Source organism: Mesocricetus auratus, unplaced genomic scaffold, assembly GCF_017639785.1.
Source record: "Mesocricetus auratus isolate SY011 unplaced genomic scaffold, BCM_Maur_2.0 Super-Scaffold_100029, whole genome shotgun sequence".
NCBI classification, from domain to species: Eukaryota; Metazoa; Chordata; class Mammalia; order Rodentia; family Cricetidae; genus Mesocricetus; species Mesocricetus auratus.
In genome coordinates, this window is record NW_024429210.1 from 19,185,278 (window position 1) to 19,321,518 (window position 136,241).

At 43.7% G+C, this 136,241-nt stretch overlaps 3 protein-coding genes and 1 pseudogene across 16 annotated transcripts; 3 read left to right on the forward strand and 1 right to left on the reverse strand.

Annotated features, from left to right (window-relative positions):
- Positions 1-7,439: 7,439 nt before the first annotated feature.
- On the forward strand, positions 7,440-29,293 carry Mtif2 (mitochondrial translational initiation factor 2). Of its 9 annotated transcripts, none has more exons than XM_040733149.1 (15): positions 7,440-7,683; positions 11,807-12,032; positions 12,467-12,578; positions 14,830-14,910; positions 15,691-15,862; positions 16,498-16,658; positions 17,560-17,736; positions 18,889-19,028; positions 22,344-22,468; positions 24,216-24,420; positions 24,948-25,200; positions 25,641-25,781; positions 26,444-26,608; positions 28,326-28,466; positions 29,096-29,293. In XM_040733149.1, the coding sequence occupies exons 2-15, from the start codon at positions 11,814-11,816 to the stop codon at positions 29,266-29,268; spliced, it is 2,265 nt and encodes a 754-aa protein (XP_040589083.1). In that variant the 5' UTR covers positions 7,440-7,683; positions 11,807-11,813; the 3' UTR covers positions 29,269-29,293. The 9 variants fall into 9 exon arrangements, with proteins under 9 accessions (XP_040589083.1, XP_040589085.1, XP_040589081.1 ...); XM_040733145.1 differs by lacking the exon at positions 7,440-7,683 and adding an exon at positions 8,190-8,214; XM_040733144.1 differs by lacking the exon at positions 7,440-7,683 and adding an exon at positions 10,116-10,177.
- Positions 29,294-30,095: 802 nt separating this feature from the next.
- Positions 30,096-32,327, reverse strand: Rps27a (ribosomal protein S27a). Its single transcript, XM_005070347.4, has 6 exons — positions 32,253-32,327; positions 32,094-32,158; positions 31,630-31,684; positions 31,254-31,339; positions 30,964-31,095; positions 30,096-30,279 (listed from the first exon to the last, which is right to left on the reverse strand). The coding sequence occupies exons 2-6, from the start codon at positions 32,139-32,141 to the stop codon at positions 30,130-30,132; spliced, it is 471 nt and encodes a 156-aa protein (XP_005070404.1). The 5' UTR covers positions 32,142-32,158; positions 32,253-32,327; the 3' UTR covers positions 30,096-30,129.
- A 462-nt stretch (positions 32,328-32,789) lies between these two features.
- On the forward strand, positions 32,790-68,703 carry Clhc1 (clathrin heavy chain linker domain containing 1). 6 transcript variants are annotated; one of them, XM_005070346.4, is made up of 12 exons: positions 32,797-33,216; positions 36,628-36,888; positions 40,058-40,245; positions 41,558-41,691; positions 43,503-43,704; positions 43,790-43,902; positions 44,770-44,854; positions 47,538-47,644; positions 51,853-52,027; positions 53,658-53,860; positions 65,592-65,771; positions 68,377-68,703. In XM_005070346.4, the coding sequence occupies exons 2-12, from the start codon at positions 36,712-36,714 to the stop codon at positions 68,568-68,570; spliced, it is 1,758 nt and encodes a 585-aa protein (XP_005070403.1). In that variant the 5' UTR covers positions 32,797-33,216; positions 36,628-36,711; the 3' UTR covers positions 68,571-68,703. The 6 variants fall into 6 exon arrangements, with proteins under 6 accessions (XP_021082941.1, XP_040589089.1, XP_005070403.1 ...); XM_040733153.1 differs by having other exon boundaries at positions 32,797-33,108; XM_021227282.2 differs by lacking the exons at positions 65,592-65,771; positions 68,377-68,703 and adding an exon at positions 57,137-58,327 and having other exon boundaries at positions 32,790-33,216.
- Positions 57,327-58,327, forward strand: LOC106021164 (annotated as a pseudogene).
- Positions 68,704-136,241: the final 67,538 nt, after the last annotated feature.

Genomic DNA, 136,241 nt, shown 5'->3' on the forward strand with positions numbered 1-136,241 from the left:
TCTATGTGTATTTTGCCTGTCTGCACCTCCTTTGGAGGCCAGAAGATGGCGGAAAATCCCCTGGAACTAGAGTTAATTATAGTCACGTGAGTGCAGCCTTGGGTCTCCTGGAAGAGCAGCCAGTGCTCTTAACCATAGAGTCATCTCTCCAGCCCTTTAACCTGTCTATTAAGACGGCATTTCGATGTTGTTTCTACTTTCCTTTTGTTTTTTTAATCGTTTGAGTCATGGTCTCTTGGTGCAGACTGTTATCAAACTCATCTTGAACACCATCACGGTAGTGACCAAGGGAGCCATCTGTTATAATCTAAGCAAACCTGCCTCTGCCCCTTGGGAACCTGTCAAAGTGTGCCACCCTGGCTCTGTAAGCAGGTTCGAAGGCCCCTTTAAGAGGTAAACTCCGCCCACTTCTCCCTGCTGTTTCTCTAAGGAGGCAGGTCTCTGTCTCTTTCTCCCTCTCCACCCCCTCCTTTCTTCCCCCAATAAACTTTTGTCTATAGGTCTCTGTCTCTCACCCGCTATGGGATCTGCAAAAGGTCCCACCTCACACCATATCCATAACACCATCCCCAGTTCCCGCCTTTATCCTTTCATTGTTTTGTGTATCTTCATGTTCATTAGACAGTTGAAGTCCTCATACAAATAGTTTTGTATCCTGCTTTTTTAAAAACTGATAAGCATTTTTCTGTTGCTAGCCTAATAACTATTTTAATAAGTATTTCATGTAGCAGGATCGTAATTATTTGCTTATTGGGTACAGGGAATGGAACCTGTGGCCTCATGCATGTTAGGTAAGCACTCTACCACTGAGATACTCAATCCTGAATCACAATTCTTAGCCACTTCGTATTGATGAAGATGTTTATTGTTAGTCAATTCTGGTATTCTCAATTGTTTATGAAAATAACAATTCTAAATTTATTAGTGTAAGCGTTTCGGGCGGATAAGATAGGACAAGTATTCTGGCACTCGGGAGTCACAGAATACTGAGTGTTACACAGCTCAGATGGAAAGGTATCTTGGAGCTCGGGAGCCCAGGATTACCATAGGCCACAGAAAGCATGGCAGCTTACAGCCCTGCCTAAGGGAGAGGCTTCCCCAGTGTTTTGGCTCTGCTCTGGCAGGAGAGGGTCTTCCAGCTGGGGATGTTTGCCCAATGTAGCAGTTTTGCTCTGACAGGAGGTTTCCTGGGGAAGTTGCTACAGTTTAGCTTTGCTCCCTGGAGAGTGAAGAGCCAACGTAAGGTTTCCCTGGCAGAAGAGTTACAGCCCTGCACAAAAGAATATGTTCACCCAAAGCTCATCAGGTTTATTAGAAAGAAGCAGCTGGACCAAGGTGAACATACACATGATTTATATAAGGATTCTTGGGGTCGTGGGAAGTTTTTCCAGGGTAGGGATTGGTCAGATTTTAATGCTGAGCTCAGATTAACTAGAGCTCTGCTCCGGGATTGGTTAGTTTTCTGCACAGGGTTAGGGTCAGATTCGGCTCTGGTTTCAGGGCCAAAGTGCATTTCTTTCTCTGGTCCTTTTTAAAAAGCCTTTTGGCTCTAGTTTTAGGGCCAGGGTGTATTTCTTTCACTGACTCTGATCCCAGGGACCAAGTGTGTGTCTTTGGCACTGGTTTCAGGGTCAGGGTACATTTCTTTGGTTCTGGTTCAGGGCCAAAGTGTGTTTCTTTGGCTCTGCTCAGGGTGTGTTTCTTTGTCTGGTCCTTTTCCCCTACAGTTAGCAATGTGCAAATTAACCTACTGGGAACTTTGGGGAGGGGGATAGCCTGTGGCAATCAGTTCTGTCCTTTAACTGTGCAAGTTCCAGAATCAAACTCAGGTCATAAGGTTTGGCAGTAAATGTGCCTTTTCTGAGCCATCTTGCTGGCCTATAATGGCACTTTTGACAGCATTTTTAGGAGATAACTTTTGATCAAAGATACATTTTGTTGTTCAATTTGTATTGTTTTGTTTGTGTGTGTGTGTGTAAAAATAACAAAGGGGACAGCTTAATGTTTTGTTTTGGTTTAAGGAGCCTATTTTGTTTCTTTTGAGACTGTGTTGAGCACTATAGCCAAGACTGGCAAGGAACTCACAGAAATCTGCCTAGTCCTGTCCCCAAGGGCTGAGACTAAAGAAGAGTGTTAACCATGCCTGGCATCTTAATTTTTTTTGGTTGTTTTTCTAATTACCAGATACCCACATATTTTTCTTATGGTTATTATCTTCCCCTAGTTTTGAACTAATTTTGTTGATATTCTTGGCTCATGTAGAACAGTGGTTCTCACTTTTCCTAGTGCTACAACCATTTAATTCAGTTCTTATGTCATGGTGACCCCAACCATAAAATCATTTCATTGCTACCTCATAACTGTGACTTGCTAGTCGTGAGTCATAATGTAAATGTTTTTGGAAATAGAGGTTTGCCAAAGGGGTTACACCCCACAGGTTGAGAACCACTGATTTAGATGAAATCTATCTAATCTAAAAATAAGAGAGAAAAAAGATTGAGAAAGATATGGCTGGCTTTACTTACTTTGCTCCCTCCTTTCCTCTTATTTTTTTTTTCTCTACAGAAGTGTCATTCTTTTTTGTTTTTCTGGTCTAAGTTTAGAAAGTTAACCTCCAGTAATAAAATATCCATTTTATTTTCTGAGCATAATGACACACACCTATGATCTTAACATTTAGGAGACAGAGGCAGACATACCTCTGTGAGTTCAAGACCAGCCTGGGCAGAATGAGACCCTATCTCAAAAGTTAAGACTTTTTTTTTAGAATGTTAATTCAGAACTGGAGTAACGGATTAGTGGTTAAGAGTACATACTGCTCTTATAAGAGGATCTAGGGTTCCCTTCCCTGACCAGCAGGACACAACAGGTTCGAGGCCATGGAAACTTGGAATAAATGAGACAAGAAACACAAGAGAGATGGACAGCAAGACAGATCTTCCGATCGAGCTGCCATTTAATGAGAACTCTGTCCAGGCTTAAATAGGGGATGTGGCATTGGCCATGGGCAGAGGTTGTTAGACAGGAGATGCTGAGAAGTGAGGCAGTGGGGAACGTTTGATATGCATGGGCAGGAGATCTCACCAGGGAGTGCAGGCGTTAGGAAGCATTGTTAAGTGATGGGTCATCTCTGTGGTGCCAGGCCATCTGTGGGAAGGTGCCTGAGTTTTGGGAAGTGCCTTGGAGTAAGATTAAGTGACCTTGTCCTCAACATTCCCAACTCTCATATGGCAGCAAGTTGATATTCTCAGTATTGATGGTCACAAAATCAAAATATTGATCAACTCTGAAAAACAATGAAGATGCTCCAATTCCTGCAGTATCAAATATTCAGATAAATTTAATTCCATACGTAACAATAAAGTACATTTATCCTATTGGTACATAATTTTTTTGTTAATAAATAACAAAATATGTACATACCAAAAACTGGTTTAAAATTTATGATTATTAGTAACTGTTGATTTGCATATCTATTTTATGTGCTTGGGGTCATGTAGTAATCTCTTGGGTAAAAGGGTGTCACAAGTGGAAAATGCTTACACCCTGGTCTTTCTGGCCATCTGTCAGCTGTATAAGCCCAGAGTTCCTCCTTGACAATAGCTATGCATCAGTTTAGCTTCTGAACTCTTTCTATTATAACCTTCTTCACCCTGCCAAAATTACTACCTTTATCCTCTCATCCATGATAATGACATCTTAATTTTAGTCTACTCATAATTGAATGACAAGTATCCTGTAACAAGAGTTTTTCCACCAAAGGTAAAACAGAATTTAATCTGTGTCTGGTGAAATAACTTTAACACCCCCATCCATATTAATCACATATCTGTACGCATTGTGCTATGTACAAAGAAATGCTGTATTTGTCATGATCCTCTCAAGTGAAATACAATTAAATAGTTACACTGAAAAGGACCTAGCATGAACTTGGGAAATAGTCATCTAGTCACAGGAGTGGCTGCATCTGAAAAGTGAAAGCCGACAAGTTGTTTTTAAAGGTAAGTAAGGGTAAGTCTATGGCAATTTCACAGGATGACATCAAGGGAGGGCTGCTCTTGATAACTGTAGGTATTTGGTATGAAAGACGATGTTCAGAGAGGAACACTGATGAGGTCCAAGAATCAAAGGACCCTGTTGGTTTTTGGTGAAAGAAAACTACCGCGGTAGCCTACCTGCCAAAGGAAATCAAAAGACCCCCAAAAGTGGGGTGTTTATAAACACCCAGAGGATAGGGAGGGCTTCATTATTAGATGAAAGATCTTAGATTATCCTCTGGTGGTGGATGAGTACGCCTTTAATCTCAGCACTTGAGAGGCAGAGGCAGGCAGATCTCTGAGTTTGAGGCCAGTCTAGTCTACAAGAGCTAGTTCCAGGACAGCTAGGGCTGTTACACCGAGAAACCCTGTCTCAAAAAACAAACAAAAAAGATGTTAGATCATCAGCTGAATAAAGTAAAGGGCAGCTCTAAGATAGGGAAACTGAAAGCAATCCTAAAATGCTGTTGTAACCCAAACAGCAAGTCAGACAATATTTATTTTTAATGATTACTGCTCTCTTTCTTTCAACAAATCTTTCAGTATATATGTTGCATGCACATGAAATGTATGGTTTCTGCTCTCAAAGACCTTAAAATCTGGCACGAGTGCTCTCTCTCTCTCTCTCTCTCTCTCTCTCTCTCTCACACACACACACACACACACACACACACACACACACACACACACACACACACATCTGTCTCTGTCTCTCTCTGACTGAACTATCTAATGACTATGGACTAAAGATGTGTCTGGCTATACCCTGAGGCTCCTTTGGGAACCTGCCTGGGAAGATGTGTTTGAGAAGGCATTAGGTAAAGGTGATGTCATGAGTTTGCAGAGGTCTACCTGACAAAACTCCAGAGACTGGAGGAAGCAGGTATTGGAAAAGGCAAGTGTCTTGTGGCATTATGATCAGATGTCACAGTAGAAAGCTACTGAGTGGAGACAGCTAAAGGTAGACACAAAATATCCTATATTTCACATAGGAATGTCTAATAGCAAAAGGTCCAGTTAAATAGACATTTTCCTAGTTTCTATGCTGTCAATCATATTAACATTTAAGGATATGGTGAATGATTAGAAGAGTATGAACAGTGTGGTTTGCTTCAAACAAAAATTTCTATAGCAGACTAAGCTAGGAAAAACAAACTAGGTGGTTAGAGAGGTGGGTCAGTAGTTAAGAACACCGGCTACTCCCCCCTCCCACCCCCAGAAAGGATTTCTCTGTGGCTTTGGAGGTTGTCCTGGAACTAGCTCCTGTAGACCAGGCTGGTCTCGAACTCACAGAGATCTGCTTGCCTCTGCCTCCCAAGTGCTGGGATTAAATGCATGCCTGACCCACTGGCTACTCTTTCAGAGGAGTGGAGTTGGGTTCCTAGCACCCATGTCTAAGTGCTCACAACTACCTGTAATTCCAGCTCCAGAGGAATCAACACCTCTTATGAGCTCACCAGACACCTACATGCATGTGTGCATACACATAAACACACAAATGAAAATGCTTTTAAAGACAGTTGTTTCGCATTCTTGTAAGCATAAGCAGGTAGCTTACCCTGTGTCTCCAATTAAAAACAACCCAATAAATAAATAAAAACAAATATCCAAAACCACTAAGTAGTAGCATCATCTTTCCTATCCCCATTCCAGGAAAACTCTTATAAAGATTATGAAAGAAGATTCATCTCAGAAGATGAATTAGTGCCTATAAGTAAAGTTGGAGAAGTCAGATGGATCTGGGCACACTGAATCCTCCTGAGTATACTGTCAGAAACAGACAAACATGTACATCTTTCCACAATGTCAGAATTTATTGAATAACATTACATTTGCAAGACACAGTGGTTTTGTTGGCAGCAATTTATGAAGCCATCCTGCTTTCCTTGATAAACATGGGCTCTTTTAAAGTGTGTGTACTTGTTGTGAGAAGTGGGTGTGTCACATAGCATATGTGATGATTAGACTCCCATGCAGGAGTCTGTTCTGTCCTTCCAGTGATGGGTTCCAATTATCAAACTCGGATTATCAGGCTTGGCAAGAGGTGCCAGCCCATGGTCTTTTTCTTCCAATCTTTCTTTTTTTTTTTAATGAAATTCATTTAAATGAGCCAGCAACACAATCTTTATTTTTTTAAATTTTTCCCTATATGTGTATGTGTCTGAATGTATATATACCACATGCACGCAGAGATCATAAGAGGGCATGAGATCCCCGTGGAACTGGAGTTACAGAAGGTTGTCAACTGTTATGTGGACACTGGAAATAGAATCCAGGTCCCCTGGAAGAGCAGCCAGTGCTCTTAACCAGTAAACCATCTTCCCTCCTCCATTTTATTACAGTCTTAAGTACTAACATTAATTCTCATATCACATGTTACACAGTGCCCAGTAAATACACCTGTATGTGCCTATGTGTAGGTTATAGAATGGCCGAAAAGGTTTAAAGCAGAGTTAAGGAGTTTCAAAGAGGCCCGAGAAGCAAACCCTGAAAACAAAGTACATAGAGTGTCCTTGAAAGACAACCCAGGTTGGAGGTTTGCTGGAATGACTATGGTCATTCAGCTTAAAGAACTGCGAACAGGAGGTGTGGTTGAGGCTAAAGAGGTGAAGGGTGTGTCCAGGTGCAAGCTACATCAGCATCGTCTCTGCTGCTTTTTCAATGGCTTGCCTAGCAAGTGAAAGCAAAGGATTGTTTGCAGAAAATGAGCTTCTCTGAATGAGATGTTTCTGAATAGTAGGTAAAATGGCAAGAATTGGAATGAGCTTAAGTAATTTACAAGTGTGGGATTAGTGAAGGTTCAGAAAAAAAGATTTCCAGGAGTCTCTACAGTCAGGGATATTGATTGTGAACCTTTGTGATAAGAAAAGGAAGGGGTGGCGAGATTACTAACTGGGTAAAGAAGCTAACTGCCAAACCTGAGTTCTTCAGTTCGATCCCTGCGACACTGTGGAAGGAGAGCTGACTCCCAAAAACTGTCCTCCATCTCTTATACATACAAAAATAACTACATTTTTTAAAGGAAAAGGAGTGAGTTAAGAGACCCGAGTTAGGGTTTACAATGGGAGACAAATGCAGAGCGTACTTTGGGGGAGGAACGTTTCTATACCATTCCATTAATCTGTGGCAGTGCTAGATGTAAACCCGCAAGAGGTGGTGACGGCTGTGGTCAGGAGGACGGACCAGAAAGACTCCAACGTGGAGGAAAACGACGAAAATGGAAACCAAACGTTCCCAGGAACAAGGTGCTCTAAAGCAGCCCCGAAACCTCGCGATGCCGTGAGGCAGACACAGCGCTGACGAGGTGCAGGCACCGAGAGTTGACAGACACTCGTGTACACGCCGAGAACGGGCTGCGAGCCGAGCCCTCGCTGCACTCCCCACGGCACCGCGAGGGCGCGCATCCACCCTCGTTAGTGCTCTCTACAGCCACCTTCGCGGGCTCCTCCCCGGCGGACACTCGCGTGTGTGAAGGACGCGTCCTGCCAGGGAGGGAAGGGACAAGCCAAGCGCCTCAGCCAACCACAGAGCCGTGGGAAGGCCACTTCCGGCGGCACCGGAAGCTCGGCGGGGACCTTGCGGAATGGACGGACCGACTGACCCACCGTGCTCCTGGGTCCGGAAAGTGGTCTCGCCTGAGAACTGCGTGAGTGGGGCCCCGGAGCTCGGGTGGTCGCGAGTGCCGGTGTCCCGAGTCGCGGCTTCATGAAAGCCCGCGAGCGCTCCCCAGCGACTCGCGTGGTGGCGGCGGCGGGGTTTGGTTTTCACTGCTTCTTTTTTCCCTTCTGAAACTTGTGGTTGGTCGGTTGCGACCTTTCCGTTAAGGCAGCCACGCGTGTGCAGCGTGCCCACTCCTTGCTATGGGATCGTCGGGCCTGAGTTCCAGTCCGCGTTGCCACTAACCTTGTGGCAGTAGGGAATGATTCCTCTGGCTTCCAGTGCCCTCTGTAAAGTGAGAGGCTTTGGAATATTTAACAACCAAGATTCAAGCCGGGCGGTGGTGGCGTGTGCCTTTAATCCCAGCACTCGGGAGGCAGAGGCAGGAGGATCTCTGTGAGTTCGAGACCAGCCTGATCTACAGAGTGAGTTCCAGGACAGCTTCCAAAACAATACAGAGAAACCCTGCCTCGAAAAAGCAAACAAACAAAATAACAAAAGCAACCAAGATTCCTTCCAGGTTTGAGATTTGGGTTTTTCTCAATGTGTCTGATTCCTCGATTGCATTTCTCTTTGTTGGTTTGTTTCGTAGAGTCTTTACCATTCCATAAATCCGTGTATGCCCTTTGTCAAATCTGGTTTCACAACTCATTCAAAAATGATTTAAGGGGGCTGGAGAGATGGCTCAGAGGTTAGGAGCACTGGCTGCTCTTCCAGAGGTCATGAGTTCAATTCCCAGCAACCACGTGATGGCTCACAGACATCTGTAATGAGATCTGGTGCTGCCTTCTGACTTGCAGGGACACGTGTAGGCAGAACACTGTATATATAATAAATAAATAAATAAATCTTTTTAAAAAACGATGTAAGGTAGCCAGGCGTAGGGGCACACACCTGTAGTCCTTTAAGTGACAACACTCAGAAGGCAGAGGCAGGCGGGTTTCTGTTAGTTCCAGACCAGTCTTTTCTAAATAGTGAGTTCCAGGACAGCCAGAGCTACACAGTGAGACCCTGTCTCGAAAAAATAAATAAATAACCCCCCCCCCCATGTTTTAAGAAATCCAGTGCTCTGAGCACTTTCTTTTTCTTTGTAGATCATGATTTTTCATGTGTTCGACAGTCATGTAAGTGCTTGCTTATTGAATATGAAGATGTAAATACTTCAAAGAATAAAAAAAAAACTAGTGTGTGTGTTATGCCTGCCCACCCATAGGGAAAAAAAAAGGAATGAGATCCCCTGGAGCTAGAATAATGGAGTTGTGAGTATCCCAAAGGGGTGTTTGGAACTGAACTCAGTTGTCTCAAGAGCAGCAGTGGTCTATATCAAAGCCATGGCTTTCACCTCTTTTTCCCCCCAGAGCTTCAGACTGAACCTGAGGTCCCATGCACCTCTCTGCCCCGACACTCCATCTCCCTCTTTTCTTCGTCTTCGTGATGGTTTGCGTAATATCCCTGGGCTGGCCTTGAGCTCCCCTTGTAGCCAAGCCTGGAGGCTGGCTTTGAACCTGTCATCCTCATGCTTCAGCCTTTGGCTGTTGTTGCTGTTGCCTGTGCTAGCAGGCCTGGTTTGGATTTCAAAGTCTTAATTCCTTTTTTTTTTTTTTTTTAATGAAGTCAGTTTTGATCCTTAATTGAATGAGCCTTTACTTTAAAGTAAAAACGATAACTACATTAAACACACACAAAGCCTCAGAATTACCTTCAAATGAGTAAGATAGTGACTTGTGGATGTTTTTAACTGGTAGTGGTGATCTTCCAAAGCATTATTCTAGTTATCAGTGAAAAGCACAAATGCATCATCTTATTTTCCTTTTGTGACCTTGTTATAGAAAGGGCAGAGAGATAAGCCCTTCTTCTTTTTATGGAGATGGGGACATGAGGCCATAGGACAGGAGGGACTTGCATGCCAGAGCAGGTGTCACCTCACCGGGTATTTTCTTTACTGCGGTGTCATTGTCAGCTCTCGTTTCTTTTTACTTGTATTTTCTTCTGTATGTGTGTGATATGTGTCATGTGTATTACACGAATGTCATGTGCATGTCATGGGCCACATGTAGAGGTCAGAGGACAGTTTTGGGGAGTGGAACCTTCCCTCCGTGTTAGCATGGATTCTGAGGATCAAACCCAGGTTGTCAAGCTTGTGGAGTGTTTTTACATGCTGAGCCATCTCACCCACAGTGGGGTTTATTTTTTGTTTATTATTTTTTGAAACAAGATCTCCTGAAGCTCAGGTTGACCCCAGGTTCACTATATAGCAAAAGCTGGCCTTGTACTTCTGGCTTACTGCCTCTGTTTCCCAGCTGGTGGGATTACAGTCACCTACACCACACTTGGCTATCATTTCTTTCCTTTAGGAAACAAAGAAACTGCCTGGAGATGGTGGCACACGCCTTTGATTCCAGCACTCGGGAGGGAGAGGCAGGTGGATCTCTGTGAGTTCAAGTCCAGGCTGGTCTACAGAGTGAGTTACAGAAAGAAGCAAGGTGATTCTTTTTTTTTTTTTTTTTTTTTTTTTTTTGGTTTTTCGAGACAGGGTTTCTCTGTAGCTTTGGAGGCTGTCCTGGAACTAGCTCTTGTAGACCAGGCTGGCCTCGAACTCACAGAGATCCGCCTGCCTCTGCCTCCCGAGTGCTGGGATTAAAGGCGTGCGCCACCAACGCCCGGCTGCAAGGTGATTCTTGTGCACACCTTTAATCCCAGTACTCAGGAGACAGAGGCATGTGAATCTCTGAGTTCAAGGCCTTCCTGGTCTATGCAGCAAGTCCTAGGACTGCCAGAGCTACACAGTGCAACCCTGTCTCAAAACAGAAAGAAAAGGAAGGAAGGGGAGGGGAGAAGACGGGAGGAAAGGGAAGGGAAGGAAAAGAGAAAGAAAGTAAAAACATTCATGGGAAGGCATGGAGGCACATGTCTAATCATAGCACATGGAGATGGAAGCCAGGGGATCGTAATTCCAGACAGCCTAACAATACAGTGAACATTTCTCAAACTTAATTCATGCATTTACTCTGTCAGTGCCACAAAATACATGTGAGGAAGAGGAATTGACATGTTCCATTGACATTTTAGTTTAATGTCTTAGTTCTGTTTCTTTGATCACGTCTTATACTGTTACTATTTCAGAACACTAGCAAATAATTGATACATAAATTCTCTATAATATAAACTATAAGTTTGTTATAAAAGTTGAGAATTTTGTTCAAGATAGCTCTATAGCAGTGGTTCTCAACTTTCCTAATGCTGTGATCTTTTAATACAGTTCCTCATGGTGTAGTGTTCCCAAACATAAAATTACTTTATTACTTCATAACTAATTTTGCTAGATATGAATCTATATAAATATGCAGGGTATCTGATTTGTGATCCCCAAAGGGTCACAACCCACTGGTTGAGAACTGCTGCTCTATATGATTAAGATAAATTCAGTTCAATACTCTATAGTTAATTTTTTTTGTAACATTAAAGAATAATGCTTGGAGCTGGAGCGGTGCCTCAGAGGTTAAGAGTACTGGCTGCTGTTCCTGAGGTCCTGAGTTCAATTTGAGATCTGATGCCCTCTTCTGGCATGCAGACAGACATGCAAGTAGAACACTATATACATATTTTTTTTCCCCTGAGACAGGGTTTCTCTGTAGCTTTGGAGGCTGTCCTGGGACTTGCTCTGTAGACCAGGCTGGCCTCGAACTCACAGAGATCTGCCTGCCTTTGTCTCCCATGTGCTGGGATTTTAGACAATGTCATATGTAACAAAGTAGGCCACAAACTGTAGCTAAGGATGACCTTGAACTCCCACTGCCACTTGAGGGCTGGGAATATGTTATGCCATACTCAGTTGAGCAGTGTTATGGCAAGCACTTTGCAGATGGGTTGCCCCCATAAAGTGTTTGTTGTAGCCTATCGATCTTACCATAATAATAACAAGAGCAATAATAACAGCTGTTGTCTGGAGAGGACTTAGTATAAATGTTCTCTCTGACTAGACCATGAGTTCTTTCAAGGCAGAAACCTAGATCCATTTGTGACACATGATCTTCATATAGTAAATATTCAATTCGTATCTGCTAAGTTGATTTAAATATTAACCAAAATTTTATTTAAAATTTTTTTTCTAGGAGAAGCATGAATCAGAAGCTACTGAAATTGGAAAACCTGCTTCGATTTCACACTATTTGCAGGCAGTTGCACAGCTTAAGTCAGAGAAGACTGTTAGCATGGTGGAAGCGTGGGCTTTCACCAGCTCACCCACTACGGGCAGAGCAGCTATGCGTCCGGCCCTGGCCGACCGATGCGCTTGTTGGTGCTGCATTATGTCAGCAGAGGCTTCTTGTAACAAACAAGGTTGTTACCAATTCATATTATCTACATTATTTGATCTGAAATCAAAGTGTGCAGAACTGTGTATAGAAATATTTTTGACTATTTTGTCATTTATAGAATATTGCATAAAGCTATATTCTACACATATCTTTGTGGTAACAGGAAGTTCTGTTTTTAGTTAAGTAATTTAGTATTTACAAAAGTGTTTGCTGGTAGGAATATCTGTAATTGTGGTACATTTAACAAAATAAATCTAAATTGTCCCTTAGATTTTTCTTCCTTCAGCCAGGCATGGTGGCGCATGCCTTTAATTCCAACATTTGGGAGGCAGAGGCAGGTGGATCTCTGAATTCAAGACCAGGAGAACAAGGGCTACACAGAGAAACCCTGTCTCTGGGGCGAAGACAGATTTATTTTTTCTTCCTTCACACTTATATGTTCTATCTTTTTAATAGGAAAAAAGACCATTGAGATCTCAGTCGTCTCCAATAAACCCTAAAAGGGATGTGGAAGTATGGGTTGGAATGACTGTCGAAGAACTAGCCAGAGCAATGGCAAAAGACATAGGTGAGCCTCATACGTTCACAAGAAAAAATCCTGGGGCCCTTTTTCCAAGACAAGGTCTCTCTATTTAACAGCCCTGGCTTCCCTGGAACTCACTCTGTAAATCAGTCTAGTCTCACCTGCCTCTGCCTCTTGAGTGCTGGGATTAAAGGTGTGTGCCACCACCACTGGGCTAAGCTTTGGGTTTCACTTGCAGTGAAGTTAAGGCATCCTAGGTGAGCTGGACTAGTGTTTCAAAGGTTAAGTTATGCTGATTCTTTTCATTTTAGATTGCAAGCCCTAATCTTTCTTGATTCACTCTCAAATGTAGCTCTCTAAGCTTTTTTAGTGAATATGAAAAAGATTTTCTATGTGGCTGGAGAGATATCAGGAGAGGTTAAGAGAATTGGCTACACACCATACCTAATGGCACACACCTTTAATCCAAGCACTTGCAAGGCTGTGAATTCAAACCAACCTGGTCTACATAAAGAGCTCCAGGCCAGCTAGGTCTCACACAGTAAGCCCCACCATCCAAAAAATAAAAAGGAGCAGTGGCTGCTCTTGTAGAAGACCCAAGTTTGGCATGGTAGCGCACGCCTTTAATTCCAGCACTAGGGAGGCAGAAGCAGATGGATCTCTGTGAGTTTGAGTCCAGCCTGGTCTACAAAGGAAGTTCCAGGACAGCCAAGACTATACAGAGAAACCCTGTCTTGAAAAAGTCAAAAAATGAAAAAGACCCAGGTTTGGTTCTCAGCACTCACATGGCAGCTTACAACTGTTGTAACTCCAGTTCCAAGGAATATGATGCCCCCTTGTGGTCTCCATGGGCATCAGGCATGCAGGGAGTGCACAGACATGCATGGAGGCAAAACACCAACACACATGAAATTCAATTAAAATAAATAAGAATTAAAATTCACAGCTGCGTGTGGTGGTGCACGCCTTTAATCCCAGCACTTAGGAGGCAGAGGCAGGTGGATCTCTGTGAGTTTGAGTCCAGCCTGGTCTGTATGGTGAATTCCAGGACAGCCAAAGCTATTTAGAGAGGCCCTAAAATTTCTGGACTGTTAGTGTAAACCCAGACCCTCCCCTCTTTTATTTGCACCAGGGTGCTAAGTTGTTTTTCTTAAGACTTACTATTTTATGTATGTTTTGCCTGCCTACATGTCTTTGTGCTCAAGGAAGTCTGAAGAGGACACATTGTCCCCTAGAAGTGGAGTTATACATGGTTATTATAAGATGCCATGTGGATGCCGGTGTAATCAAACCCAGGTCCCTGGAAAAGTAACCAGTGCTCTTAGCTGCTGAGCCATTTTTCCTGTTCCTAATTTCTCATTCTTCAACTGTAACTTTCTGATTTCTTTTTCTCACTAGTTTGACAAATTGTTTAAGACCAGTAGGGGTTTGTGGGAATAAATATAGCTTTTCTTTTTTAAAAAAATTATACATTTTTGGGGTGGGGACAAAAAAATTATACATTTTTACATGACACTTTTATACTTCTCTCTCTCTTCTTCCCTCCCTCCCTCCCTCCTTCCTTTCTTCCTTCCTTCCTTTTTCCTAGTGTTAAAGGTTGAGGTTGAATTCAGGGTTCTACACATGCTAGGACACCTGTTTTTTTGGTTTTGGTTTTGGTGTTTTTTTGGTTTTACGAGACAGGGTTTCTCTGTAGTGGAGGCTGTCAGTCCAGCCTGGCCTCGAACTCACAGAGATCCGCCTGCCTCTGCCTCCTGAGTGCTGAGATTAAAGGCGTGCGCCACCACTGCCCGGCAGGACACCTGATTTTAAAAAGTTAAATCACAGGTCAGGTATGCTGGCATGTGCATGCTATCCCAGCAGTCAGGAAGTTGAGCCAGGAGGATCAGGGATTCAACACCTACCTCAACTCCATAAGATATGGTCTCTCAATGAATAAATCATAAACAAAGATAGTAAACATTCATGAAAACTTTTTTTTTGTTTTGTTCTGTTTTTGTTTTTCAAGACAGGGTTTCTCTATTGTTTTGGAGGCTGTCCTGGAACTCCCTTGGAGACCAGGCTGGCCTCGAACTCACAGAGGTTCGGCTGCCTCTGCCTCCCAAGTGCCGGGATTAAAGGCATGCGCCACCAACGCTTCATGAAAACTTTTAAAACTATTTTATTGTACTTATTTATTTGTTGTATATACATGTCCATGCATGTATGCAGCCTGGGTTCAGTACCCAGTAATTTCCTTTAACTGTTTATTTTTTTTACTACCTTTGAGTTATTAATACCTGTCATATCTGTCTAGTGGAAATACAGCCCAGTGGTGTCAATCACACATCTCGTCCCATCTGCATCCATTGCACATGCTGGTGGCTTGAAATCAACTGTGAGTGAAGGATTTCTGTGATGGGGACTAGAAAGTGCTGTAAATTTCTTATATTGACTTTTCTTGAGACAGAGTTACTCTGTGTAGTCCTAGTTATCCTGGAACTCACTCTGTAGACCAGGCTGGCCTCGAACTCGCAGATCCACCAGCTTCTACATCCCAAGTGCTGGGATGAAAGGCGTGTGCCACCAACGCCCAGCCTTTTATTGAATTTTTGTTGACAGCTTCCCTGTTTACTAACACACCACTAAAATGCGTGTTCATTGTACTCTCTCTCCCTTATTGGCTGGTCTCTAACTCCTGCCTCAGTCTCCTAAGTAGCAGAATTATAGACACATGCACCACCTTTGTTCTGCTTTTTGGGGATACCTTTCTCTAATGTTTATTCTTTACGTTATGCTTGTACATTATGCTGGGTGTCTGGAAACACAAAATTACTTATCACTACGGATAGCTTTATTTTTATACATAGAGAAACATCGTAGACTGAAACAGTGTATTTTTAAATGATTTTTTTATTATTTTACTTTTTTTTTTTTTTTTAATGTGCATGGGTGTTTTGCCTACACATATGTGTGTCTGGTAACTGCAGAGGCCAGAGGAGGGCATTGAATTCCCTGGGACTGAAGTTACAGATGGTTGTGAGCCACCATGTGGTTGCTGGGAATTAACTCAGGTCCTCCTCGATAAGAGCAGTCAGTGCTCTTAACTGCTGAGCCATCTCTCCAGTCCCAAGAACTCACTTTTCAAACCTTTTAATTCATGTTTTATCCTAACCAGATTATATATATGAAGCTTTATTGAACACTGCCTTTGACATGGATTCACTGGAAGCAAACTCACATTTAGATGAAGTCTGGATCAAAGAAGTAATAAAGAAGGCAGGGATGAAGCTGAGATGGAGCAAATTAAAGCAGGAGAAAGTAAGAGAGAACAAAAACGCTGTAAGAAGGTAACACTTGCCGGTGTATTAACTAACCCTGAGCCGGGTGGTTTTACTCAACCTCTTATGGGGAAATTTGAAATTTCTTTTGAAGTTAAAATGGTATGTGACTATAGAGTAAACATTTATTCAAAGCATCAGAAAGTATATTCAGCTTTTTACGAAACCGTAAGTGTGATTTATTTTTCATAGCTTGCTGAGTAGGTTTTTTTGGGGGGGGGGTTTGTTTGTTTGTTTTGTTTTTTTCCTGATTTTTTTGAGACAGGGCTTCTCTGTGTAACAGTCCTGGCTGTCCTGGAACTAGTTCTGCAGACCAGGCTGGCCTCAAACTCACTGAGATGCGCCTGCCTCTACCTCCTAAGTGCTGGGATTAAAGGTGTGTGTCATCCCTGCCTGGCTCTAATCCGAATTTTAAATTTTGGTTCAGCTCCACCCATTAATATGAAGATGCCAACTTTATAACAAACAGGGAATTGTTGGCTATTCTGACATAACTTGTTCTGTGTAAAGGGGGAGATAGTTATTTCTAATCAAACCCGATTGTTGTATTTTGTTGTTAATGGGATCTTTTGGTGATAGCTGTGAACCAATTCACAATTACTTCTGACATTTAAGAAAGGAAACTTCTTTGCTGTTAATTGTAGGCCCCAGGCAGATCCAGCTTTGTTAACACCAAGGTTCCCGGTTGTTACTATAATGGGTCATGTTGATCATGGGAAAACAACGTTACTTGACAAGCTCCGAAAAACTCAAGTGGCAGCAATGGAAGTTGGAGGCATCACTCAGCACATTGGTGCCTTTCTCGGTATGAACACCAATAACATTAGAGTGTGCTTAGGAACCCCACTTGTTTTCTTTAATCACATGTCATGTTGGGAAGTTTACAGATTCAAAGTAAGGAGGCTAATTAAAACCACTGGGTGATCAGTTATAAAGCAGGCAGTTAGCAGCATCTCAGACTTTCTGTAAAAACAAAGCCATTTTTGCTGTTTTAGGTTTAATGAGCATAACCTCTTTAATTATGTGTATATAATATCAGCTGTAGGCTGGATAGTGATCTTAATAACAACTAAATAGTAGCTACCATTTACTGAGCACTTACTGTGCTAAGCATTTTATAGTCTCTGTTTTTTTTTATCTTTACAACATCATGCAGTAGGTATTAATATTTCTCTTATGATCTGTAAGCCCCTAAGGGACTAAGTAACATGTCCAAAGTACATAGCTGATAACTAGCAAAGCTAGGATTTAAACCTGTTATTATTGGACTCAAACTTGAAGCTATCCACTGTATACTAAATTGCCTTTTTGTGGCTCAAGATAATTGTATAGCTGCAGTTTGCTGGTGTGGAAGTGATCACCCTACAACTATTGCTGAGTTCTCTCTCCAGAATGGTACTCAATGCATTTATCAGAGCAACTATATTCTAGAAATACAAAGAATTTTAGCTTGAAATTAGAACATGAAAAGAAAGACCACATGGTCTCATTGTATTTTATGTTTTCTTTATCAAATTTCACTCTGTTTTCTTCTGGTTAAAAGTAATGGAAACAATCAAAGAATTAGTGAGTACTAGTATATATATTTATATTTCAGTACCGATACACACACACACAGAGGCACATTATGTCCGATTTTATCATATATTCCTTCATGTTGAAAAGTAATTTGAGTAATTGGTGTCCTTGCATTTCTGTTTCCATAGTCTCTCTGCCTTCTGGAGAAAAGATAACCTTTCTTGATACTCCTGGACATGCTGCCTTTTCAGCAATGAGAGCCAGAGGAGCTCAGGTCACTGACATTGTTGTGCTGGTTGTAGCTGCAGATGACGGGGTGATGAAGCAAACTGTAGAGTCTATTCAGCATGCCCAAGAGGCGCAAGGTATGGGAGGTGCTGTGCCTAATCAAGAAGTTGGAAGGAAGTGGCCCTTTCTTCTTCTTTTTACAAGCCTACAAAGATTATAGCTGGGCATGGCAACATACACCTTTAATCCTAGTACTTGGGAGGCAGAGGCAGGAGGATCTCTTGAGTTCAATGACAGCCTGATACACAGAGGGATTTCTAAGACAGCCAGGGCTACACAAGAATCCATGTTTTAAAACGAAACGAACAAAGATGTAACTCTGGGTACTAGGGAGGTGTTTCATCGATTAAGAGCACTGCATGCTCTTCCAGAGGACCTGGTTTTGGTTCTCAGCACCCACATGGCAGCTCACAGCCATCTATAACTCCAGTGCCAGGAGGTTCAGTGCCCTCTTCTGGCCTCTTAGGATACAAGGCCCACATGTGGTACACATATGTAGCATGCAGGCAAGCACAAACATAAAATAAAATAAATTACCCTTTTATAAAATCTTTTTATTTTTTCTTTGGGAGTTTTGTATGTTTTTTAATCATATTCATCTTTCCTCCCCTAACATTCCAGATTTATCACTCTTCATTCACCCAACTTTTGTGTCCTTTAAAAAAACAAAGTAGCTGGACATTGGTGGCCGGGAGGCAGATGCAGGAGGATCTCTGTGAGTTCGAGGCCAGCCTGGTCTACAGACTTTCAGGACAGGCTCCAAAACAATACAGAGAAACCCTGTCTCAAAAAACCAAAAAAAAAAAAAAAAAAAAAGACTAGCCTGGTTTACATAGCAAGTTCGCGCTAGCCAAGGATACATAGTATGACTCTGTCTTTTTTTTTTTTTTTTTCCTTTTTCTCCAAGACAGGGTTTTTCTGTATAGCCCTGGCTGTCCTGGAATTCACTTTCTAGACCAGGTTGGCTTTGAACTCAAAGAGATCCACCTGCCTCTGCCTCCTGAGTGTTGAGATTAAAGGAGAGTGCCACTATACCTTAGCAGAGCCAGTGTTCTAAACCACTGAACCTTGTCTCTGGCCTTCTTTTTCTTCTGTATAGACAACAGAGGGACAGTGAGTCTAAAGTGGCTCTTTTAGTGAAGAGAACGTCAGAGTGGGTTGGCGTTTCTAATGAGTGTCTAGAACTAAAGGGTTTTCATTTGCACCTTTCCTGACTTCCTCTCTTCCAGTTCCTATTGTTCTTGCAATAAATAAATGCGACAAAGCAGATGCTGATCCTGAGAAAGTGAAGAAAGAGCTTCTGGCTTACGATGTGGTGTGTGAGGATTACGGCGGCGATGTGCAGGCAGTGCATGTCTCTGCACTTACGGTGAGTGCGGGTGTCACGAGCAGAGGGCTTGCTGTGACGCTGGAGAGCCTGCACAGCGGCGCTTAGCCAAGAACACTTTGTTTGATTTGACCTAGGGTCTCTCTGACTGACGTGGAAATCACTAAGTAGACCTGGCTGGCCTGAAACACGTAACAGTCCTGCTGTCTCTGCCTCCCAAGTGCTGGGATTAAAGGTGTGTGCCACCTCAACTGGCCAATTCTTAATTTCTTGAGACAGTCTCAAACTACCTATGTAGCCCAAGTGATGGAATTACAGTAGTGTCCCACTATACTGGGTTTTTGCAGTGTTGGGCATCAAACCTTAATGCATGAGGGGTAAGTGTTCTACTAACTCAGCTACATCCCTAGCCCCTTAAAATACATTTTGAGATACTTAATTTGTATTTTATTACTTTGTGTGTGGGTGTTTTGTGTGCATGCATGGCAGTGCACACATGAATGCAGCGCTCTGGAGGCCAGAAGATGTTGGATTCCCTGGAACTGGACTTATAGATGGTTGTGAACCACCGTGTGGTTCCCTCCCTCCCTCCCTCCCTCCCTCCCTCCCTCCCTCCCTCTCTCCCTCCCCCTCTCTCTCTCACTCACTCTGAGTACTAGGCAAGGTGACATTGTCTTGATTTGGCAGATTAGGAACTGGACTCAGAGAGTTGGGAGCATACACTTTTAATCCCAGTACCTGGGAGACAGAGACAGGTAGAACTCTGGCGTTTGAGGTCAGCTTGGTCCACATAGCAGGGCTGGCTACACAGTTAGATCCCTTCTCAAGAAGCTTTATTGTTTGAGAATTTGTATATGTTTTGAATTTTTTGTTGTTGTTGTTTTCCAAGATAGGGTTTCTTTATGTAACCCTGGCTATCCTAGAACTCACTCTGTAGACCAGGCTGGCATCGGATTCAAAGAGATCTACCTGCCCTTGCCTCCTAAGTGCTGGAATTAAAGCCACCAATGCCCGGTGTATATAATGTATTTTGATCACATACCTCCTCCTATAACCCCACACACACGTTTCCCTCCCAACTTGAAGACCTTTTTTTTAAATTCAGTGAGTCCACTGCTGTAGGCCACCCACTGGAGCATGCGCAGCTCTCCAGTGTCACCTCCCTGAGGAGAACCGACACTCCCTCACGAAGCCACCAACTGCCAGTAGCTTGTGATGGATCATCTAGATTCAGTTAACTGTTGTGAGGATGAAGCAGCGTGCCAACCACACCCCTCATCAGTTACAACATGTTCCTGCCGTCAGGACTTTCCCATGTTCACACGGGCCACAATAAGCCTAACTTGACTTGCTTATTACGTATTTTCCCATAACAAGAAGCAAAGTGCTATACAGGCTGGTTTGTTGTTGCTCATTGGTTGCATCGGTGCACTAATGTGTTTTTTCCAAATGTATTTATGTTGAACTCCATTTTATTGTAAGTTACCACTTACTTGCTCTCTTGATGGAAATCATAGCCATATTTACTCTCTAGTTATGACCTAGAGCTCATAACTCACCCTAGGTCAGCATCTTCCAGTTCTCTTCAGGCTGCTACTGAGTCATGATTTCCTTGGCTCACTCATTTCATAGTTCACAATTTCCTCATAATGACACCCACACACACATTCATTCACTGAAGGGATAGTTCTGGATGCTGTTATTTTTCTAATAAGATTTTATTTCATCTTTATTGTCCCTAAATTTGGCCTCTCTAAGATGCTTAGGAATTATGTTTCTCTTAATATTAAAACTGTGTCTCCTCTTAGGTTTTAAAATGTCATCTATTTTATTGTGCTCTAAAAGTAAGATGCCAAGGCTAAAATATTTAAAGAGTTGGCCAGTCATGTTATCATAGCTAACCAGGAGGCTGAGGCAGGAGGATAGCAAGTTTGAGGCCAGCCTGAGCAAATTTGTTTGTTTGTTTGTTTATTTGTTTGTTTTAACGAGACAGCGTTTCTCTGTATTGTTTTCGAGGCTGTCGGTCTAGCCCAGCCTCGAACTCACAGAGATCCGCCTGCCTCTGCCTCCCAAGTGCTGGGATTAAAGGCGTGCACCACCACCAACACACAGCTTCCACTGGATAATTTTGAAACATAAAGTTGCATCATTAAGAAGGTTTATGAGAAGAAGAAAGCACAGTTGTGTCCATATACAGTGGCTCATGTCTGTGATCCCAGCAGTTGGGAGACTGAATCACAAGGAGGAGTGATGTGAATTCGAGACCAGCCTGGGTTCCGTAGTGAGCAGTGACTTCCTGGCAAACATGGGCTATGGTGTGACACTGTTTTTAAGACATACAGAACACGGATGCTGGAGAGACAACTCAGTAGTTAAGAGCCCCTAACTGCTCTTTCAGGAGATCTGGGTTTTACTCCCAGTACTCACATGGTGACTCACACCTGGCAGTAACTCACTTTCCTTCTGTGGCTTCTTCTAGCCCCAGGCATGTACTTGCTGCACATAAACTGCAATTGTAGAAACAGGTAGAGGAGACAGAGAATGAACTGAATAAACCTGGTTTATCAAAGGTATTAGTGAGTACCATTAGTGGCTGTCTATTAAAATATACTTGTTAGCCGGGCGTTGGTGGCACACGCCTTTAATCCCAGCACTTGGGAGGCAGAGGCAGGCGGATTTCTGTGAGTTCGAGGCCAGCCTGGTCTACAGAGTGAGTTCCAGGACAGCCTCCAAAACAATACAGAGAAACCCTGTCTCGAAAAACCAAAAAAAAAAAAATAATAATAATAATAAAATATACTTGTTACAGCCAGGTGGTGGCGCACGCCTTTATTCCCGGCACTTGAGCGGCAGAGGCAGGCCGATCTCTGAGTTCGAGGCCAGCCTGGTCTGCAGAGCAAGTTCCAGAACAGCCAGGGCTACAAAGGGAAACCTTGTCTGGAAAAGCCAAATATATATATTTGTCTAAGTCTATATTCTTGTTCCTTTAAATATTCATCCTGGAGTCAGGTGTTCTTCTTGATAGTTCTCTGCCTCCTTTTCCTATTTCTATAAAATTGGTTATTTCATGATTTTAATTCTTAAAAAGAAAACTGTAGCCGGGTGTTGGTGACACACACCTTTAATCCCAGCACTTGGGAGGCAGAGGCAGGTGAATCTCTGTGAGTTCAAGGCCAGCCTGGTCTACAGTAGCGAGTTCTAGGACAGGCTCCAAAGCCACAGAGAAACCCTGTCTCCAAAAACCCAAAAAAATAAAAGAAAGAGAAAGAAAACTAGCTGTCAAAAGATTATTCATCCTGGTTACCCTTCCATTTACTAATATTATCTGCTGATGTGTATTAATCTTTCTTGTTAAAGGGAGATAATCTGACTGCTTTGGCAGAAGCAACAGTTGCTCTCTCGGAAATGCTGGAGCTGAAAGCAGATCCTACAGGTCCAGTGGAAGGAACAGTAATAGAGTCTTTCACTGACAAAGGAAGAGGGTAAGACTCTAATAAATTTATTTGGTGGTTCTTGTGACTTGGTTATATGACAAAATATATACTGCATAGTTTTAGTTTTTGAACTATATTTTCAAAGAATGTTTTCAATGTATTTTATTGCACTAGTACACAGACCACAAAACTGAAGTCAGTAAATCATACCAACTGTATATATACATATACCTAGTCACACTTAGATGACTAAAATAGTTAAATTGGTTTGACTTTTTCCCCTCACTGGGCCAGATATTTACATTTATAGTTAGACTGACAATGAATTGGAGTGAAATCATTTAACTTGACCCAAGAATCTAATATGTAGGAAGGTCTTTGTAATGGCATTTTCTTCTTGAATGTTCTGCTTATAAGCACAAGAGATTTTCTCGTTGCTTTGTACACTATTAGCAGTTATGAACAGTCTCATAACCCATGTGTAAAATGAGATAGAAAATGGGATAGGATTGAATCAGAACAATCTGCCATGGTTCCTTCCCCTGCTTAAATACTCTGTTAGTGCAGTCACGCAGGACTTGACATTCAAGATTGCCTTGTCTCTGCAGGAGACAGGGCCCTTCATGTGTTTACTGCATCTTCTTTGAACATTCATCTGTTGAAAAATTTGGGACTGGCTGGGCGATGGTGGTGCACACCTTTATAACTCCAGCCCTCGGGAGGCAGAGGCAGGTGGATCTCTGTGTAGCCAGGGCTACACAGAGAAACCCTGTCTAGAAAAACCAAAAAAAAGGAAGGAAGGAAGGAAGGAAGGAAGGAAGGAAGGAAGGAAGGAAGGAAGGAAGGAAGGAAGGAAGGAAGGAAAAGAACCACACTGAGGACCTAGAGAAATGACTCCTCAGTTAAGAGCACCTGCTGCCTTTGCAGAGGACCCAGATTCAGTTCTCTGCACCTTTATGGTGCCTCATAGCAATGATTCCAGTTCCAGGAATCTGATGCCTTCTGAGAGCGCCAGAGGAGCATGTGGTGCACGTACATACATACATACATACATACATACATACATACATACATACATACATACGCACACACACACACACATACACACACACACACACACACACACACACATACACACACACACACATACATGCAAGTGAAACACTTAGACACATAAATCCCACACAACCACACCGAAAAACAAAAGCCTGGGGTTTTGCACGTTAGGCAAGTATACCCTGATAAATCCTTGAGCTAATAAATGTCTTTGTAGTATCCAAAGCTGCTTGAGAAATTGAGAAGGAAATTAATCCTCTCTACTAATAGGGGTTTGTGTCTGTATGTGCTTCATAAAGCTATTTTTGCTCTACTTAAGAAAGCACAGGGCGAGCCGGGCGTTGGTGGCGCACGCCTTTAATCCCAGCACTCGGGAGGCAGATCTCTGTGAGTTCGAGACCATCCTGGTCTACAAGAGCTAGTTCCAGGATAGCCTCCAAAGCTACAGAGAAACCCTGTCTCGCAAAAACAAAAACAAAAGCACAATTACAGGCTGGAGATATGGCTCAGTGGTAGAGACACTGGTTGCTCTCTAGAGGACCTTCGTTCAATTCCCAACACCCACCCACACGGCAGCTCAGAACTGTCTGTAACTCCAGTTCCAGGGGACCCAACCAACACATGTGGCAAAACACCAATGCACATATAATAAAACTTTTTAAATTTAAAAAAAAAAAAGAAAGTACAATTATATCCTGATTATAGCATTAAGAATATTTACTTTTTATGTTCTTTTTAGTCCTGTTACAACAGCTATAATCCAAAGAGGAACCCTAAGAAAAGGCTCAATTCTAGTTGCTGGAAGGAGTTGGGCAAAAGTTCGACTAATGTTTGATGAAAATGGAAGAACACTTAATGAGGCCTATCCCAGCATGCCTGTGGGAATCGTAGGCTGGAGAGACCTCCCTTCTGCAGGAGATGAAATTCTTGAAGTAGAATCTGAGGTATGCAAGCCTAATTCTTGAATGTTAGATATTAATGATGGCTTTACGTACAGGTCTATAATGTTTAATATTTAATAAAAGTGCTAAAGTTGACCGGGCAGTGGAGGCGCACACCTTTAATCCAGCACTCTGGAGGCAGAGGCAGGTGGATCTCTGTGAGGTCAAGGCCAGCCTGGTCTACAGAGTGAGTTCCAGGACAGGCTCCAAAGCCACAGAGAAACCCTGCCTCAAAAAACAAAACAAAACAAAAATAGAGTGCTAATGTTAACATAATTATAGTTTGTAAGGGGCTGTCAAGAGACCAGAGAACCATTTTAGTATTTAACTATAGTATTGTGTGTTTTCAGATCGGTTTTTAAAATTGTTTTAATTGTATGCAATATTCCTAATCTTTTACTTTTTGAAATTTGTAAAATTAGTGTTTTCACATATGAATTAAATTGAGTTCATAATAGAGAAAGCATGAGCTTTTAACCTAGCAGACACTGGTGTCTGTTTCAGTAAGTCATGACCGTTTCCCTGTAAAGCCCAGGGCCCGAGAAGTTGTTGACTGGAGGAAGATTGAGCAGAAAGAGGAAAAAGACAGAGATGACCTGAAAGTGATGGAAGAACAGAGAAAGGAGCACCAAGAAGCCCATCGAAAAGCCCGTGAGAAGTATGGCAGTCTGCACTGGAAGAAGAGGTCATACATAAAGTATCTTGAGAGAAAAGAACAAAGACCCTTAAAGCCCAAAGAAAAGGCAGAAAAGGACTCAAATGTGCTTCCTATAATTATTAAAGGTAACTTTTTGAAGGTTTTACTTTACAATTCACCATTTTAATCTATTTTTTATCCTCATAATTTGGACCCCCTCTCCTTTATTTATTTATTGGAGGGGGCTGAGGGAATGGCCAAAATAACTTGGGCTTGCCCTAGAAGCCAGGCTGACCTTTCCTCCTGCCCAGCTTTAGAAATGCCCAGGTTACAGATGTCCACTGCCCCAGCAAACCCTTAAAGTAGATACTATCTCAGTGGTTTGATGTTCAAAATTTTTTTCTGAGCAAGTGTAGCTTGTATTGATTTCATTGTAAATGTATGCTTCTTTGTATTTTATCAGTAAGGTCTTATAATGCTTAACTTAAAGTGCTTTTAGTGATAAAACCATCCTGTCTTGGCTTTAAAACAGATTCTGTAACCTGCCTGTTACAGCTAACACATTTTAAACTTGCTGTGTCTGTAGGTGACGTTGATGGGTCTGTGGAAGCCATCTTGAACCTTCTGGACACCTATGATGCTTCCCATGAATGTGAACTAGAATTAGTACATTTTGGATTGGGTGACATTAGTGAAAATGATGTCAACTTTGCTGAGACATTTGATGGTAAAGATTCTGTCGACTGTATATTAATCTGTGTGAACCTATCTTAGCTGAACCTTTTTACTTGTGTCTTGTGACTGGCTGATCATCGGCCAGCATTCTCCTTCTCAGTGCATGGATAACCACAGACAGTCTATCTGTCATGACCACTGCAACCTTGGGAACTATTGCAAGACCAAAAGACGAGTGCTGTTCCTTTTTGTTTGTTTGTTTGTTTTTATTGCCCTGGTCCCCAGGTCCACACTCACTGCAGGTGTCTTTCACTACCGTTTGAATTGCTCGCTGTTAGCAGTCTGTTCAGTATTTTACTTCATCTGTGGCCTTGCAGTGCCAGTGCCAGGAAAGCTGACGTCTCCTAACCACCTCAGGCACCAGGCATGCTTACACACTATACATGCAAGCAGAACACTCACAGTAAATCTAAAAAATTGTTTTCAATCATAAAGAAAACTCCTTTGTAAACAAGATACAATTTATAAAATCAGTAATAAAAATAGTTGAAATTTTCCTAGTTTCCATGAGAACAGTCACAGAGCTTCTCAATAGCACTGTAATTTACAAAGAAGGAAGTAAAACAACTCAGTTTGACTTTCTGCCTCAGAGACAAGAAAATGATTGTACTGTAATGCTGGTGCTAGTGTATCCCTCTTGTTTCTCCTTGCTAGGCATCATTTATGGTTTTAATGTGGGTGCAGGCAAGGCTATCCAGCAATCAGCTGCACAAAAGGGAGTTAAGATTAAACTTCACAAAATCATCTACCATCTTATTGAAGATTTGCAGGAGGAACTAAGCAGCAGATTGCCCCACAGGCTGGAGGAATACCCAATAGGTGAGTGCTGACTGCAACTTTCCAACACCACCTCAGACGCTGTAAACAGTACCTAAAAGCAAAGCTTAGGGAAACAGATTTGCTGTTTCAATACAAGGCTTATGTTCTAGAAAAAAATGAGATGAGAATTCATGGTGACTTGTATGATCTGTACAACAGTTAATTTAAGCCTAGAGGATACAAAACCAAACAAAGGGACCAAGAACTTGCCTCAAGTCTACATGTGAACAGTGATGGTAATACAGGCTAAACCTTTGGTTTTGTCCTGAGACTAGCAAATAAATACACATTGAAAGCATATTAAATACTAAATATTTTAAAGTATTCTAACATATTTTTGTCTGGATTAAAGGCTAAATTTATTTAAAATTGTGAAGTACTAAATATTAATCCTAATAGTCCAATCTATGATCAGATTTTGTCTAGTTTTTAGACAGGGTATCATGTCCAGCTGTGTACCCAAGGATAGCCTTGAATTTCTGATCTTCATCTTCAGCACCCAAGTCCTGGGATCAGGTCTGTGCCTTGGCCCCCACAATATGTTTTAAGTAGATTGTTCACCTAGATAAGGCTCAAAAATTACATGTAGTTGTCATCTGTCTTATAATCCTATTTGGTTTAGAATAATTCTTTCATCCATCCCTTTGATCTTAACATTTTTAAAATGTAAAGATCAGCAACTTCATTTACCATGTTTGTTCCCTTGTAAGACCTGGTTTTGTAGTTTGGATCTATATAGATTTAGTTTAGAATAAATACGACCACAGTATACAAAAATACTGCGTTTTTGTACCAAGAACAATTTGGAAGTCAACTGAGAGTTTCCAGAAGTAAGTGGATACACCAAATATTACTGTTACCCACTAGTCAGGAAACATTCAAAATTGGTCACTTTGTTGTTAGAACTTAAGTTACAAATTAGTGTTTATATATATATCAACAACAATACCCTAAAGTGATTTAAAGATGACAACAATCTGCTTTAGAAAATAAAATACATCGAGCTGAACAGTGGCTTGGGAGGCAGAGGCAGATCCCTGAGGCCAGCCAGGTCTACAGAGTGAGTTCCAGGACAGCCAGGACTGCACAGTGAAACCCTGTCTCAAATAAACCAGAAAAAAGAAAAGATGTATTAAAGGAAAGCCAAACAGCAGGTTTTGTTGTTTTTCTATTTGAGACAGGGTTTCTCTATGTAGTCCTGGCCATCCTGGAACTTCTCTGTTAACCAGACTTGGCCTCAATCTCAAGAGATTCATTTGCCTGTGCCTGCCTCTGCCTCCCAAGTATTGGGATTAAAGGTGTGCACCACCACCACCACCACCACCACTCAGCTACAGTGGATTTTCATGGAACAGAGATTTTTATGTTTATGGGTGTTTTACCTGCATGTCAGTCTATGCACATGTCTGGTCAGTGCCTTCAGAGACCAGAATTGAATGCTGGATCCCCTGGGACTAGAGTTACAGATGCTCATGAACCAGCAGGCCACGGTCAGTTTTTAACTACTAAGGCATCTCTCCAGCCCTTGGGATTTTTCACCTGTTGTTGGTTCTGAAAATAAAATTGGTGATATCGAAGAAATACTATTTCCCAAACTAATTTTGTTTTTTGTTTTAAAGACAGTATCAATATGTAGTGCTGGCTAGCCTGGAATTTACATTGTGTAGATCATCTGCTTCCAGCCACTACACTTTCTTTCATTGCTTTCTTCCTAAAGGTGAGGCTTGCATACTAGCTACCTTCTCTGTAACAGAAGGGAAGAGAAAAGTTCCTGTGGCTGGCTGCAGAGTTCAAAAGGGACAGTTAGAAAAACAGAAGAAGTTTAAATTAATCCGAAATGGACAAGTTATTTGGAAAGGTAAGCAGTATTAAAATCTATTTCTAAATCCTAATCACAAAATTCTGATGGTGGTAGCATCCAAACCTATGTATTTTTCAGTTGCCTAGCTTTAGTTTATGCCATTTCTGATAGTCTCCTTCCCAATTAGTTCTGATGACATCCCAGGACTAGTCTTGGTTTTGTTAAAAAACAAAACAAAACAAAAAAACATACCTTTTCTGTCTCTACAACCCATTTTTTTTGTTTTTTTTGTTTTTTTTTTGAGACAGGGTTTGTTTGTAGCCTGTCCTGGAACTCAGGCTGGCCTTAAACTCTGATTTGGATGTGCCTCCCAGGTGCTTGTATTCTGTGTTTTGTCCCAAGGCCCCTTCCTTAAGAGTGTATTTTAGACTACCTTTAAAATGTGAGATTTCAGCTCAATCAGTTCAACATTCAAATGACTTCCCTGGTATTTACTCTTACCTAATGTGTATGTTGTGTGGGAAGGCACGGGCAAATAGCTCAGCAGGTAAAGGCACTTGCCACATAAGCCTGACACCTTGAGTTTTATACAAAACCCACATCAAGTTAGAGAACCATGTTACACCAAATTATCATTTAGTAGATATTTGTTGCGTTTACTAACAGTGCCTTGTTTTTCTTTTAAGGCTCATTAACCTCACTGAAACACCATAAAGATGATGTTTCAGTCATCAAAACTGGAATGGATTGTGGTCTTATTTTAGATGAAGAAAAAGTAGAATTTAAGGTGGGAGATGAAGTTGTTTGTTATGAGGAAAATGAAATTCCAGCTAAGACTTCTTGGGATCCAGGATTTTAAAAGTACAATAAAAATGATAAATGTATTGTTTCCTTTATTTAAAGACAGGGTCTTGATACTTAACACAAGCTGATAGTAACCTCATGCCCAGCCTCGCCAAGTATTTAAAATTTAACCATGTACTACCATGTGCCCAGCTTCTTTTTCTTATATAGCAAGTATCTTTGCCTTATTGGAGATAAAAATTACCAGTGAGCCAGGCACCTTTAATCCCAGCACTCAAGAGGATCTCCCAAGTTCAAAGACCAGCCAGCTACAAAGACTGTCCCAAATCAACAGCCCAAATTACAACATTAACTCCCTAAGTTCATGCACATACCAATAGGGAGTATACTTCCTTATACTATAGCCAGCACCTATCTGTGACTCAGGACAGGATGCTTTAGAACATTGAATGAGTGATGTACTTGCATGGATCCCTGTATCACACAAGAGGACTTTGGACCTCACTACAGATGGTTGTGAATCATGTGGTTGCTGGGAATTGGAACCCAGGACTCCCAAGAGCAGCTAGTGCTCTTAACCTCAGCCACCTCTCCAGCCCGAGTATTGAATTCATCTTTTTTGTGATATACTGTCATGCCTTAAAGTAAGAATGAAAGGGTGGTGGCTTCTCTCATTCCATGAACAGAGACTAATTCTCTAAGGCACAGGACATTCCCCAACCCCTAAGGAACCCAAGTGCCTACAGTGCAAGTCAGGAAAACTGGCTTAGATTCTGAATGCAGCAAAGTCTTTGCCATGCAGTTGGTACCTCTCAGGCAGGAATCCCAAAAGGACTAGTCACACAGCCCAAGAAGCATGCAGAATAAAACTCAACACTAAGCACCAGTTCCTGTGTCTTTATTTATTCATACACAACTACTTGTCCTCTGGTTTGTTGAAGCAGTAAGTCAGACAACACTTGCCACAGTAATGTCTGTCAAAGTGACTAGCCATGAAAACTCCAGCACCACATTCATCAGATGGACACTCTCGACGAAGGCGACTGATTTTGCCATTTTCATCCACCTGAAAAATGAAAATTTACTCTAAGACAACAATTTCACAAAACACATCCTGAAGTTTTTTTTCCCGAGCCAGGGTTTCTCTGTGGCTTTGGAGGCTGTCCTGGAACTAACTCTTGTAGACCAGGCTGGCCTCATACTCAGAGATCCGTCTGCCTCCCAAGTGCTGGGATTAAAGGTGTGCGCCACCCTGAAGTTTTAAATGGCTCAAGCTGTTAATCTCACAGCAGTAATCTCTAGTGCATTTAATCTCTAGTGCATTTTGGAGGCCATGAAGCAGATGGCTCAGTGGTTAAGAGCGAATGCGGTTTTCAAGGTTTCTTTAATCTTTATGTGCATTTTGCCTGTATGAATGTCTGTGCAAGGGTGCCAGATCAGACTATTGTGAGCATACTGTTCTTGCTGAGGACCTTGAGTTCAGTTTCCAGCACCCACAACTGCCTTTAACTTCAGCTCTAAGAGATCTGACATCCCTTCTTCCTTACTCATGCAAAAACATACTTGTACACATAAACATATAAAAAAGAAATTTCAGCTCTAGGGAATCTGACATTCCCAATCTCCTTTACTCAAATCCAAACATGTACATATAAAATACCTTAAGAATTTCTAGTTCTTTATGTCAACCTCTAAGCACCTGTTTCAAACACACCACTGGCTTTGCTGGCACGACCCTTAAGCAGCTCACCTTATAGTACTTCAGCACAGCCAACTTAACCTTCTTTCTCTTATGCTTATTCTTCTTGGGAGTAGTGTAAGACTTCTTCTTCCTCTTCTTAGCACCACCACGAAGTCTCAACACAAGGTGAAGGGTGGACTCCTGTTAGTCAAGGGTGACAGAGGCCTCAGCGATTCTGACTGCAGCCTGCCGGCAGCAACCACCGCACCCACCCTTCTATGCTTGGGAAGTAGATGTTAGTGGATTCACATGGCAACTTAATGCTTTCTCCCCTGTCTGGGAAGTTTTCTCACACAAACCTTTTGGATGTTGTAGTCAGACAACGTGCGGCCATCTTCCAGCTGCTTACCAGCAAAGATCAGCCTCTGCTGGTCAGGAGGAATTCCTAATTGCAAGAAAAACATAATGGGTTAGGTCAAACTAGGTGCATGCCCCAAGTTACAGATAATTCTGTATAAAATTGCTAACAGCAGTCATTGACTTACTAGACACTAAGCGTTTTCCTTAATGTTGGACATGTTTGAACATTTAATACAAATTAATAGTCTCTACGAATCAGTTAACAGGGAAAGGAAATTAATAAGTTCACACGTGGAGAAACTGCTTCCATAGTTCCCAAGCACTTGCTTAAATAATAGAAGCCCGATATTTCCCTAGCGACAAAACATTACTTGCCTTCCTTATCCTGGATCTTGGCTTTTACATTTTCTATAGTGTCCGAGGGTTCAACCTACAAGTTTTGACATACAGTTAACATGCAGTCACAGTAAGAAGCCACGCCACCAATCTCATCGCATGGCCCTCACACAAACCGAGCCGGGAGCCGGCGGGTTGGCACCTATTCAGTGAAGGCGACCTCCTCCCCGCGCTACAAGCTAACTCGGCTCCCGAGGAGGGCGAGCGCCGGCCGCCAGGCCACGCGCCCGAGCCTGCCCAGCGAGCAGCATTTCCCGTTGCACACCCTTCACTTGGCCGCTCGGCATGCGGCAGGCGCAAGCTTCCGGCGCCCGAAACCGACCCCTGGCGCTGGTAAAGCCACCCATCCTGAGCTCAGAGCTTCAAGTTGGCCGGCGCTCCCAAGCCCGGAGCGGGCACCCGGGGCCTCGGCGGGCCCCGCTTCTCACGCCGCCGGGCTCTACCTCGAGCGTGATGGTTTTCCCCGTGAGGGTCTTCACGAAAATCTGCATGTTGGCGGCGGATCCACCTGCATTCGAAAAGAGACGGATTAGACCGTAGGCACCGGTGGGAGCGATGCAGGAGGGCTCCGGCCGGAGCCGCAGCGCGCAGCACACACTCACCACGGATGGCGGCTCGGAAAGGAAGGGCCGCGCGGGCCAACGGGGTTTCCCGGCCGGAGGGCCCGCCCCCTAGGCGTCCACGCAAGTGCCTGCGCGCCGCGCCGCCCGCGGCTGTCTAACGCACTGCCAGACGAGCTCGGCGCTCCATTCCTCTACGCTCTTTTCCTCATTTCGGACCTCGAAACGGTGTGCTCCACATTAAAATGTTTCAAACGGCTTTCTTACACACACAGTCGATGCGACTAAGAGGGGCTTTCCTCTAAAGGGGCCTGTTAGCATGAGAAAAGAGGTAACACAAGTCTGTCTGGGAGTTGTAGTTTTTCGCCGCTTTTTTCTTGCTAAAACTACTGGTCCCAAGATGCAATTCCACACATCCGGGGTATCTGGCTACAGTCTCTGAGCTCTGGAGGCGGGGTTAGAGAGTCAGGTGAGGACGGGGATGGCCCCGACGGGCGGCGCGAGGGTGGGTCCTCGCCGGAAATGCCTGGAAGGCCGGGGAGCTCGCCGGAAGTTGTTTGGCGCCGAGGGTTTGCCGAGTACCGGGCGCGTCCGGTGTCCCCTCCGCCAACTGCGGCCCGGAGCGAGTCTCCCGGGAGCGGCTGCGGTCTCCGTGAAGCCCTCCTGGCCCTCAGCTGCCCCTCCCCGGCCTCAGGAAGCTTCCGAGCCGCACGTGTCTCCCTAGTGCGAAACGGTTGGATATAGCGGAATGTTCGTCTTTGCACGTTTAAAAGCCATCCCATAGGGAAGCCTGCAGAATGACTGTCTAGTCCTCGGCCACAAGATTGGACCTGGAGATTGTCCATCCTGGGAAAAATGCTCAGGAACTTGTGCTGTCCCGAAGAAATGGGCAAAACAGGCCAGTTAAAGCGGGTTGCGCCCTCTCCCAGTCCTCCGCCTCACAACCCAGTGTCCTTCCTGCTGCACTCTAAATGTCCCTAAAGGCAGGCGTCCTCCGGTTTTTTATGTAAGGAACCTGTGTCCACTCTTCCCTCATTTTAATCTACCATCTCTGCTGCCTCCAAGATGCACATTTTTGGCTGGGGAATAGCTTAGTAGATAAAATGCGTGATATTCGAAAACCTGGGTTGTAACCCTAACACCCGCTCTTAAAAAAAAGACTGCTGCGCCTGGCGGGATTCTGTCTCCACAGGAGACTCCTAGAGCTCATTGGCCAGCCAGAGTAGCCAGATCGTCCTGCTTCAACTTCAACTTTTGGGGGGAGGGGAGTTGGGGGACACGACACCCATACGGCACACAAATCTCTTGAAATAAGATTAATAAGATAGGGCCGGCCGTTTGGATGGTTCCATCAGTAAAGAATTGACATCTGGAGCTCTGTCCTATGTCGGAAAGAACTGACTCCAGCAAGTTACCCTCAGACTTTCACAGCGCCCCCTCCCCACCCCACCCCCGAACTAAGTAAATGCTGTAACATCTTTTAAACAAAAGGTAGAATGATCCAAAAACACCCCACACCTCTGATCCTCCTGTCTCCACACTTGCATGTACCCACAGGAATGTGGACATACAAAAAAAAAGTAAAAAGTGTTGGGGTTAAATGTCATCTGAGTTGTAGGGTACTTACCTAGCATGGCTGAGGTGCTAGGATTGATATCCAGCACTGCAAAGAATACAATACTTCAAATATGAGGGGCAAGGACACAAGAAGATAGTTTTGTCAGAGGGAAAAAAGTTGTTGACCCCATAAAGGGCATTGATACAGCACCAAAGAGCTTGCATTTCTCCTAGGGGTGCCAGGGAGCCACCCTATTCAGATGTGACCACACGTGCCCCAACGATTGTTGTGCCCTTCCCCTCTCAAAACAACAATTGGACTAATGAGCAAACACATTGATTGTCTACTTGAGGGAACTTTCACCAGTGATATGGCCAAACCTGATGAGTTCAGTCGCTGGGTCCTCCATAAGGGAAGGACAGGAACTGACTCCTATGAATTGCCCTCTGCCTCTGGTGCATGACAAGCATGCACCACACACATACACCTACATGGACACTAATTTTTTGTTTTTCCAGACAGAGTTTCTCTGTGTAATAGTCATGGCTGTCCTGGAGATCACTTTGTAGACCAGGATGGCCTATGCCTCCCTAGTGCTGGGATTAAAGGTGTGTGCCACCTTGCCAGGCTCTTAACTAACTTTTAAATTAGAGTTTAATCATACATTGCTTTTGTCCTTGATGGGACTACTTTATATCCTCTAGTAAATTGACTTTTTGTTATTCAACTCATCAGTATAAAAGGTAAGTTTAGCCGGGCATTGGTGGCCCACACCTTTAATCCCAGCACTCAGGAGGCAGAGGCAGGCGGATCTCCATGAGTTCCAGGCCAGCCTGGTCTACAGAGTGAGTTCCAGGACAGCCTCCAAAACAATACAGAGAAACACTGTCTTGAAAAACAACAACAAAAAGTTTAGTTTTTTTATATTTCAAAATTATTGTTGTGTCGCCTTTACTTTTTATTCTAATTTTATTAGTTATTTGAGACAAGGTCTCACTATGTTATGTAGCCCTGGCTGGCCTGGATCTCACTATGTCTACCAACTTAGCCCTCTGCCTCCCAAGTGCTGGCACCAAAGGCATGCACCATCATGCAGACTGCTGTCCTGATTCTTATGCATGTTGTATTTAAACATCAAATTAGTTTAAACATTTATTCAAAGTAGCATTATAGTAAAAGTGTTTAGTGGTTTATGGGGGTGGCTAAATAATTAATGGAATCTCATACTATGCAATAAATACTATCTTTAGAACTCTTTAGAAAAAATTAAACATTTTATTGTTTGTGAGACAGTCTTACTATGTAGCCTGAGTGGCCTGGATTTCATTATGTAGACAGAGTTGGCCTTGAACTCACAGAGATCTAATTATTTGTGCCTCCCAAGTGCTAAGATTAAAGGTGTATTTCACCACAGCCAAGAGGTCCTCCCCACCACCTGACAGGGTTTCTCTGTGTGTAGCTTTGGTTGTCCTGGAACTCGCTCTGTAGACCAGGCTGGTCTCCAACTCACAGAGATCGGCCTGCCTCTGCCTTCCGAGTGCTGGGATTAAAGGTGTGCGCCACCAGTGCCAGGCTAATTTCTTTAGCTTTTTTTCTTAGATAGTTTCATATATTTAGTGAATTTTAGTTCTTTTCACTATCATCCTGTCTCATCCATACTCCTTTCCTGAAAACCTTCCATCAAGGCCCTTTCTACTTTCCTGTGTGTGGGACCACTGAACTAATAAATTTAAATAGGGCTGCCTGAGTGGTGGGGGGAGGGGGAGAAGCCATGGGGTGGGGTGCGTGTATATATGTGTGTATGTGCCCAGGTGTGTGTCTTGCTTTCATGTATGTCTGTTGCATCACTGTCACCATGTGGATTAGTGCTGGGAGTCAAACCCACGTTCTATGGGAAAGTAACCAGTGCTTTTAACTGGCAAACTCTCCCTCCAGACCCAGAAGTCATGCTTTTGTTGTTTTGTTGTTTATTAAGCCAAGTGGTGGGTGCCTATAACTCTGGCATTTGGGAGGTGGGGCAGGAAGATCTTCAAGGTCATTCTCAGCCACATAGGGAGTTCAAGACCAGCCAGGCTTGCAAGAAACCCTGTCTCTGAAATAACAATTTAAACAAAAACAAAACCCACTCACCTAATTATTTGTGGCCATTTTGTGATAGAGAAGTGTTATATACAGGTCTAGGCAGACACTGGGAAATAAAGTATTTGACCTTGTTTGTATCAGCAAGAAGCACACAGGGCAGTTCCCACTTAAAAGAAACAAATCTATTGTCTCAGCTACTTATTGTTTCACAAATTCTTACAATTATTAAAATCTGATACAAAAATACAGTGCTTACATAGCATGTTCACAACCCTAATTTAGTCCCCAGCTTTGTGAAATATAAATCGTTTCATGTGCTGAGTTGAAGCCTAAGAAGCTATCATTTAACTGATATGCATAAGAGGAATGTGCTTGGTGTCTAAAGGAAGGGTGTTTTTCTGTATTCACCCATCATTGTGTGTGCCTAACTGGGCACGGAGGCGTTTGTGGGGGTAGGAAACAGCTTAGTGGAGCTGGTTCTCTCCTCCACCTTGGCCTGGGTTCTGGGTATCAACTCAGGTCTTCAGGCTCTCATGGCAAGTACTCTGCCTGATGAACCATCTCACTGGCCCTAAGGGAAGAGTTCTCAGTTGTCTGACATTCTAGAGTATAGCAAATTTCAGTAGAATAGCATGGGCATTTAATTCATTGACTGAAATATTTATCTCAGTGACAGATCCCTAATAATTTTTTTCAGAAACATACATATTTTTAAATTGACTTTTGACTTAAGAGTTGTAGGCTTATAGATTAACTGATGGTCGTGTTTTATTTCAGGCTCACTAAAATTTCTTGGCTTTTTTGCAAAAGAAGGTCAAAGCTTAATTTTTCTTCAGTGAACAAGCTTGCAGATTAAGACTGATGTCACTCCAAGAAGTAAACAAGCGTGCAGTCCTCCCTCCCATCGTTAGTAGAAGTGACAAGGAGTTTTTGGAGAGCATGCGAAGATACATAATTACAGAAACCAAAAGAGTGGGCTGCAATGAGGAAGGACCTGCTGATGAGTATTACACCATATACCGAAATGTTTTTGACAAGGTACCATGATGTTCTTTAAGACGGAACATTTCCAAGAGACTATACAAACATAGCTTAACCACTGCCTCAGAAATACTGCTACCTGGTTGATCACATTCTGTATACTCCTTTGGAGAAATTCATCCAGTTTGTTAAAGCGGGGTGAATAGGGAAAGCACAGTGCTGCATTTACATTTCCTGACTGCTACTTAGAGTCAATTAGTTTAGTTTAACAAGCTGTTTTTTGTCAACACTTGGCCGTGCCTTCTGGTAATCATTTTTACCCTTTCCTGTTAAGGTACTATCTGATTTGCTAGAACATGCATTGTGAACAAGAACTAGTAATCTATGTTCTAGGTTGATTTCTGGTATCACTAAGGTCTTGGTTTATGTATGGTATAGTATACTAAATGAAACCTCTTGAGCTGGGTGCTATGGCACATGCCAGTAACCCTAGCTGGTAGGCATGCTGGGGCTAGAAGATGGCTTGCAGCCAGGAGCTGGAGGCTACCAGCAAGATAATGACATGATTCAGCTCAAATCAATGAAGGAATCAGCCAGAAGTTTCATCTAAACCATTTGAGCCCTGTCAGAGGTCTAGATATGGTGCATAAAGGTTTGGCCGATATTAACGCTGGAAATAATGGGGCTAGATTACAAAATGTTACAGCTTTATATTAGCATGTCAGATTTGGTTCTTTGCCATTTTAGAAATAACTGTCTCCTTTTGAACAACTGCAGTTTGTTCAATGATTCTAAATTCTTTCCTTAGCATTTTCTTTACCATCCCTTGACAGATGCCCTGACAACAAAAGTGAAATCGTCATCCTTTCCTCTTTGCTTGGAGGAAGAATGTACCTCAAGACTTTTGTATACAACTGTCCCAGAGTAAAACACATACATGCAGAGTAGGAACCCAGTCTAACAGGAGTTCACTGTGTTGACTAGGCTAGCCTCAAGCTCACAGAGATGTGCCTACCTATGCTATCCAGGGGAACCCAGTCTTTGGTTAATTTTTAAACATTCTGATAAGTTTTATTTCTTGTGTAAATAAAAACCTAGCTCCTCCTGAGGATCTTTAAGTAGTTAATGGTTGCTGGGGGGAGGAAGAGACATTGTCTATAGGGTTCTACCCTCTGGTTACTTACTTCGTGCTCTTACAGATAATCTTCAAGTATGCTTATATAAGCAATCCTAATCAAATTAATTGGATCACCAAAAAAATTAAGGTAGAAGTAGAAAGTATTTGGAAAAAGAAAGGAATTAAAATTAAAACACATGTGGAAATGCCATTATGAAACTGATTGTTATTTATAGTGAATATATACTAAAGAAGATTTTTAAAAGCCTACTCCCTTACTCTAAGGAAAGTAAGTACAGAGACAGGGAATGTAGCTTGGGCAGCAGGCTCAAGGCTCTTAGATCTACATTCAGCACTACATGGTTTAACTCTGGCATGGTGCTACACACCTGTAATCCCAAACTTGGGAGGTGGAGGCAGCAATAGTACAAATTCAGTGTCATCCTTAGCTACATAATGCATCGAAGGCCATCTTGGAACATATGAAACCAAAGGAAAAGAAAGGAAAGGGAAAGGGGAAAAAAGAGGAAGGACAAAGTAAAGGTGCACACCCAACAACGGAAAGTGCCATTGAGGCACAGGGCTTCTGTGGTGTTACTCTCAGAATTTTCGGGGATCTCTAAAGACTGGTGGTAAAGAATCCCAAGCTTTCAAATGTTTTGTGTGTAAGGTGAAATAGCCAGCTGTATCCTACGGTGTTATGCCAGTTTGCATCCTCCACTTTATGCTTTTCTGTGTCTTCATAAAGGTGTGTTCTACTGGGATTGTTTCTTCTGGCACACTGACGTGGTCACTGATCATAGAGTTACTGCGTTTGTGTTAACTACCCATTAATGTATCTGAGCTGGGCTATTGGGGCACATGGCAGGAGCATGTGAGGTAGAAGGTGACCAGGAGAAAGTAACAAGAGCCTGGACATGGAAAGCCTTCCCTCGGGAACAGTTCCTGGGTGGGGTGAAAGCTGGTGTGGCGTGGAGAGAGAAAGCACTGTGTTTCCTCAGATACCTTTTCCTGGTACTTGCCATAGACTAATGACCACTCTAGACCACATGTGGCAAAATGGATGTCTCCTTGGATAACTTTCTTTAGATACTGTGTAGCTAAAGAAAACTCATGGAGGATAACACACCCAAAAAATGTAGCAGAGACAAACAAGCATAATTTCAGATTTCAGAGAAATTTTTGAATTGATTACCTTTATTCCCTACATATCATCAATATTTGAAAAACATAAAATTCGTGTTTTGTGTGAGTGATGCATATACAAGACTAAGGGAGAAAAGCCCTAACAAAGGGGTGTGTGCTGTGGAGCCAGCCCTCGAGTGGAGACCTGCCCTTTCTGCAGGCATAGCTTCTTCCTTAACCTTTATACTGTTCTTTCCCTCTGTTGTCATTCCTGATAGATGTTTTTCTTAAATACAGGAAACCATGAATGCGTAGTGATGAAGGTGATTTTCACAATTGTTTTGGACATGTTGAGAATAGAAATGCACTTGGGAACTCTGCTCTGATCTTCCTAGTGGAGGTGAATGAGTTCAGATTGCAGTGTCTCAGTGGGGGCTGAAGAGATTGCTCAGTGGTTAGGAGCACACACCGTTTCCAGAAGACCTGAGTATGGTCTCCACACTTACAGAGGGCTCACAGCACCTGTGCCTCCAGCTCGGGTCTGAAGCTTCTGCTGTCTTGCAGGCACCTGCACTCACATGCACACTCCCATACACAGGCACATCACATGCATAATTAAGAGTAGCACAAAAATATTGTATAAATGAGGTCAGGGGAGTAGATTTTAATGGAGTAAGAAATACATAATTAAAAGATCTACAGTTGAAAAATGGAGATATAGTACTGTATTAGCCAATGTCTGATGTATGAATTCATACCAAGTATAAGAGAGCCTTTCTCATAGTTAGGTTCACAATACCTACATGGTGACCCACAGGTAATTATTGTTTTTAGTGCCTAATCATGTTGTATTTGCTGTAAGATGTTTATACTTCTAATTAATAATCACAACTTACCTAAAAATATCCTGCTTAAAAGGTTTTTGATCACAGTATCTTTTGTTAAAGAAAATTCAGTACCACAGATGGAAAAATCATATTTCAGGTAATAGACTATGTCAATGCATACAAGTCCATTCTTACTTCAATCAAAAAAGAATATGATGCCTTTATTGAGACAATAAAGAAAGGCCGAAAAACTGCTTTTTATCTTCACGGAAAACTTAAAGTTTTGGCAGCAGAGCCCACATCGTTGGTATATCACCATAGAAGAGCCATCCAACTTGAAGCAAAGTGAGTATACCAGTAACTAGTCAGAAAGGTGTCATAATAATTGGTTAGTCGCCGGGCGTTGGTGGTGCACGCCTTTAATCCCAGCACTCGGGAGGCAGAGACAGGCGGATCTCTGTGAGTTCGAGGTCAGCCTGGTCTACAGAGTGAGTTCCAGGACAGCCTTCAAAACAATACAGAGAAACCCTGTCTCAAAAACCTTAAAAAAATAATTGTTAGTCTTTAGTTTTACTGTTTTGTTTGTTTTGTTATTTTGAGAGAGGGTGTCACTATTTAGTCTAAACTAGTGGTGATTCACCAGGCTGGCCATCCTCAAGTCCTTCAGCCTTCAAGTGCTAATACTATAGAATTATACCATGCCTACCTTTAATTTAATATAATTTTAAAGCTATAGTTTTATATTGCCTTCTTACGAACTGTATTATATATTTTGAGCAAAACCATTAATTTTGCTTGAGGATTTTATGATCCCTCTTAGTATAGTGAAAGTACATTGTGGTATCATAAAAGGAGGGAAGTGGTTTCGTGCATAGATGATTTGACAGTACAGTTTCATGTTTCCCACCAGAGTTACAGCACTCCATCTAGTGATCCCCAACAGTAATGACCCACCAAGTAATAAAATGCTTCTTAAAATACAGTGTTTTTCAAATAAGGTTTCACTCTGTAGCACTGATTGACCTCAAATTTACAGCAACCCCCCCTCCATCTTCCCAAATGCTTCACGTTTGTGTGGTTTAATGCTGCTACTTTTGGACTTCTGGCCTCCAGAATGATGAGATAATGTTACTTTCAGTCACAAAATTTGTAATTGTTACAATAGCCCCAGCAAAATAACAGTTTTCTTTTTCTTGTTTAAAGCTTCTCTTTGAGCCCAGTGAGGTGGTTCACACCTGTGATCCCAGTGCTTAGGAGCAGGATCACAAATTCAAAGTCAAATCTAGCCACGTGATGAGACCCTTTCAAAAGAAAAGAAAAAGGAAAACTAAAAATGCTTTTTCAGTTGTAGCAGTTGTTTTTACTAAAGGGAATAGATGGTGTTTTGTTGCCAGATTATAGTTAATGTCTATTGATGTACAATGGGGTTAGTAATAATAGTGGTTGCTTTCATTAGCACTCTGAGCAGAAATTGTTCCCTGTTCGTGTGTCAGCTTTCTCGGGGCATTCTTTTTTAAACATCTAGTTCATAACAGTTTTAATTGCAATTAGCTAAATAAAGCAACAATCTAGCTTGTTTTATTTTAAATACTGTGATTCAAGAATTAAACTGGTTGTGACAAGTATACAAAAGCATTTCTGTTCTTTTGTTTTTCAGAGTGAGGCTTATTGAAAATAATTCCACAGACATTCAGTTGCAGATAGATGAGATGAAACAGATGAGAGCAGAGTATGACAAGAAAGAAGTAAAGGTCTGTGCTTCTACCAGGCAGCTCTGGAGACCCATCCCAGGTGCAGTATCTCCTTTAAAATCCCCAGTGGGTCCAGTTGGCTGCCTCTTACACAAACATAAATTATATTGCAAAAAAAAATAGCACAATGTGTCAATATGTGAATTCCTTTGGTTGTGTGTTGTAGAAGCAACTTTAGACAGGATCCTAGTAGATACTCAGGAAAGAGCAAACCTGAAGCAAGTCTGAAGGGTGTCCAGACTGCAGCCTAGCAAGCTCACACAATGCTTGCACATCAATATCAGCATCACTTGAGAATTATTGAGAGTAGAAATCCTTGGGGTTGGTGAGATTTGTGAAGTGCCCACTGTGCAAACTCAGTGTTCAGACCCGCCTTCCCAGATACAAGCTATGTCCCCTCTAATCCAATGCTGGGGTGGACAGAGACAGGCAGAAACAAGTGGATCCCTGGAGCTCATTGGTATGAGGAAGACACCTGATGGAAACCATGTTTTTGTACCTACTGCACTTGCATACATGCAGACACACTCACACCTTAAGATCTCATCTCAGACTTTACTACATCAGAAACTTGGTGAAGGAGTTCATTGAGTGATGTCTGAAGTTCTGGTTATGCCATAAAGTTTGACAGCCACTGGTATATTAAACATTTTACTGTGTTAAGTTTGCTGAATGTTATTCATGGTGATGTTGGGATTCATGTTTTCATAACTTTAATGTAGCATTCTTGTTACATTTGAGAAACGGAGTATCTCCTGGCTTCCTCCAGGACTCAGGGAGATTAGTGGGATGAATAGACTGTGACTTACAAGACTGAGGATAGTAATTGGAGGTCAGTAACTCTAGAACTTACAGGGCTTTGGGTAGTGTTTATCCAGAGCAGAACCAGTAGGTGGGAACTTCAGGAAGACAGATTTGGCCTAAATTGAAGAAGCTGTGTGTTTGTTTGTTTTTGGTTTTTTGAGACGGTGTCTCTGTGTAGACTTGGAGCCTATCCTGGAACTCACTCTGTAGACCAGGCTGGCCTCAAACTCAACAGAGATAGGCCTGCTCTACAACATCCCCCACACCCCTGTACCGTTATGCCTGGCTCTGGAAGTGGGTCCTAATGTCAGTAATTGGCCAGATGAGAAAGGATGGCATTTGAAGTAAGTGTGTGTGTGTGTGTGTGTGTGTGTGTGTGTGTGTGTAGGTGGGGGGGCAGGATATAATGAACAGAAGGGGCATTTCAAGAGTAAGAGATATCTCATGAATTAGCTTCTGGTCTCCACAATCTATGAGGCCTCAGGTAGTAAATCAGTATTTATCCCTGGCGTACAAATGGACTTGGGGAACCCATTCCTCATGGAGAGACTCTCTCTCAGCCTGGACACATGCGGGAGGGCCTAGACCCTGCCCCTGATGATATGACAGATTTTGGAGATTCCCCCATGGAGTGCCTCATGAAGGGTTGGGGGTATTATTGGGGGGCAGGGGAGGAGGGAGCTGGGATTGACATGTGAAGCAAGCTTGTTTCTAATTTAAATTTAAAAAAAAGATTTAGCTTCTAGGGGCTGGAGATGTGGCTTAGAGATTAAGAGCTCTGACTGTTCTTCCAGAGGTCCTGAGTTCAATTCCCAGCAACCATATGGTGGCTCACAACCATCTGTAAGGGTTTGAGAATTTGTCTAATTTGCATAAGGCCAGAGTTCTAAGCACTAAACAAATAGATGTAAAAACAAACCAAACTATTAGCATTACTATTTGTGATAACTGTATTTATGTTCTGGAAGTCACAAGTTCCTGTTCCAGTTTCTGAATTATTTTATAATGAGGTAAGCATGAGACTTGGCCTGTTTGTTTTTCCTATAGGGATGACTCTTCAAGAATCTGTCAATCTGGATGCTCTCAACAAATATAAGCAGCATCTTGAAGATAAATATATAAAACGTAAGCAAGATATGTCAACAGAGTATGTACCAGCCCAGAAGAAGGCTGACCTGGATGAGGAGATGGCTGTGCTACTGCAACGCAGAGATGCCGCTGAGAGTCTGAACAGAGACCTGCAGTTTCGGTATGACCGGCAGTTAGCTCATGTCTACTCTCACACTCTGTGTGTGGTCCCAGCTCAGGGTGGTGTTGGTGCTCTTCTTTTACAGCCATCAAAGACTGCAGGTTATTTCACACACACTTACTACATGGATGAAGCATGACATGAGAATCCCATTCCAAGATGTTATGGAGAAAATTCAGAAAACCAAAGCAATCTATGGTAGTTCTTCTGTCTCCTTAATCAGCATGAACAGTGGAAGGCATTTCTCCCAGAGCTACAGGGATTTCTAAGCTGAGTTTTAAAAATATACGTAGCTTCTCTAGCTCTCTCTTACTCCCTGGGTTTCTTCCTTCAGCACCTGACAGATTGGTGAAAGAGAAGACCTGGTGAGGCAAAGACATGGGCCTCGGGCTGGAGATGGGAGATGGTTCAGTGGGTAAGAACATGAGTGCTTTCTCACAGGACTCGGAGAGCACTGAGTGAGTGCTTTCTCACAGGACTCAGAGAACACTGAGTGTTTTCTCACAGGACTCAGAGAACACTGAGTGAGTGTTTTCTCACAGGACTCAGAGAACACTGAGTGAGTGTTTTCTCACAGGACTCAGAGAACACTGAGTGAGTGTTTTCTCACAGGACTCAGAGAACACTGAGTGAGTGTTTTCTCACGGGACTCAGAGAACACTGAGTGAGTGTTTTCTCACAGGACTCAGAGAACACTGAGTGAGTGCTTTCTCACGGGACTCAGAGAACACTGAGTGAGTGCTTTCTCACGGGACTCAGAGAACACTGAGTGAGTGCTTTCTCACAGGACTGACTCGGGTTCAATTCTCAGAACCCTCGGGGCAGCTCACAACTGTGACTCCAGTTCCAGGGGATCAAACACTAATGTTTTGCAAAAACTTTTTTAAAAGATTTAAGAAGAGAGAGGGGAAAATAACAAGCCTGAGGGAATTCCAGAGAATGAGGCCAGGGAGGGAGGGAAGTGACCCCTTTAGGAAAGAGCTGGTGTTGCTTGAAACTTCTAAACATGTTCACTATTTCCTACTGCTGAACAGTATCATTAAAAATTGTCCTTTCAATATTTAGGTGATGAAAGCATTGTTGATGAGCTATTTGAAGATGACCCAAGCAAGACAAAAGAAGCTATAATTATGCTTTACTACATTGAAAGGCAAATATCATTTGTATTTTGGGTTTGTTTGTTTTGGGTGGACTTTTGTTGCCTGCCTGCCTTCCTTGTTCTTTTCTGAGATAAGGTTTCTCTGTGTAACAGCCTTAGCTGTCCTAAACTTGCTCTGTAGACCAGGCTGGCCTCAAACTCACAGAGATCCGCCTGTTTCTACCTTCCGAGTGCTGGGATTAAAGGTGTGGGCCACCACTGCCTGGCATGTTGCTTTTATTTTTACTTGTTTGTTTTTCGATAACATCTCACAACCCAAAAAGCCTCACTGTGTAGTACAGGATGACCTTCAACTATTGATCCTCCTGCCCACCTCCTGAGTGCTGGCTTGCAAGTTTGTCTTTTAATTATAGGTTACTGTAGCTAGTGAAATCTTTTTTGTAATTATTTTTATTCTACGATATACGAAGTTACACTTATTTATTTATTCTGTGGGGTAGGTAGGCAGCATAGCCGTGAGAGAACAACTTGTAGGAGTGTTTGATCTTTCTACCGCGTGGGTCCTGGGAATGGAACTCAGCTTGTCAGGCATAGGGAGAGCACCTTAGCTTGTCGAGCCATTGTGTGGATATTTAGAAGCGTCTTCCACAATTGCAGGTCACAGACCATCGCTGTAGGGACCTGAAGCAGCTGGAGTAGCATACCCACAGCCAGGAGCAGAGAGCAGTGAAGTGGTGCATGTTCTCAAGTGTTACTTGAGATAATTTACAAGCTGTCAGTTACATATATGTCAAGTAGTTTTTGCTTGTTGATTTGTTTGTTGTTATGGTACAAAGAAGTAGGTAAAGACAATTCAAAGGTTGGAGCACCAAAGACTCTAATATTTTCTTGCACTGTATATTTTTCTGAGTCTACCAGATTTTTAAAAATTTAATTATCATTTTTCAAATATTACTGTTTTAAGTATGTGCACATAAATTTCAGTGCCCATAAATGCCAGATGAGTCAGATCCCCTAGATCTGGAATTACAGGTGGTTATCAGCCACCCATTGTAGATGCTCGGACTCACACGGGTCTTTTGTAAGTATGTGTTTGAATGTAACTTTTAATTTTTTGTATGTATTTGTTTGTATGTGCATGCCCAGGAGAGTGAGTGCACATGGGCATACAGGTCAGAAGTCAGTGTTAGTGTCATTCTTTAACTGCTTCTCCATCTTACTTACTATTTTTTTTTTTTTTTTGGTTTTTCGAGACAGGGTTTCTCTGTATTGTTTTAAAGGCTGTCCTAGAACTCACTCTATAAACCAGGCTGCCCTTGAACTCACAGAGATTTGCCTGCCTCTGCCTCCCGAGTGCTGGGATTAAAGGCGTGGGCCACCACCGCCCGCTTCATTTATTATCATTGGTATACACGTGCACAAACTACTGCACTCATGTGGGGTCCCAAGACAACTTTGTGGAGCCAGCTCTTTCCATCCACCTTTTCTTTATAGACCAAGCTGTTTCTCCAGCCAACTCCAGTCCAGTTACTATGAGTTTTCATGGTACAACTCCAGGCTTTCTGGTTTTTACTTTTTACTTTTTAGATTTATTTATTTATTATGTATACAGTGTTCTGCCTGCATGTATGCCTGTAGGCCAGAAAGGGACACCAGATCTCATTATGGATGGTTGTGAGCCACCATGTGGTTTCTGGAAATTGAACTCAGGACCACTGGAAGTGCAGCCATTACTCTTTTTTTTTTTTTTTTTTTTTGGTTTTTCGAGACAGGGTTTCTCTGCATTGCTTTGGAGGCTGTCCTGGAACTCACTTTGTAGACCAGGCTGGCCTCGAACTCACAGGGATCCGCCTGCCTCTGCCTCCCGAGTGCTGGGATTAAAGGCGTGCGCCACCAACGCCCGGCTGCAGCCATTACTCTTAAGCTCTGAGCCATCTCTCCAGCCCCTATTCCAGGTTTTCAAAGGAGAGGAAAACCTTTGTTAAAATTCAGTCTTTTTTGTTTGTTTTGGTTTTTTGATTTATTTGAGACAGGGTTTCACTGTGTACCTGGCTGTTCTAGAACTCGCTCTGTAGACCAGGCTGACCTGGAGCTCACAGAGATCCGCCTGCCTCTGCCTCAAGGGTGCTGAGATTAAAGGCGTGTCCACCGCCTTTAAAGTGTTATATGTTACATTGGTGATTTCCCACTTTGTCCAGCATTCCTTTGTGACACTGAATCACTCCTCTTTTCCTAATGGCTAGTTTGGGACCTTCGCTGTGTGGAGGAGGAAGAGTAGAGGCTTCATGAACTATTACCTCTGCTTGTGGTCATGGGGAGTTTGATACTGACAGATGGTGTTGGCTTCTGAACTCCTCTTGTTGTCCTGCTGGGCTGCCTCTGTGTTCAGTTATTTCCCCTGAGGCTGAATTTCTAAGCAGGAAGCTCTTACCTGGTGATCTGTAAGGAAAAGAAGCCCAACTCGGTGTAAGTTCGCTGTGTTCTTCCTTCCTGTTTTCTACATGGGGCCTGTGGAGACAAACTACAGGGTCAAGTAAAGCTACTGAAAAGGTGAAAATTTAACCCCAAGTAAACAGGTCAAAACAAATCCTAGAGAAGAATTGAACATCATATTGAATGGATAAATCTAGTTAAAGCTTATTGAATTACTTTTGTTTTCCACTAGACCATTGTACTTCATTTCTAATATTTTTTGTGTATCATTGTAATGTGTTTTAAAATGTAATGGCTATAGGTTCAATGAATTAATCTCCCTTGGTGAATATGAGAAGGCAGCTTGTTTTGCAGCAAATAGTCCAAGAAGAATTCTTCAAAATATCGGTACAATGAATAAATTTAAGGGTAAGCAAAACTTTCTGAAATACATATGCAAATTATACTTTACCTTTTCTTAATAGAGTGAGAATATTACTGAGTGGCTAGTCCTTCATTACCTTATCTTTATTATTTACTGTTTCCTTAGCTGTAATATTAGCAGTTTACTCAATTTTCTAAATTAAATTTTGAAATATTTCATATGTAGAAAAACATAAATAAACACAGTATTAATGCATTCACCATCAAATTGGAGAAATGGCTCCATGGTTAAGAGCACTGACTGCTCTTCCAGAAGACCCAGCTTCAATTCCCAGAACCCACATGGCAGCTCACAACTGTCTGAAACTCCAAGATCTGACACCCTCACACAGATATACAGGCAAAACACCAATGCACATAAAATAAGAATAAATAAATTATTAAAAAATAAATTCACCAGCTGGGCAGTGGTGGCACACACCTTTAATTCCAGCACTTAGGAGGCAGAGGCAGGTGGGTGTCTGTGAGTTTGAGACCGGACTGGTCTACAGAGCAAGTGCCAGGACAGCCTTCAAAGCTACACAGAGAAACCCTGTCTCAAAAAACCACCCCTTTCCATGCAAATATATATGTATTCACTATCAAGATTTTATAATAGTAATTTTTGCCAGATTTTCTCCATATCCTTTTGTTTCTCTGTATTGCTTTGGAGGCTATCCTGGAAGTTGCTCTGTAGACCAGGCTGGCCTCAAACTCACAAAGATTCACCTGCCTCAGCCGGGCCTTGGTGGTGCATGCCTTTAATCCCAGCACTTGGGAGGCAGAGGCAGGAGGATCTCTGTGAGTTCAAGACCAGCCTGGTCTACAAGAGCTAGTTCCAGGACAGCCTCCAAAGCCACAGAGAAACCCTGTCTCGAAAAACAAAAACAAAAAACAAAAAACAAAAGATTCACCTGCCTCTGCCTCGAGTGCTGGGATTAAAGACAAAGACGTGTGCCACCAACGCCCGGCTCCCCCCACCCTCCAGGCAAGGTTTCGCTGTGACTTTGGAGACTGTCCTGGAACTACCTCTTATATATACACAAAATCCAATAGCTTTTTCAGGAAATTTAAAAAGAATCCTAAACTGGACAGTGGTGGCACATGCCTTTAATCCCAGCACTCAGGAGACAGAGGCAGTGGATCTCTGTGAGTTCAATGCCAGCCTGGTCTACAGAGTGAGTTCCAGGATAGGCTTTAATTCTACAGAGAAACCCTGTCTCATAAAACCAAAAAAAAAAAATCCTAAAATTTATACAAAAGCATGAAGCCTCAAGTACTCAGATCAATATTGTGAGAAGAAAAAGTTGGAGATATAACACATCCTGATTTAAGATTATATTTTGAAGCTACAGTAATAAACAGTATCCTACTAGAATAAAAACAGGTAAGTGCTGGTTGTGATGGCACATGCCTGTAATTTAGCTACTCAGGAGGCAGAGGCAAGAGAATCACAGGTCCAGGGTCAGCTTGGCAGCTTAGTCTGACCCTAATCTCAAAATAAACCTTAAAAGGGTTGGAGGTGTAGCTCTGTAGTAGAGTGCTTGCTTAGCATGTGGGAGGGTGCAGACACACGGGCCGGTGAAATACAACAGAGAGGCCACAGATAAGCCCAAACATAATGATGTCATTTAGTTGTCACTGAGACTCCAAGAAGATGCAGTGAGACTGATGAAGTGGCTTTGCCCCCAAGCCTGAGGACCTGAGTTTATTTATTTATTTCTGTACTTTCCTTCTTCTAAATATTAGGGTATGCCCAGCTGGGCAAGTACAGCAGACAAAGGTTAGCTTCTAACCATTGCCTCTGTGGGACCCTCTGCATTGTATTCCCTTAATTTTGAGCTGTCTTCCTATGTGACTCTACTCTCTGTCTTGCATTCTTTCAGAGACAGCAGTTTGTCAGTCACAGACTTTCACAGATATCCTAAGTTAACATCCTAGAATCCTATAACCAAAAGTTGTAAAACTTAAAATGTAATGTGACTTTAAGCCTAACCTCAAGTTGTAAAACCTCTTTGACCCACACCTGGTGCTTGATTTTACTAGTAGAGACCCAAAACCAACCTCCATTGCCAGTTTCAGAAACCCCTATCCCTGGCTGTGGTCTCAGCTATAACTGATAAGCTTTTGTACCCTGAAGTGATTTTGTTTTCTTTTTCTGGAATAAAGCTTGCTTCTGGTTTAATTGACTTTGGTGGTCTGTCCCCCATCATTGCAAGACCCCACACCCAACAGTAGTAGCATCTGGTCTTGGTGTGTTCTGAGTGTAGTTCAGTGTTGACTGCTTCAGTCTTTGCTCTTTAAAGTCTGTCTTTACTAAACACTTCTGTCTTATTTATTTATTTATTTTTGGTTTTTCAAGACAGGGTTTCTCTGTGGCTTTGGAGGCTGTCCTGGAACTCGCTTGGAAGTCCAGGCTGGTCTCGAATTCACAGAGATCCGCCTGCCTCTGCCTCCCAAGTGCTGGGATTAAAGGCGTGCGCCACCAACGCCCGGAGACACTTCTGTCTTATTAATTCAGGAAGTATTGCGAGAATTTCATACATGAATACTGTATATCATTTCTATTCCACATTCTACCTTCTCCTACTCCTCTGATGTCCTCTCAAATTTACAACCTTTTCTTTTTTTGTTTTGTTTTTCAAGACAGCATTTCTTTGTGTAGCTCCAGCTGTCCTGGATCTAGCTCTGTAGACCAGGCTGGCCTGGAAATCACAGAAATTTGCCTGCCTCTGCCTTCTGAGTGCTAAGATTAAAGGTCTGCACCACCACTGACCTGCAAACTCTTCTTTAATCATTAACTATACATGCAGACCCTACTGAGTCCATTCAGTGTTGCTCATATACTTGGGATTGGATAACCTGTCAAGGAGCTAGCTCATCCCAGGTGAAAACTGATTCTCCCTCTCAACAGCCACTGATCCCCTGTAGCTCTTCATCTAGGGGTGGGATCTTATGAAATCAACCCCCTACCTCCATTCGTGTTGGTATATCAACTGCTATTGTCATTATACAGATCTTTGTTGGTTTGTTTGTTTTCAAGATAGGGCTTCTCTGTATGTCCCTGGCTATCCTGGAACTCACTTTGTATACTAACTAGGCTGGTCTCGAACTCAGAGAATTGTCTTTCTCTGCCTCCCAAATGCGGGATTAAAGGCATGTCTAAAGGCTTAGACATTCATATTATTAAGATTCCATGGGTGTAATTTCCCTGTAATGTCTAGAAGATAGTATGAGCAGGATTCTTGGTCCGCTGGCTCTTAGGATCTTTCTGCATCCTCTTCTGTGATCTTCCTGAGTCTTTGGGGTTACATTGTAGATGTATCATTTTTCTCTGCATTTTGACCAGTTGTAGACCTCTGTAATAATCTCCATCTGCTGCAAAAGGAAGCTTCTTTGATGAGGGGTGAGAACTACACTTATCTGTATGGATAAATATTTAGAATACAGTTAGAAATTCTATTGGTTTATAAACATAGCTGTAGTAGGTTCTCCTCTAAGGTCTGTGACCCTCCAGCAATGGATAGTTGTCTAGATTACAGGCATGCATTGCCTTCTATGAATTGGGAAATATGTGAGCTTCTAGTGGCTCTCAGCAACTTTGGCATCCTTTGGCTTGCAACCAAATCACTACAGTCTCAGCCTCCATTCTCATGGGCCTACATGGTGATGATACACAGTGGTACATAGTAATGATACATAGTGATATATAGTGGTACAAAGTGTTACATAATGGTGCATAGTGTTACAGAGTGATGATACATAGTGATATATAGTGGTATATAATAACACATAGTGTTACATAGTGATACACAGTGGTACATAATGATGATATACAGTGATATATATAGTGCTACATAGTGATACATAGCAATACATAGTGATACTGTTATAAATGTAAAATGTATTCTGTATCCATTGTTAAAGAGTTAAAAATGTAAAATTAGGGACAGTGATGGGGCATGCCTTTATCCCAGCACTAGGGAGGCAGAGGCGGGTGGATCTCTGTGAGTTCGAGACCAGAGACCAGCCTGGTCTACAGAGCCAGTCCCAGGACAGCCTCCAAAGCCACAGAAAAACTCTGCCTCAAAAAACAAAAAACAAAACAAAAAAAAAAACAAAGAAGTGAAATTGAAGTAGTAATATGAAACAAGAAAAGGTAAATTAATTCTTAATGTATTTGACTCAAATTTCTCATTTTTTTCTTTTTGTAGCTATTGGAAAAATTAGAGGAAAGCCTTTCCCATTACTCTTGTTTTTTGAAGCTATATTTAGCAGGAGTCAGGCTTTCAAACGTCCTATTAATGCTGACCTAACTCTGGAGGGAATCAAATGTGGACTATCTGAAAAACGACTTGATTTAGTTACCCACTGGGTCACCCAGGAAAAGTAAGCAATTTTAAGTTACTAACTTAATTTTGATATATGATTAATATGGTTGTTTTTCTCTGACTTAGAATGGTTTGTTGTTTGTGAGCTAGAGTTTCCCAATGTGGCCTAGACCTGGCCTCCAGGCTTGATATAAATACTGTGTTTTAGGACTTACTTCAGTTCACTGTTGAAATTAATTAGAAAGTCTCTAACCCAATCACAAAGAGCTCAGACTAAAAGTCAATTCAGTGAAGTTCACAAGATTAAACGTGACAACTTAACAGTAGATGGAAGTTGAGTGACATGGGCACAGGATTGGTCAGTAGCATACCTCTTGGGAGAGAAAAGGCAAGGAACCTGATTCTAGACAGGCTATGGACACATATGGACCCAGGAGACAGTGTTTATTATATTAGGAAGAACATCTGAGATGTTTAGAAGAACACTTAAGCCAACAGGTGGTGGCTTCTTGAAGTCAGGTATGTGTAGGCTTGCCTATCTAGAGCCAGAGTGTGAAATGGAGTGGGGATGGGGATGAGAATCTGGGCTTCCTAGTAAAGCTGAGTGCAGCCAAACAGGGAAGGACACAGCAAAGTCTGCACATCACAGGCAAAGCATGCTTGGAGTTGCTCCACCTTGAAGGCTGGGCCCAGCCTTTCATATCTGTCAACTTGGATGGTTTATAAAGAAAAATTGAGCCTTCTGATTCTTGAACTACCCCTCCACTCTCCACCCCAATAAATACAGAGACATTATTTACAGCATTTTCAATTATGAGACATTTTGCAGAAGTATCAGGATTTTGTTAAAAGTATACAAACACCACAAATATTATGTGAGCCCTGCTATTTTGTAGCCATCAATTAAAAGTATAACACAATTTCTATATAAGCCCTAATTAGAAGTGATTTTTCTGATCATGCCCAAATGTTCTTTTGGCTTATGTCGTGAATTTCTAATTGTTGTTATTGCAATAGTACACATGGTTGGCTCACTGTATTTGTATATAAACAGGCACATTTAAATATTATAGCAAATGAAGTGATTTGGTTGAGCTGTTTGAAAAGAACTCCTTCCTCGGTTTCTCCCATTGGGTAGTGCATCCCGCCCCATACACTTTCCTTACTACCCATAACATTAAAACTTAGAGATGGATGTTGGGGTGCAGGGAGCACTTGAGGACTTTAGGAAAACAGGATATGATGGAGTTTTCCTTTTAGTGAAAATGCTTGCAAATCTAATTATAAGCCAAAATTGTTCCCATTATCTAATGTCTAAGAAACTCGTATAGTTTGAAGAATCTAGACTGACTTTAAGGTAACTTATGAGAACAAAGTTGCATGCAGACTTTGCTTACCTGACAGTTTTAATTCTGTCAGTCTTTTAATTCTGTCTGTCAATTTAGGACTTTAACAAATTTGATCTCAATTGTACCAAAATACTTTCCCAAAGGAGTAAGTACTGATTGTTTTTGGTTTTGCCAATCTCAAATGTGTTTAATTTCTACCTCATCATCAATTGCTCATTGATTTACAGTTCTTATAGGCTATTTACAGTCCATTCTTAAAGTCCTGAATACTCAGATATTCCATCTTAGCCACTCATCAAGAATTCCCTGACATGTGCCTTGATGATCTGCTTGCTTCAGGCTGACATTTTCTGAGAAGGCTGGGGATATTATTTTTGCTTATGGCGAGCAGAACACATACCAAAAGCCCAGCTGCTTGGCTTTAGCACAGATTATCTACAATGAATGTGGTCTACACAAGAAAGCTCTTCTTTGCCTGTGTAAACAGGGTCAGATTCATGAGGCTGTGGAACATATACAACAGTTCAAGGACTGTACACCTGGTGAGTAAAAAGCCTACACAGTTTAACTCTGATGCTTTCATAGAGCTGGCACTGTTGAAACTTAGCTTATGAAATATTTTGATGCCCACTGATAGGAGATGTCTTTTGTAAATTTACATGAAAATAAGATAGTTAATTGAATTTCATAATATGCATTATGCATTTTCTCAAAGGAAACATTTAATGTGTGGCTATTACTAGAAATATGTATTTCGTTTTATTTGTCTGTTTGTTTTTGGTTTTCAAAACAGGGTTTCTCTGTGTTAACAGTCCTGTTTGTCCTGGAACTTGCTTTGTAGACCAGGCCAGCCTCAAACTCACAAAGATGCTCCTGCCTCTGCCTCCCGAGTGCTGGTATTAAAGGAGTGTGCCACCACTGCCCGGCTAGAAATATATAGTATTAAAGACAAATTTACTTCATATGATGGACCATACTACATAAAGGATTTTTAAAATAACTAGATTTTTCAATTTTAATGTATATATGTATACATATGTATTATATAATTATAAATGAAGTATTAGTGAAATAATAAATACTCATTTCAGAATTTTGATACCTAGCTAGTAACAGAATATGATCTGAGAGAATTGTAAATAGTAGTTCAGTGAATGGATTTCTTACTGAGAGTATCAATCAGAGTGAGTTTAAGGTACCCACAATCCTGACAGCTCCCATTCTTAGACTTAAGCCAATCTCATTTTTTTTTTACAAGACAGGGTTTCTTTGTATTGTTTTGGAGGCTGTCGTCCAGCCTGGCCACAAACTCACAGAGATCCGCCTGCCTCTGCCTTCCGAGTTCCCGAGTGCTGGGATTAAAGGCGTGCGCCACCACCGCCCGGTGCCAATCTCATTTTTAGGCTATATGTTTGACTCCATTTTAAGAAGTTACAAAAACAAATAAATATAAAAAAGGAAGAAGTTGCAAAAAAGACAGAAATAGCAATTTTAGGCCATATTTCCCAGGAAAAAGGGTATTTATGGCTGTTGAATCTGATCATTTTTCAAGTAGTAAACTTACTTTTACTTGCAGTGTATGTATTCTAAAGCTCTTAATGTCATCATTAATTGATGACAGCATACTGGACATTACTGAGAGTAGGAGCTAGCTGTTTATGTGCATTATTTTACTTAATCCTTCTGAAATAACATTTGTTAAATATCTGCATTATAGACAGAAGTAGTTCCTGTTTTCTCAGAGAGGCTAATGCACACTGGAACATTTGCCAGTGATTATACAGTAATAGAGCAGTCTGGTGTAGTGGATGGGGACCACTCTACTAAAATATGTTGAGTGAATTATGTATTGTATTATTAATTAAGGATACAGATTCAGTGTGTACTATTTTTCCATGTGAAAGAATTATATTAGTATTTAGATATGAAATATGGATATATTATGCTTGAACAGAATGTGAGGCTTCTGGTCTAGGGAGATAGATAACCTAATCCACAAAAAGTTTGCCTTGCAAACCTAACAACTCGAATCTGATCCTATCCCATAACCTATGTTAAGAATCTGGGTGTGGTACCGGGTGTTGGTGGTGCACGCCTTTAATCTCAGCACTTGGGAGGCAGAGGCAGGCGGATCTCTGTGAGTTCGAGGCCATCCTGGTCTACAAAGTGAGTTCCAGGAAAGCCTCCAAAACAATACAGAGAAACCCTGCCTCAAAAAACAAAATAAATAAATAAATAATTAAAATAAGAAGGAATAGACTGGGTGTGGGAGCTGTTCTTCCAGAAGACACTCCCAGGTAGCTGTAGTCCCAGGGTCTGGTACCCTCTTCTCTCCTCTGTGGAGATAGTCCAGACACATGCAGGGAAGACACCACACACAAAGCCAAAATGAAATGGACAGTACTTGAGAAGTGGTACCTGCAGTTATCCACTGGCCTCCGCAAGTACGCACACATGCTTGCATACATACACATACATACACATGAACACACACACAATTGAAGTTTCTTTTTTATTGCAAAACTTACATTATATTAGTGCCCAGAAGCAAAATTGACTGCCATATTACTTTGTACCCCTAATAATGTATTATATTCTGAAATAATTATGTTGTAATAATTCACAATGTAATTCTCCTTTCTATTTAGAACCTTGGTGTTCATCCTTAGTATTTATTTCACATTGTTATGGGATAAAAAATTATAGTAACTTGAGACAAATGAAGCTTAAAAGACAGAAACAGTGTTTGAAAACCACTTTGCTTGTTATGGTGGTTTGAAAGAAAATGACCCTCCAAAGGGAGTGGCACTATTAGGAAATGTGGCCTTGTTGGAGGAAGTGTGCCACCACGGGGGCAGGCTTTGAGGTCTGTTTTGCTCACGCTTCCTTTAGTGTGATAGTCAGTGGACTTCTGTTGCCTCTGAGTCAAGATGCAGGACTCTCAGCTGCAGCACCATGTCTGCCAGCACATCACCATAACTCCCCACCATGATGACAATGGACTGAACCTCTGAAACTGTGAGTGAGCTCCAATTAAATGTTTTCTTTATAAGAGTTGCTGTGGTCATGGTGTCTTCACAGCAATAGAAACCTAAGACTCCTATCTGTGCACTGTGCATGTGCCTGGTGTGCACAGAGCAAGAGGAGGACATTAGATCCTCTGGAACTGGAGTTGCAGGTGTTGTGAGCCACCTTGTGGGTGCTGGGAACAGATGTGGGGCCTCTGGTAGAGCAGCCATGGAGCCATCTCTCACTCCCTTATTTTACTTTTTATTTAGGTATAGCACAACTTGTCAAGATATTGTCTCAGACTGTAATGGCAGGTTCAGTTCTCTCTCTCTGTCTCTCTGTCTCTCTGTCTCTCTGTCTCTCTGTCTCTCTGTCTCTCTGTCTCTCTCTCTCTCTCTCTCTCTCTCTCTCTCTCTCTCTCTTTGGTCTTTCAAGACAGGGTTTCTCTTTAGCTTTGGAGCCTATCCTGGAACTGGCTCTGTAGATCAGGCTGGCCTTGAACTCACAGAGATCCAACTGTCTCTGCCTCTTGAGTGCTGGGATTAAAGGCATGTGCCACCACCACTTGGCCAGGTTCAGTTTCTTAAGATTTCTGCTTTATAGAGATATGCTTCTTAGATTTAAATGATCACTTCTATATAAATTAAAAGAAAATGACAAAAATAAACAAAGCACAAGGAAGTTCCTGAAAACAGTTTGCTCCAAAACTATAAATGTTTTTTTTTTAATTAAAGATTGTATTTATTTTTTCCCTTTTAACCATTTCTAGAGCTGGTTATGGTAGCATAAGCAGTATTTCTAACACTTAGGCAGGATGATCACAAGTTTGAGGCCAATCTGGTATATATAAGTTCCAGACCACTCTGGGATACATAGCAAGACACTACATCAAAAACCAAAACTCAGAGCAGTGTGAAACAGCAGCGAGAAGGACCCCTGAACGACCAAACCAGCGCACCGCACCGCTGCATCCCTGCATTCAGCGCCACCGCCGCCACCATGCCCAAAAGAAAGGCTGAAGGGGATACTAAAAGATAGAGCCAAGGTGGAGGACAATCCACAGAGAAGATCTGCAAGGTTGTCTGCTAAACTTGCTCCTCCAAAGCCAGAGCCAAAGCCCCTGCAAAGAAGGGAGAGAAGGTACCCAAGGGAAGAAGGGGAAAGCAGATGCTGGCAGGGATGCAAATAACCCTGCAGAAAATGGAGATGCAAAACAGACCAGACACAAAAAGCTGAAGGTGCTGGAGATGCCAAGTGAAAGTGGTGAAAGTGTGTGCATTTTTGATAACTATGTACTTCTGGTGACTGTACAGTTTGAAATACTATCTTTTATCAAGTTTTGTAAAAATGCAGAATTTTACAGCCTCCAAAACAATACAGAGAAACCCTGTCTCGAAAAGCAAAACAAAACAAAAATCAGAATTTTGTTTTACTTTTTTTTTAAGCTATGTTGTTAGCACACAGAACACTTCATTGTTTTGGGGGAGAAGGAACATGTGTCACTAACAGAATGTCTTCTAAGCTGGATTGATGATAGTGATGGAAAACATCTTATTGATGATAGTGATGGAAAAAAAACATCTTTCCCTGACAATTCAGAAAGTCTCCTCTTGGCTCAGGAGAGACATCCTGGTGTTGGCACAGAATACCTTGTGTGGGAAAACCCTAAATTCATTTTTATATCCTCTTCCCCCTGTACCATCTACATAGACTTAACTCCCTTAAAACCAGAGACTTGTTGGAACCTGCCCCCCTACAATTGGTTCTGCTGGTCTATTGGGCAGTCGACTTTGCGGTGAAAATGATATCCTCAAAAGAGCAGCTTATATACAAGATTGTGGTTCTTCAGATTGATATATCTGCTGTTTTTATTTAGTTTCCTGAAAGTCAGGGTAGGCTTGTGAAAAGTTGTTAAACAACATCCTTAATGTGAAATGTCAACTCTCACTCTAAGCTCTTTGCCTTTTCAAAGCATTGAATAAAGACCAGGTTTTATAGTGGCTTCCTGATTTTGGTAGTCCATACAAGAAGGGAGTTTGGAAGTTCTTGTAAACTGTTATTGATTGTCTGCCTATGTCAGCCTGAAATACCATGATTGTTTATGGAAAGTATCTTTTGAAAGACCCCTACCCAGGACCCCCTAGGAAAAGAAAAGTAAGGCCAGGCTGTTGCCTAATGAAAAAACCCAGACCAGGTGCCTCTCCCAGCTGGCAGGATGTCAAACAGGATCTGTGGTCACCAGAGCAGTCGTGGGACCCGGATAATAATTGCTGAAGCGTGCCAGGGTCTTTTATGTGGCAATACCAGGACACCTAGTCCTTGGCAACTACCCCTGCCCCCAGTTGTGTCTATGATCACCATAGTAGTCATGGGACCCGGATAATAATTGCTGAAGCGTGCCGGGGTCTTTCATGAGGTAATACCAGGAAACTTAGTCCGTGGGAACTACCCCTGCCCCCAAGATGAGCCAATGAAATGCCTGTTACTTATGTAACCATTAAAACTCTATAAATATTGTACTCCCTGCAAGCCCGGTATGCTCTGCACCCGAGTTGCAGTAGCATCCGCAGGCGCCTGTGTACTCAATAAATCACCTCTTGCATTTGTGGCCAGTGGTCTGGCCCCGGTTCTTGGGCAGAGGGTTCGGTTCAGTGCCCGGCGCTTTGATGCCAAGGTCTTTCACTTTAATAAAGCTGGATCGGTTTGTCTTAGAAAAACAAAACGAAACAAAAGCCAAAACTCAGCTGGACAGTATTAACATATGCCTTTAATCCCAGCATTTGGAAGCAGAGACAGGTGGATCTTTGTGAGTTTGAGGTCATCCTGGTCTACAGAGTGAGTTCCAGGACAATCAGGACTGTTTGACAGAGAAACCCTGTCTCAAACCCCACCCCCCCAAAAAGGAAAAACCAAAACTCAGAAGCATAACCAAAATGCCTGAGATGATTTGCTTGCTCATCCTTCCACCATCAAAGGGCATTTAGTAAGTATCTGTCTGGAAACTGGCTAATTCTAGGTCACACTTTCTCAAATGTCCTATTCTCAGGTTTCACTTGAGCTATTATAAGAATTTTGTTTTGTTTTGTTTTTTGTTTTTGAGACTGGGTTTCTCTGTATTGCTTTGGAGCCTGTCCTGGAACTCTCTGTAGACCAGGCTGGCCTCAAACTCAAAGAAATCTGACTGCCTCTGCCTCCCTAATGCTGGGATTAAAGGCGTGCACCACCAACGCCCAGCAATTATAATGATTTTTTACACACACACTTTTATGTGTGTGTGTATGTATGTATATATGTATGTATATAGTCAAAATTTAAAGAAAATATAAAAATATTTAACAACTTATTTAAAATATCAATAATAAACCCATTATATGTTGTCATAAATAATTTTATGAAAAACAACTCTGTTTTCCAAAGTCAAACAGTTTAGTCAAAAGAGTAATATTATTTTACATTTTTGTGAGTCTTAGTAATGTTTGGGTGTTGAGCTCTCTCTTTCCAACCAAACACCTGCCATCTTCATGAGTTTAGCTGGGCCCAATTATGAACGATCATCACAGTAAGGTGCTGACTGTAGAGGGAGCCAGGAGGGTCCTAGGACCCTCACCTGAGTACCAGCTACCGCTCAACAGTATGCACTTCTGTTCTAATTGCACATGGCTCTGGTGTCTCAGGGAGGGAAAAAGTTCATAGGCTGGAAAAGACTAGCGAAAGCAGCTCTATTAGAACTCTGTGGCAAAGCCATTATTAATGCTTGGTGAAGACTTTCCAATATGGTCACTTTGAGGTCACCCACACTCCTGCCAGTAACCTTTCACAATGCTCCTAATAAACTCATGGATTCTCCAGGGGGAGCTTTGGTGGAAGTGAACTTTGGTTTGTCATTGTGTCCTTATGAGGAGGGGGATAGATGTTGTCTAGTCCCCTACAAGGAGAAGATTCATGAAAATAGATGACTCCTTGTGTTTGCTGTAATACTACGCTTATGACCTTCAGAAAATATCTCTGTATGAGAGTGGGAACAAAAAAGACAAGTGGCTTTGGAGCTATGACATTGTGGACCATAGACAGTCTTTTGAGAACCGTTGTTTTAGGCATTTGTGGATGAAGCAAATAATAAGCTTATGTGTTTATTAGGACAACACATGGGAGGTAAGATGATTGACACATCACCAGCAAAGAGTAGGAAAGCAGATCTGAAGGACAGTAAGCACAGAGGAGCAGATTTGAAATGCCACTCTTTCTAATTAGATATCAACTCCTGCAGGTAATACTGATAAAGACATCAATTTACAGGAGAGAAGTTTGAATAACTATTGAGTATAATATAGAGAGAGGAGTTAATTTTAGATGTTAAAACTGAGTGATTCAAGCCTTGTTACTTTTCTTAGAAAATGTTTGCTTAATCATTTGAATTTTTTTTCCTGAGACAAGGTTTCTTTGTATAGTCCTGACTGCCCTGAAACTCTGTAGACCAGGCTGGCCTCAAACTCACAGAGATCTTCCTCCTTTGGCTCCTTAGTGCTGGAATTAAAGGTGTGCATCATAACTGCCTGATAAATTGTTTGATTTGATTGATGCAGAATAATATTCTCTCTTCCTTCTCCCTATCTCTTCGATTAACCTTTTTCTCTCTTTATATGTTATGTATGCACGTATGCTCATGTATATGTAATATTCTTACATGTGCATAATTATGGTGTATGGCACTTGTAGATCGGGAAAGGTGTAGATATTGGGGACCAGGTAGGCCATTTTACATTATATCATTCATAATTTAGAGAAGATTAATATCTCTAAGCCCAGGGGAGCCCAAAAATGACAATATATCACTATTTTTGAGTAGCAAGGTCAGTTAATTACTATTTGTTTGCTCCTGGCACACAAGATATTTGTTTAGTAAACACCAGATTATCCTGTATTGCCTTTTTAGATACAAATTACATTTATAACAGTTCTTGAAAGACTTAGAAATTATTCTGAAAATTACCTGTTGTGGCCTAAAAAGGGATATCTTATATTGAAAACTTAGGAAATTAATGTAGGATTTATAAATATAAAACCATAATTGTAGTTTTAGGTAGTGTTTGAATAGTGTATTAAGCCACATGAACTGCTTTTCTGGTGTTAGAAATGGTGAAATGTTGGCACAGCAAGATGACCTAGTAGTGAAGCCTGATAGCCTGAGTTGGATGGTAGAAGGGGAGAATGGACCCCTGCAAGGTGACCTTTGCTCTCACGAGTGCATTGCTCCTCCACCCCTCCCACAAAATCAGTAATGAAAATTATTGCATGCTGGCAACTTCTAACTACTTAAAATAGTTATGTTGGATGCCTCTAAGATGGATGATATGAGTTCAGTCCCTAGGGCCCACATGTCTGCTGGCCTCACCTGTGCACCAGTGCACACACACATACATAATTTTAAAAACCACATTGATTTATTAAAAACAGACTCTTACTATAGCCTAGGGCTTTGAACTCACACTGCCCCTTCCTCCAGGCTGTTTCACACTAGGACAGACACATTTGAGCATGCCCAGCTTTATTAATTGAGTTTTTAAAAAAGATTTATTTATTACGATGCAGCCTTTTTTTTTTTTTTTTTTTTGGTGCTCTGTGAGCAATCTGTGGTTCTTTTTTTTTTTTTAATTTTAAATAGCTTGTTTTACATGTCAATCCCAGTTCCCTCTCCCTCCCCTCCTCCCGCACTCCCCTTCCACCCTCCCTCCCACCCTATTGCCAAATCCTTCCACATAGGGGATGTCTAGAGTCTATCATTTTACTCTTGGTAGGGTCAAGGCACTCCCCTAAGAGTCCAGGCTGAGAGAGCATCTCTCTTTGTGCTATAGGCACATGAAGACAGATTGTATACCAGGGATAGACACTGATCCACAGCTCAGAGCCCCATAGGTTGTCCAGGCCTTCTCACTGACACTCACATTTGGGGGGTCCAGATCAGTCCCATTCTGGCCTCCCCACTGTCGGTCTGGGGTCCAAGAGCACTCCCCTGTTCAGATCAGCTGTCTCTGCTGGTTTTGCCAGCCCATTCTTTGCCAATTTGCTCATCATTCCTCTCTCTCTGTCCCTGGGTTCCTTGGGTTCAGTTCAGTGCTTAGTTGTGTGTTTGCCTCTGCTTCCATCAGTCCCAGGATGAAGGCTCCCGGATAGTTATAGACATCAAGTTCATTATCAGGAATGGGCATTCGAGGTGGTCCTTCCACTATTGCTTAGCTTGCCAATTGATGTTATACCTTTAGATCACTCGAGGTCACTCTGGTGCCTGATCTGTCTTCGATCCTATGATTCCCTCTTCCCCCTATTCTACCTCCACCCCCTCAACTTCCTGTTCCCCCATGACCAACTCCCTTCCTCTTTACTCCCTCTATTCTTCCCAGGTCCCACTACCCCCCCCTCGCCCTGTTCCCCATCCATTCAGAGGATCTTGTCTCCATCCTCTTCTCTTGGGTACTATGCATATATGCATATCTTTTAGGTTCTTTCCTGTTTCCCAGACTCTCTATCTGTGGAAGTGCAGACTGGCACTATCCTGATCCATATCTAAAATCCATATATGAGTGAGTACATACCATGTTTGTCTTTTTGCGACTGGGTTACCTCACTCAGGATGGTTTCTTCCAGTGCTATCCATTTCCCTGCGAATTTCAAGATTCCATTGTTTTTTTCTGCTGAGTAATACTCCATTGTGTAAATGTACCACATTTTCTCTATCCACTCTTCAGTTGAGGGGCATCTAGGTTGCTTCCAGGTTCTGGCTATTACAAACAATGCTGCTATGAACATAGTGGAGCAGATGCCCTTGTTGTATGAACCTGCCTCATTTGGATAAATGCCTAAGAGTGGAATTGCTGGGTCTAGTGGTAGATTAATTCCCATTTTCCTGAGGAATCTCCATACTGATTTCCAAAGAGGCTGTATGAGTTGGCATTCCCACCAGCAGTGGAGGAGTGTTCCTCTCTCTCCACATCCCCTCCAGCATAAATTGTCTTCGGTGTTTCTGATTCTAGCCATTCTGACAGGAGTAAGATGGTATCTCAGAGTTGTTTTGATTTGCATTTCCCTGATGGCTAAGGATGTTGAGCACTTTCTTAAGTGTCTCTTGGCCATTTTAGCCTCCTCTACTGAGAATTCTCTATTTAGCTCTGTACCCCACCTTTCAAGTGGATCCTTTGGTGTTTTGGAGACTTGTTTCTTGAGTTCTTTGTAAATTTTGGAGATTAGCCCTCTGTCAGATGTAGGGTTAGTGAATATCTTTTCCCATTCTGTGGCCTGCCTTTTTGTCTTTTTGACTGTGTCCTTTGCCTTACAGAAGCTTTTTAGTTTCAGAAGGTCCCATTTGTTAATTGTTGATCTCAGTGCCTGTGCCACTGGTGTTATGTTTAGGAAGTGGTCTCCTGTACCAACTCGTTGAAGAGTATCTCCCACTTTCTCTTCTAAAAGTTTAGTGTGGCTGGATGTATGTTGAGATCTTTGATCCATTTGGACTTAAGTTTTGTACAAGGCGATAAACATGGATCTATCTGCAGTCTTCTGCATACCACTACCCAGTTATGCCAGCACCATTTGTTGAAGATGCTTTCTTTTTTCCACTGTACAGTTTTAGCTTCTTTGTCAAAAATCAGGTGTTCATAGGTGTGTGGGTTAAAATTAGGGCTTTCGATTCGGTTCCATTGGTCTACCTGCCTATTTTTGTGCCAATACCAAGCTGTTTTCAGGACTATAGCTCTATAATAGAGCTTGAAGTCAGGTATGGTGATGCCTCCTGAAGTTCCTTTATTGTATAGGGATGTTTTGGCTATCCTGGGCCTTTTGTTTTTCCATATAAAGTTGCTTAATGTTCTTTCCAGGTCCTTGAAAAATTGTGATGGAATTTTGATAGGGATTGCATTGAGTCTATAGACTGCTTTTGGCAAGATTGCCATTTTTATTATGTTGATCCTACCAATCCAAGAGCATGGGAGATCTTTCCATTTTCTGGTATCTTCTTTGATTTCTTTCTTCAAAGACACAAAGTTCTTGATATACAGGTCTTTCCCTTCCTTGGTTAACATTATCCCCAGATATTTGATGCTGTTTTTGGCTATTGTAAAAGGTGATGTTTCTCTGATTTCTTTCTCAGTCACTTCATCATCTGTATATAATAGGGCCACTGATTTTTTTGAGTTTACCTTGTATCCTGCCACATTGCTGAAGGTGTTTATCAGCTCTAGGAGTAACCTTGCGGAGTTTTTTGGGTCACTTATGTAAACTATCATATCATCTGCAAATAATGAAAGTTTGACTTCTTCTTTTCCTATTTGTATCCCCTTTATCTCCTTTTGTTGTCTTATTGCTGTAGCTAGAACTTCAAGTACAATATTGAAGAGACATGGAGAGAGTGGACAGCCTTGTCTTGTTCCCGATTTTAGAGGAATTGCTTTGAGTTTCTCTCCATTTAGTTTGATGTTAGCTGTTGGTTTACTGTATATTGCTTTTATTATATTCAGGTACGTTCCTGTTATCCCTGATCTCTCTAGGACCTTTATCATGTATTCCTGCATACCCGAAGAGGGCACCAGATCTCATTATAGATGGTTGCAAACCACCATGTGGTTGCTGGGAATTGAACTCAGGACCTCTGGAGGAGCAGCCAGTGCTCTTAACCACTAAGCCATCTCTCCAGCCCCTATTAGTTTCTTCTTAAAATCTTGAGTTTTGAATTTCCTAACATTGAATACTTTAGGGGGGAAACGACTGAGTTCTATTTTCTGTGCAACACACAAAAAGAAAAATGATATTATACTCAGTAGAAGTACACATCCACAAACATACACAGACATAAATAATTTTAAAAAGCCAACCACCCTGATTTATTACTTAAAAGCAGACATGATAAACCTAACCTCGTGTTGCATAACATTGTATGACCTCTCTACAACGGTAGTACTTTTCAGGCGTGGTAACAGTCATAAAGACAAGTGGCTGGTGGGCCTGTGCTTAGAAGTCAACTTCTTGATTGCCAACACAGTGCTTTTCCTGAATACTATTTTATATGTATTTTCAGATAACTCCTTGCTCGGAATTGTCCTTTTTTTCTTATTTTGTTCAAAATTGAAGAGAATACTGTTGAGTTTTGGTTGGATTCAAAGGGGGACTTCGAAGTATGGGAAAGAAGGTTGCTTGGCAGGAGTACACATAGCTGTTATGTCTAGTTGATTTGTCACATGAAGATGGTGAGATTTGGTTTTTCATTTTCACTCACAGATGACCTGATAGAGCTGATAACAACATGTCCCCAAATTGAGTTAATTAAATGTCTTACTCAAGAAAGAGATGGAAAACCACCATTTTTATCTTTTGCACTGGCTGTACTTCATCTGTTTTCTGTGGGTTTGAAAAATGTTGGCGTTAAGCTACTTCGGGAAGTCAGTAAAGGTGGGAAAGGTAAGTGTGCCTGCGGTGCACTGAGGAATGACAATGACCAAGAGGGAGCACGACTCTGAATTCTCCACCACTCTCCCTGTGTTCTGTCTGTAGTCTGTGCTCTGTGTCCTGTCAGCTCTCTGTTGTGTGCGTCTGATCTGTCAGTCCTTGTTGCCTGTCTGTCCCTAACAAAGGTCTTTTGCTCTGTATTTGTTGAGTAGCACAGAAAGCATGGGGTGGAAAAGGAATGAAAATAACTTCCCTAAAGAAATCTTTAGCTGGGCGTTGGTGGCGCACGCCTTTAATCCCAGCACTTGGGAGGCAGAGACAGGCGGATCTCTGTGAGTTCGAGGCCAGCCTGGTCTACAAAGTGAGTTCCAGGACAGCCTCCAAAGCCACAGAGAAACCCTGTCTCGAAAAACCAAAAAAAAAAAAAAAAAAAAAAAAAAAAAGAAATCTTTAACAGAGTTTTACAGGGAAGAAATTACTGTACTGACCCAGAACAGCACTCATATCAGACAGAACAGACATATTATCAACCTGCATCTAAATATTGCTTCCAACATTTGTGGATTATTTGTTTTGTTTAAGGTTGCTTTCAACTTGTTTCCTTTCTTTCTTTTTCACTGTGTAACAGTCCTGGCTGTCCTAGAACTCTGTAGATCAGACTGGCCTCAAACTCACAGAGACTGGCCTGCCTCTGCCTCCTGAATGCTGGGATTAAAGGTGTGCACCACCACCCAGACATGTTTGCTGTTTTCAACAAATGATTATCACAACACACACGCACACACACACACACACACACACACACACACACACACACACACACTTACTTCTTGGTCAGAGGTATAGAAAAGTACATAGTTTAATATCAAAACTATTCCTTTAGCTTCAGTTGTAAAAAGTAATTAAGTGTGAAGTCCAAGGTGTAATAATGTTGGTTGCATAGTTACATTATTTTCTTAAAGGTAGGTTAAACTTAGAACAGGCTGAGAAGACTGTAAGACAGGGATTGAGTGCATAGTTTTAAGTGATCTTAAGGCATGTTAGTGGCTTGATTTTGAGATCTGACTAAAGTTCATGTAAGTAAATTTAAGTGCTATTGAGAACGAGATAGTCATGAGTCATTTAAGGAGAAGTTCAAGATGATTAGAGTTTATAAATATGAAGATTACCATGTTACCATGTTAGCAAGTCTATTGGCATTGGGATATGTTTGTTGAAGGATGTAACTTTGCAATGAAATTGAGGAGCTATTAAAATTTCACATTTCCCCCTTTTTACTAATTTTATATAGAAGTTTAAGCAGGTAACTTTTCATACTATTGTCTAAGGTCAAAGAAAAAATAGTTAATTGCCTGAAATTTTGTTGAGGAAGATAATTTAATATTCTGAATTTATTATTACAGGTAGTAACTAAAATATTCAATAGGAAAATAACAATTGTGTTCAAAATAAAATAGTAGTGATGATAGTAATCAAAAGGGAAATATTCTATAACAGAGTTTAATAAGTTTAGTTCAATGAACTGGTGAATAGTGGGTCTAGGAGGTAGCTCCACCAGTTGCCGTTTCCAGAACACATGTAAAAGCATGAGGTATGGTGGCACACATTTGTGGTTCCAGCACTGGGGAGGCAGAGACAGGCAGGTCTCAGGGGCTTGCTGGTTATCTACTCCAGCCTGTGTGGCAAGCTACAAGCCAGTAAGAAACCCTGTCTTAAAAATAGAAGATTGATAGTTCTTAAGGGTTTTGCTCATGTATACACATGAGCATATACATTTATAACCTCATATGCATCCCTCATACACAGAATAAATAAATACCAAAGAGAGTGAAGAGCAGCCAATGCTCTTAACCTCTGAGCCATCTCTCCAGCCCCCATATTAGATTTTTTTTTTTGGTTTTTCGAGACAGGGTTTCTCTGTATTGTTTTGGAGGCTGTCCTGGAACTCACTCTGTAGACCAGGCTGGCCTCGAACTCACAGAGATCCGCCTGCCTCTGCCTCCCGAGTGCTGGGATTAAAGGCGTGCGCCACCAACGCCCGGCTCATATTAGATTTTTTTAAAGCAAAACTATTTCATTTCTTTTAGAACAATATTGGTTATAGATACTACAAGATTAAGAAGTCTCTATGTGGAGAAAGGATTACAGTTTGTTAAGGAGTCTCTTAACCCTTGCACAGTTCTGCTAGAGCATTTATGACGCTGATCCAAGCTCTGGGTCCTCAGCACTTGTTTCCAGTGGTGTCTACTCTTCACTTTCTGAGTTCACTGCCTTCTCCCTTCAACACCATCTACCTTATGTAGGGGCATGTGTGGAGGGGGTGGGGGAGGGGAAACAAGTTAGATGGCTGCGTTGGTGCAGTTAATGGTGAATGACAAAGGAAAATAAAGAGAAGGAATAGATGCTCAAGAATGTACAAGATCTGCCGTAGTGTCATAGTGTCACACTTGAGCACTGTGTCATACGTGTCATAGCATGAAACTTATTGGGCCAAACCCAGGTTGAGGATAACTATGTTGAAATGGGGTCTCTTCATTTTTGAAGGCTTGCTTAAGTATGGGTTATCAAGTAAGAGGGAATTCCATAGTATAATGCTGCTGTTTTTTTTTTTTTTCAGATGTAATAGAGCATCTAGTGATGGGTGATTTATTTTGCTCCTTAGAAAAGTGGCAAGAATTGGCAAATATCTGTTTACAGAATGGCTTTGAAAATTTGTTTAATGACATCATGTCCATTCTTCGATCCCAGGCTGGAGTTTCAGAAATTTCTGAAGATGATTCCATTAACTTAATGGAACATGTTTTTTGGTAGTTCTTTATTTTAACCAGCTGAGGGCGCTTGTACAACATTTTATAAACATTGGCTGGGCAAACTGGTTTTAGCATAGTTAACATAAATAGATGTTGAGTGTAATGCTCTTGGCAATAAATCACTTCTATATTGATGTTTAAGTTTGATCTTGAAACACTGAAACCACTGCTTCCTTTTTATTATGTGGTCACTTTAATTAATGTATTTATTTTAATCTTATTTTATGTGCATTGGTGTTTTGCCTGCTTGTATGTCTGTGTGAGGGTGTCAGATCTTGGAGTTACAGACAGTTGTGAATTGTCATATGGGTGCTGGGAATTGAGCCAGAGTCCTCTTTAAGAACCACAGAGCCATCTCTGCAGCCCAGTGTGTTCACTTCTTACAGGCAATCTTGAGCGAATTCAAGAGGATAACTTTGCGTAAAGATATACAGACAGCGTAAGCCTTTCTATATTAGAACAAGCTCATGTCCAAATAGACACTTCTTATCGTCTAATTTGATATCTAGAACGGAAGAAGGTGTGGGCAATGATCTGCCTGCATACTGACTTCCTAAATGTCAAATGTTGCAAGCTTGCCTATAAGAAAAGTAGAATACAAAGCCAGGCGGTGGTGGCCCACGCCTTTAATCCCAGCACTCTGGAGGAAGAGGCAGGCGGATCTGTGAGTTTGAGGCCAGCCTGGTGTACAGAGTGAGTTCCAGGACAGCCTCCAAAACAACATAGAGAAACTCTGTCTCGAAAAACAAACAAACAAACAAACAAACAAACAAACAAACAAACGAAAAGTAGAATACAACCTGGCGGCCTGGTGGTGGTGGCACAAGACTTTAAACCCAGCACTTGGGAGACATAAACAGGTGGATCTCTGTGAGTATGAGGTCAGTCAGGCAGTCTACAGAGTAAGTTCCAGGACAGCCAGGATTGTTTCACAGAGAAACCCTGGATCAAAAAGCAAAAAAAAAAAAAAAAAGAAAAAGAAAGAAAGAAAATAGAATATTATTTGAATACTGATGTGCTAGGGATAAAACTAGACTAATTTTGTTCTACTGATTCAAAGATGGCTCTATTCTTTGATGTCTGTATATCCTTAGATGGATGGGGACACACACACACACACACACACACACACACACACACACACACACACACACACACACACACGAGAGACAGCCTCACTCTGTAGCTGGCCTGTGACTCACTGTGTGTGTGTAAGTTGACTGCTTCAGCCTGTGGGGTGCCACCATGTTCAGCTAACTAGCATATTTATGAGGAAATAGTTTGGACAGATACACATGATGAGAAGAGGATATGAAGAGACACAGAGACGATCCCTTAGGTACTTCACAAGGAACCGACTCTTTAAAACGGGATGGAACACACTTTTAATTCCAGTATTCAGGAGGCAGATGCAGGGGAATTGCAAGCTTAGACCAATCTCAGCTGTATAGCAAGTTTAAAGGCGACTTGTGTCTGCATAATGAGACTCCATTTCAGAACCAGGGGCTGGAGACTCAGCTACAAAAACTGGAAACTGTTCTGATTGGTTGAATATCTATTCTACGTGATTGGTACCCATGCCATACTAATTTTTAAATGTTTTGAATCTTTTATCTATCTACTCATAGTAAAGAATTCTAAAACTTCAAATACTTACTCAAACGCTTCAAATTATATAAAAAAATTACTTCTTGCTGTCTTTTTGGGTTGGTTTTGTTCTGTTGTTTTATTCTATTTTGTCTAGTTTCTCAGAGACTTTCATTGTGCAGTTCAGGCTGATCTCAAATGCATCACCTCTCGCTTCAGCCTGCTAAGAGCTAGGATCTTAGGCATTCACCACTGTACCATTACAAAATGACTGAAAAATACATTTCCATGCCTAAGAGGCTCCAAGGCCCACTTCTACGCAATCTGCCTCATCTTCCCTATAAGTAAAAACAGGCCAAGATTCTAAGCCTCAGTATGAGTCTGACCTTCATCATATATAACAGCAAAGGTTAGTGTGTGTGTGTGTGTGGGGTAATATATAAAATACAAAATACACAAATATATAAAAGTGAACATATGTAGGTATGAAATCACTCATATTGAATTAGAGTCCACCCACTTTAAATTGACTATGTGTGGATTTAAGCATATAAATTTGGGAAGAACATAATTCAGACACAAACATTTCCTTTATAGTACCAAAATAAAAAATAGTACTGGACACAAAATAAATGTTCAATGAACAGTTGCTGAGATTGAACCTACTTTAGGCAAACCTGGAATTTTTATATTTAATGTTAATCTTGTGAATTCACTTTACTCTTGCTTACATTAACATTTTGGAATTTTTCACAAAGCAAACACATCTGTATAACTAACCTGCACATGATGAGATAGAACCTTCCCAGAATATTCCAGCCTCCTGCCCTCCTGTCATTATTTCTTTCCTGATTTTGAATTTTAAGTAAATAAAATAATGCATTCATTTTTTTTGTGTCTACTTGTTTTTGCTTTTTTTTGGGTTTTGTTTGTTTTGTTTTGAGACAGGATTTCTCTGTAGCTTTGGAGGCTGTCTTGAAACTCACTCAGTAGACCAGACTGGCCTCGAAGTCATAGAAATCTGCCTGTCACTTTCTTCTGGATGCTGGGATTAAAGGTGAGTACCACCACCACCTGGCTGCTTTTGCTTTTTACTTTTTGTGAGATTTTTCCATATTGTTTATAGTTGTAGTTGTTTACTCTCATTGTTCCATTCTATAATGTGTAGACCTATAAGTTTTTTCCAATGTGAATCTGTACAGTGCTCCCATGGCCATTCTTTTGGCTGTGAAATCTGTGTGCATTTCTTATTTGTTTTTCAAGTTGTTTGGGGATAGGTTATATACATATACATATATATATATATATATATATATATATATATATATATATATATATGGTCTCAGTAAGTATACTTTTCTCAGCATTTAGGATTTCCCTAAATGGGCATTTGTTAAATTCCCATTAGTCATTTTAAAACAATTAATTATATAGTTTGAATGCAGTTGGACCCCATAAATTCATAGGGAATGGCATTGTTAGGAGGTGTGGACTTATGAAGGAAGTGTGTGACTGTAGTCTCATACATGTTCATATCCGGTGTCTCAGACCACTGTTGCCTGTGCAAGATGTAGAACTCTCAGCTCCCTCTCCAGCACCATGTCTGTCTGCACACTGCCATGTCCCACCATGATGATAATGGACTGGACTGAACCTCTGAACTGTCAGACACCCAATTAAATGTTTTCTTTTATAAGATTTGCCATGGTCATAGTGTCTCTTCACAGCAATAGAAACCCTGAGACAGCATATATGTGTGTGGGGGTGCACTTGTTTGATCTTGTTGTGTGGATATCAGAGGACAACCTTGGGTCAAGTTGTCCTTCAGGCACCAACCACTTTGTTTTTTGAGACAAGGTTTCTTTTTTGTGGGGGAGGAATTTTTAAGACAGAGATTCTCTGTCAGGTGGTGGTGGTGGTGGTGGTGGTGCAAGCCTTTAATCCCCACACTGAAGAGAAACAAAAACAGATGGGGTTTCTCTGTGTAATGGCCCTAGTTGTCCTGGAATGTGCAGGCCCACAGAAGTAGCCTCTGACTTAAGGTCAGAGAGTTCAGGCCTATTGCTCCTTCAAGGTTAAACCACAGGTTTGACCTAAGGTGCGGTTACTTGATGTCTTACCCAAACAACAGAATACTTATTTCAGGGTGTGGTTACTTGATGTTTCAGGTATTAAAAAGGTAATTATGTCTGTTTGTCCCTTGTGTCATGGTAAGGAAGTCTTTTGCCTTCCCGCCTTTTGATGGTAGTATATAAGAATTGTGAGTAATAAACTTGGGGCCGATCACAGTATTCACTGGATGCCCTCCTGAGTCTATGTGTTGTCTCTTGTCTATTTCTTTCTTCAATCCACAGTCCTGAGTGCTGGGATTAAAAGTGAGTGCCACTGCCTCCTGCCAAGACAAGGTTTCCTATTATCATGGTACTCACTAAGTAGGCTAGTCTGACTGGCCAGTGAGCCTCAGGGACTCACTTGTCCGTTACCCCAGTTACTACTCTTCAGGTGACTAGACTCATATCAGATTGCGAAAACATAAGTTAGAAGTCTTGCTGGTTGCTATCTAAACTTGCTCCAGTGCACAGAATACCCACAACTCATCAACTTCGTTCACTCCTTGGCAGAAAAAAGCACTTAGCAGAGTTAAATCAGTGAGTAGCTACTGTTGTAATTTTAAAAAGTGGCGGGAAAGAGAAAGATGCCATCCACAGCTTGGGTGGAGGATTTTTTATTGGGGTAGTGAATGAGACTGGGGGAGGGGAGAAGGAAGACAGGCCTTTGGGGACAGGAGTGGCAGAGATGGGAGGTGGGCAGGGCCCTTTAGATAGGGAATGTAGTGACTGCACAGGTGGTGCTCTTAGTGGCTGCAGCTGAGGGTGTATCCTGTCAGCACCCCAAGGACAGGCCAGTGCAGATGTCTGAATAGCTACTGGATATACAAAGTTGTCAATAACTAATAGTTATAATTGGTTGTTTGGATCCTCACTACTCGTATAAGAAGCTAGGTGTAGCATCTGTAACAGCAGTCCTGGATTGTCAGAGACAGGAGTGTCCCTGGGGCTTGCTGACTGGGTTCAGCAGAGACCCTGTCTCAGCAAATAATAAAGTGGGGGAATGACAGAGGTCATCCCATGTCGACCTCTGACCTCCACATGCATACTCAAAGATACTCTTATTTTTGTGTTTCATTTTATTTCTTTTTTGTCACATCTACTGGTATTCCCACAGCCTTATGAATCCATGTCAGTCTGTCCTTGGTGTTCTCAAGTATCTATAGGGATCTGAAACTAATGTAAGTTAGTAAAACATGTCACACTCAGTCATGGGATTTACTGAAAGGGACAATTAAGGGAGGTTCCAGCCAGTTCAGCAGGATATGGGCTTGACATTATTCTCAGGTGCTGGAAAGTAGATGTGACATATGTAGTCCTGACTTCTCAGAGCCCTTGGTGGGAGCTGGCTTGGCTGGCATCCACCTCCATGGATGCCTTCGGCTTTGTTGTGGGACAGCAGCAAGGCCCTTATCAGGTACCAGTGCCTTGTCCCTGAGCATCCAACCTTCAGAACTGTGAGCCGATGGATTTCTGCACTATAACAGCTGCATCACTGCAGCCCTCTCCAGCCCTGGTTGTGTATGTCCTTTTGCTCTGAGAACTTTCTTCCACCACACATATTCGTACTTGCCCTCCCGTGGGAACGGAGCCAGGGCCTTGCACATGTTCCACACACGTGCTACTGCTGAGCAACAACCTCCGCCTCGTGTTCTTACACTTCCAAAGATAGGACCCATTGTTGAGAAATCAGCCTTCCCCCAGGGACTGAACTTGCAAACATCTTAATCCAGTTGCTTAAAAAGCCAGCCATTTATGAGGGTTAGCTTGAAATGTCTGCACGCTATGCTTTTGTCCAGGAGCCTTGCAAGTGAGCTTGATCACTGAGCACGTCATCTAAAATGTTTGCACTGACATGAGGTCGTTACTGAGGGAGGGAAGCACTGGTGGTAAGACCCCAGTGCCTTGGGTACAGCACAGAGGCGGTGTCCCCTGACATTGGAGAGTATCACTTCTGTCTTTCTGATTGTTAATGCTCCCCTCCCTTTCTTAGTCTTATTTATCTATTTTTTCTAAGACAGGGTTTCTCTATGTCTCCTTGGCTATCCGGGAACTTGCTATGTAGACCAGGCTAGCCTGACACTCAGAACTCCCACTACCTCTGCCTCAGGAGGCTTGAAGGTGTGCACCACCAGCAGCTACACTCTTCTTTCTATGCCTTTGCCAAGGTGTTCACTGTAGGGATTTGGGGGAAGGAAGGGAGGGAGGGAAGGAGAGAAGGAGGGAGAAAACTTTTTAATGTAATTTGTAGTTATCGATGCTTTCCATATTTTGTCTACTTTCTTGGAGTAGATATCTGAGTCCCAGATGAATGTGGTGATAGTTTGTAATGTAGGATGTGGTTTATATGCAGGACCTAGGGCAGTTCAATGTGGTGAGAGTTTGTAATGTAGGATGTGGTTTATATGCAGGACCTAGGGCCGTTCTTATGCTAGCAGCAGATTCCATACAAAGGCACAGGCATACTTGTCCTAAACCCAGGTGACACATAGATTAAACTAGACATCAGTACAATTACGGTTATTTCGTTATGTGAGTTGTAATCCATGAAAGATTTCTCACCAAATGAAACTCTTATAAATGGAAAAGGTTACTTTTTTATGTGTATCTCTCTGTCTGTGGGAATATATGTCAAATGAATGCAGGTACCTAAGGAGGTTAGAAGGGTTGGAAGAGGGCATCAGATCTCCTGGAGCATGAGTCATAGGTGGCTGGGAGCTGGGGACAGAACTCTAGACCTCTGGAAGAGTGGGAATTGCAGAGCCATCTCTCCAGCCTATAAATGAAAATTTAATAACATTGAAATAGTCTTTTGGAATAAATCTGTCTGGAAATGCTCTGAAGTCGGTCACCAACTCCTAGTCTGTGTGCCTGTAATTAGGTTTTCCTAATGCAAACGGCATAGCCAGGGTGAAAGCAGGGACTACAACACTGCTTTCTCTACCTGGGCGCTAGAACACTAATAGTTTGGCGCATCACATTAGGAAGTCACTTACAAACCTTGAGCATGCACTGAAGAGAGAGCTGTTGAGGGAGGCCGTTCCGACTCAGAAGAAACTGGAAGCACATCCTGGTGCATAGTCAAAGGGCTAAAGGATGAACTGATTCTTTTTTTTTTTTAATGCACAAATCAAACCTAGGATCTTGTGTATGACAAGTGCTCTGCCACTTGTCTTTTTATGTGAGACAGTGATTTGCTGATGGTGACTGTGAAGGCTGATATTGATTTAATGAGAAAAGTTGTAAAAGGAGTTACGTGTGCATGTGTACATATGCCTGTCTGCGTGCGTGCGTGCGTGCGTGCGTGTGTGTGTGTGTGTGTGTGTGTGTGTGTGTGTGTGTGTGTGTAGGCCAAAGGTCAGCCTTGGATGTTGTTCATCCTCAGGTGTTGTCCACTTTGTTTTTTGAGACTGTCTCTATGGCCTGAGGCTCACCTAATTCAGCAAGGCTGGCCAGGGTGTCCCTGCAATGCCCCTGTCTCAGCACTTTAATTGTAAGCACATGCCAACACAGCTGGCATTTTAATAGGGTTCTGAGGATTGAACTCAGGCCCTCATGCTTAGGAAGTGAGCACTTTAGCGCTTCACCTGCTGAGTTTACAGAAAAATGCCATGTGTGCCAGCGTGTGCCAGCAATCCTGGGTGGGCTGCCTTGAGGGTCATCTTGAGCTTCTTATCATTTTGCCTTCATTTCCAGGAGCTTTGGTTACAGCCATACACACCAGGTCTTGTTTCTCTAATGGTTGGAATGAAACCAAGGTTTCTAGTGCCAGATAAGCACTCTACCAGCTGAGTTCTCTCACCAGTCTAAAAGTAACTATCCTCCCCTCCTTCCTTCCTCCCCTCCTTCCTTCCTTCCCTCCTTCCTTCCTTTCTTTTTCTTTCTTTCTTTCTTTTTTTTTTTTTTTGAAACAGGGTTTCTCTAGCTTAGAGGCCTGTCCTGGAACTCACTCTGCAGACCAGGCTGGCCTCGAACTCACAGAGATCTGCCTGCCTCTGCCTTCCCAGTGCTGGGGTTAAAGTTGTGTGCCACCACCTCCTAGCAAAAGCAAGTAAGGAACGTGTTTCACCCACGCAGGTACTGCCTCTCCCTAAGCTCCCAGACCATGCACAGACTCCTCCATTTACCCCTTCTTTCCATCTTTTGATCTCTTCCTATCTCTCTTCTAAATGGTGCCTTGTTAGCACACTGGAGAGGATGACAGAGGTGGCCGTGACAGAGGAACTGGCAAGCCATTACACTGACCAGCAGCAAACCAAAGTTTGAAAGACACCCTGCTCTTCTCAGGAAGCTACAGTATGTATATTACAGGGAAATGGGATTGGTAACTTGGAAGGAAATACTGTCAATGGATCATAAAGCATCTTTGTATACTGAGCTTTAATGTTTTTTGCCTTTGCTGAAGTGAAAAAGAAATTATTACAGGATGTGAGGGGTTTAAGTTATATACAGAACATTTTAAAAAAGATTTATTTTTACTTTTTGTGGCTGTGTTTTTTTTTTATTTGCACATGTCTGTGCATCATCTGTGTGAAGGGCCTGCTGAGGCCAGAAAGAGGTGTCCAGATCCCCTGAACTAGAGTTATAAGTGGTTGTGAGCTACTATGTGGGGCTGGGATTTAACTTGGGTCCTCTATAAGAAGAGCAAGTGCTCTTAACCACTGAGCCATCTCTCCAGCCCCTAAAGATTTATTTTAATGTGTTTGTGTATGTGTGTGTGTATGTGTAATTGTGTACATGAGTGAAAGTACCCTCAGAGGCCAGAGTTATCAAAGCTTCTGGGGCTGGGTTAAAGGTAGTGGTAAGTCACTGGACATGTGTACTTGGAATTGAACTCAGGTCATCTGCAAAGCAGTGTGTGCTCTCAACTGCTGTGCCATCTCTCCAGCCCCAGGGGAACATTTCTTATGGTTAAAGTTTATATGGGATAGTTTGGAGTCGTATTTAAAGAATCACTTGTACCTATATCTGGCTGTTTGGTTGAGGCGAGTGTGAGCCTACATGTAAAGAGATGACCTCTTCAGCACTACTGCTGTAGTGTCGGCTGTCTCAGGGTTTCTGTTGCTATGAAGAGACACCATGACTCTTGTAAAGAAAGCATAATGTGTGGCTTACAGTTGAGAAGTTTTGTCCATTATCCTCAAGGCGGAACATGGCAGTGTGGAAGCCGACATGGTGCTGGAGAGGGAGCTGAGAGGGAGGAGAAGCTACATCTTGATCCAGAAATGACAGGAAGTGAACTGAGACACTGAGCATAACTTGAGCGTATATGAGCCCTTAAAACTCACCCGCCTGGCGACATACTTCTTCCTACAAGGCCACACCCCTCCAAAAAAGCCACTCCCTGAGCTAATGGAGGCCAATTACATTCAAGCTACCACATCTGATGATCCTGTGCACACTTGACTGCCAGTGATGTGACACCTAACATCATCTAAAGAATTTGGGCCAGGAAGCGGTGATCCACGCCTTTAATCCAGCACTCAGGAAGCAGAGGCAGGCGGATCTCTGTGAGTTCTAGGCCAGCCTGGTCTACAGAGTGAGTTCCAGGACAGGCTCCAAAGTGACACAGAGAAATCCCGTCTCAAAAAACAAGATAAAACAGAACAAAAAAACAGAACTTGGGCCTTGTTGTTTCACAGGTGAAAGTTGTCTCACCAGGCTTCTTGACTATCTGGGGGACTCTGTACATTTATGTAATACTAGTGTGGGCGTCAGGCTCCTTCAAAAGCCTCTTAGAGATGACTTGGGGGCAGGCTGTTCATCACGGAGTTTTCCTAGTGTCAACCCTGTGGAAGAGGAGGAAAGGATGCAGGATCAGACCAGAAAAGCTTAGCTCTGAAGTAGTTACAACAAAGACAGAGTGCTCAGGGGCTTCTCTGAGGTATCTTCAGACAGCCATGGGCTGGCTCTTTATACTTCCGTGTGAATGGAGAGGGCTGCCACAAGAAGGTACGTCCTTGGGCAGGAGTGCCTATGGCCAGAGTCTGAGTCTCTCCCACGTGAGGCAATGCAACCTTTGCTTATGGAAGGGATCTTAGGTAGGTCAGAGCTCCCACCACCCACTTGTGTTCACCCCTCACTCATCCAAGAATCACCCTACCTTCTCATTCCCACCCAGCCTTTTACCACTCCAGGTTATAGAATACACAGAGTTAACTATTTTACTGGCTTCCCTCTTAGGCAGCTAAAAGCTTCATGTTAGCCAGCGTACATGGCAAGCTAAGTGCAAAACCCATTTCCCTGCCCTTTGGAGTTTTAACATTAAACATTGTTCTCTTAGTGGCCATGTATTCCTCTGAAAATGCCTCCTGGGTGAATTCTCAGAGCGATAGTTGCCGCTAGCAGACTCTAGTTTGCAAGTACCTGGATCATCTGCTCTCTAACACAGGAGGCGGCCAAACAAGACATCTCTATGATCCCTGTCTGCCCAGTTTAACACAGGAGAAGGCCAAACAAGACATCTCTATGACCCCTTGTGCCAGTGTAAGAACCTCCTTTCCCAATCCATGCAAGATCTGGATTAGATGTGGTCCAGTTTGAGGCCTTGGGTGGTTCTAGGGGCTCTAGGATAGTGGGAGGCAGTCAGATCTGAGGGCTGCATGTTGTTTTCAGCTGCCCTGAGCTTGCCTGATGGCTGAAGGCTCTCAAGTGAGGTTAGGCTGAAGCGAATGAGGACAGGGTTCCCACTGATTGGGAAGTGCTGAGGGGAGGCTTCCTGTGTGGCTGGCTTCATTCTGTCACCCTCAATGTCCCTTTTCCTTTTCAGTGCTGGGGACAGAACCAGGGCCTTGGGCATGCTAGACAGGAGCTCTGCCACTAAGGGACATCCAGATCTTCCCTTTCATTGATCTAAAATGGATATTAGTCAGCACTGCTATGTAGCACAAATAGTAAAATCCAGAGACAGCGATTAGTGGGGAAAGCCAAAAGATCAGAGAAGCAAAGCAGCCCAGAGGGTTCTCACGTCTACCAAGGCTCAGGCCAAAGGGGTGATCCTGTCCTCAGCATGACTGCAGACTGGCTGACTCCTGTCTCCTCCTGTCGTATATTCCTCTCCAGAGGAGGGATTAAAGGTGTGCACCACCACCTCCAGACCTCTAAGGCTAACTAGTGTGGCTGCAGGGATTAAAGGTGTGTACCGCCACTGCCTGGCCTGTATGGCTAACTAGTGTGGCTAGCTTTGCACTCTGATCTTCAGGCAAGCTTTATTTGTTAGATCATAAACTAAATGTCACTACACTGCTGACATTTCCTTTTGTTCCCTCCTTCCCCTCCATCCACATCACAGTTAGAGAGGCCGGGTCTTTTCTGTCCTGGGCTGCTGGTTTCATTCAGTAAGGGCAGAACAGAGGAAGCTGGAGAAAGGTGGCTAGTGGGAAAGTGTTCTTGTGCACAGAGAGCAGAGCTGTGTTTGTCTGTAGAGCAACTCAGGTGTGCTCACTTCTCTAGGAAGCACACATCCTCCGAGGTATGGCAAGTAGTCTAGGTGTGAGCCTGCTCCTGGCCCCAGCGGCTCCTAGTCAGGAGCATAGGGATCAGCATCAGCGACCACCTCCCCACCCCGCCCCATCCCTCCCCACAGCTCCTCCGGGAATCTGAACCCCAAAGATCTGTCTATTTGTGTGAGGTACTGAAGAGGAGACAGTGTTTGGTTAAGTGTTCCTTCCCCTGGTTTGAGCCAGGTCTTCAGTAAATAAACATGGGATGAGGCCATGGAAGCCACTGCTGAGTGGTGCGCCAGAGAAGGCTACCGTGACCAGAAATTGGAGGGTGAAGATGAAAGAGCAGGAGGTCCCAGAACTCCCATACCAGACTCCTCCCCTGTTGTGAGTGTAGGAGTCATTTCTTTAACACCGAAAACTGAGGGCAGAAGGAGCATCATTTTGAGGACGGGTCAACTGGACACTAGTGCTTGAGAAAATTCCTGACAGTCTTGCCAGTCTTCCAAGTTAGGGGGTTTGACTTGTCCCAAACAAGGCAAAGACAACACACACACACACACACACACACACACACACACACACACACACACACACACACACACACACACACGCAACTCTCCCCCCAGACTCTCAGTGGTGCCCTACTTACACAGCCAAAAGAACAAAGGACTGATTTAAGTGCCTTGAAATTGGAATAGCCACTGCCAAATGCAAGGGGTCAGCAGAATCAGTACATTCCAGAAAATGCAGTCTCAGAGGCTTCTTGTGCTCTTGCATCCTGATGTCAGATTGCTGGCAGCCCACGTTGAGTTGCTTTGTAAGAATGTGTTGCTGGGCTTCTGCCTCCAAGAGGATGGAGTGGGGGAGAGCAAGCTCCTTTTGCCTGGAATCTGAAAGCATTGCACACTCTGGTCTCAGCAGCTGGTAAAGACTGAGGGTGGGGCTGATCTTCTCAGCCAATTAGATGCAAACATATTTCCATTACCAAGAAAGGAAAGGACAGCAGAATGACGAGGAGCTGGAGGTCCTGAGGCATTGTCAGTTAGAGGCCAGACAGGAAACCAGAATTTGTCTCAAATGGTTAAAGCGTTAAAAAGGGATGGTCATGAATGGATATAGATAGTTAAAGGGGCACATGAGGGATGCTGAGATGCTTTCATCCCTGGGAAGTCACTACCTCTTTGGGTTGAAAGGACCCTGAGCTATGGAATGCTGTAGCCTATAGGAAGAGGAGACTGTGGAAGCTGTCATCACTCAGAGCTGCTGTCAGAAACAGGCCGCCCAAGCAGGGAGGGATTGGGAAGAACTCACCCCACTTTCCCTGCTGGGTACTTTGCCTTGGCACAGTGGTAGCTAGCAGGAAGCTCTGGGTGATATGTTTCTCAAGGATCAGCCTGTGGGAGCTGAGGCCGTGGAGACATGGGTTGAATGAAGAATAACCAGTACTGGGTGCTACGGAGATGGTACAGTGGTTAGGAGCACTTGCTGCGCCTCCAGTGTGGGTACAACAGACCTTGGCCAGAGACCCACTTCCCCATCAGCCTGGGACCAGGCAGCTGTAAGACAATGTTTACTAAAATCATGTTTACTAAAAACAACACAATGCCAGGGGCAATAAGTTCCTGAAAAGGGCTTGCCCAGGGGAACTGCCTTGACCTCGACCTTTTCCAAAGACTAACCGCCTCTTCTGACCACCACCCAAGTCAGCCTCTGGTGTCAGGGTATATAATAATCAGCCAGAGTAGGAATAAAAGAGAGCCTTCTTGAGAAGCCTTCTGGTCTATGTGTCATCAATCCCGACACCCTCGCCACATTCTTGGATACAGGCTGTGCAGCAGGCGTGGCATCCAGAGGACCCTAAAGATTCCTCAGCACTCATGTCAGTGTCTCACAGTGAGCTGTCACTTTACCACCATAGAGTCCAGTGTCCTCTTCTGACCTCTGCAAGCATCTGCACACACACACACTCACACACACATACACTCACAGGCACACTCACACACACATACACACATAGATGCACACACACACACATGCACACTCACACACACATACATGCAGATAAACCTAACCAGTAGTATACCGATGAGTTATAGAATTATGTATTATTTGCAGCAAACATTTCATAAGGCAGGCCTGCTGGAAACTCTGAGATAGGAAGATTACAAATTCTGGGCCATCCTGAGAAACAAAGCAAATTCAAGGTTATCCTGGTTAACTTACTGAAAGCCTGTCTCAAAATAAAAATTGGTTTTAAAAGAATGGATGATATAGCTCAGTAATGAGTGCTTTCCTAGCACTCATAAGGTCCACAGTTCAAGCCTTAGTGCCAACAGCAAGCATCTTTCTTACAGGTTATCACACCCACTCCTCAGTATTCTGTAAGGCAGCAGATTCGGATTCCTTGGAATGCAAGAGACTGGTGCACTCATATGATAACATGTCTGTAGTTGGAATTTTCTTAGAGCTGGCAACCAGCTCCCAAATAAAGACATGGAGACTTATTACTAACTATGGATGCTCAGCTTTAGTTTATGCTTGTCCCCTTAGTTCTTTTAACTTATTTTAACCTGTTTCTCCTCACTGCATTTTGTCTCAGTGCTTTTTACCTTTCTTTCATTCTATATACCCTACTTTCTTGCTTCCTTTGTGTCTTTTTTTTTCTTCCTCTGAGCCTAAATTCCTCCTCCTACTTATTCTACCTGCCCAGAAGTCCCACTTATATTTCCTCCCTCATTATTAGCCAGTCAGCTTTTTATTAGACCAATCAGGTGCCTTAGGCAGGGCAGAAAAAAAAGAGCAACATATTTTTACATAATTAAACAAATGCAACACATCTTTACATAGTTAAGCAAATGCAGCATGTCTTTACATAATTAAACAAATATTCCACAACACATGTCAAGCTGATGAACTGAAAAAGAAAAGTATGGAGAACTCATCAGAAGCTAACGGAGGCCAACCCTAATCCCTGAATACAGTAGAACAGAAGAAGCCTTTGGGACAGTCATGTGAACATTTGTCCTCTGTCCACCCTCTGGGAATTCCCCACATTTGCATTTTTATCTTACACACTGGAAGTTGGCTTCTGCCCATAAAGTAATCTCATGAGAAGTCCCGTGGGACTATGTTGGTTAGTTTTTGTCACCTGGGAAAAGTGACCTATGGGACATTTTTTTCCTGCCTTGGCTTTCCTCCACAATGAACTATAACCTGTAAACTAAAACAAAACAACAAACAAAACCCTTTTCTTCTCTAAGTTGCTTTTGGTTTTATCACAACAACATAAACATAACTAAGCCAGGGACCCTCAGAAGAGATTGGAGCTATGTAGCTGAGTGTTATGTCTCCAATTCCTTGGAGCTGTAAATTTCCATTTGTTGTTTTCCTGATTTAGTGGTAGTGTAGCTCAGATGCAAGCTGGAGTGAGTGACCCTCCAGCGACTTGGGGCAACTAGGTAGCAGGCAAGCGACACTGACATTAGTCTACTGTACTCTGAGGTAACCCGGGAAGGAGTAGACACTTGATCCGAAATGCAAGGTCTGAAACCATATAAATACTTCATCACCCGAGCCCTCACTGAGCCGAGGCAGGGACAGGACTTTGGTGCACACTGAATCCTGTCTCCCCTCAGATGTCCCATGACTTTATTCAGGGAAGAGGGGGAAAGAGACTGGTGGCTGAGTCCCCTGAGGAAGTGGGAGAGTGGTTAGGAGCCAGTAGCTAGGTGTCAGGGTACCATCCTCATGACCACAATCTGCCTTCTAAGTGACTCAACTAATTCAGTTTTCTTTGTTTTAATTTTGTCAACTACAAAGTAGAAATGACTCCTCAGCCCAACTCTAGTGCCATTTTCTTGTTGCAAAGATCAAATGTGCTGGATGATTATGAATACAAAATGACACAGCAAGCAGAAGGCAGAAAGTGATGCTGACAGCGGTTGTTGTTGGTTTTTCGAGGCAGGGTTTCTCTGTGGCTTTGGAGGCTGTCCTGGAATTCACTCTGGAGACCAGGCTGGCCTCGAACTCACAGAGACCCTCCTGCCTCTGCCTCCCCAGTGCTGGGATTAACGGTGTGCGCCACCACTGCCCAGCTGATGCTGACAGTGTACCAGTTAATTAGTAGTACTGTTCGTCTTTTTAGAAAATTCCCCCAAGAGACCAGAGCCTCACCTTTGTGTGCTTTTGTCTACTTACTTAGGTGTTTCGTGAGTACCTGCTATACGAGAGACTCATTTTCTGCCTTATGGATTGGCAGGACTCTGTAATTTTCCACGTACCGGGTCTGATCTTCAGATATTTTGTTTTAATCCCTGCTCTCTAAGGCCAGCAGAGGCTTTAGAAGAATTTGATGCTTGTCTAAAAGTGACAGGCAATGCATTGGCTGAAATGGGAGTTCCCCCATTCATTACCTCAAGTTTTATTGGCATTTTGTCTTTTTTGTCTAAGGAGCTGCAGGCTGGTCTGCCTAGGGCGTAGGGACATTGCAAGATTCTGTAGGATGTCACGACAACCATATAAGGCACACATGAACACGTGAACCAGGGAGTTCGTGTCATGTTACATTTTAAAGTGTGTCAGCTGTGGCCTGGGTGGGAAGGAAACCTTCTCCCATTCTGTGAGGAGGAGACCGGAAGCTGTAGGCACCATGGGTACAGCCCAGGCTGTCAGTAGGGATTCATTCATCATCGGGGACTTTGTACTTCACTAAGTGGCACCTTTGCATCCAGGGTTTGGGAGGAAACAGCCACACATGCATGACATCATTTATTAGATGTTGGGACTCCTCTTAGATATTAGACTCTGTGTAAATGGATGTTTACATCGGGACCATCAGCTCCCCAATAATAACACGGAAACTTCTTAGTAATTAAGGCTAATAGCTTAGACTTGTTCCTAACTAGTTCTTATAACTTAAATTAACCTATAATCTATGTTCTTTTATGTGGCTCGGTTACCTTTACTCGGCACTCCCCAGACTTCTTCCCTGTGTCTTGTGTGCCTGAAAATCCAGCTATTGGTCATTGTTTCTTATTAAGCCAATCAGAGTGACACATCTTTACAGTGTACAAAAGATTGTTCCACAACACAAACGAAGACTCAAAGGAGCCAAGGGCTCTCCCTTGGTAGGACAGTTCATGAAGGGGCCCTGTTCTGAGTCCATTGCCTCTTTGGAGGTAGCACGTCTTTGTTTCCTTGTTCAGGAATTCTTATTGCTAGGTACCCACCAGGTACTTGTTTTATCTGATAAAAAAGCAGCCTGATCCAGAAGAAAATTGCTTGTAAACATTTGCCAAGTAAATATAAACTAGTATTCTCTCTCACTGTAGTGGAGAAGAAAGAGATGTGTGAGGCAGAGCCTTAGGAAGTTGATGTCTCTCGGTTCTTTCAAAATGTGACCAAGGATCCAGGAAGAGGTGCTGGGGAGGAAATTCCACAGGGCCACACTCCCACCATGCTCTCGCCTTTAGAATGCCAAGGACTCAACGGTAACTCAAACACTTGGTAACAGTCCCTAATAATGAGCATCTGTGCTTCTCTCCACCTGTTTGTCCTCTTTCTGATGGTCCCTCATAGCCTCCTTACCTGCTTCCCACACTGTGGACTAGGGTGCTGAGCAGATGTCTCGTGTCTGAGTGGGCAGTCATTGGATGATGCAGGATACAGAAACAGGCTCCTCCTCCCTATCAGTAGTTAAGAGAGCCATAATGAGAGCGATGCTAACTGACAGGCCTTCAGGGAATTGGTCTTATTTTAGCTTCTTTTTTCAGAGGTACTTCAAGACTCTACAGAGATGCTCATGTTCCTGCCAGTTTGTGTCTCACTGTTTCTCAGTCCCTGGACACTGTTTTGGTTCAGAGAGCTCTCTTACTAGTGCTGCAGAGGGCAGGGGCTGCCAGATTCTTGAAGGAGAAGACGTATTGGCTGGCTCTTTCCATAGGTGCTGGAGACGTATTGGTTGGTGCTGTACTTGCTGCCCATCCAATATTGATTCGCAGATCACCCTCTAATCACACCACGTTACGCTGCAGCGGCCCAGGAGCTTGGTGGAGATTTTAATGTTAAATGTTTGGTTTTGGAAGCTGCTGATTCTGACCCTCTTCCTTTGGCTGCTCCCACTAGGTTGACTGGGGCACCTAACTTGCCATTGTTACCGTCTAAGGTCTGAGAAAGACATTCACATTTGTAATTTGCTAGCACAGCAGTTGCCTTTGACTGCTAACATTGCTTCAGTCTTGGAGTGGGTGGTGTAAGGAGCCGAGCTGAGTATACTGCTTAAAGGAAGATAATGTATTTGCATCAGAGACCTGCAGAATTGAAATACCTCCTTGATATGTGATCTACTGTATTTGGAAGTAGAAATACAGATTAGCAGGCATGTTTTCCTTTGTGAAATTAGCACCACATAGAAACGGTTAGAAGCATTTGATGGTTATGAAAGAAGTCAAGATCTTGAGAGACAGATTGCAAAGTCTTGAGAGTGAGCTGCATATTTAGTAAATACTACATGAGTGTTTGATATATACTGCAGGCCTGAGTATGATGGTGCATGCCCATGACTGCAGCATTCAAGAGGCTGTGCAGGAGTCATGAGTTTGAGGACAGGCAGGGCTATGTAGTGAGATCCTGTCACAAAACACAAAAATAAGAAAATAGCAAAATACATATTTCTCAGAACTGAGGGCCAGAAATGAGACTGTAGGAGCTAATGGGTAGAAATACATAATTGACATTGAGAAAGCTATATTTTGAATTTAGGGAAAGTTGGCACAGATACGAGGGGTCTCAGACGCATGAAAATCCATGAATTACTGCTGGAAGAAGAGATGATTCTTATTTAAGTGCTCTTTTAGATGTGTTAAGTATTTCATTATGATGAGGTTACTTCATTATATTCTGCGCAGAAGGTGTTGCTGTCATAAGTTTGTAGAGGAGGAAACTGTTGAGGATTCACAGTTATTGCAAGGGGGCTCTTCCTTTCAGAAGAAAGAGTATAGAGGAGGAATTGGAGCCTGTCTCCTTGGACACTTTGTTAGGGGAAGGGCTGCACCCCCATACATACATCTGCCGTCCTCAGTGGCCTCAGAGTCCCTGCCCAGTGTGGATAGGAAGGGAGTCAGCATGGTGGCTATGTACTAACCCAGAGCTGAGGCTACCCCTTCCCTGTGCCTGAACCCTCTGAGGAGGTCTCTAAAGCAGTCTCTGCACCCCTCACTCTTCCTTTCCATGGGGACGCACTGTTTCATGTCCAGGCTCTGCAGGTAGAAAACTTCCTTGTCTCCTGACATGCGAAGCCTGTCCCTGCCTCTCTTTTCCTCACCAGTACAGATCTCTCTTAATAGTCTTGTTTGACTAGAAGTGCAGACAGACTTAGCTGTCTGGGACATTGCTAACTGAGGATACCTTGGGAGCCCTGGAATTTTTTGTTTGTTTATTTGTTTAATTTAATGATTTATTTGTTGAGTCTTTGGGAATTACACATCATGCACCCCAGTTCCACTCACCTCCAAGCCCCTCCATATCCTTCCTTCCCCCTTGCAGTGCCCCCCCAAGAAAATAAAAAAATCAAAGCAAAGCAAAGCAAAACAAGCAAACAAACAAGGAAAAACAAAACAACCATAAAGCTTCTTCGGGCCTCCATCTTTCCTGCCTCTCCAGTCCTTTTCATTCCTCCTGGTGCCATTGGAGCCTCGGTGCGCTGTATGGTACACCCGTTAGTTCACTCAGCTTTTGCAATGAGCGACTGGTCTGGTTCGAGGCCTCCGGTTTCTGATGCACCACCATCACTGGATCCTCCCGGAACTCCTCTTAGATGGCGCATGCTGCCCTGCCTCATGGAGATTCTTTGGGTATCATCCCACAGGACCAGTCTCTTCACGAGCTCCAGCGGGTCCTAGATGGGGTAGATTTAGGGTGGGCCAACCCCATGGCTTGGGTGGTTGTGGTGACAGATTATTTATGATTTATTAAAGCTTGCCCGAGGATTCAGAAAGCAAAGTCAGCCACAAGCTGTAGAAGCCAGGCACACACCTTTAATCCCAGGATACAGGAGACAGGGGTAGATGGATCTGTGTCAGCTCAAGGCCACACTGAGCTACACAAAATTGATCCAGTCCTAAAGAGAAACAGCTCACACAAAGATGATCTCAGCACCTGGGGCCACACACCTTTAATCCCAGCATTAGGGAGATACAGAAGACAGGAACAGGGTCTCAGAGCAGGCATTCATTCTCCAGCCACACTGAGGATAGGAAGTCTCAGGATTCTCCAGCCACATTGAGGAGAGCATAGCAGCTCCAGATTTCAGTGTGAAGTTCGGTGGAACCAGAATCCCCTTTTTAGCCTGAGGTAGGAGCTTAGCCAGCTGCTTTGCTTCTCTAATCTTCAGTTTGAAGCTTGGACACTATATAAGTCTCTGGGTCTTTTATTTGTCATGTTACCCGTGATAGCTGGGCTGGTCAGTCCAGGTCATGGGGGCTGCCTCCTCAGGTGAGGGGTGGAGTCAGTTCCCCTATGCCCATGCCATTATGGTCAGCTCTCCCTGACCCATGGTGAGAAGTGAGGCCATCTCTCCTGAGTGCGGCAGTGTGGGGGGGTAGGTGGGGGGCAGCTCTCTTGCTGCAGCAGCCAACAAGGGGCAGAGCCAGCTATCCTAGGGTCAGCAAGGGCAGGGCTGGCTCACCATGGCCCTCTGACTCCATGTTTGGTTCCCGTGGTCCCCTGTGGAGACACAGGACACAGACCCCAGCTGCAGCAGGACCACAGAGCCAGGCACGGCTCTCAGCTGCAGCTCGGGCCTCTGGATGACACTATGGCCCTGGGTTTGAAGCACAGGCCACCCAGATCCAGGTTGCTGCAGCATGGCTCTTGGACACCTAAATGGCCACCACTGGCATCCCAGACACTGGGCATCCTGTGGCCTTCAGTGGCAACATGAGCCATGGATGTCCACCAGACCCTAGCTGTGGTAGGACCACGAACCCGGACACGGCCCTTGGCAGCAGCCTGGGCCTGGACATCAGCATGAGTCCAGGTGGCAAGCAGGCCCGCTTCAGCCTGTTCCTCACCCGTGGCCTTCGCTTGCCCTGCCCCGTCTCTCCACAGCGCACACTCCGCTTCTCTTTGTCTCCCCACCACACACTTGCTCATCATAATGGACCATGTCTACCAAGCACCAGAAGGCCCTGGGCAGGCCCTTGGATTTCTTCCCACCAGCCTGGACCTTGAGGGCCCTGGCTGGCCTGTGGGTGCCTTGCACCCACCTCAGCCCTGGGTTTGTCACCAATGAACCTGGGGTACAGTTGAACAATATGGTTGAGTTGGGGGTTGTACGGGATCGTCTCTCAAGTCCCTAGGAGGCTCACTAGTTGCTCAGATTATTCCTTCCCTTCCTGCTGCCCCAGGAGCCTGTTCAAGGCCAGGTGTGCCATTTTTCTGACCAGAAGGGCCCCGAGGCAAATCTTTCAAGACTGACTTTTCTCGTCCACCTAACAGCTGTAGCACTGTGTCCTGCCTCCTCACTGAGCCGTCTACCACGGGAGCCTCTCTGATTAGGTGCAGGGTAAAACCTGTCCTACTTCTCAAGCTGGTATGAGATAGGTATCTGTGTGTCCTGAGATTATACATACGGCATCAGGCTTGGAGCCGAAAGGCCAGCTCCAGCCGGCCTGCCTACCCAGAGAGCTGCTTCTGCAGCGAGGTCCAGTTTCCCTTCCTGCTGTTTTATGAGCAACCAGTGTGCTTCCTGCTCTCTCCTGCTGCTGTTTCAGTTTTACGTGACTGCTTTCTTTTATTTTGGTTTTTTGAGACAGGGTTTCTCTGTGGCTTTGGAGGCTGTCCTGGAACTCACTCTGTAGACCAGGCTGGTCTCAAATTCAGAGATCCACCTGCCTCTGCCTCCCAAGTGCTGGGATTAAAGGTGTGCGCCACCACTGCCCGGCATGTGGCTGCTTTAATTCACCATCCCAGCACATGGTTTTGCTTCTTGTTTCGTACAATCAGATGATCTGAAATTGGACTGTAACTAACGGAGCAGAATCTCTTGCCCTTTTGTTTGGAGGCGTCTGGGTGTTTTCATTTCTTTTTCTTTTGTGTCCTAGGCATCTAACGCAGGGCCCCATGCATGCTAGGCATGCAAGAATTCTACCACTGAGTTAGCTCCCTGCCTGGCTTATTTCACTTCTTAACCTTGCTTTATTTTCACTGTTCGGCACTCACTTGAAAAGAATGAAAGTAAAACAGAACTCACCCAATAAGCTTAGTCTTTGCATGTGATAAGAGGGGCTGGCCTCAATGAGAACAGCGGTGACCCGGCTACTGGCCGTGCTCCTCTGTAATTTTGTCTTGAAAAGCAGTAAGGAGGAGCCAGGCATGGTAGCTCAAATTGTAATCCTAGCACTTGGGAGCTGAGGCAGAAGGAGTGCCATAAATTCTAGGCCAGCCTGGGCTACAAAGTAAGACCCTGTCTCAAAAAACAAAACAAAACAAAAAACAAACAAAAATAAAGAAACTAGGGCAGTGAAATGGTTCAGTGAGTAAAGCCACTTGTCGCCAATCCCGATGAGCTGAATTCAGCCCCTGTGCTCCACTGGGCAGAAGAGAGCCTCCGCAAGCTGTCTTCTGAATTGCCTCATTGCCACCTCTGTCCACCAGTATTTTAGAAATAAAATAGCGAGGAGGAGAAGGGCTTGAGCCATTTTCATAGGTGGGGACATCTCTGTCTCAGCAGTGCTGGGTCGGCAGGGTTTGCAGAGGTCATCAACACAGGCCCAGACCTTCTGCTGCTGATGCTGGACTCCTCTCTGGACACAGCTGCCGCGCCCCTCATTAGCATAGGCAGGGGCCCTGAAAGGCTTATGGGAGGGCACTATCTCCTTCTTGGCATGATTATCTTTGGAAAGTTTCATACTTTTACTGAGTGTAGAAAAGGAATTCATCAAGAAACAAAAGACAAAGACAGATTGACTATGCCAACCGGCTCGACAGCTACCCTTGACCAAGTGAAAGCACTCTTACCCTGAGCCGTGTGAGCCGTGCAGTGAGACCTTCCGTGCGGAGGTGCCAGAGAACAAAAGAGAGAGAAACTAGAGTCACCACAAGATGACTGTGTGAGTGGCTGGAGAAGGTCGTTGTACCTAAGCTCACATTAGTCTTCTGAACTGGCACAAGGGACTGAATTTATCTTTCTCCCCTCTTACCTGTTTTCATAGTTAAAAACCCACTATCTGTGTAACCCTGTTGGTTTCTGGGTAGGTATGTCACAATAAAGGACTCAGCATTCTGTCCAAAGGTGTCAGGGCTATAGTTGGGAAGTACTTTTTTTTTTTTTTTTTTTGGTTTTTCAAGACAGGGTTTCTCTGTATTGTTTTGGAGGCTGTCCTGGAACTCACTCTGTAGACCAGGCTGGCCTTGAACTCACAGAGATCCGCCTGCCTCTGCCTCCTGAGTGCTGGGATTAAAGGCGTGTGCCACCACTGCCCGGCTTGGGAAGCACTTTCTTAAGGACCACATTATGCTGACTAAAGCAGGAACCCTGGCTGCCAACACCAGTGGAGAACATGCATGCTTTAAGCAAGGGCGGCGCTCTCAGCTAACCATCTCTAGTGCAGCTTTTGCATCCGGCCCCTTTCCTCGCGAGTTTGGTAGCAAGTCATGTGGATTATGTCTCTCACTGACGAGTCAGACCGGGAAAGACCCTGCCTTACCTTATGAGGCTTGGGTGTCGGACCTCCTTTCTCACCGCTGCCACTCTCCAAAACTGTTTTGACCTAGATGAAGCCTCACAGAGCTTTGGTATGATGAAGGAGACAGATCTATACTTAAACACTAGTATGTTTTTATAATATGTTAATTGTCAAGAGAGCAGGACTCTGTAATATCTCAGGCAGCTTGGTTTTGGTCCTGAGGGATTTGAATAAATGAAAAAGAGTGCACTGTTTACAGGAAGCAAAGCTTCAGCAAGAGTCAGGGACAAGAGTGTGTCTCTGAATTCTTGGACAAGGGGTGGACCAGTTTGCTAAGAGTACTTGCCAAGCACCTTCCACGTATCAGGCACGTAGCACACACAAAGCGAAGGTGTCTTGTCCTTTTGTTCTCAGTACTTCTGTACACCCAGACTGAAATGACCCTAACACAGCAGAAGGCCTGGGCAGTCTAAGGCTGAAGCTACAGGAAGGACAGGCTGCAGGGGCTGTCAGCTTTCCCAGCACTCAGATGACACGATCTTAGTGAAGCTGTGGATTATGCTGAAAGCAAACATTTGCTCAGAGAATTGGCATGAGGAATGTGCAGAGAGTGAGCCCGGAGATGCAGAGCTTCCAAATTGCTGCTGCAAGTTTAGCTAGCAAAATGGAAAGAGAAGAACTCAGAGTCACACACAAACGTATTTTAATGACGAGTTTCCAGTCCTGGCTAATGCCTGCGATGCTGGTGTGTTCCCATTGTCTTCACGACCATGGCAGCAGTCTTTCAAGCCCAAGGATTACAGAAGAAAGGCTGTGGTCCCTCAAATAAAGTAGCAATGAACAGACTCTGTGTTTTATTTTGCATGAAGAAATTATTGATGAGACAGATATTTTGCTTCTGTGTTTCTTTACTGAGTGAGCATGGCTGAATTCTAGTGGCCTCTCTAAGGGAACGTGATTAGATTTACAGAAAAGCTGGTAAATAATCACTTAGGATGGAAGTTGAAGGCTGGCCAGGGATGGTAGGTGGTACACAGCTTTGATCTCAGTACTTGGGAAGCAAAGGGAGGGTCAGGCAGAGGTCAGCCTGGTCTCCATAGAGATGTCTAGGCCAGCCCAAGCAACACAGTTAAAAAAAAAAGGTGTAAAATAAGAACATAAAGTTCCAACAAGGAACGTTCGTTCCGATAACCTTGCCCTGTGCTCAAATCCCTCTCTGCTAGCTGTGAGTCAAGCACTTCTCATGAGAGTCCCATCGTGCATCAGTGCTCACCACTGGGACACTGCAGTCCAGTCAGCCCCACATGCCTGCTCTTCTAAAACGAGTGAGGACTGTCCTCGCGATGGGCAGTCGGAGATGCGGGACTAAGTCAGCAGCTGCTGGCCATCATTTGGCCATAGGCTTCAGCCTCACTCTCCCGAGGACTTCTTGAGGATATCACCCAGGAATCCCAGGAGGCAGCAGACCAAGAGAAGTAGAATGGTCTGCAGGGTGGTTTTGTCCAGCAAGGGAGTTAGACTGGCTTACTTCTGATAAAACTGCTCTTCTCTACAACAAAGAGGGGAACTCAGTCTGGTTTGACCCAGGCTCCGGTGACTTCATCTGATTAGCCGACTGGGTGGAAAGTATGTTCTCTAGATGGGCGATGCAGGAAATAGCATTTGAGGACTGGACGCCTGGAGTGGACACAGTCCTGTAAGGTTCGGGAGGCCCCGCGGAAGGACATAGTCTGTGGGGTTTGGGTTTGTCGTGTTTCTTGTCCTGTGAGAACCAGGTGCAGCCAGCAGAGGAGGGGCTGACGCAGGGCTTCCCGAGACTACACCCAGCAAGTGTGCTTCCAGATTACCAAAAACACAGGGTCTCCACCTCACGTGCCCCAGCTCCCACTTGTTACAACAGTTCCAGGCCAGCAAGAGCAGACAGCATGCTGTCTCTGGATTTTCTGGGAGGGGCCTCTGACTCACAGAGAGAGGCAGTTGGTCTTTTCTACCTCAGTTTCTCCTGCTCATGAAAACAAGCGGACACTTGCCTGTTGCAGATCACAAGCTGTGGGAACGTAACTTAATGAGAATAAAGACTATTTACTCACACTCTGAGCACAGCAGTATTTAGGCCTGATCATTTACTATGGGAGAGTCCACGTGGCCTGACAAATCTTGCCAAGTGAAACTCAACTAATAGTTTCAGTCAATATCTTGTTTATTTCTGTTTCTAAATCATTTTGCATAACAATTGCTTTTATATGATGATTAATAGTGTCTAACACTATTTATTGAGCAACTCTTATGTGTCAGTCACTCTGCTAGATATTATTATCTTGAATTCTGTTTTTTGGACTTATTTATTTTATTTTATGTGCATGAATGTTTTGCCTGAATGTATATATGTGTACCACATGCAAGCCTGGTGCCTACAGAGGTCAGGAGAAGGTGTCGGATTCCCTGGAACTGGAGTTACAGATGAAGTAAACCAGTAAACCACCATGTGAGAGATTGGAACTAAACCTGTGCTCTCTAAGAGCAACAAAACTCTTAACTGTGGAGCCATCTTTCCTGCCCCTGTCTTGAATTCTTAACTATCTAAGGTTGGTTTTCCTTTACACCCGTAGAAGCCCAGGGTTGGGGGTGTAGTCAGCCTACCGTGTGAGAGAGTTGGGATTATAAATTGGGTCTACCTGGCTCCAAAATGATCCCTTTTCACTTAGCCCTGTGGGCTCCTGGCTTCATTTCTGAAATCTCCAAGGGCAAATGAATGCACTCTGTCCTGACAGGATATTCCTAGCAGAAAAGCTACAGCAGAGTTCAGTGCTGAGCAGAGCTGAGTCTGGACTGACTGGTGAGTGTCACCTTTCTCTGCCTTTGGCTGAGGCATCATCTGAAACTGAACCCCCTCGCCTGTGTAGGAGACGACATGTTTCTGGTCTCTAGCCCTGAGACAGCGTCAGAGCTCAGGAAATCAAAAGGTTGGTGTGTGACACACTTGTCCCAACATGGGCCCTTCTCGCCTCTTACACTCCAGGGACGTGGGGAGTCCCTCTTTCAGCCCCGTCTGACCACAATCTGACTGGATGTGGGGAGCCCCTCTTTCAGCCCCGTCTGACCACAATCTGACGGGAAAGGGGAGTTTTTGGTTTCACAGCATGTGGGTTGCATCCCCACCCCGCTGGGTCCAGGAGGCTCAGTTTCTGGTAATGTAACTTACCTAGAAGTTAACTTTGCCCCTGTTTATCTTATCACATGCATACTCACCCTTTTTGTGATGTTTTCAGACAGTGGGTGTGGTGGCTGATGAGTTGGAGCCTGTCTTAGTTATGTACTGAAGCTGGCTTTAGAAGTGTTATTACATGCTTGCAAAACAGTTTCCATGACTCTCAGTATAGCCAGGCCTGTATTGCTCTACATCTGCTCCTGCTAAGGTTTGCCATTCAGAAATGCAAACATTTGGCTTTGGCAAATGCTACCCCAACAGAATAATCTGATGTTCCCTAACTATCACGGGCAGGTGATTCTAGATTCTGTCAAGCTGGTAACCTACACTATCACACTTGCTAACTGGACTGAAATCATGGATTAAAGCTCCAGGAAAAGTCTCCAGTTACTCAGACAATGGCATTGCCAGTATCAGTATTGGTCTGGGTGGTTCTTTAGTTGCTGAGCTGCTGGCAAGTCCTTTAGTGATCATACCCTCTGATAACTGGGGAGTAACTGCTGGTTTTATTGATGCCTGCCAGGACCAGAATGCCCTAGTGCTTGTCTTTAACTCTTTAGAAACATTTTCTGTATCACCAAATGGTTGTGAAATTCTGTGTCATGTGGTCACCAATAACACTGCATCTGTAAGGACAGCCCCCATCCACTTGTTTGTGGCAATCACCACCATGATGGCTACATACTATCAACTTGTTCTTGGTGAGAACAACGCCTCATGGTACATCTTTAACTACCACAGTGTCTCAGGTTGTCTACTGGTTACCTTAGTTTCTCTGACAAAATACCTGAGAAAATGGGGTTCACTTTATCACAGGTCAGGGTGCTGCTGACCCTCACGACGGGAAGTCACAGCTGCAGGAGTTTGGAGCAGCTGTTCAGGATGCAGCTACAGTTAAGACGCAGACAGGAATGAACACATGGAAGTCGGTGCTCAGCTTGCTTCCTCTATTTTATACAGTTCATGATCCCCTGGCCAAGGAAGGGTCTCACCCACCATTAGGATGGGCCTTCCACATCATTAACAGTCAAGGAAGTCCTCCCTAGGATGGCCAGAGTGATTCTCCATCTGCCAGGCATGTCCAGATTCTGTGGACGTGGCATTTCACACTAACCCTCACGCTTGCTCAATGGATTGAAATCAAAGATTCTCCTATCAGTCTTGTGATGAACAATGCAGATTTCACCACACTGAAACCTTTCTTTGGGCACAAACATCTGGTTGGAAGTCTGTGTCTACCCAGTGCATTCCAGGAAGAGCCCTTCAAACTGAATCTGATAACTGTCCTCTAGTGCCTCAGGTGTCGGGCCCTTTGTGGACACCATGCCTACAGTGAGAAGACACGCGGTCCCCAGTTTCCTGAAGCTCACAGCTCTTTGTGGAAGATAGCGTTGAACGAGGGGCTGCCGAATGATTCTCATTGTCTAGCAGTCTGAGACTTACCTCTGGGGGAGCAGCTTTGCAGTAGTATTTATTGTCTCCGCATCTCTTTCCTACCCAAAGTTCAGCACGTTACCCCCGAGGAGGGGAGGCAGCAGATAGCACTGAGGTGAAGTGCCCCCAGTATCTGAGAGTCTTGTAAGACTCAGGGAGGACAGAGCCAACCACAGTCCATGAAGAATCGGGAATCTTCAGCTTTGCCCTTGTTTCCCCAAATGGAGGTGTAGAACAAGGCCGGGTGAGGGCGCACTGTGGTCGGTGCGGATAGAATCACAGTGTTAGGGGCGGAGCCTCGGGATAGAATCACAGTGCTAGGGGCGGAGCCTAGGGATAGAATCACAGTGCTAGGGGCGGAGCCTAGGGATAGAATCACAGTGCTAGGGGCGGAGCCTAGGGATAGAATCACAGTGCTAGGGGCGGAGCCTAGGGATAGAATCACAGTGCTAGGGGCGGAGCCTAGGGATAGAATCACAGTGCTAGGGGCGGAGCCTCGGGATAGAATCACAGTGCTAGGGGTGGTACCTAGGGGATAGAATCACAGGGCTAGGGGCGGAGTCCACACTGACACGGGATGCGCAGGATGACTGGACAAGGGGAGTAAACAGAGTTACAGTGTTCAATAAAGAGAAAATTTCATGTGAGAGCGGAGTATGACATTGACAATCCCCAGTGATTCAAATGGGGAAGGTCATCTTTCCTCCTTGGAAATCCCTTTATGTGATTAATAGTGCCCCTCCTCCCCAAACTGGCTAATTTCTAGTTATGTATCCACGACTGTGTATACCACATGCATGAGGGTGCCCAAGGAGGCCGAAGGAGGACATTGGGTACACAGGAACTAGAATTACACGTGGTGGTAAGCTGCTTCCCATGGAGGCTGTGAAATCGGGTCCTCTGGAACAGCAGTGTTCCTAGCCACCAGGCCGCCTCTCCAGTCCCTGTTTGCTTCTCTTTGTGACTTGTGCCTCTCAGTAATGCAGATGAGGAGGTAAGGACTGGGTTTGCTCTTTCATTTTTAGCCCACAGAGGACAATGATGGAGATGAATGCTAATGGCCCTAGATGATAACTTAGTGTAGATTAGGTGAAAACCAGCTGTCCAAGGTAGGTGGTGCCATGACCTCTGCTCAGGACACTCTTTCAAGTAAAGCTCAATTCTTCATAGTGGCGTGGAGTCACTGAGCATCCGCTATGATGGAGGGCATATTAATAAGTGTGTGCAAGTTACCACCTCACCCATGTGATGATATTGTATCCTAGTAGCCAAATTCAGGACAAGAACTCAGTGCCTCCTACAAAGGCATCAACTATACAGCAGAGCCTAGAGATGCTATTCCCCAGCTCCACTAAGTTAAGGCTCTAGAAATTTTGCTGAGAGATACACACCACAGAGAGAAACAAACAGGGCCAGGAGCAATGGCTCAGTGGTTAAGAGCACTTGTTGCTCTTCTGGAGGATTGAGTTCAGCTCCCAGGCTCTTTTGTCTGAAGTATTTCCTCTTTCTGACCGAACCCTATACCTTTTTGCTCTCTTACTTGACTGAAGCCTTTGACTGCTTCAAACACTGGCTACATGCTTCTGATGAAGGATATTTTCAGGGTTAGATGTTAGTCACAAGCCCACACATCACCCTAATAGACCCCTAGCAGCACTGCATGGTTTCTGCTGGTGACGGTTTACAAGCAGCCTACAATCAGCAGTGGGTTAACTATCATTCGCACAATGTTTCCCTTTAGGGAGCCTCTGAAGGCAAGAGCTGTGATTGTGATATAAGGTTCAGTCCAGACCCGGTGGGAATACAGGATATAAAATCCAATACTACTTATGTGAGCAACAAACAGTAATGACAACCTATACTTAAGTGTCATGAGCCCTCATAATTACCTCTTGCAGTGTGCTGCCCCAGTGCATCCTGAGCATGAAAAGCATATTCTAATATTTTAAGCTCTGAAAATGTGGGTAGGCTCATAAACTGTGTATGCAATGAATATACTGTTCTTAAAAGTAGTTTTAACTTATTGTTTGATAACTTCATACACATATATAGTATATTTTTGATTCTCTTTTATTTCCTTCCTGTTCTGAAATGTCTCCTTTACCACTCTCATGACTTTAAGAAAACTACTCTGTTTAACTATGGTTGTTAGCACATGTGTGGTAGGTGCTGTTGTTTACTGGATCCTGGGCAGCTTACCAGGGGCTACACTCCTGAGACAAGGGCCTTCCACAGTTTCTCAAGCTAGGGGTGGTAAGTCCTTTGTCCCTCCCCCATCTGTGACAGCACACTAAAGGACTCACTACTGCGTCAGGTATCAAAGCAGCGTGTGAGCTCAAGAGTTAATGGCCGTGTTGTGTTCTGAAGTAGGCATTTTACAATTCCTCCCATGTGTCACATTATTTCTGCCTCCTCTGCCTCAGGGTGACAACATGACCACCTTCATTGTGAGGACTTGAAAGAGATTTGAAGTGAAAATCCTAACCTCACTTGTCCTCTACAGTGGAATGATCAAAATAGTGTCTATCAATAAGCTACATTATCTTCAAGGTGTCCCTCACCTGGAGCTATTTGGAGTAGAAGCCTATGTTTGCAGCTGTGTTGAACCCTGTTCTATACAAATAAGTGATAATCAATATCATCCTTGCTTCTTTGAAAAAGCTTTTATGAGGGTCAGTCCTCTTGTAAATGACAAAGATTAGCATAAATGTCAATGTATTAATAAATATTAATCAATGGGACTAGAGACTGAACCCAGGGTCTTACCTGTATTAGGGAAGCACTGTACCACTGAACTATATTCCCAGAACACCTTTCTTTTATTTGGAGCCAAGTCTCACCACATTGATCATGTTGGTTTTGAAGTTGCAATTCTCTTCCCCCAGACAGCTCCCTAAGTAACCAGGGTTATGGGCAGGCACTAACTACCACATATGACTCAGAAACCACACTGTTTCATTTGAAAACCTGAAGGATACTTCTTATAACTATATTAAGATCTCCCAATTAACACTAAATGTGGCCCTAGGTGACTGGAGTTTGGTTTAAAATGGCAATGACTTTAGTTATGGTATTGTGGCATTTGTTGAGCTAGTACAAGGACAAGGAAGGGTTTGAGAAGAACACATGTGATTCAGGACACTGATCTTCCCAGTGTGGTCACTGGGCTGTTCTTGTGTTTCCAGAATCACAGGTTCTTTGGATTGGAGGAAACTGTAGACTTCAATTAGTCTGCATTTTCATGCTTTTTAGAAACCCAGCCCATAACATATCTGACATTTTTTGGACACATCTAGAGTTGCATGAGCTTATCACCTCAGTAGCTCATTCCATTGTTTCATATCTCTGATTGTTGCAACCGTCTATAAACTTTTGAGGCCAAACGAGCTCCATTTTCACTGTCAACCTGCTCATCACTCTCAGCAATACTTGTTTTTTAATTCAAATACTTATTTTTATGATTTTCATTTTGGTGCATGTGTCTATATGCACAGGAATGCAAGCGCCCTTGGAGACGAGAGGTACTGAATCCCGCTAGAGCTGAAGTCATGGGTGATCACAAGCCACCCAAAGTGGATGCAAGGATCTGAACTCAGGTCGTCTGCAAGCACAGTGTTCATTAGTAAGTGGACTCTGCCCCAAGGGCAGCTGTAGAAGTAGGCACTGTTGATATGAGTTCAGGAACCAAGCTTGTATCATTTACAAGAGGCCACATTTAATAGCTGAGCTATCTTTCCAGAACCCTCTCCCCTTTTACATTTATTTAGCTCTCTCCCAGTCTTTTTTCTCATGTGTGAGTGTGTGTGTGTATGTGTGTGTGTGTGCATTATAAAAGTATAAAGTTCAGAGGACAATGTGTAAGGGTTGGTTCTCTCTTTCTGCCATGTGTGTTCTGGCAATATAGCTCAAGTCACCAGGTTCATCAGCAAGCTAACTCTTTGCCTACTAGGTCATCTCTCTGGTTCTAGCATGAAGATCTGCAGATGAGGTCATCTATAGCCAATGGAAAAAATGTCCTTGTAAGAATGGGATCTGGGGCGGGGCGGTGGTGGCGCACGCCTTTAATCCCAGCACTCGGGAGGCAGAGGCAGGTGGATCTCTGTGAGTTCGAGGCCAGCCTGGTCTACAAAGTGAGTTCCAGGACAGCCTCCAAAGCTACAGAGAAACCCTGTCTCAAAAAAACAAAACAAACAAACAAACAAACAAAAAAAGAATGGGATCTGGGCATGGTGGCACACATTTAATCCCAGCACTCAGGAGGCAGAGGCAAGCAAATCACTGTGGGTTTGAGGTCAACCTGGTCCACATAGAGAGTTCCAGTACAGCCAGGGCTACATAGAAAGAATCTGTCTCAAAAATCAATCATGCAAGCAAACAAAACAAGAGGGATGGGTTATAACTCAGTAGTGAAGAGCATGCTTAGCATATGCCAAGGCCCTGGGTTGAATTCTTAGAATGGGAAGCAGAGGGAGAAGGGGAAGGGGAGAAGACAGACCTGGAGGAAGAGGGTATGTGCTGAGGGAGATGTGGCAGTGAGCCGAGAGTTAGGGACTGGCAAAGATCCAAAGATGACCAGCAGCCATCGTGTCCTACTGTGAGGTAGGAAACGGGTGAGAAGCCGGATCTCCTTCAGAGCTTACAGAAGGAACCAGGCCCAGCAACCCTTGACTTAGCAGTGGGGCCCCGTCAATTGTAAGAGAGTGAATGGTTCGGTTGTTTTAAGCCCCTTAGATTGTGGGTAATTTGAGAGGACAGCCCAGGAAACTGATAAGGGGCTGCTATGAGTGAACGCTGAAAAGACCAGTAGGACCCGAGCACGTCAAGGCACTTCATTATCGTCCTACAGTGGCGTCTAAGCTGACACCGCTGCGGCCAGGATGCTCTGAGGAAAACAGTGCTGGGCCATGTGCTGCCAGCTACCAGCTTGGGAGTCCTCTCCTGGAACTTGGGAATTGCTCACAGCAGCTACCACCTTGTTCTTACCGCAGAGGGAGATGGGAGGACAGCTCAGGGACCACGGCGCCGGGTGCAGAAGGTGAACTGGAAACCCCCCATCATTTTCCTCTCCCTCGTCTGCCCGCCAAGCTTCCATGTCTCCTTGACTTCCGAGGGAACACACGGAGAAACACAATGCAGCCTGGATGCTTCACTGCCTGAGGGAGTGTGTCAGTCTCTGGAAGGCACGTTGTGCCCTAGGAGTCACAGTATCTAACCTGAGAAACCTATGATACATGGCTGTCAAAGGCACGTAGGCCAGACCAACTCCATGGTTCTCCACATTCCTGTGTACACGGCAGCCACATGTGCACCTAGAGAGAGAGAGTTCTCTCAGTGACAGGAGCTTCCCCAAAGGAGAAAAAGCAGGTCCCTTCTTCCACACGTATGGGGAGAAAAATTCATTTTCTGTTGTCTTTCCCTCTTCTGGGTACCCACTCTTCCGGTGACAACCGAGTAGTGGGACTGAAAGTATCAAGAAGGGGGAAGAAGGACAGGCCACCAGGCGTGTGCAGGTGAGACACTTCGGGGAACACCAAGAGCCAAGGTAGAGCATGGCTCACCTCGGATCTTTCGGTTTCCGTAATTTATTAAGTGGCAGAAGATCACATTGGTGTTATATGCAAGCATTTCAACTTGTTCTATTGATTAAAAAATTGACTCAGCGATAAAGAGGGAAGTTCATTTATTTATTTTACATCCCAAATGAGTTTACTCCCCCTTCTCTCTTCCCATCCCCTCACCCACCTCCCTCCACCAAGAGAAGTTTTAATGGCCACTAAACGTTCCATTGCTGTAGTCTCAGTGAAGACCTCTCTGCCAATACATACATGTAACTATATATGCTACAGTTACTTTCATGTACCTGGTTTCACGTGCATCTCCCTAGAGCCATCGAGGAGACAAGACTTACAATGGAGACACAGAGAACGTGGCTGGGTAGGGAAGAAGGAACAGGAATTCAGACAGAGAGGAGTAAAGGATGGAAGACAAGCGTGAGGAGTCTGGACCAGTGCCATATCCTCAAGACCCGGAAGCAGGCGTGGGGTGCAGGGAGACACAGCTGGAGGAGAAAGGGTTTTTATTCACTTCAAGAACTCCTTCAGGCAAAGTGTCTTCCCAACAAAATGGTAAAAACAGCCAGACCTGTGGCTTGTGAAGAAAGGCTCCCACCTGGAACCCGAGCCTTCAGCAAGAGGGGTACTGCCCAGTACAGCGGAGTTTTGTGGCGATGCACGTGTACTCTGAGCCATCGCTCCGCAGCTTGCGGAGCCGGTGGAGCCCCTTCTGCACAAAGGCACTGGGGAGTTGGTTCTCAGCACCGGGCAGCCTGGGCTTGCGGATGTGGGATGTGACCGTTGGCTTGCTAGGCTCAAGAGGACCTGGCGCTTCCGTTCTCAGCTGACCTGACACACCACATTTGCTTTTTGCTTTGCACACAGAAAATGAATCTCCCTCACTCTCCTTTCCCTTGGAACCTCACCAATTAGAACGGCTTTGTTCTCTTCATCCTTTTGTTGAGCAGTTTGGGAATTAGTTAGCAGGGAAAAGAAAGAGAAGTTGTCTTTGTGGGCAGTGTCACTGGAGGGCTAGCTGCTAATGAAGGCTTCATGAATGGTGTGATTGTGTTGCTGTTTATATAGTTTTGATTTTAATTTGCGTCTGTACCAGGCTCGGATCCCAAGAGTCACTCAGCCATATTTGGAGACAAACCTGCCAGCTCACTGGCCTGTAGGGAGCCGAGGCAGTCTCTCCTCCCTCCTCTTTTATCACGTGCTGTCAATTGTTTATAGATCATGGGAAGGAAGGAAGACTCCAGAACCAGAGAAGGCTCTCCCCTCTTGTGGCTGCATCACATGAGATGCAGCTTTCTGTTGAATAGTTTTCCTGAGACAAGGGTCTGCGACTGAGGCTGTGGAGGGAGACAGCCTCAAAGAGCCAAGATGAGTCTCCTAGAGGCGGAAGGGAACTCTGTTTTACTTTCTCCTCCTAGGGATGCATATTCCTAAAACATGCCTGCAGACTCATAACCAATCCTAGTCTACTATTCTCTCTAGAAATTAATCACATCCAGCACCTAAGGCCCCATATAATGCCACCATTTGGTCCTTGCTGACTGCGGTGGCATTCTCGGTTTCCTGCCTAGTGTTTCCCAACACTGTGAGTTGTTCCAGGTTTCTGCTCAGTCTAGGACTCCACCTGGAATGACCCCTCCTGCCTGCCCAGCTCCCCTCCTGCCTGCCCAGTGCCCATCCTCACATTTCTCTCCCCTGAGTGCTCCAGCTCACACTGTCCTTAATATGTGCTCCTTAAAATTGGGTTCCACAAACAATCAGACACAGATTAATGAGTTGGTGGATTTTTTTGTTCTGTTTTTGTTTTTCGAGACAGGGTCTTGGATGTCCTGGAACTTGCTTTATAGACCAGGCTGGCTTTGATCAACCCAGAAATCAACCTGCCTCTGCCTCCTGGATGCTGGCATGTGCCATCACTACCTGTGGGAACAAGAGACCTTGCCTGGAGGCCCACTTCCCCATCAGCCTGGGAGCAGGCAGTTGTAAGACAATGTTTACTAAAAACATGTTTACTGAAAACAATACAGTGCCTGGAGCAATAAGTTCCTGATAAGGGCTGGCCCAGGGAAATGCCCTGACCTCGACCTTTTCCAAAGACTCTTCCTGAACCACCCACCTTTTATCATCTGTATATTGTAGGGCTACTGATTTTCTTGAGTTGATCTTGTATCCTGCCACTTTGTTGAAAGTATTTATCAGCTGCAGTAGTTCCCTGGTAGAGTTTTTTGGATCATGTATGTAAACTATCATATCATCTGCAAATACTGAAAGTTTGACGTCTTCCTTTCCAATTTGTATTCTCTTGATCTCCTTTTCTTGTCATATTGCTGTAGCTAGAACTTCAAGTACAATATTGAAAAGGTATGGAGAGAGTGGACAGCCTTGTCTTGTTCCTGATTTTAGCGGAATCACATTGAGTTTCTGTCCATTTAGTTTGATGTTGGCTGTTGGTTTGCTGTATATAGCTTTTACTATGTTTAGGTATGTTCCTGTTATTCCGGATCTCTCCAAGACCTTTATCATGAAGGGGTGTTGGATTTTGTCAAAATCTTTTTCTGCATCTAGTGAGATGATCATATGATATTTGTTTTTCAACTTGTTTATATGGTGGATTACATTGATGGATTTTCATCCCTGCATCCATGGGATGAAACCTACTTGATTGTGGTGAATGATTGTTTTAATGTGTTCTTGGATCCAATTTGCCAGTATTTTATTGAGTATTTTTGCATCAATGTTCACGAGGGATATTGGTCTGAAGTTCTCTTTCTTAGTTGTGTCTGTGTGGCTTGGGGATCAAGGTTATTGAAGCCTCGTAGAAAGTTTGGCAAAGACCCTTCTGCTTCTATTGCATGGAATACTTTAAGAAGAATTGGTATAAACTGTTCTTTGAATTTCTGGTAGACTTCTGCACTGAGACCATCTGGACCTGGGCTTTCTTTGGTTGGGAGACTTTTGATGACTGCTTCTATTTCCATAGGGGTTATAGGTCTATTTAAATTGCTTATCTGCTCTTGATTTAATTTTAGCATCCAGAAAATTGTCCATTTCCTTTAAATTTTCAAATTTTGTGGAGTACAGGTTTTCAAAGTATGACCTGATGATTCTCTGGATTTCCTCACTGTCTGTTGTTGTGTCCCCCTTTTTGTTTCTGATTTTGTTAATTTGCATGTTCACACTCTGCTGTTTGGTAAGTTTGGATAAAGGTTTGTCTATCTTGTTGATTTTCTCAAAGAACCAACTCTTTGTTGCATTGATTCTTTGTATTGTTTTCCTAGTTTCTACTTTATTGATTTCAGCCCTCAGTTTGATTATTTCCTGGCGTCTACTCCTCCTGGGGGAGTTTGCTTCTTTGTGTTCTAGAGCTTTCAGCTGTGCTGTTAATTCTCTAGTGTAACTATTCTCCAGTTTCTTCATGTGGGCACTTAGTGCTATGAACTTCCCTCTTAGAATTGCTTTCAAAGTGTCCCATAGGTTTGGGTATGTTGTGTCTTCATTCTCATTGAACTCTAGGAAGTCTTTAAATTCTTTTTTTATTTCTTCTTTGTCCCAGGAATGGTACAATTGTGCATTATTCAATTTCCATGAGTTTGTAAGGTTTCTGCAATTTTTGTTGTTGTTGAATTTAATTTTAATGCATGGTGGTCTGATAAGATGCATGGAATTATTCCAATTTTTTTGTACCTGTTGAGGTTTGATATGTTGCCAAGTATGTGGTCGATTTTTGAGAAGGTTCCATGTGGTGCTGAGAAGAAGGTATATTCTTTTTATTTGGATGGAATGTTCTATAGATGTCTGTTAATCCCAATAGGGTCATAACTTCTACTAGCCTCTTTGCTTCTTTGTTAAGTTTCTGTCTGGTATTCCTGTCTAGTGATGAGAGTGGGGTGTTGAAGTCTCCCACTATAAGTGTGTGGGGCTTTATATGTGATTTGAATTTTAGTAATGTTTATTTTACAAATGTGGATGCTTTTGTATTTGGGGCATAGATGTTCAGAATTGAAACTTCATCTTGGTGGATTTCTCCTGTGATGAATATGAAATGACCTCCTTCATCTCTTTTGATTGATTTTATTTTAAAGTCTAATTTGTTAGATATTAGGATTTCTACCCCCGCTTGTTTCTTGGATCCATTGGAAAATCTTTTCACAACCTTTAACTCTGAGGTAATGTCTGTCTTTGAGGCTGAGGTGTGTTTCTTGTATGTATCAGAAGGATGGGTTCTGTCTTAGAATCCATTCTGTTAGCCTGTGTCTTTTTATGGGTGAGTTAAGACCATTAATATTGAGGGATATTAATGACCATTGATTGCTCACTTTTCTTTGATTTGGAATGGTTGTTGTTGGTAGAATTATGTGTGGAATTCCACCCTTTTTTCTTTTGGCTGTTGGTAAGGTGGGATTATCTAATTACGTTTTTCTGGTTGTAGTTACCTTCCTTGGGTTGGAGTGTTCCTTCCAGAACTTTCTGTATGGCTGGGTTAGTGGATATGTATTGTTTGAATCTAGTTTTGTCATGGAATATCTTGTTTTCTCCGTCTATAGTGATTGAAAGCTTTGCTGGGTATAGTAGTCTGGGCTTGCATCCATGGTCTCTTAGTGTTGGTAGAATATCTATCCAGGACCTTCTGGCTTTCAGAGTTTCCATGGAAAAGTCAGGTGTAATTCTGATAGGTTTGCCTTTATATGTTACTTGACCTTTTTCCTTAGCTGCTCTTAATATTCTTTCTTTATTCTGTATATTTTGGGTCTTGATTATTATGTTGCGAGGGGACTTTTTTGTGGTCCACTCTATTTGGTGTTCTGTAAGCTTCTTGCACCTTCTTTGCCATGTCTTTCTTTAGGTTGGGAAAGTTTTCTTCTATGATTTTATTGAATATATTATCTGCTCCTTTGAGGTGGTTTTCTTTACCTTCTTCTATAGCTATTATTCTTAGGTTTGGCCTTTTCACCATGTCCTATATTTCCTGGATATTTTGTGTTAGGGATTTGTTGAACTTAAGATTTTCATTCCTCGGTGAATCAATTTCTCCTAGTGTATCTTCAACACCTGAGATTTTCTCTTCCATCTCTTGTATTCTGTTGGTTATGCTTGCATCTGTAGTACCTGACCATTTGTCCAGCTTTTCTATTTCCAGCCTTCCTTCAGATTGTGTGTTTTTTTTTTTTTTGTTTTGTTTTTTTTTGTTTTTTTTTTGGTTTTTCGAGACAGGGTTTCTCTGTAGCTTTGGAGGCTGTCCTGGAACTCACTTTGTAGACCAGGCTGGCCTCGAACTCACAGAGATCCGCCTGCCTCTGCCTCCCGAGTGCTGGGATTAAAGGCGTGCGCCACCAACGCCCGGCTTTGTGTTTTGTTTTTTATTGTCTCTATTTCAGTTTTCAACCCTTGCACTGTTTGAATTGTTTCTTGCAATTTTTGCTTTGTCTTTTCGCCCATTTGTTGCATTTCTTGCACTTTTTGGTTTGCTTTTTCTTCCATTTCTTTGAGGGATTTTCCTATATCCTCCTTTAGGACCTCTATCATTTTCATGAAAGTGGTTTAAGGTCATTCTCTTCTGCTTCATTTGCATTGGAATGTTGGAGTGTTGCTGGTGTGGAGTCTCTAGAATCTGCTGGTGTCATATTTGTTTTTCTGTTGCTGAGTGTGTTTTTGTACTGTCTCTTTCCCATCTCTCCTTCTAGTGGGTGCAGAAGGAGCCCCTTACTGCTCTGGTGGTTAGGGGACCAGAGTTCTCTTTCGGTGGGTGCAAGCAAGTCCAATACTTTGGAAGTTCTTCTATTCCTGGTCCCAGTCCTGGTCCCGTGGGTGGAGAAGACCAGGAATCTGGGGTGCTTGGCTCCCGTCAGGACGGCAGGCTCTGTGGCAGTCCCAGGCACTGGAAGCAGTGTGCCCTTTATTTTGTGAGGCTTTAGTCAACCCCTCCGCAGCCTGTACTACCACCATTCCATCTCACTCCTGCCTCCCTGCAGTTCTAGACTGGATCCTGCCCGCTGCAGGGAGCCTCCAGCTCTTAGAAAGCCCTTCTTCCACCGGCTGGGGAATTCTCATTCCCGGGCCCCAGCACAAGTTATATCTCTGGGGAGTGTTCCCCAGCTCCTCAGACAGCAAGTGGCTCTTCCTCTGCATCTCCAGAGCCCTTTGCAGTTCTCTGACTTGTCTTGGGTTCCAGGGACTGTTTATATAGCGGCCCTACTGCCAGCCTACACAGTTGTCATGGCCGTGCCCAGCAAAGGCGGACTCTTGGGGCAGCAATGAAGGTAACACTCAGGGTTCCTCTCTGGGTCCTTTGCCTTTGCAGCCACAGTTCCTAGCTACGTACCGGCCCGGGGTCCCACAGTTCCTAGCTACGTACAGTACCGGGCCCGGGTCCCACAGTTCGTAGCTACGTACCGGGCCGGGGTCCCACAGTTCGTAGCTACGTACCGGGCCCGGGTCCCACAGTTCGTAGCTACGTACCGGGCCCGGGTCCCACAGTTCGTAGCTACGTACCGGGCCGGGGTCCCAGCTGATTGAATAAAACCATGTTGGCAAACAGCTGGACACGGCAAAGTGGAGACATAGCACGCACTGGGTATGATACCTGTTACCCTGTACTTGGGAGGTTGAGGCAGGAGGATTGCTCCAAATTCAAGGTGGGACTCGGTTTCCAGGAAAAAAAGGAACTATTAATACAACATGAGCCACATTTTAGATTTTTCAAGTAGCCACCTTTAAGTTAAAGAGGATTTATAGTGGTCTCAAACTGAAGAAAAAAATTATCATTGTTTCCTGGGCAGTCAGTCTCACAAAACCCTCAGGACACAAGAATAGAAGGGAACTGAGTCTCTGGGCAGTGCTCCAGAAATCAGGGAGGAGGAAAGGGAGCCACCAGTGTCCACACTCCCTTCTCCGCTGCCCTGAGCCTTCTGCAGTCAAGCCTTAGAATTACAAATCTGGGGCCTTTATACCCACAGCAACTAGGGATGCCCCAAGGGACTAACATGGGCCCCAGGGACAGGTGACACCTGTTCTTGTACAAGTTTGTTCTGCGCCTCAGGCGAAGGCTAGGTGAGAACAAAAAGGAAGGGTGAGGGACAAGGAAGCCACCTGGAGCAGAGTGACAGCTTGCCTGACTAGAGCTAGCAGTGGGAATCCCGACTGTGCCTCTGCCTCAGTAGGTCGGTGTGTGGCAGTGAGACAGCAGACTAAAAGGCTGGCAGGTAGGTCTCAACAGTCTTTTCCCGTAAGGCTTTATTAAAAGATTACCACCACGTTAATAGTTACAATGTGCTTTTCCTAGTTTTTAGGCCACACCATGTCTCAAAAGGTTATGATTGGTATTATTAGTTCACTTACACATTTAAAGTATGTTTTATACAGTTACAAAAGGTCCTGTCATTCTCACGATGACACAATAATGCACTGTTGTCCCCACCACCTGGCTCAAGGGGTACTACTATATTGTAAGTACAAACTGAAGTTCTCAAATGCCACCCTGCCCATCCTCTGCCTAGCTAGGTATCATCTCCTCCGTATCTTATGTCCCCCTCTTGCTGTGCTAGGCATGGACCCCACCACTGAGCTATAGGCCCATCTCTTGTTGGAGACAGGGCTGTAGTGTGTATCTCTTAGGCTGTCTTTGAACTTGCAGAATTGCCTAGGCTGCCTAAGCCTACCAAAAGGTAGATTACAGGTGTGCACCACCATGCCTGGCCTCTTCTTAACTCATTTTACTTACCTAGTTAGATTATAGTGACACAAGTTTGTATTGAAAACACACATTCATCTGGATTCGTACAATGGTGTGGTGGTGTGTGACTTTTTCTGTGTTCTGGGTACCCTTTTCATTTCTTTTTTTTTTTCTTTTTTTCTTTTTTTTTCTTTTTTTTTTGGTTTTTCTAGACAGGGTTTCTCTGTGGCTTTGGAGGCTGTCCTGGAACTAGCTCTTGTAGACCAGGCTGGTCTCGAACTCACAGAGATCCTCCTGCCTCTGCCTCCCGAGTGCTGGGATTAAAGGCGTGCGCCACCAACGCCCGGCTCTTTTCATTTCTTTACTAGCCATTTACCTTCTTTGTGGTTCTAGAATCAGCCAGACACAGACCGAAGCTGTTGGAGCCCCGGAGACCTTTAAGTTGTAGCAGAACTAAGTGGCAGTTTGAATTGAAACAATTTGAATTGAAAAGTTATTATGAACAAACTGGTCATGCATACATTGGTTCCTGGAACAGGCTAACACAAGGTATTCTATAAGATATATTTCCTCCTGTACCCAGGCCCGGTACTTTCCACTGCCTTTGTCCTCATCCCCCCGCCCTGCCTAAACCACCTTATAAAAATGAAATCTTGCTAGTTAATAAAGGCAGCCTTGACGCAACTCAGACTGACTTTCTTTACGTGCTTGGCTTCCACTTCTCTCTCCCCCCCGTTTGACTCCTACAGGTGACACCCACTCGAGACCCAGTAAATAACCTGGCTTGCTGGACGGGTCACGAAGCCTTTCTGTATTACTTGGTAGCTCTGTGAATTCAAGTAAAGTGCCCATCAAAGTCTGTTTCCTCATTTGTGAAACAAATAATATTTGTGTATTAATACTCACCTCAGAGGTGTACGGTTTGTTTCTTTACGCTAGTGTGTGTGTTAACAGATACATTTACCTGTGTGGGCAAGCGTGCAGGCCGGAAACTGATGTCACAATGCGGGCCCTCAGTCACTTCTCACCTGATTCTTTTGAGAGAGCGTCACTCACTGAACGCTCGCTTGCTGTCTAGGTTAGCCTGGCTATCCAGTGAGCCCATGGGATCCTCCTGCTCCCCCCCCCCCCCCCCCAGTTCTTGGGTTGTGCTTGCACACTGTGCTGGGCTTGTAAGAGCTGGGTCCTGGGGACCTTAACTCAGGACCTTGCGTTTCTGTATCGAGTACCTTACTCACTGAGCCATCATCACCCCAGCCTGGCTTGTGAGGTCTAAAGGGGACAAAGCATGTTAGGGTCTTGGCTCTGGGACCTGCCAGACAGTAAGCATTTGATAAAGGAATGACTTTTGGAGTACTATGCGATAGGGAATGTCCGTCTGTATTCTGTGAATATATGTTTCTCTTATTGGTTGTTGAATAAAGCTGTTTCAGCCAATGGACAGGCAGGATGTAGCCAGGCAGGAAGTATAGACAAGGCTAACAGTCTAGGAGAAGGCTGGGAAGAGGAGTGCAGAGAGTGAGTCTCAGGGGCATTCTCTGGTAAGACAAGACCATGTGGAGATACATAGATTAATAGAAATGGGTTAATAATTAAGAGAGAGCTAGCTAATAAGAAGCCTGAGCCATTGGCCAAACAGTTTATAATTAATATAAGCCTCAGTGTGTTCATTTGGGACTAAACAGCTGTAGGACTGGGGGGGAACAGAAACTTCCATCAACAACTATGCCCTTGGAATTCCTCCTTAATTTTGAAACCTTAAAGCTACCAGATTCATTCAGTCTTTTCTCCCAGCCACTAAAATTTAGGATTGCCAAACAGAAATATTGGGTCTAAACAAAGTTTGCATTAGTAAGAGTTCTTCAGAAACAGAGTGATCAATTGAATCTAAATAGACTGACAGAGTGATCAAGCAACATAGATAGATAGATAGATAGACAGACAGACAGACAGACAGACAAACAGAGTGTTAGACAGAGTGACTGAATGATGAGTGAGCGAACCTTACTGTGGGAATTGGTTTATACCGTCATGGGAACTGTGAAGTCTAATGATAGCTGTCCAGGTGACCCAGGAAAGCTAGTGTTGTAATTCCAGTTTAAGTTGAAGACCTTAGGATGAGGAGTTTATGTGTAAACCCACCACCAATATTTTCCCATAAGTTTGAAGGTAGGCATGAAGCAAAAGGGTAAATGCCTGCTTCTTCTGCCTCTTTGTGTTCAGCGTGGGGTCAGATAACGCTTGCTGGCACTGGGGAGACTCTGCTTTACCTGCACTGGTTCAAATGCTAATTTCATCCAAAATACACTCACAGCCACATCCAGATATGATGCTTCATCCAAGAGTCCACCCTTAAGACAGGGCCTCACTAGACTGACTTTGAGCTTACTGTCCGCCCGGCTCCAGTGGAGGACAGGCCTGCCCCACCACCACATGAAAGCTTTCTCAGAGTTCACGGGAGGAAAGTAGTTTCTTTGTGATGAGAAATAGCATAAAAATAAACATTTCCATTCTTGTAACCACTGGGTCATTCCGGGCTCAGTATTCAGGATGATGAGAGCCGCTAGTCCTCTACGGAATGTGGATCTAACGCAGGAGGCGAAATCAAACAGAATGACAGCAAGAATGGAAAGTGCTCCTAGGCTTCCTTGCACAGCTGAGATACTATCCACAGCACAGAACTGGTGTTCTCCTCATTTCTGCTTTTCAAGCAATGGACCTGGTTCTTTATGGATATGTAACTTAACACAGGACAGTTACCCAGGAAGTTAAGAACAAAGCATAGCTGTTTGTGGCTGAAACGTTTCCTCCCTTAGTAATTGAGAGTCCCCAGTAAATACAGCATGGGGAAGCCCTGAAGAGGAGCTGAGGAGGTGGAGTGGCAGGAAAGCCCTGGGCCTGGCTGTTGAGGTCCCTGCTTCCGTCCTGGTGACCCCCAGGGTGACCTGAAAACCTTGGACTGTGAACAGAGACCTCGTGCTTGTTATTTCCACCTCTCTTACAAATGAACACTTACTTGTGTCCAGCTTTGTCTGGACATGGAGCAGTTTCCCCAACTCTCTTCAGGACGGAGGGGTTCATTGCCCCTCATATTGGCAATTAGTGATATCCAAACTGCATCTCTCCCAGATGGTCCCTCAGCAGAAGTCCAGATAGCCAGAGTAAAGTGACAGGTCCGTGTGAGGCTCACAGGCCACATCCTTTCCCCGTCTAGGGGCACTCCAAAGGATTCTTCCTGGTGCAGGACTGTTGTGTAATTCCCATGGCAGCATCACAGCTCAGCTTCTCCCCTGCTCAGTCTTGTCTTCACAATGGGTAATGTCTGAGGAGTCTTGGAGTCTCCTTTCTCCTCAGGAAGCCTGACCTGAAGAGCATCTATTAGTTACTCTTGGAACTAGAATCCTGGTACACCTACAGTTACAACCGACTCAGTTAAAAGACACGAGAAAACTGACCTTATTCAAACAAACAGAAACAGGCAATGAGAGTTTTCAGCAAAATTCCAGACTAGAGGGAGAGATGAGCATCTGGGTGGGGTCTGCCCACTCCTCAGCCCAGCTTCTTAGACCACTAAAGGGAATGCACCTTATACGCATGTCTTTGAACAGCCACAAGCCAAGACAATCTATTTTACTTTTTCTTTTAAAAATTGTACAAATGCCAGGCGATGGTTAAGAGCACTGCCTCTCTTATAGAGGACCCCATTTCTGTTCCTCCAGTAACCACAAAGTAGTTCACAAAATTTGTAGCCCAGTTCCAGAGGATCTGATGCCCTCTTCTGAGCACCCTGGACAGTGGGAACACATGTGTTGTACATAGATGTGCGCAGACAAAGCACTCATACACATAAAATAATAGAGTTTTACAAAAGTCCACACATTTTAAAACTTGACATGCTCTAATTGCCCTCCAAACTCTTAGCTCATGCCAATTTCATGAAAAGACAGTATTTTAATATGTAATTGTATTTCTCTACTGATAGCTGTATTGTATCTGTACTTCCATTACCATGGCATTTCCTTAGGCACTTGGCCTCCATTATTCTTTCTGCTCCCCTCTCTCTGATTTTTCCTGAGCCTTGGAGTGGAGGAGGTGGGTACAGGTGTCTCGCTTAGGGACAAATAGTTCCTTGGCATTTAGATTGATGCCTAATGTAAAATTGAATATAGGAATTATTGATGCACTGGTATTTCAAAACTTTATTTTTTGAATTTTGTTTATTATATGTTTTAATATTCTGAACTTTGGATTACTATATTACTTGATGTTTAGTCTTTTTCTTCATAACTTCTGGGGCTTTATGCTCTTTTTTCCCTATTTTATTTTATTTTGGTTTTTCAAGACACGGTTTCTGTGTAACAATCTGGGTATTCTGGAACTCACTTTATAGACCAAAAGGGCCTCCCTTCTTTTATTTATTTATTTGTTTGTTTGTTTGCTCGTCTGTCTTTTTGAGACAGAGTTTCTCTGTATTGTTTTGAAGGCTGTCCTGGAACTTGCTCTGTAGACCAGGCTGGCCTCGTAAACACCAAGAGCATAAGAGCAATGGCCATAACCTGTGTTTTTGTTGCTGATGATGCAGTGGAAGGAAGAGTCTGGAGCCTTACTGACTGATTATCCTAAAGGCTAGAATCTACTTGACCATTGAACTTAGGAAAAAGGGTTGAGTCTGGTGAAAGATGTTCTGGCGGCATAGAATTCTGTATTCTCTGAATTGCAGAAGGCAGAAGGTAGAGACCCTCTGCAAAAAGTGGTTCTGGTGGGAGCCCGCCATTTCAGAGTTGGTGCCCTAAATGGGGGTGAGTAGAATGGACACAGTTTTCTGATTGGGTTCCAGCTCTGCCCTTAGCAGCTGTGGATCTGTCAGTAAGATTTCCGAGCTTTCTGTCGCCTCTGTAAAATGGGAATTATCATGGCCGGATAGGCTGCTGTGAGGACAGATGACATAATGGATGGAAATTTGATTGTATAATCTCAGGTGCCACTGTTGTTCTGGCTGCTGGAAGGTACAGGAAGAAGAAGAAGATGTGGTTTGTGTTCACGGAGCTCTCGATAAGCACACAGATGGCACAGGAAGCGATCCAGTCATCAAACTGTATGGTAGGACAATGGAGAAGGGCTTCGCGTAGGTGATGTGAGCACAATCCTATATGCATTTTTATGAAAGTTCCCGAATGTATGGATTGAAATGAAGCAATCTAGTCTTGTTTCCCTGGCACTGTTTGCTCTGCTTTGTTTTGAAATCAGAGGATCATTACGTGGGGCAGCTTTGGTTCCCTAGCTCCCAGCTCTGACATTTTGATTCATCCTCATATACCTACAGGGTTTTTATTCATTGCTGAGATACTAACAACTTTGACACATTAGCCCTGGGCATCAGATCAGAAATCACCACAAAGGATTCAGGCAGAGAAATGGCTGTTTGAATCTCAACATGTCCTGTCCTGGGCCCATTCCTTGAGAATTCAGTCTTTGTCTATGGTATGTTTCCAAAGGAGTGCAGATATGGACAAAAGGCAGGGTCTAGAATTATCTTCTCCACCAAGGCAGAGCCATCTTAGAAGTCAGCAGCACCACTGAGGCCCGTGGTAGAAACTCCAGACTGGTTTCTGTGGTGGTTTTGCCTTTGCTCAGCTGTGGATGGGTACTGTGGTATGCCAAGTCCATCTCTGAATGGGCAGTTTTACTAAGACCAGCTGCCTTGTGGATGCCTGGTGGTCTTTGCAGAGGGAAGGTGACAGCTGGTCCACCTCTGGGAAACACCCGAGAGTGTCAGTGATGGCATAATTCTAGGGCCCAGTGCAAAATGAAAATGGACATTGTTCAAAAATTAGGGAAGAAAACTTCAATTAAAGGTATCTCCTCAAAAATCTTATTTTAAAATGTAATAAGAATATTATGTGAGTAAAATATACTTAGAAAAGCAAAAACTCAGCCACTTCTAAGAATGTGATGTCTTGACCATGTTTTTCTGGCTTGATTTTTTTTAACAAATTCACTTATTATGTTGCAGTTTTTATTTTGGTTTTTCGAGACAGGGTTCTCTGTATTGCTTTGGAGCCTGTCATAACACTTACTCCATAGACCAGGCTGGTCTTGAACTCACAGGGACCTGCCTGCCTCTGCCTCCCGAGTTGCACCACCAGCGCCTGGCTAACAGCTTCCTTTTCAATTGTTGTAATTGAAAGTAATATTAGTGCCGGGCGCTGGTGGCGCAAGCCTTTAATCCCAGCTCTTGGGAGGCAGAGGCAGGCGGATCTCTGTGAGTTCGAGACCAGCCTGGTCTACAAGAACTAGTTCCAGGACAGCCTCCAAAGCCGCAGAGAAACCCTGTCTCGAAAAACCACAAAAAAAAAAAAGAAAGAAAGAAAGTAATATAAGTAACTCCTGGCAGAAACAAGATGACTTTTGGGCAGTTTTTCAGAAGAAATGGCTGGAGCTGTCAAGCTTGTGTTATAACTGGAAGGTCGTTTGACTGAATTTCTGATAAATTATTTTAAAATAAAAATTTTAGTACAAGCCAGGCGGTGGTGGTGCATGCTTTTAATCCCAGCACTCAGGAGGCAGAGGTAGGTGGATCTCTGTGAGTTTGAAGTCAGCCTCGTCTACAAATGAGTTCCAGGACAGGTAGGACTGTTACACAGAGAAAAACTGTCTCAAAAAAACAAAAGAAAAAAAAATAGTTCACCTACAGCTAATGGTTAGAGGTACATGGAATTCTGAGTTTAATTTAATTATAAAAGTATGCAATGATGTTTTCTCTGGTATTTCTTATAAGAAACATAGGAAAGTGGCTGTCTATGGTGGCTCTCACCTTTAAATCATGAGTGCAAATCCAGTGTGGGTTAGCTACCGAGTGAGACCATCGCATACTGAATTCATGTATGACATTTTAAAAAAGGCTTCATGATTTGTATATAACTAAAGAAGCCTGCTTGTGCATTATTGCTTTATCTTCTGTGACATAAAGTTAATGTTAGTTTTTTTTAGATAGAGAACTTTGAGCTCATAGTTCTCTTTCCTGAGATTGTACTTCTTGTTAAATTTGTTCATGTTAGGCTTCATATGGCAATGACATTCTTTAACTTAACTTCTTTCTAAGCCTATGGATATTAGTATTATGGTGTTGTATCAGTTTTCCAAGTCACAAGGTCGAAAGTCTTCGGAGGACTCTAGTGACTCCCATAGATTTATTACAATGTCTGTGCATGTTTTTATTTTGCAGTAACTAACCAATGGGAGCTTACTGACCCCCCACCCAGCACTGGCAGTTTCTATCCAGTGCCCACAAAAGGGACCCTAAGAGTCATTATTTGTGCAGATGAGTCTAGGATGGGCTCTCAAGAGGCATGCTGCTTCCTCTGCTGCCTGGAAACTTTACATAAACTTTTCCCTTTCCTGAGGGCAAGAGGGGACAGGGTAGGAGACTCCGGTCTGGTCCTAGCTCCATGTCACCACAGTGTCCCCTGTGACCATGGACAGAGACCATGTCACCACACTGTCCCCTGTGTCAATGACAGAGACCATGTCACCACGCTGTCCCCTGTGTCCATGACAGAGACCATGTCACCACACTGTCCCCTGTGCCCATGGACAGAGACCATGCCACCACACTGTCCCCTGTGCCCATGACAGAGACCATGTCACCACACTGTCCTCTGTGTCCATGACAGAGACCATGTCACCACGCTGTCCCCTGTGTCAATGACAGAGACCATGTCACCACGCTGTCCCCTGTGTCCATGACAGAGACCATGTCACCACACTGTCCCCTGTGTCCATGACAGAGACCATGTCACCACACTGTCCCCTGTGTCCATGACAGAGACCATGTCACCACACTGTCCCCTGTGTCAATGACAGAGACCATGTCACCACACTGTCCTCTGTGCCCATGACAGAGACCATGTCACCACACTGTCCCCTGTGTCAGTGACAGAGACCATGTCACCACACTGTCCCCTGTGTCCATGACAGAGACCATGTCACCACACTGTCCCCTGTGCCCATGGACAGAGACCATGTCACCACACTGTCCTCTGTGCACCATGGACTGAGCCTCTGTTTAGTTACTAAGTTTAGTACACTAACTTGTCTCTTCAGTCGTACACTTGTCCCACCACTCATCAGACTTCACTTATAAAACACAAGTTCAAAGATAAAACTCTTAAGAATATAAAATAATGGACACAGATCATTTGACCAATGGTGGGTTTGTTCAGTGAGTTGAGTCTTGCTTGGCTATGAAGTTTGCAGGCCTGTGGAGCTAGCTCTGACCCAGGGCCTGGGCTGCATGCCTCGGCGCAGCCTCTTTGTTTTGTAACCTGGAGAACAGCCTCAGTCAGGGGACCCATAGAACTCTAAAAATAGAAACTCTGCACATCCAGTGCAGAAGGCAAGAGCCATTCTGATAGACAGTTTGGAGGGCTTATTCTTGAATTTGTTAAGAAACTTCTTTTCTCCATCTTCACTTCAAGATCTGGTGACTGTGGCCTAGTGAGGGGTCACCTGAGCTAGTCGAGTGACCACTGTCAGGTACACCAGGCTGGCTGGCCTCTCGCTGATCATGATGCTGTGGTGTTCATACTGCCAGCCATGGGTGGGGCAGCAGCACCGTCTTCAGCACACCCAGCACAGGAGATGAATGGACAATGGACAAAATGCAGATGTGTCTTACGTCTCTGCAAGAAGACTGATGTTTGTTTTGACTCTAAATAAACGCTTTCTTCAGGCTTCCATTCAAGGTCCCTGAAGATAGAAGTATGATTTGTCTCTTTCCAGGGTCCCAGCATAGTAAGACACATCAGCTGGTAACCTACAGCCTCGGGAAGGTTCTATAATTTTGATCTCTTATTTGCACTCTAACCATGAAATAAACAGTTTTCCTATGTGCCACCATGATGCTCTTCCTCTCCACAGAGTTCCAAAACTGAGCCAAAGTGACCCCTCCTATAAATTCTCTCCTTACTTTGTTATAGAAACAGAAGCGAATGCACCTTACAGACAATACACCTATCCAACAAAAACAATCGTATCAACAAACATGCCTCCCTGATAGTCATATTAATATTGGCAAATGTTTCAGACCTCTTTTTAGCCTTCTGTTTGTATCTTAGAAAGCAAATAGTGAGATACAAGGTTTTAACCACTCAAATACCCAATATCCTTAATGATTAAAGAATTCTACTTTATCCTATTTGCTTCAGATGATTTTTGTATAAAAGAAGTAAAATATTAGTGATAAAGTTCATGTCCTCTTGGTACCTTACCCAAATCCATTTTCCTTCTTTCCAAGAATAAATTCTATTTTGAATCTCAATGTCTCTCTCTTCCTCCCTGCCTCCCTCCCTCCCTTCCCCCTTCCTTCCCTTCCCCTTTCTTGGTTCCTCTCCAGAGTCATACTATATAGCCTTGGCTGGCCTGGAATTTACTTGGTAGACGAGGTGGACCTCTAACTCACAAATATCCCCCTTCCTCCACTTCCAGAGTGCTGGGATTAAAGACACCACCAACAGAGAGGAGAGGAGGGAGGGGAAACTGGTCAGTATGTAAAATAAATGAAGAAAATGCTATTTAAATAAAAAAATAAAGACATGCCATGCCTATCAAAAGTGCTGAGGACACAACAGTCACTGAGGAGACAAGGCTTTTTTCTGCCCCCATCTCCCAAACATCACCTACTGTGTTTTGCATGCTTGTTTGATTTTGTTTGTTCTGAGGCAGGTCTTATTCTGTAGTCCATGCTGACCTCCAATCTATGACCTAGGCTGCGATTTTGGTCGTGTGTGGCCACTCCCAGGTCCCCTCTGAGGTTGGGTGGCTTCTCCTAAGCTTACAGTAGGTTATACTTCTTCCCTACTGCTGCGTATGCTTTACTATCTTAGGAAGCCTTTTTGAGGCACATGCCAAGTGTGTATTGTGTCAGATGTAGACACTTAGGAAGAAGAGTACAGCCCAGGGAAGGAAAGGGCTCTGTATGGAGCATTGCTGTTGGGCATGTAACCGCTGCTGCCACAGTGTGTGAGCGGAGGGTGTGGTCAGGGTGTGACCGCTGTCACAGTGTGAGAGAGAGGAGGGTGTGGTCAGGGTGTGACCGCTGTCACAGTGTGTGAGCGGAGGGTGTGGTCAGGGTGTGACCGCTGCTGCCACAGTGTGTGAGAGGAGGGTGTGGTCAGGGTGTGACCGCTGCTGCCACAGTGTGTGAGAGGAGGGTGTGGTCAGGGTGTGACCGCTGCTGCCACAGTGAGTGAGAGGAGGGTGTGGTCAGGGTGTAACCGCTGCTGCCACAGTGTGTGAGAGGAGGGTGTGGTCAGGGTGTAACCGCTGCTGCCACAGTGTGTGAGAGAGAGGAGGGTGTGGTCAGGGTGTAACCACTGTCACAGTGTGAGAGAGAGGAGGGTGTGGTCAGGGTGTAACTGTCACAGTGAGAGAGAGGAGGGTGTGGTCAGGGTGTGACCGCTGTCACAGTGTGAGAGAGGAGGTGTGGTCAGGGTGTGAACGCTGTCACAGTGTGAGACAGAGGAGGGTGTGGTCAGGGTGTGACCGCTGTCACAGTGTGAGAGAGGAGGGTGTGGTCAGGGTGTAACTGTCACAGTGAGAGAGAGAGGAGGGTGTGGTCAGGGTGTGACCCCTGTCACAGTGAGAGAGAGGAGGGTGAGGGTGAGTGGAGACAGACTGGGATCCTCCTATGAGCACTCTGAGGAGCAGCGGCCATGGGGCGCTGTAGGAACGTGTCAAAGAGCTGCAGTAGGCCAGGAGAGCCTACAGCAGAGGAGGTTAGATAATGAGGAGTTGCCCGGAGCCTGTGAGCAGCTGTCCTGTGAGCGGCCGTCCTGTGAGCGGCTGTCCTGTGAGTGGCCGTCCTGTGAGCGGCTGTCCTGTGAGCGGCTGTCCTGTGAGCGGCTGTCCTGTGAGCGGCTGTCCTGTCCTGTGAGCGGCCGTCCTGTGTGAAGCTGTTCTGTCCTGTGAGCAGCTGTCCTGTGAGCGGCTGTCCTGTGAGCAGCTGTCCTGTGAGCGGCTGTCCTGTCCTGTGAGCGGCTGTCCTGTGAGCGGCTGTCCTGTCCTGTGAGCGGCCGTCCTGTGAGCGGCCATCCTGTGAGCCGCTGTCCTGTGAGCGGCCGTCCTGTGAGCAGCCATCCTGTGAGCAGCTGTCCTGTGAGCGGCTGTCCTGTCCTGTGAGCGGCCGTCCTGTGAGCGGCCATCCTGTGAGCGCGAAGCTCTTTGGCTTCGGATGAACAGGGGGGACTTGGTGATCAGAAGAAAAGTCTCCAGACCTGCAGGCACTGTGGTGACCTCACTGAGGAAGAGCTGGCAGAATGTTTCCACATTCTATTAAGTTTAAAACGCACTTGCCTCCTGGCGTGGTGTGCACACCGTTAGTCCCAGTAGGCAGATCTCTGTGGTTCAAGGTCGACCTGCACTGCACGGCAGCCAAGGCTCTGTAGTGAGACCGTGTTTCAAAGATAATTGGTTTACTTAGTGTGTGTGTGCGAGCACCACGGTGTGCATGGGGCTCAGAGGGCAACCTGCTGGAACCAGGTGTCTTCTCCCGTGGGGCGCTGGGGGCAGACTCAGACCACCAGGCAGCAAGCGCCTTCACTGCCTGTTCCAGTTTCTTCCTCCAGCTCCTCCCTTTCTTCCTTCTTTATCTTTTCCACTGATTTATTTTTCGATGGCACGCTGCATTGAGTCAAGGCAGGACCAGGCCTTTCAAGGTTCTCAAACTGGCCTTGAACTCGCAATCTTCCTGCCTCGGCTTCCCAAGTATCTGGAATTGCAATCAGGCTTGTGCTACCAGGCCCAGCCCGTCACTTACCCTGCCCAGATGCTATTGATCGATACCCACTAGGCTTAACAGCCTGTGACTACTCGGAAGAATCTGCCACTGTGTCTTGTCTGGGCATCCAGCCATTCCTACCTACACATCCTACAAACAGAATGCAGGTCTGCCCCATCCACACTCGCTTTTGGGAGGAGCTACCTGAAGATCCCATCTCTACAACTCTGGAGAAGTAGTCTTCCACGCTGCGGGAGATTTTTCAGTAGGCTGGCTGTTCCGGGGGTGGGAGGATGGTCGTAAGAATCCCTTACCTGTGCTCTGTGAGTAAGCCAAATAAACTCACAGGTTTCCCGAGCTGAACTTTGGAGAAACTGTGCTTTGGCCCATACGTCATTGGTGCCTTTTCTGACGGGGAAAGACATGTTAGAGGGTCCTCAGGAAAAGGCTTATGGGACAGTAGGGGCTTAGAGTACCTAACCAAGCCCTTGTTGATGTAAATGCCATAGAGAGCTGCACTCAGAGGGGAGACTCCTGGTGAATGCCATTGTCAAGGGAAGAGGCAAACTAAGGGTAGATAGCCAAAGTATTATTATAATGGTCTAAGTGCATGAAGGGGTCTACCACACTTCCCAAAGTATTCTGGGTATTTGATAGGTACTCTCTGATTATAATTATTTTTTCTCAGACTTTCATGTTCCAGAGACTGAAAATGAAATGAAACATGAGCCAGAAAAGGCAGATATTAACTAAAGATTTAATTAACGCAAGGAAAAAAGCCATGATGGCCTTAGGCTGCCATCCCTTGAGAACCGATAGCATGACCTTCACAGTGACTCTCAGCGGTAGTTCACTGACAGGCAGCAAATTCCATCATCTTAGGTTTTGTTTGTGTGCATGGCTCCTGGACCGTTCCTAGCACTCGAGACATTGCCGTTGACTCTTCTGCAAACCCCGTGAGAGCTGGGGTCAGGACTGTTTTGGTGACTACCTCATTTCTAGCCCCACACTAGGGGTTTTCAGGATGAGTTTGGGAATGATTAACGTGTTGAACATGATGAGCACTTGTGTGCTATTCGCAGCTGGTCCTGAGGGCTTGGTTTCATCTGTTGGAGTAGGCATTCTATGGTGTACTTTTATATTGGGAATGTGTGGCCCCCTGGGAAGTTGCCCAGCTGTCTGGAAGCCTCCTGTGTTTCCTTGTTGGTCGAGTTATCCCTAAGGAAAGTCTGTGCAGTTGGAGGCAGTGTCTGGGCAGCAGCCAGCCTGCAGCTAGGAGGGTGTGATCTGGAGGCCCAGTCTCTCCATCCCAGCTGCTGACAATGAACAATTGGCCCTCCCTGCAGCTGTTGACGGTGCCTCCCACACGGCCCACCCGAGCCCTGCCCAGAGATGGCACGACTCCCTCTCTGTTGCTCTAATAATAACAACACTGTGTTCTTAGCCATGCTTGGCTCTTTCATGCAGACATTTTCCCCTCGACTTCAGAATGAGAGTCAGAAGGCAGGACTGAACAAAATTTATTGGGACATTTATCTAGCCATGTCCACATCAGCGTGGTCAGGTTCAAGTTTCCCCAAATCCCTGCTGGTCTTCTAGAGGACAAGGAGGAGAATGGGATCCACTCAAGGCTGAGAAGGCCTCTTGAGAACCCCAGGCAGGAGGAGGCTGGCACAGCCAGAGCTTGGGTTCTGGTTTCTCTAGTGTCCCCAGGGTGGTAGCCCATAGTCCCTTCCCATCTGCACACACCTTGGGCTGAGAGAAACACTGTTGTGGAAGCAGCTTGGAAGCGCTGAATACAAACAGCAGAAAGTCTATTTCTGTTCTGAGAATGCCAGGCTTCTTTCTCCCTGCCAGCTGCCATGCCTCCTCAGGTGCTTCAGGGTGGGGTCTGAATACCCAATGGATGTGGGTAATCATTTATCACCCGCTCTGCAGGGCCACAGACCCGTCTCGGAGGAACGTGGCCCAGCCCAAAGTGTAGGTTTGCTTTTAGCAGCTACGTGCAATGACTGCACTTTGAGAAACCAGATCTGAGAACAGAGGCGTGCTCTGGGACTCCCGTGTGCATTCCTGCATCGGGAGCTATGAGCGGCCGGGGAGGAGGAAAATGAAGCCTGCTATGGCTATGGATGTACAACACTCGACTAGTGACTTCCTCAGTGTGTTCTTTGCTGTGAAGAGACACCATGACCATGGCTACTCTTATAAAAGAGAACATTTAAGTGGGGCTGGCTTACAGTTCAGAGGTTCAATCCAGTATCTTCCTGGCAGGCCATGGTGGCCTTCTGCAGACATGCACTGGAGAAGAAGCTGGGAGTTCTACATCTGGATTGGCAGCAGGAAGAGAGACACTAAGCCTGGATTTAGCTTTGGAAACTTCAAACCCCATGCCCTGTGACACAGTTCCTCCAACAAGGTCATACCTACTCCAACTAGGTCACACCTACAATAATGCCACTCCCTAGATCTATGAGGCCATTTTTATTCAGACTTCGAAACCTAGCATGTTCAAAGTCCTGGATTCAGTCTCCAGCACCACCAGAAAGGATGTGTCAACTAGTCACATCTGTAATTTACGGTTTGGCCACACAGTCAATCTCACTTTCTCAATAGCCCTGTGACTGGAGGAAGGCAGGAAGCCGCTGTCTAAACTACATGCCTTTGACCCCAGTGGGGCTCCACCTGCTTACCAGCAAGGCCACCCTGGGACTCCAGCTATTTCTCCTCTCACTAGTTTTTCAATGTTGGTTCATCGTTGCCTGCAATACTTGCTCAGCCATAATGAAACATAGGCATGGTTCCAACTTGGGCTGTTTACTCCGCCCAGAGAGAACACAAGTTCTGTGAGGAAAAGTGCCCTATAAATCCCAGGCATTATTATACTCACTCCTTCTGTAAGGGTTTACACTCACATCCGGGAAACCTGAGGGATAGGGCCAGTCAGTTATCATGTGAGCTCCGAGAGCTTAAATAGACTCAACACTTCCCTCAAAGGTTTCAGATGTGTTCATTTGCAACTGCAGCGTGCCTTCCGTTTGCCTGTCACCATCAGCCAAGGGCTGTGTACAGGCACCAGAACTAGCTCTTGATGCCGAAAACCAAACTCTACCTAGGAGAATTGCAAGAAACACGACTGCTTTTCACAAAGACTGTGTTGTGATGAATAAGGGTCAGGGAGCTTTTAAGGAACAAAAGCCTCACACGGATTCTCTCAGAGTGCAAAACTGGTGATTCTACAGCTGCCTCCATGGCCCCCACCTCTCCAAACACCGTGGGACAGCTCTGAGCCCTTCCCCACCGCATCGTCTGCCTTCTCCACACAAAGGCGCCTCGGCAGCACCTCGGTTTCTAATTTTAGCTGCTGTTTTGCATTTTGTATAGCATCTTGGGAAATACAAATGTAAAGTTTAGACTGCAGAAGAGCTAGGCCGTTTGCTTCTAGATAAGTTGTTGGAATCTGTATTTGGTGGGTGCTAAAGAGGCTGACTGACAAGCATCAGGGTCCCTGAGCTGGAAACTCTTCGTCCTCTTCCCTCTGTGGTGATGGCTGGTCACAAGGCTTCAGAAGCCACTAAACTTACCCTGGCTTGGCAGAAATTCAACTTGATACAGACCAGCGCTTTCCAGCCTTCCTTCAGCCTTTGGCACACTTCCCCATGTTATAGTGACCTCCAGCCGTAAACTGTTCTTGTTGCTACTTCATAGCTTGGCTACTGTTATGCATCATAATGTAAATATTTTTGGAGATAGAGGTTTGCCAAAGGGGTCACAACCCATAGATCGAGAACCACTGGTATGGATATTTGATGACAGTGTGTGTGTGTGTGTGTGTGTGTGTGTGTGTGTTGAGGGGTGGGGAGGACTCCATGTATAATCCTGAACTAGATTCATTTATCTGCCCATACTAGAAGTAGGGCAGAAGCCCACAGCCTAAGTCACATGGAATGTCTTCACCAGTGTCTCATAAGGCCAGAGCAACACTGTGGGAACCGATTAGATCTGTGCTAGTCCAGGCACGGAAGCTTGTAAGAAATTTACTGAAACAAAACAGAACGAGAGTAGCACTACCTTTGTTCTTATGAACTAGAACACACAGAAAAGTGCATAGATTACATAAGAGGAATCTTTTAGAACTGAATGAGCTACAGTGAAAGGGATTGTCTTAGTTAGGGTTTCTGGTGCTGTGAAGAGACCAGACCACAGCAACTCTTATAAAGGAAAACATTTCATTGGTGCTGGCTTACAGTTCAGAGTTTTAGTCCATGTCAAAGCATGTTAGCGTGCAGCCAGACATAGTATTGGCGAAGGAGCCACTTCTCGGTCCTCAAGCAGAGACAGAGGGGGGGGGGGGAAGAGAGGGAGAGAGAGAGAGAGTCTCTTCACAGCAATAGAAATCCTAAGATAGAAGGTAATGCATATGTCTCGTGTTCATTTCATTGGGGTTTTCTGGTCCCTTATTGTAGTATAGGATGTTCGGTTTCATGTCACTCTGTGGAAGAAACAGGGTCACTCTTAGGATGAACTTTAGTCTTTTCAGCCTCAAGGGAGTCAGCTCTGGTTAACTATATCTTCAGGAGAGGCTTCTTTTGTTGTTGTACAATGAATACCTCAGCAAGCCAGTTTCCGAATACCAAACCTCTTATCTGAAGCTCCCCAAGAGACAAACGCCAAAGCAGTTCCCAGTCACAGGACATCGCAGTTTCCTGAGTCCTCCCACAACCAAGTTTGCATAGGCTTTGAACCTTAGGAAACTCTAGATAAGATTTACATGCTTCAAATAAAAGGTAGCAAACACAAAAGGTAACACTTAGCCAAAGGCCTATCAAAGGCCCAGGGGCTAACACTCCAGAATCAATACACCTCAATGTTCTGCGGCATCTCCCATTACACTTTATACAAGCAATACACCTCAATGTTCTGCGGCATCTCCCATTACACTTCATACAAGCAATAGCTGTGCACAGGCAGAGACTAGAAAGTGTAGATGAGACGGGACATGACATTTGGAAGCAATTATGATTGATCTTTTCCCAAGCTGTTTATTCCCCCACTGTCCTAGCCAGAGTTTCTACTGCTTCGGTGAAGCACCATGACCAAAGAAACTTGGGGAGGAAAGTATTTATTTGCCTTACATTTCTATATTTCTGTTCATCACTGAAGGAAGTCAGGACAGGAACTCAAACAGGGCAGGAACCTGGAGGCAGGCGCTGATGCAGAGGTCATGGATGGGTGCTGCTCACTGGCGTGCTTCACATGGCTTGTACAGTCTGCTTTCTTTCTCCTTTTTAAAATAAATTTTTATTTAAAATCAAAAACAATCTTATTTTACATACCAATCCAGGTTCCCTCTCCCTCCCATCTGCCCATACCTCCACCAACCCCCCATCCCAGCCCACATCTACTTGCCAGGGAGGGTGAGGCCTCCCATGGGGGATCATCAAAGTCTGTCACATCATTTGGGGCAGGACCTAGGCCCTCCCCCGTGTATCTAGGCTGAGAGTGTATCCCTCCATAGGGAATGGGTTCCCAAAGCCCATTCGCACACTAGGGATAAATACTGGTTCCACTGCCAAAGGCCCCATAGACTGCCCAGGCCCCCAACTGACACCTACATTCAGGGGAACTGGTCAGTCCTATGCTGGTTCCCCAGCTGTCAGTCTGGGGTCAGTGAGCTTCCACTTGCTCAGGTCAGCTGTTTCTGTGGGTTTCCTCAGCATGGTTTTGACTTCTTTGCTCATCACTCCTCCCTCTCTACAACAAGATTCCAGGAATTTGGCTCACTGCTTGACTGTGAATCTCTGCTTCTGCTTTCATCAGTTACTGGATGAAGGCTCTAGGATGGCATTTAAGGTAGTCCTTAATCTCAGCATAGGGGAAGGGCTTTTAAGGTAGTCTCTCCACTATTGCTTAGATTTTTAGTTGAGGTCATCCTTGTCGATCCTTGGACATTTCCTAGTGCCAGATTTCTCTTTAAACCTATAATAGCTCCCTTTATTAAGGTATCTCTTTTCTTGCCCACCCATGTGCTCCCAATTTTCTCAGGAGCTATTGTTCCTTTCTCCTTCTCCAGGGAACCATGTATGTCTCTCTTAGGGTCCTCCATGTTTCCAGATATCTCTGGAGGTGTGGATTATAGGCTGGGAATCCTTTGCTCTACGTCTAATGTCCATATATGAGTGAGTACATACCATGTTTGTTTCTCTGTGTCTGGGTTACCTCACTCAGGATGGTTTCTTCTGGTTCCATCCATTTGCCTACAAATTTCAAGATTTCATTGCCCCCCTGCCACCTGCTGTGTAAAATGTACCACATTTTCTTTATCCACTCTTCAGTTGAGGGGCATCTAGGTTGCTTCCAGGTTCTGGCTGTTATAAATAATTCTGCTATGAATATAGTTAAACAGATGTCCTTGTGGCATGAATGTGTATCCTTTGGGTATATGCCTAACAGTGGAATTGCTGGATCTTGAGGTAGACTGATTCCCATTTTGCTGAGAAATGGCCATACTGATTTCCAGCACTGGAGGGATTTCCCATATCCCTACATCCTCTCCAGCATAAACTGTCCTTGGTGTTTTTTATTTTAGCCATTCTGACAGGAATAAGATGGAATCTCAGAGTTGTTTTGATTTGCATTTCTCTGATGGCGAAGGATGATGAGAACTTTCTTAATTGTCTTGTAGCCATTTTAGATTCCTCTATTGAGAATTATTTATTTAGTTCTGTACCCTGCTTTTTTAATTGGATTATTTGGTGTTTTGTTGACTAACTTCTTGAATTCTTTGTTTATTTTGGAAATCAGCCCTCTGTCAGATGTGGGATTGGTGAAGATCTTTTCCCATTCTGTGGGCTGCCATTTTGTCTTGTTGACTGTGTCCATTGCCTTACAGAAGCTTCTCAGTTTCAGGAGGTCCCATTTATTAACTGTTGACCTCAGTGTCTGTGCTACTGGTGTTATGTTCAGGAAGTGGTCTCCTGTACCAATTTGTTCAAGGGTACCACCCACTTTCTCTTCTAAGAGGTTCCGTGTGGCTGGATTTATTTTGAGGTCTTTGATCCATTTAGACTTAAGTTTTGTGTCTGTGCTACTGGTGTTATATCCAGGAAGTGTTATCCTTTACCTTTCGCTCAAGGGTACTTCCCAATTTCTCTTCTAAAAGGTTCAGTGTGATTTAATTTATATTGAGGTCTTTGATCCATTTGAACTTAAGTTTTGTGCATGGGAATAGATATGGATCTATCTGCAATCTTCTACAAGTCAGCATCTAGTTATGCCAGCACCATTTGTTGAAGATGCTTTCTTTTTTCCATTGTTTAGTTTTAGCTTCTTTGTTAAAAATCATGTATTCATAGGAATATGGATTAATATCAGGGTCTCCAATTTGATTCTATTAGTATATCTGTCTATTTTTATGTCAATACCAAGCTGCTTTCAGAACTATAGCTCTATAATAAAGCTTGAAGTCAGAGATGGTTATACCCCCAGATGATCCTTTATTGTACGGGATTGTTTTGCCTATCCTGGTTTATTTGTTTTTCCATATAAAGTTGAGTATAGTTCTTTCAAGGTCTGTGAAGAATTATGCTGGGATTTTGGTGGGGATTGCACTGAATCTGTAGATTGCTTTTGGTAAGATTACCATTTTTACTATGTTGATCCCACCTACCTACAATCATTGAATATCTTTCCATTTTCTGATCTTGTTTAATTTCTTTCTTTAAAGACTTATAGTTCTTGTCATATAGGTCTTTCACTTTTTTGGTCAGAGTTACCTCAAGATATTTTATGCTGTTTGTGGCTACTGTAAAGGGTGATGTTTCTCTGATTTCTTTTTCAGCCCATTTATCATCTATATATAGGAGGACTACTGACTTTTATTAGTTAATCTTGTATCCTGTCACTTTGCTGAAGGTGTTTATCAGCTGTAGGAGTTCTCTGGTAGAATTTTTCAGGTCTCTTATGTAAGCTATCAAATCATCTGCAAATAGTGAAAGTTTGACTTTTTCCCTTCCAATGTGTATTCCCTTGATGTCCTTTTGTTGTCTTATTGCTCTAGCTAGAACTTCGAGTACCATATTGACGAAATATGGAAAGAGTGGACAACCCTGTCTTGTTCCTGATTTTAGAGGAATCGAATTGAGTTTCTCTCCATTTAGTTTGATGTTGGTGGTTGGCTTGCTGTATATTGCATTTATCATGTTTAGGCATGTTCTTTTTATCCCCAATCTCTCCAAGACCTTTATCATGAGGGGGTGTTGGATTTTGTCAAAGGCTTTTTCAGTATTTAGTAAGATGATCATGTGCTTTTTCTTTTTCAGTTGTTTATATGGTGGATTACATTCGCAGATTTTCATATGTTGAACCATCCCTGCATCCCTAGGATAAAGCCTACTTGAACATGGTGGATGATTTTTCTGATGTGTTCTTGGATTCAATTTTCCAGTATTTTATTGAGTATTTTTACATCAATATTCCTGAGGGAGATTTGTCTGTAGTTCTCTTTCTTAGTTGTGTCTTTGTGTGGTTTGGGTACCAAGGTAATTGTAGCCTCATAAAAAGAGTTTGGCAATGACTCCTCTGCTTCAACTGTTTGGAACACTTTAAGGAGTATTGGTATTAGCTCTCCTTTGAATTTCTAGTAGAATTCTGCACTGAAACCATCTTATCCTGGGTGTATTTTGGTTGGGAGACTTTTGATGACTTCTTCTATTTCATTAGGGGTTACAGGTCTATTTAAATTGCTTATCTGTTCTTGATTTAATTTTGGTAAATGATATCTATCCAGAAAATTATCCATTTCCTTTAAATTTTCCAATTTAGTAGAGTATAGGTTTTCAAAGTATAACCTGATGATTCTCTGGATTTCCTCAGTGTCTGTTGTTATGTCCCCCTTTTCATTTTTTATTTTATTAATTTGCGTATTCTGTCTCTGCTTTTTGGTTACTTTGGATAAAGGTTTGTCTATCTTGTTGATTTTCTCAAGGAATCAGCTCTTTGTCTCATTGATTTTTTTGTATTGTTTTCTTTGTTTCTACTTTATTGATTTCAGCCCTCAATTTGATTATTTCCTGGCGTCTATTCCTCCTGGGTGAGTGTACTTCTTTTTGTTCTAGAGCTTTCAGGTGTGCTGTTAATTCTCTAGTGTGACTATTCTCCAGTTTCTTCATGTGGGCACTTAGTGCTATGAACTTTCCTCTTAGCACGGCTTTCAAAGTGTCCCATAAATTTGGGTATATTGTGTCTTCATTTTCACTGAATTCTAGGAAGTCTTTAATTTCTTTTTCATTTCTTCCTTGAATCAGGAATGGTGTAATTGCACATTGTTCAATTTCCATGAGTTTGTAGGGCTTCTGTAATTTGTGTTGTTGTTGAATTCTAACTTTAAACCATGATGATCTGATAAGATACAGGGGGTTATTCCAATTTTTTTTGCATCTATTGTTGCTGAGTATGTGGTCAATTTTAGAAAAGGTTCCATGTGGCACTGAGAAGAAGGTATATTCTTTTGTGTTTGGACAGAATGATCTATAGATGTCTGTTAAGCCCAATTGGGTCATAACTTCTGTTAGTTCCTTTATTTCTTTGTTAAGTTTCTGTCTGATAGTCCTGTTCTGTGGTGAAAGTGGGGTGCTGAAGTCTCCCACTATAAGTGTGTGGGGTTTAATGTGTAATTTGAGTTTTAGTAAAGTTTCTTTTACAAATGTGGGTGCCAGCTGGGTGTTGGTGGCACACACCTTTAATTCCAGCACTCAGGAGGCAGAGGCAGGAGGATCTCTGTGAGTTTGAGACCAGCGTGGTCTACAAGGGCTAGTACCAGGACAGCCTCCACAGCCATAGAGAAACCCTGTCTTGAAAAACCAAGAACAAAACACACACACACACACACACACACACACACACACACACACACACACACAAACCCAAAAAACAAATGTGGATGCCTTTGTATTTGGGGTGTAGATGTTCAGAATTGAGACTTCATCTTGATAGATTTTTTCCTGTGATGAATATAAAATAACCTTCTTCAACTCTTTTGATTAATTTTGATGTTAGGATAGCTACAACAGCTAGATTCTTAGGTCCATTTGATTGGGAAATCTTTTCCCAACCCTGTACTCTGAGGGAACGTCTGTCTTTGAAATCGAGATGTGTTTTTTGTATGCAGCAGAGGGATGGATTCCGTTTCTGTATCCATTCTGTTATCCTGATGGGGGAAGTCCTGTGTATATGTCAATAAAGCACTGTTGGCCAATAGGGAAGCAAGATAGGTGGGACTAGGAGCCCAGGAGGATTCTGGGTAGGAGAAACATAGGGAGTCAAGATGTAACTGCCATAGGGATAAGAAGCCTGGAAAGTTCTCCGGTAAGAGAAATACTTAGATTAACAATTGTGGGGTAAATACTTAAATCAGAGCTAGCCAGTAAGAAATAAGCAAGGCCAACAACTTCATAATTAATATAGCCCCCTGTGTGTTTATTTGGGACTGATGCGGCTCTGGAACCAGGCTGGCGGGAAGGCTTCTCTTTACATTATCCTGTGTCTTTTTATAGGTGAGTTAAGACAATTGACAGTGAGGGATATTAATTACTATTAGTTATTGATTCTTGTTTATTTTGGATTTCTTTTCATTGGTGGTATTGTAGGGGGTTCCCCCCTCTTTTTTTTTTTTGGCTTTTGGTAATGTGGGATTATCTATTGCCTTTGTTTTTGTTGGTTTGTTTTTCTAGACAGGGTTTCTCTGTATTATTGTTTTGGAGGCTGTTCTGGAACTTGTTCTATAGACCAGGCTGGCCTCGAACTCACAGAGATCCGCCTGCCTCTGCCTCCCAAGTGCTGGGATTAAAGGCGTGTGCCACCAACCCTCGGCAGCCTATGTTTTGTGAGTATAGTTAACTTCCTTGGGTTGGAGTTTTCCTTCCAGTACTTTCTGTAGGGCTGGGTTTGTAGATATATATTGTTTAAGTCTGTTTTTGTCATGGACTATCTTGTTTTCTCCATTTATAGTAATTGAAAGCTTTGCTGGGTACAGTAGTCTAGGCTGACATCTGTGGTCTCATAGTATTGATAGAACATCTATCCAGGACCTTATGGCTTTCAGAGTTTCCAGTGAGAAGTCAGGTGTAATTCTGATAGGTCTGCCTTTGCTGGTCTTAATATTCTCTCTTATTGTGTATGTTTGGTGTTTTTATTATGTGGCAAGGAGAATTTTTTTTTAGTCCAGTCTATTTGGTGTCCTGTAAGGTTCTTGTACTTTAATAGGCATGTCTTTCTTTAGGTTGGGAGAGTTTTCTTCTGTGATTTTGTTTAATATCTTTTCTGCACTTTTGAATTGGGTTTCTCCACCATCTTCTATTCCTATTATTCTTAGGTTTGGTCTTTTCACAGCGTCCCATATTTCCTGGATATTTTGTGTTATGAATTTGTTGAACTAAAGATTTTCTTTGGTTGATGAATCTGTCTCCTCTAGTGTTTCTTCAATACCTGAGATTCTCTCTTCCAACTCTTGCATTCTGTTGGTTATGCATGCATCTGTATTCCTGATCTTTTACCCAGATTTTCTATTTCCAGCATTCTCTCCGTTGGTTTTCTTTGTTGTCTCTATTTCAGTTTTCAAGTCTTTAACTGTTTGAATTCTTTTCTTCACCTATTTGATTGTTTTTTGTTGGTTTTCCTTGCCTTCTTTAAGAGATTTGTTTATTTCTTGCATTGTTTTTGGTTTGTCTTTTCCTCCATTTTCCTTTTTTGTTTGTTTTTTTCTTCCATTTCTTTAAGGGATTTTTTCATTTCCTCTTTCAGGGTCTCTATCACTTTTATAAAGTTGTTTTTATGGTCATTGTCTTCTGCTTCATTTAAGTTGGGGTGTTCAGGTCTTGCTGGTGTAGAAGACTCGGGTGGTGTCATATTAGTCTTTCTGTTGTTGAATGAGTTCTCATAGTATCATCTTCCCATCTCTGCTTCCAGTGGGTGCAGGTGGGGCCTCTCCCTCTCCTAGTGGATGCTGGTCCAAGGCATGTCCTCTCCTGATAGGTGCCATTCCAAGATTCCAATGGCAGCACATACTGGATGGTTTGGCCTCCCCCAGGTCTCCAGGAGATTCAGTGGGTGGGGTAGAACTATGGGTCTCAGGTCAGGGGACTCCAATGGGGGTGGGTTGGGCAGGAGAAAGCCTGGCACTCATCACTTCCAGTGAATGTGAGTCCAAGACTCTAATGTCAGCAGACCCTGGCTACAGCCTGCTTTCTTATAGAACTCAGGACCACCAGCTCAGGGTGGCACCACCCATAATGGGCTGGGCCTTCCCCCATCAATCACTAATTAAGAAAAATGCCCCTTAGGCCTACAGTGCAATCACATGTAGGCATTTTCTCAATTGAGGCTCCCTCCTCTCTGATGACTCTAGCTTGTGTTAGGTTAACATAAACCCATCCAGGACACCCACAGAGGTTAGAATATGGCCTCCGAGTCAGAGCAGCCAGGTTTCTAGGCAACTTCTGTGACTTAATGTTAGATGACTATAAGCTGACTCCCATCTTAGAAACTGGAATCTCTATTCCAGTTATCTGAATGGCTAAAATAAAAAACACAAGTGACAACTCATGCTGGAGAGGATGTGGAACAAGGGGAACACTCCTCCATTGCTGGTGGGAGTGCAAACTTGTACAGACATGTTGGGGAATATTATTTTAAGGTGTGCGACTTTTGTTTATGTGGCATTTGTTTAACTCTGTGAAGCTGTAATTCTTTGCCTTTCTAAAATACCTGATGGTCTAATAAAGAGCTGAATGGACAACAGTGAGGTAGGAGAAAGGATAAGTGGGGCTGACAGACAGAGAGGATAAATAGAAGGAGAAACAAGAAAAAATAGGAGCAAGAGAGCAAGGAGAGGAGGACATCAGGGGCAGCCACCCAGCCAGCCATGGAGTAAGAAGGAAAGTAAGATATACAGGAGTAAGAAACAGAAGAGCCAAGAAGGGAAAGGTAAACAGGTAATTTAAGAAAAGCTGGCAAGAAACAAGTTAAGCTAAGAATACGCTTCTGTGTGTGATTTATTTGGGAGCTTGGTGGTGGGCCCCTCAAAAAGCCAAAAGAGTAAAACGTCACACTACACAGCCACCTTGGAAATCAATATGGTGGTTTATCAGAACATTGGGAATCAATCAACATCAAGACCTACCTATACTACTCTTGGGCACTCCATTCTACCACAAGGACACTTGCTCAACCATGTTCATAGCAGCTTTATCTGTAACAGCCAGAACCTGGAAACAACCTAGAAGTCCCTCAACAGAAGAGTGAATAAAGGAAATGAGGTACACTTACACAATGAAGTATTACTTAGCTGTTAAAAACAATGACATCATGAAACTTACAAGGTAATGGATGAAACAATAACAACAAAAAACATCCTGAGAAAGGTACCCAGATCCAGAAAGACAACATGGTATGTACTCACTCATAAGTGGATATTAGTTGCAAGGATAACCATGTTACAAAACACAGACCCAAAGATGCTAGGTTACAAGGACGGCCCAAGGGGTGGGGGACACATGGGTCTCCTTGGGGAGGGGAAATAGAGGAGATATCATGGTGGAGGGGACAGGAGTGGTGTGGAATAGGAAGGATCAGGTTGGGGGAGGATGGAAGGTACTGGGAGAGACAACTGGAATTGGGGGGGGGGCATCTCAGGGATGAGCTGGAAATCTATTGCAATAGAAATTCCCGGAAATCTACAAGGGTGATTAGGGAAGACTCCTAGTAATGGAGCATATGGAGACTGAACCTGCTATCTTCTGTAACCAGGCAAGGCTTCCAGCAGTGGGACTAGGACATCAATCCAGCCATAAAACCTTTGACCTACAATTTGTCCTGCCTGCAAGATGTGCTGGGGTAACAGTGGCACAGAAATTGTGGGAGTGGCCAACCAATGACTGGTCCAGGCTGAGACCCATGCCATGAGAGGGAGCCCGTGCCTGACACTGCCTGGATAGTCAGGTATCAGAGGCTTGATAGCCCAGAGCCCTAGGATAGAGCCAAACATGAGTGACAAAAATTAAATGATTCCTAATAATATTCTGCTATACACACAGATTGGTGCCTAACACAATTGTCATCAGAGAAATTTCATCTAGCAACTGATGTGTAGGAGGAAGCTATGTGCCGCCATTAGCCATGTGACTTACTAGAGGCGCATACAGATGAGGTAATAAAAGAGCGCTTTACCACACCGCTAACCACACCCACTTTAGGAATGACTAAAGATGTATACGGATGGACGTAAAGACTTATACGGATGGACCTAGGCGGTGAACTATGTCACTATCCAGGCCCACTTTTGGGCCTGGCTAGGGGCATTGGGGCGGGGGTGGGGGGGGCGGGGGGGGGAGGAAGGTATAAAAGACTTGGTCTCTTTTTCCGGCTTTCGGCTTCCAGTTCAGCTGCGGAAAACTACTCAGCTCATCTGGGTTACTTGTTTGGTCTCTTGTGAGTAATTTCTACAATAAATACTTAGTTTTACTTTCAGTAAGTGTGCCGTTTATTGTTTCAGCATCACTGATGGAAACAGATGATGAGATTGACAGCCAAACATTCGGCGCAGAGTTTGGGGAATCCTGAGGATGTGGAGGAGGAAGGATTGTGGGAGTCAGAGGGGTCAAGGACATCACAAGAAAAACCTACAGAATCAACTAACCAGTGCTCATAGAGACTCACAGAGACTGCACTGACAACCAGAGAGCCTGCCTGGGACTGACCCAGGCCCTCTGCATATATGTGACATTTGTATTGCCTGGTCTTGTAGGACTCCTAACAGTGGAAGCAGGGCTGTTTCTGACTGTTTTGCCAACTTTTGGGACCCTTTTGCTCAAACTGGGTTGTCTTGCCCAGGCTTACTAGAGGGGGAGGTGCTTAGTCTTACTGAAACTTGATTATGCCATGTTTTGTTGCTGTCCATGGGAGGCCTGCTCTTTTCTGAAGAGAAAGGAAGAGGAATGGGTTGTGGAGATGTGGGATGAGGGACTGGGATGAGAAGAGAGAGGGGAAACTGGTTTGGGATGTAGCATATATATAAAAGAATAAGTAATTAAAAAAAAGAAATGGCATCTCAAACCTCAAATACCTCCTATGTTGTGATGATTAGTTAAAAAGTGCTTCAAGAATGCTTAGCGTGGCCTATAAGAAGAACCCTAACT

Excerpts from the sequence above, each read along its gene's own strand:
- Rps27a (XM_005070347.4), bottom strand. The coding sequence starts at position 32,141 with ATGCAGATTTTCGTGAAGACCCTCACGGGGAAAACCATCACGCTCGAG. Across the intron at positions 31,340-31,629 it reads CAAGATCCAGGATAAGGAAG|GAATTCCTCCTGACCAGCAG; the intron begins GCAAGTAATGTT and ends TCTTGCAATTAG. Across the intron at positions 31,096-31,253 it reads CTGACTACAACATCCAAAAG|GAGTCCACCCTTCACCTTGT; the intron begins GTTTGTGTGAGA and ends CTTGACTAACAG.
- Mtif2 (XM_040733149.1), top strand. The coding sequence starts at position 11,814 with ATGAATCAGAAGCTACTGAAATTGGAAAACCTGCTTCGATTTCACACT. Across the intron at positions 22,469-24,215 it reads TTCACTGACAAAGGAAGAGG|TCCTGTTACAACAGCTATAA; the intron begins GTAAGACTCTAA and ends TGTTCTTTTTAG. Across the intron at positions 26,609-28,325 it reads GCTGGAGGAATACCCAATAG|GTGAGGCTTGCATACTAGCT; the intron begins GTGAGTGCTGAC and ends TTCTTCCTAAAG.
- Clhc1 (XM_005070346.4), top strand. The coding sequence starts at position 36,712 with ATGTCACTCCAAGAAGTAAACAAGCGTGCAGTCCTCCCTCCCATCGTT. Across the intron at positions 41,692-43,502 it reads GCTCTGGAGACCCATCCCAG|GGATGACTCTTCAAGAATCT; the intron begins GTGCAGTATCTC and ends TTTTTCCTATAG. Across the intron at positions 52,028-53,657 it reads CACTGGGTCACCCAGGAAAA|GCTGACATTTTCTGAGAAGG; the intron begins GTAAGCAATTTT and ends TGCTTGCTTCAG.